Source organism: Mercenaria mercenaria, chromosome 16, assembly GCF_021730395.1.
Source record: "Mercenaria mercenaria strain notata chromosome 16, MADL_Memer_1, whole genome shotgun sequence".
In the NCBI taxonomy this organism is placed as follows: domain Eukaryota; kingdom Metazoa; phylum Mollusca; class Bivalvia; order Venerida; family Veneridae; genus Mercenaria; species Mercenaria mercenaria.
In genome coordinates, this window is record NC_069376.1 from 72,254,183 (window position 1) to 72,398,361 (window position 144,179).

General features: G+C 35.1%; 4 protein-coding genes across 7 annotated transcripts; 1 reads left to right on the forward strand and 3 right to left on the reverse strand.

Moving 5' to 3' along the window:
- Positions 1–200: 200 nt before the first annotated feature.
- On the forward strand, positions 201–5,091 carry LOC128549792 (integrin beta-5-like). The gene is made up of 3 exons (XM_053527374.1): positions 201–346; positions 2,504–2,641; positions 4,954–5,091. The coding sequence occupies exons 1-3, from the start codon at positions 307–309 to the stop codon at positions 5,052–5,054; spliced, it is 279 nt and encodes a 92-aa protein (XP_053383349.1). The 5' UTR covers positions 201–306; the 3' UTR covers positions 5,055–5,091.
- Positions 5,092–15,054: 9,963 nt separating this feature from the next.
- On the reverse strand, positions 15,055–93,499 carry LOC123541303 (extracellular sulfatase Sulf-1-like). 4 transcript variants are annotated; one of them, XM_053527375.1, is made up of 20 exons: positions 93,346–93,499; positions 78,770–78,895; positions 65,071–65,398; positions 62,521–62,637; positions 49,603–49,725; positions 48,004–48,229; positions 44,905–45,000; positions 42,382–42,532; positions 38,490–38,665; positions 37,917–38,045; positions 36,653–36,715; positions 35,474–35,636; positions 31,432–31,693; positions 30,219–30,293; positions 28,810–28,970; positions 27,962–28,176; positions 27,106–27,263; positions 25,261–25,403; positions 20,967–21,081; positions 15,055–19,084 (listed from the first exon to the last, which is right to left on the reverse strand). In XM_053527375.1, exons 3-20 carry the CDS (start codon positions 65,312–65,314, stop codon positions 19,002–19,004), a joined length of 2,700 nt encoding a protein of 899 aa, XP_053383350.1. In that variant the 5' UTR covers positions 65,315–65,398; positions 78,770–78,895; positions 93,346–93,499; the 3' UTR covers positions 15,055–19,001. The 4 variants fall into 4 exon arrangements, with proteins under 4 accessions (XP_053383350.1, XP_053383353.1, XP_053383351.1 ...); XM_053527378.1 differs by lacking the exon at positions 93,346–93,499 and adding an exon at positions 92,461–92,482; XM_053527376.1 differs by lacking the exon at positions 93,346–93,499 and adding an exon at positions 85,910–86,018.
- A 27,653-nt stretch (positions 93,500–121,152) lies between these two features.
- LOC123540885 (GTPase IMAP family member 9-like) lies at positions 121,153–125,071 on the reverse strand. Its single transcript, XM_053525762.1, has 2 exons — positions 124,859–125,071; positions 121,153–122,768 (listed from the first exon to the last, which is right to left on the reverse strand). Exon 2 carries the CDS (start codon positions 122,765–122,767, stop codon positions 121,859–121,861), a length of 909 nt encoding a protein of 302 aa, XP_053381737.1. The 5' UTR covers position 122,768; positions 124,859–125,071; the 3' UTR covers positions 121,153–121,858.
- An 11,790-nt stretch (positions 125,072–136,861) lies between these two features.
- Positions 136,862–137,668, reverse strand: LOC128549395 (GTPase IMAP family member 9-like). Its single transcript, XM_053526030.1, has one exon. The coding sequence runs from the start codon at positions 137,666–137,668 to the stop codon at positions 136,862–136,864; it is 807 nt and encodes a 268-aa protein (XP_053382005.1).
- Between the last annotated feature and the right edge of the window lie 6,511 nt (positions 137,669–144,179).

Consider the following 144,179-nt stretch of genomic DNA (forward strand, 5'->3'; position numbering starts at 1 on the left):
TCGTTCTCCACCTCTGATTCATGTGGGGAAGTTAGTCGCGCAGTTAAAATAGAATGATTTTAGTTTTCAACTCAAATAATTCTGACACTTATGATTTTTTTGTATTTTACAGGAGCAGTTATGTAAGATTTTAAATGACATCTGGGTATTTTCCCATTAGAGTAATATCGGACACAATGTATTCTATAAAGATTTCAAAAATCGTGATTTACAGTCACACTTTTTCTTATCTCAACGTGCTTTTACGTATAAATATGGGCTACTGGTTTTAGTTCAGACAGCAGTTAATCTGTGAAAGTAATCAAAATGCGTTGTCTAGTATTGCTAACATTTGTGACCTTGGCAGGTAAGTGTTGATTCTGTTCTATTTGCAGAAGATTTACTGTTGAAATTAAATGAATCTTATGCATGGCTTGTTATTTTGGAAAAAAAAAATAGAAAAATATGTTATAACAACCTGTTTCACAAAGATTTCTTATGTATGTCCTATTTTCTTAGGAACCTGGCCCCAATTTCACGAAAAAAACTTAAGTAATTACTAAGTTAAGTCTGTTTTTTTAAAATCGTTTTATTGTTTAAGTTATTGTTATTTAATGTTGATTTTTTCTATAACAATGTATTTATAGATAAATTATACTATGGTTAGTAGTAATTGTCTGCAGTACTTATTTCAGTTATGCAAATATGATATTTCTATTTAGGTTCGATATAATGAACTTAAGAATTTGCTTAAGTATATTTCTTGTTTTTATACTTCGTTTTCTGTAAAATTCAGAATTGTTGTGTTTTGATCTATAAAGAAATCATATACGGTTCTGATATAGATGAAAAAGGCAACATTGAAGACTCATAAAGGGCAAACACAAGCATTTGAAATAATAGACTTTTTTAAGCAATTACTTAAGTTTTTTCGTGAAATTGGGGCCTGACATCTTAAAAAAAGATATACACTTATTTATGTTCAGCGAATGTTATTGTTCTTTCAGTATAAAATTTGAGTAACCATGAATATGAAGAACAAGATCATTGTATCGAAGTGCAGGTTTTTTATGTTTTATAGTGAATCTGTATAATTCCTACAGTTTGGTTCAATAAATCCATAACAACGTTTTTTTTTCCGTGAATTTTTTCCTAGTTATGTTAAAACCAAAATGTGATCTTTAAATTTTTCTATAGGTGTAGAAAGTTTCTGAATACCGAAAGTATTTTGATTATGTCAGTGAAAATGTATTTTTATGAAAAAAAATACGAAAATGATATGGTTTGTTTTTCAGCAGTTTATACATTTTTGCAAGAAGACAGAGATATCCTGAGTGCTTTTAAGAAAATAAATGGAAAAAGACTAGCATGTTAATACCTTTTCATGTTGTAGAAATATTTTTGACTTTGTGAGTTTTGTCCGACTTTTACAACGGCAAAATGCATTTGTGGGCAAAAAATGACATTCTTAAAGAGATTTTACGCTAAATAGATCCGGCTATCATCCTATTAGATTTTACAGTGATGTATATATACAGTGATGTATAGTTAATATCCGGATCCTGCAAATAAAAACAGTATTCGTGAAAAAATGAATATTCCACATCATAATATTGATTACGGTTTGATATCTTCAAAATGTATAGAAGTTCAAACAGTATGTCATTAAAAGTTCTTGCTATACATACAAACGGAATTGTCTGTTATTTAGGAAGTAACAAACAATTATTTTTCGGTGAAATAAATCTATAGGATACAAAGTTTTATTAAACGTTCGTACTTACTCGAAGAAAGTTGAAATTTGGGTATTTGTTACTTATGGCAAGGTATACTTTGGAATTTCAAATCTAGTTTGTAATATGAATATTTATAGGATGCAACAGTCCTACGGTATCTTGAGATCTTTATTTAAATAAGCGGGTTTCATAAAGATCATGAAGGAGATATTTACTTGATATTTCTATGTAAATTTTTAGAAGCGAATGAGATTACTTTTTGTGCAAGAAGTTTTGGTAATGTTTAATATTTTGGCTTTCTTATCAATATGTTGTATTAAGTAAACCAGTTGCCTTAAGCTTAGTTTGGGTTATTCTTTTAAATACTTTAAAATCATTACACTGTTTCGTGTGCTTATAAATACAGGTTTTACTGACACCAGACATGGTTTTAAAAAATGCCACTGTCCTGATTGCAGACCAGGATATCGGGAGACTTAAATTTATTTTTCCCCTTATCTTGAACTCCCGAATGTATTACGTAACGTCACGTATGAAACAAAAGTAGTCCTTACATTATTATTGTTCCATTCAAGAAAAACAAAGACGAATTTTCTTTTTAAGGGATAAATAGGTAAACCAGTAAAACATTTAATTTTACTTTTACTATACATAAAAACATCCGATTACTTTGTACAATTTGAATTCTTGTGTATTTAAGTTTAGTTCCGTTTGAATGAAATTATTCCACCGTTTGAAATAGTGAAATAGTACAAATATGTCCCCAGCTTAAAGTTTATATTTTACAGGTCTGGTATATTCGGAATCTTGTACAGATACGCGTTCATGCTTTACCCATGGTACAACAGAATGTCATCACCACTCGCATGCTTTTTGCAACCCTACAATCAACCAGTGTGTGTGTGCTACTGCTCCGGTAGGATCTGGTGAGTATAATATGTGTTTGAAGATAGGCCTACTTATATACTCTTTATTTCAATTTATAAGTGTTTATACCATATATGACAACTATATACATGAAAACAACAAAAACGTCTGAATGTTCAAGATGTAATTATTAAACCGAAGGTGATAACATGTTGCATTGAAGTTCACGATTCATACTAAACAATATAGCATTCTTTAGAAAAGTCACTTATTATCGGATATATTTAATACATATCTCGAAAAGATGAAATATTAAGTGCAATCTTCATAAATGAACAAGCAGATAGAGCGAGTTACTTAAACGACTTGAAAACGGATTTTTTACGATTTTTACAATAACAATTTATTAAAAAGCAAATTAATGATAGACAAAACAAATCGTTTGCTGTTCATTACACTTGATACTTTAAATACTTTTAAATAAACAGTCTTCAAAAGTATATGTCAAGGAAAACACTGGTTTCAACGGTAAAAAATTAATATTAAAATATAGCTTGTAGTGTTCGTATTTATTTTGAGTCTCGCCTTAATTAGGATATATATGATGATCACTTCGTGTACTAAACTAAAATCTTTCTATCTAAATCGGAAAATCGCATATCTCTTCTGAAAATACATATATAGTCTAGGGCAAAATCATTATGTCCCCCATCCCCACTCGGGAAGACATATTGTTTTTGCCCTGTCCGTCCGTCCTTCTGGCCGTCCGTCCGTCACACTTCATTTCCGATCAATAACTGGAGAACCATTTGATCTCGAACCTTCAAACTTCATAGGGTGGTAGGGATTATGGAGTAGACGACCCTTATTGTTTTTGGGTCACTCCATCAAAGGTCAAGGTCACAGGGGCCTGAACATGGAAAACAATTTCCGATCAAAAACTTGAGAACCACTTGACCCAGAGTGTTGAAACTTCATAGGATGATTGGACATGCAGAGCAGATGACTCCTATTGATTTTGGAGTAACTCTGTTAAACGTCAAGGTCACAGGGGCCAGAACATGGAAAACAATTTTCGATCAATAACTGGAGAACCATTTGACCTAGAACCTTCAAACTTCATTGGATGATAGGACTTACAAAGTAGATGATCCCTACCATTTGATCCAGAACCTTCAAACTTCATAGGGTGATAGGACTTACAGAGTAGATGACCTCTATTGATTTTGGGGTCAGCTTGAGCAAAGGTCACAGGGGCATGAACATGGAAAACTCATTCCGATCAATAAGTTGAAAATCGGTTGGCCCAGAATGTTGAAACTTCATAGGATAATTGGACATGCAGAGTAGATGACCCCTATATATTTTGGCGTCACTGGATCAAAGGTCAAGGTCACAGGGGCCAGAACATAGAAAACTGTTTCTAATCCATAACATGACAACCACTAGGCCCAGAATGTTGAAACTTCTTGGGATGATTAGACATGCCGAGTAGATGATCCCTATTGCAGCCAACCATCAGTGACTCTTGGACTTTTGCTCCTGTCCCCTATTGACTTCTTGTCTATTACTACTATGCATTTGGGGAGACACGCGCTTTTCTACAAAAGCATCTTCTAGTTAATGTCTTATTTTGAATTAACAAAATAAATTGTATGCTCTCTGTACAATGCAAATAAAGTTATACGCCAAGACCTGCTAGCATCTGAACCTAGAACCTATTTTTCGTAGCCACAGCAGTCACATTTGTTGTGATAGAAACAAAATAGAAAGACATGCATAATCTCCATATCACGGTATCAAGGTTCATGAAAAAGTATTTTGTACTTTTTAAGTTATCACATGGCCACACTCTATCACCTTTTTGTCATGTTTTTGACTGTCTTTTGTCAAAACAAGAAAATATTTCCCAATATATTGCACGAAGTTCCATGAAAAAGAATATATTGTACTTGTGAAGTTATCGCAGGATCACACTTTGTGTGACGGACGAACGGAGGGACAGACTGACAGACGGGGGCAAACCATAAGCCCAAACCGATGAATCACCGACTGGGGACTAATAAAACTTATGACAGTTGTAAATTAATCTATTTTCTATTGTATGTACATGTACATAGTCAAATATGTGCAGTTCCACGTTGGAGTTAGTGTATATTTAAGCTTAAGTTTGCTAGTTTTATCAATATTATTTCATGTTTCCGTATGCGGGAATGAATTTCTATTCTAGGCTTAATAACGCTTAGTTATTACTTCCGATTCTATCAAACATTCAGAACCACGCTATGTTGCAAGAATCCTCCTGTCGCTTCAAGACTAACATCGGCCCACTTTTTCTCAGAAATTCAATCTTTATGTATTTCACTTTCAGGTGCAGCCTGTACGGCCAAAGATGACTGTGCGGACTGCCAAAGTGGTGACCGTGACCATAAACATTGCATAGATGGGCATTGTGCTTGCACGCAACACTAAATGTATATTTGTTGCTTCAAATAAATAGCAAATTTTATCCCAGAGTGTTTTGACTTTATTTATTGATTTAAAGTACGGTACAAAATGATCAGGAAAGGTTTCGAAAAATTATATGTATACGGAAATACAACTAAAAGATGCTCCGTGTAATTACTTCCTATGGTGGCTGATTTCTGCCATCTCGTCCTGGCCTGTTGGTGCGTTTGAAGATTGCCAATACGCCAACACGCAAGAACATAAAAAAATTAGCGCGCGCCAATACGACAAATACATTATTTTTCATACCATCGTACTTAGTTATCGTTCTGGCGTATTGGTGCTCTTCAGACGAGCCACAAGCTTAATCGATATGAAAGGCGTCCGTCGTGTTGGCGCGCTAATTTGTCATTCTGGCCCACTTTAAACGCTCCCAGCCGCCAGATCGAAATGGTAGAAATCAGCCACCATAATTGCCTCGTGGAAAGTAAGCGTCCAATATTTAACGGAAAATTAGATCCAGCTATTACTTTATTAATCATGCCCCCTTCGAAGAAGGTATGGCATATTGTTTTGTTCGTGTCGATCTGTCCGTCGTAGACCACTTGGTCTCTGATCAATAATTGGAGAAAGCTTGGAACTGTAGCTGCATGATTGGCTTTGGTCTTAAGATGACCCATATTGTTTAGGGAATCAGTATACAGTGGCGTTGATGAAAAAGCTACCTTCTTAGGTAATACCATCCCGAACCCAAAGGGATATTTTAAAATACTAGTTACATACTTGGAATGGTGGCCAGTGCTAAATATCAAGACATATATTTCACATGTTACTCACAGATAATATGGTGGACGTTATTGTATGTGAATAACTACAAATATTGTATCTAAACAATAGTTTGACGAAGTACTTTAGTACTATTAGACAGTTGGCGAAAGCCCCGGGTAAGAAATCCGAAGGTATTGTTTAGTACAATATAGTATCATACATCAAAATTAATGTTCGTTGAGGTAACTGGAAATCAGTCAGGGTAGATACCAGGCTGAAATATCCCGATTTAAGGTTGAATTAGACCCCAAAAGGGGACATCGGATATAAAAAATGATAATCATTCGGAAAATAAAGTTTTGTTTTAATTACATTTAAACGTAAAATCAGAATTAAATATATAAACAGAGTGGAAAAATTCAAATGTATACAGTAGTTTTCAAGTGAAATTAAGGACTTGGAGCCCCAAAATGGGCGGGTTATACTATTATAAGAATCTTTCACTCGTTGAAGGTGCGAATGGAAATATCTGACTCGAGGGTATCTGATTAGTCGGAAACGAGGCTCTGCCGAGTTACCGCAAAACAGGTATCCGAGAGCCATTTATTTCCATCCGCACCTTCAATGCTTCAATGAGTGAAATATTCTTTTTCTTGCATGATGTGTGAATTAATAGAAGAAATGAAGTAAAACGAACGCTTTTCTTTGGAGCACTTTTTTTATTATGGTAGCGTATATATTTATGCATTCATTTATAAATTGCAGCACGTGAGCCATCTTACACCCCGAGGTGTAAGACAAGTTTTTCCCAGCACCAGCAATAACACGGGGAAATCCTGTCTGGCATGCAAGAATAAAATATATGTATCAGCTGTGCAGGTAAAGGTGACGGTCACAGTTACCTTGTTACTAAAACTGTTTCCAGTCAAACTGCATAATATCTGAGTCAGCACGTGGGTCAGCAGGTCAAGGATCAAGCGGCCACAGAGCCATAGAGAAAGTATTAAAACGTCTTAATACTTTATTGAAAATATACAAGAAACTAAATTGAAAACGAATTCAGATTAACGTAATATCATAAACCCACTTGAGAAATATGTCCGCCATAATTGTTCTTACAAACGGTATGAGAGTTGGGAATCACATATGTGCAATGAAGGTAAACCTCGGGCCTGAAAGCAAATGAATATACATGGAGAAACGAGCCTTACTTGGCCTCAGTGGTATAATATATTCATCTCTGGTCCTTTGGGATCATAGAGGACATTCATTTCAATGTAATAGAATTCCGCTTAAGCCATTCCTAAGGGACGTGAGGTATGTTTCACGTTTCATTAACTCTCATGAACAGACTCAGTCAAACCAAGTCTGCTATTACGTTTCTTGTCCAAATGATCTTTTCACAGCTTTTAAAAGAATAAATTGTTGACCGCATACCCTAGCAACATGACGGTAAAGGTCGTAAACGAAATGATCATTGAAGTATATCCGACTTGGTGCATTCTGTCAATGTGTCTATATACTCTATGTCGTCTGTCATCTTAACAGTTGGGACTTGCATGACCTTCTTACTCTGAATCCACGTTGGTTCTCGTGGCGAATATTCCGATCATGTAAAACCACTATATGCTCCATCAAAAATATTAGGTTGACCCATAATGCAAAGAAACAAGAGCTCGTAGAACACGAAATGCTTTCCCCGCCCCCCCCCCCCCCCCCCCACCATCCCTTGATGCATTCAGTAATTGCACAAGGAACATAAATTATTTGGTCACTGTGCACAAAAAGCTACTGTTCTTGGTCAAAGTGACCTTGACCTTTCAACCATTGACCTCAAAATCAATAGGAGTCATCTGCTGGTCATGATCAACCTCCCTATTAAGTTTTATGATCCTAGGCCCAAGCGTTCTCAAATTATCGTCTGGAAACGGTTTTACTGTTCCGGGTCTCAAGTTATCGTCCCGACACAGTTGAACTATTCCAGGTCACTTTGACCTTGATCTTTGACCTACTGACCTCACTCAAAATAATAGGGGTCATCTGCTGGTCATGATCACACTCCCTGTAAGTGTTTTGTGATCCTAGGCCCAAAAGTTCTCAAGTTATCGTCTGGAAACGGTTTTACTGTTCCGGGTCACTGTGTCCTTGACCTTTGGCTTACTGACCTCAAAATCGATAGGGGGCATCTGCTGGTCATGTCCAACCTTCCTATTAACTTTCGTGATACTACACCCAAGCATTCTTGAGTTTTCATAAGGAAACCGTCATACTTTCCTGGTCACTGTGACCTTGACCTTTGACCTACTGAACTAAAAATCAAATGGGGTCATCTCCTGGTCATGATCAACCTCCCTATTAAGTTTTGTGATCCTAGGCCAAAGCGTTCTCAAGTTATCGTCTGGAAACGGTTTTACTATTCCGGGTCACTGTGTCCTTGACCTTTGGCCTACTGACCACCTCAAAATAGATAGGGGTCATCTGCTGGTGATGACCAACCCCACCCCACCCCCATCAACTTTCCTGATCATAGGCCCAAGCATTCTCGAGTTATCATCCGGAAACCATTTAACTTTTCCTGGTCACAGTGACCTTTCACTGTGACCTTGACGTTTGATCTACTGACCTCAAAATCAATAGGGGTCATCTGCTGGTCATGACCAACGTCCCTATCAACTGTCATGATCCTAGGCCCAAGCGTTCTTGAGTTGTCATCTGGAAACCATTTAACTGTTCTGGGTCATTGTGACCTTGACCTTTGACCTACTGATCTCAAAATCAATAGGTGTCATTCTGCTGGTTATAACCAACCAGCTTATGAACTTATCATCCAGAAACGGATTGGTCTACATACAGACACTGACCAACCGATAGACCGACCAACATCTACAAAACAATATACCCCTCCTTCTTCGAAGGGGGCATAATCATGGTCTCATGACTGAAACACATAAAAAAAACTCGCTAATATTGCACATGTTGATATATTAGAGCCAGGGATTGCGAGTTTGAACCCCTTTCCCTTCAACTAACTAGATGCCCACGGGCAACATGTCAAGCCCGCCAGCTGTCAAAGGACTGAGAGTTGCACATGACACTCCTTGTCTCATTGAGGCAAATATTTATGCCAAATAAAAAAGAGATTGCAAAAAGTTACAATGTAAGTTATTTAAATTAACAACAAAGGGACGTAAATCTTAAAAAAAAAAATCAAAGTCCACACAAAAATCCTCACCAGTAGAGATAGGTCAAAATACACCTGAAAATTGGATGTAACATGCATGTTGTACTACAGAAAAGTGGTCTTGATTTTTCCCTACGACCAGTAATAAAAAAGTTATGAATATAAGCTATTTATAGTAACAACAAAGGGAAGTAATTCTAGGATCCTGCTCATGACACTCCATCTCATGATGATGAACAATTGTGCCAAGATACATCAAAATCCCTCTATGCATCAAAAAGAAATGCTCCAGACAAAGTCATTCTTGTATCTGACTTTTGACCTCTAAGTGTGACCTTGACCTTAGACCTAGGGACCTGGTTCTTGTGCATGACACTCCGTCTCATGGTGGTGAACATTTGTGCCAGGTTAAATCAAAATCCCTCCATGCAGGAAGAAGAAATGCTCCGGACAAAGTTGTCATTCTTGTATCCTTTGACCTCTAAGTGTGACCTTGACCTTAGACCTAGGGACCTGGTTCTTGCGCTTGACACTCCAGCTCATGATGTTGAACAATTGTACCAAGTTACATCAAAATCCCTCCATGCAGGAAGAAGAAATGCTCCGGACAAAGTCATTTTTGAATTTGACCTTTGACCTTGACCTTTGAGATAGGAACCTGTGGTTTGCACATGACACTCCGTCTCACTGAGGTTAACATTCATGCCAAATATAAACAAGATTGCTCCATGCATGTCAAAGTTATGGTCCGGACAAATCCGGACGGATGCACTCACGCACATACACCGAACAGCCATTTGGACAACTATGTCTTTGCTTCCGCAAGCGGGCTCAACAAAAATTACTAACATTGGGACCAAGTCCAGTGTATGAGTGCTTTACAACTGGCTCACTAACAATCCGAGAAGGATTCTGGAATTGGAGGTCTTCTAGGTAGACAAACAGCATGCAACAAGATGCGTGACAATACAACATGGTGCATGTCTTCAATGTCGTGATGACGTGTCACATTGTAGCCTTTGGTATCGTGTGTTGTGTGCAGACCATCTACTCTTATAGGCTGATGCAAGACATGATACGATGGACAACATTGCGACACAACATCGGGAGACTATTGTCACGTGTCATGTTGCACCGTCGTGCATTGTGACGTATTGCCGTGTGTCATATCTCATGTCGTGTATCAAACTAAGTTTACAACACAACAATGTGACATGATCATGCAACATGATGCAAGACAATCCGACACAACACACAACAATGTGGCATGACATGCGACCTTTATGTCGCGATGTGTTGCTGTATTGTTTCCAGTCGTACACTTTCTTACTGTAGCACATAACATCGCATGACCTAGAAGAGTAGACACAACACTCGACTGGGGAACGATATGACGGAACATTGTGACATAATATCGTGTCATTCTGTTGTGTTGTATTGTCGCTCATTGTGTCACCCACCGACACAAAAACATGATGGAAGACACATGACGTTCCGACATTCCCGTCATTACAGCCAGCAGGTATCTGGTATGAAAAAGGCCTAGAAAAAGGCACTATATACAGAGGCACATCTATGATACTTGATGATAGCTGATGGTATTAAGACCTCTCAGAATGTGGGAAAGGTAGTATGTGCCTAGCAGCGCAGTTGCTGTCTACATCTATAAAACAACAGATGATTTTTTTGGTTTGTATTTGTTGGGCTGAACGTCATACAGATAAAATTTAAAGTCTTAGGGTTACTTTATGGCTTTTGACATTGGATGAAGATCCTAGGTGACCCTCCAGACATTATTTCAGCCCGGATAGAACCATCGACCTTCCGTAAGCCAGCTTAATGACTTCCTTGCATGAGACAATTCTACATAAGTAAGGCTTCAAACCCACAGATGCGAGGAGCAAGTGAATTAAAGTCCGAGTCAGTGACTTTAACCACTCGGCTACGGAGCCCCTGACAATGGATGGACGAAGAACAAGATCTCACAAGTACGTACTTTAGCTAACATTTTATTTTTTATTTGAAATAAAAACAAATTAAAGTTGATAAACATAATCTTTAGGTGGTATACAACATTTATCACATGATTTTTTTTTTCAATAACGAATTTGCTTATTTCAGACCGATAGATAATATCTATTCTTACTATCTTCTTAATTATATGACCTTGACCTTAAATGGGTTCTCAAAAAATCCTTTTATTAATAACATTGTTCTTCCATTATACTTTATTCTAGAGGAAACGATGAGGAATAGAGAATACTGCTACATGTTTTTCAGCAAATTACTAAAATATATTACTGAAATAATATCTGATCATTTCAAAGTCAACAAGAGCACCGCCTTGCGGGTGCTGACGCTCATCTGATTTTTTTTGTGTAATAGAAATATTGTCCTACCCATGATTTTCTAAGTCTAAAAAGGGCCATCATTCTTGCAAAAAGCAGGATAGAGTTATGTTTCTTGATGTACAGCGTCCACTTATGATGGTGAAAAACTGTTGCAAGTTTTAAAGCAATAGCTTTGATAGTTTATGAGAAAAGTTGACTTAAACATAATACTCAACCAAGAAAATGATTTTCTAAGTCCAAAAGGGGCAATAATTATTGCAAAAATCAGGATGGAGTTACGCTGCTTGCTGTACAGGGTCAGCTTATGATGGTGAACAAGTGTTGCAAGTTTCAAAGCAATAGCTTTGATAGTTTAAGAGAAAAAGTTGACCTAAACATAAAACTTAACCAAAAAATCTGATATTTTCTAAGTCCAAAAGGGGCCATAAATCTTGCAAAAAGCAGGATGGAGTTATGTTTCTTGCTGTACAGGGTCAACTTATGATGGTGAACAAGTGTTGCAAGTTTTAAAGCAATAGCTTTGATAGTTTAGGATAAAAGCTGACCTAAACATAAAACTTAACCAAGAAAACTGACTTTCTAAGTCCAAAAGGGGCAATAAATCTTGCAAAAAGCAAGATGGAGTTATGTTTCTTGCTGTACAGGGTCAGCTTATGATGGTGAACAAGTATTCCAAGTTTCAAAGCAATAGCTTTGACAGTTTGGGAGAAAAGTTGACCTAAACATAAAACTTAACCAAGAAATCTGATATTTTCTAAGTACAAAAGGGGCCATAAATCTTGCAAAAAGCAAGATGGAGTTATGTTTCTTGCTATACAGGGTCAGCTTATGATGGTGAACAAGTATTCCAAGTTTCAAAGCAATAGCTTTGATAGTTTAGGAGAAAAGCTGACCTAAACATAAAACTTAACCAGGCAACGCCGACGCCGACGCCGACAACCGCTCAAGTGATGACAATAACTCATCATTTTTTTTCAAAAAATCAGATGAGCTAAAAATTCACTGGGTTAATCCTATTAATTCTTTGGTGAAAAACATCAAATATACAGAATTTGCTTAAAACTATTGAAAAACATGAAAGAGAATTTGTTTGTTTTACATGTAATATATCTTTTCTGTACCTTGTGAACACCAGATCTTATATTTTCAATGGATGTGGAGATTAATGACTATCCAGACACGTGACTAAGCCACTAATGAAAATATATCTGGCGTTTACTCAATGGAAGATATTTTAATCTTACACTGAAACAAACAAATATCCTCTATATACCCTGTAGTTAGAAATGGCAGATTTTATATGTTTTACATGATCACCATTTAAACTTCTTAATTATACATACGAACTCATTTACAAAAAAATGTAATTAAAATATCATAGCCCTGTTGTATTGAAATTTATGGACTATGAAGTATACCATTAACACAACAATGTTTCTGAAATTACACTGACAAATTGTAGTATATATAAAATCTTACTCGCTATTCTATGAAGAAATGTGCACACAATTTACTGTCAAATAACATTTGATTCAAATAGTAAATTGTGTAATATGCTACATTATAGTACACACACCAAAATTGATTACTTAGAGGACCTTTGTGGTCCTACATTGCTCAGCATAAAACTGGTCTAGATTCCCTATTTGTACAAACTTAAGAGAGGCCCTTACAAGGATGCTTTGGATCAAGTTTAATGGTGACATGGCAATTGCTTCAAGGGAAAAAGTAATTTGAAAATATTTCTAGATTTTCTTGATATTTCTATTTTAAATTTCAGTGGCACCTTAAAGGGGCCAAGTGCATTCATTTGAAGAAATTTAACAAAGAACTTTATAAGAATGCTAAAGACCAAGTTTGATGATTAAGCAATTTATGAGAAGTCGTTTAAAGGCATTTCTATTTTTAGCTCTGCCAGCCTCTAAAAGGCGCAAAATTATCCTATATGAATCAATTTTGGAAAGGACCTCATAATGATGCAAAAGACAAACTCTGAAGAAGACCAATAAAGTGATTCCTGAGAAAAAGTTGTTTAAAGGCTTTCCTATTCTTAGTCGTAGCGTCCTTTTTAGAAGTGGCTAAGTGTACCCACTTTAAAAGGTTCTTCTACATTTAGCTCTAGTGGCCTCTAAAAGGGGTCATCAAAAAGGGGTCAAGAGTCCCCATTTGAAAAATTTAGGAGAGGACCTTACAAGCTGGAGACCAAGTTTGATGAAGATCCATAAAGCAGTTCTTGAGAAGAACTTGTTTAATGTTTTCCATTTTTAGCCTTAGTGCAGCGGCCCGTAAAAGGAGTCAAGCAGAACTGACTGAACAAACATGGAAGAGGACTTTGCCAGGATTGGCGTAATTTTGACAAGTAGTTTTATAGGAGATATGTTTATGTTAACTTTTCATCATGAGCGAAGGACACCAGACTAACAACCTATATATTAATAGCTTGATCACCCTGAACCTTCTGTTCAAGTAATATCATAAATATTTCTTAAGTATTCTATAACTGTGTACAGATGGTACCTTAATAAAACATCTACTGTAAAATTATAACACAACATGTATTTCACCTACAGTAACAATTCGTTAAAACATTGAAATTCAAAGTAATTTGAAGACATTTAAAATGTCTAGTAATAAATTGTTAAACTTTATACCCATTCAACACACAATGAAGGAGACACCTGGTTATGATGTACACGACAGAAAAGAAACAACAACAATGGTTTTCAAGAAACAAAATGCATTTGTATTTGTATACAATTTACACTGAAATGTATATGATGGATGTCTGAAACTGAAAAATAAATTAAAACTTAAAATTCAAATTAAATGTCAACTACCATTTCAATGGGAGAGACAACAATGTTCAATCTTGCTGTCTTTATTTTAAATACGTTGGAACAACAGTATGAGTAAAGTTACTGTTCAAAACGAAGCAAAGTTCTCAATACTGGTATTAATATTCCAAACACTTTATTAACAAAAAAATTTGCTTTTCTTTATTTTGCCTTCTTCCATCAGACTAACACTTTGATCATTTTGAAAACTGGCCATCTTTTAATGGTGAAGACCCTTTATGCATCATGCATGGTCATTATCTTAGGCTGAGGCAGGCCACGGACCCATACAAGCCTGCTAGGTAGCATCCTTGCAAGAGGGAATTCTGCATGTAACATACACTTTACTGTAAAATATACGAATGTAATAAGGGTTACAAGTTAATTGATAACATTTGTGCATTAACTGAACAATGAACATAAATGTATTGTGATCACATCACATCTAGTATAATGTATTTCCATTACTCGTATCATCTTAAATATAAAATTATATTATACAAGAAACTGTAACAGAGTTACCAATGTCCTCTGTCTAGGGCCATTTTTAAAAAACATATTGCCTGCCAATACAAAGTCCTCTGCCACTATATAAATTCTAACATCACACAATTAATATATATCATATATTTGATGAAGAGATAATTAGTCTTGAAATCTATAATTACTCATGTAGAACTATGGGAGGCAACATTCCTGTGGCACTTTTTTAAACTACATACAAGTGAAAATTAACACCAGTGTAAGTTAATGCACAGAGCTGCATTGTATTTCTCAGCTAAAAATAACATGATGTATTGCAATCTATCAAGTAACTGTTTAGCAATATATACAATAACTTATAAACTTATGCCTGAATATGCATTCTGGACATCTACAATTGTTAATTGTTTTTATATCTGCCAATATAAAAGAACTTACTTTGAATATAACTAAATTTTTTAATTAGTGTGAAAATGGAAAAAATACATGTGTTGTACTTAATCATAATTATATACATACCAACAATAAATGAAAGTTAACTTTGGCCCCTTTGACCTTGACCTTTGAGCTTGAGGTCTTGGTCTTGCACATGACATGTCATCCTGTAATGGTGAATATTTATGCCAAGTCATTTGAATATCTATCCATCCACTAAAATGTTACAGACAAAAAATCTTTTATCTCCAAGTCTGACCTTGACCTCTGAGCTAGCAGTCTGGGTCTTGCATGTGACATACTGTTTTCTTATGTTGACTATGCCAAGTTATTTGAATATCAATCTATTCATCGCAGTTATCAACCACCTGAAGTCTTTGACTTCCAAATGTGACCTTGACCTTAGAATCTGGGGTCTTGGTCTTACGCGCTACATGTTGTCTCATAACAGTGTTCATTTGTGCAAAGTAATTTCAAAACCCCTAGAGGGATGGCAGGGTTATGGACCAGACACAAGGTGTGTGGAGTGGACATAAGGACAGACAGTCCAGTTCTATGTCCCCCATTTTTTCTTTGAAAAAGGTGGGGGACAATAAAAATAACAAAGAAATTAGTTGTTTTGAACAAACACATAATCTTTAGAAGACAGTTAACCATTTTTATTGGAGTTTTTACCAACTAGATCTAATTCTACAAATATTTTGTTTTGCTATTTGCACAGGTAAAACAATACATGTATTAACCCTTATCATGCTGGACATGATTCTGCCTTTGCAACCAGTGTAGATCATGATCAGCCTGCACATCCATGCAGTCTGCTCAAGATCTGCACTGTTCGCCATTCAGTCAGTATCTTTTGGTAAGCACCCCTTTTAACAGTTAATGGCTCTGTCCAAATTGAAAGATGGACCAGTCCATTTTAGAAATTTAGCAGGGTAAAGGTTAAACTACATGTGTAACATCAAAGCAAGACAGATGCAATATCTCCTGGTAGGTATGAGCAACACACACCAAAGAACATGTCTGGCAACATCTAAACAGGCACACCTCCAGGACTTATGCCACATTTTACCAAGACAGTACTTTCATTTGTCAGTAATTTTAAATAGTTACAGTAATATGTATTTATAAAAATTATTGTCTGTAAAATATGCGAAAACAAAACTGTATTAGTCATGTGATAAATATGCTATACAAAAAAGAAATTTAGCTGTAATTTATGTTATACTCGTGGATTTTTAATTTATGTCTTTTTTTTAATTAAATTTCATATATGCTGCAATCTGTTCCTAGAATTATGTTGTTTTGCTGGAGGCATGTCCATTTAATGGGTGACAAATCTCACTTCAAGAAGCTCAGCCGGGGGTTGTGGGTTCGAGCCCCACTGAGGTCACGACCATGACTTCTCATATGACACCAGTACTGGTTTTTCCAGGAAGTGGACTTGAGAGTGGTTTAAATAAGCTTAAAGCTTTCATCACAACTGAGCTAAAATAAATTAGTATAAACTAAGAAGCTGACCTTACCCAAGGATCATACTTTCTACATTTTGCCTGGTAGCATTGTGCTCTTTCCTACATATTTATCTGGTAAAGTTTTAAGTCACATGGACAAGATTAGGTAAAACTGCAACTCAATTACAGCCCTATTACATATTTAAATCAATGATATTAAATGTATAGTATATGCATGTATTCTATATACACATAGTATCAACACAACATTATAACAGCAGTTTCATTAAAAAATGACATTAAGATAAAATACATAATACATATACAGTCAAACCTGTCTTAAGCAGTCAGTCAGAGGAAGGAGCAAAAGTGACCTTTTAAGACAGGTTGTTGCTTACTACAGGTTAATTTGCTCTGAAAATATAGAAATGAGAAACAGCAAATGTGACTGCTTAAGAAAAGTGGTTGCTTAACAGAGGTGTCTGCCTAGACAGGTTTCACTGTATGTAACACATAATTCAGTATTTTCTATAGAAAATTTCAAACCTTTATTGTACATTTGCTTCAATATTAGAAGCAAATTTTTTTGTTTGGGAAGAATGAAAATTTCTATAGAAAAAACCTGTTAAGTCAATAAAAGTCTATTTTGATCTATCAATAATAAAGAAGTATTAAAGTACATAATATAAATATGAGAAAACTTTGGTTTAAAGAAAAAAAAGTTACATACTATATATCATGATAATATATAAACATTCTAAAACATTACGAACTTCACACAACAAAAATATTTCCAGTAAACATTGCCATTTCTAGTAACAAATATTTTTGTCTAAAATACTTAATTTAGTATTGTTTTGCCCCTTTGTGCAAAAACATCATATTTTCCCCTCTTTGGTATAAAACAACATCACCCCTCCCTCTCAAACTTCCTCGGGAGAAACACCATCACACAACTTCCCTCCCTAACATATATGGCAAAAGAAACATCACCTCCCAACTTTCTCTCAAACACCTTTGGTAGAAACATCACCCTCTCTCTCTCAAACACCTTTGGTAAAAACAACATCCCCCCACCCCTCAAACACCTTTGGTAGAAACATCACCCTATCCCTCTCAAACACTTTAACTTGTGCAAAGAAATAATAAACAACAAAATCATAAACTGGCCATATTCTCATGAAATCACCTTGATCAGTTTAGCAAACACCCAGACACTTATTTAAGTAAATTGGAAATAAAGCCTCTTCATTGATAAACAAGATCTCATTTGGTTATCATGACACTTTGCAAGATGTCACTCTATGTTCTTTCTTGTTTTATCATAAATCATTTCACAGATCTTGGACTAATGCAATAAATTGAGTTATTAATTACACAGCACACATTCTGAACTACAAAATTCGTATGTTACAAGTATTTTGTAAATGTGTATCTCTAAGTTTGGTAATGAATTTGACACACAAGATGTTTATTAAAATATACAAGTGTGAATCTACACTCTTTGACTGTTACTCGTTAATCTTTAGCCTGCTGGCCACAAGTGATTCTGCCTTTGTGACCAGTGCAAACCATTGTTCGCTATTCAGTCAGTAAATTTTCAGTGAACACCCCTTCGAATGATAAATGATATTGCCAAAATTGAATGATGGACCAGTCCATTATAGAAATTTAGCAGGCTATGGGTTAATCTGGTATATAAAATGATAACATTACGTTTCTGAGGTGCATTCACTGTTATACACAAAGGATTTTCTGATATTACAACAAAATACTGGCCTTATATTAATGCAATGAAATGACTGGCATGAAGTCGGATTAATTTAATAAAATACAATACTTTTAAAACAGGATTCTATCAAATAGAAGTTACTCATCATCTAACAAGGCTTGATTTATTAGTAGTAGATTAACTTCCAAGAGTCTATCAACCAAATATACCTGTTCTGACAAAATTCTATGAATCCCACACAATATTTTACAGACAAGATCCTAAACATCAAACATATTTGTTTTCTGAGAAATATATCTATAGATCAGACATTCTTTTCTTTAAGGCAGGGTTCTATCAATCAGATGATTTTTTTCTGCCAACATTCTATAAATCAGACTTATAATTTTTATATGACAAGAACCTTTCAAATACCTGTAATATTTTTGTGTAATGAAAATATCATTCCAACAATTTTTTTTTTACTAAGAAAAGCCTATAAATCAGACATATATTTTTCTCACAAGACTCCATCAAAAAGTCATCACCTTTTTTGTTGATAACATACTATACATCTGACAGATTTTTTTCAATAGTAAATCGATAAATAAAGAATAATGTTTCTTTTCTGAAAAACTTCTATCAATAACACATAATTATGTTTTTCAGGACAAAATCCTAAAAATCAGACATACAATTTTTCTGAAAGATTCTGTAAATTAGACATTAACAGTTTTTAAAGATCAGCAGTAGTCTATGCCAGTAATCTCTTCCTTCTTCTACGGTGATGAGATTTTACTTTCCGCCGCCGTCTACGTCGCTTTTTCTCTGTGTTATCTAAAATTGTAAAAGTAAAATGTAAAATATATGCAGATTCGAAAGGTTTAACTTTAAAATTATCCCTATATTGCATATTCCCTTATTCAATTAGCTTGGCCGGTGGTCTAGTGGTAACACGCTTGACTGTCAATCCAGAGGTCCAGGATTCGAATCTTGGACCAGGCACTGGAAATTTCTGAGATGCTCTTGAGTGTCTCCCACCTAACTAAGAGGCCTGTACTGGTTCTTCCCAGGAAAGACAGCTGTGCATGTATTGGTGCTATACACCGGGCACATTAAAGAACCAGACTGTCTATTTGCAAAGGGCCAGGCTAAGTCAGGGTTCGCACAGACTTGAAAACTCCTTGAATTTCAAGCTGCTAGATGAAAAGTGCTTGAATTTGCAAAAACCTCCTTAAAACTCCTTTAATTCGTTTCTTGCCTTGAAAACTGCTTGAAAAGTGCTTGATTTTATGATAAAAGTCCTTGAATTTCCTTCTTCAGAAATTTTGGTCAGCTTAATAAAAATAGATCATAAAAGACGCTTTGTTTTATGTCTACATAACCTATGTGTATCGTACGATACGGGTTTTAAACAGACTGGGACTAGGAAAATTACAATGTGTAAAAATTACGGACACCATTTCCGTTACCGATATAGAAGAAAATGTCATGTATTTTCAACAAAAAGTGGCTTGTATCCTATCCATGTCTGGTCGAGCATGAAAACAAATGGAAAGCCATGTGCAAATATTGTAACAAAGTTATTGACATTAGTTCAATGGGTGAATCGGCGCTGAAATCGCACGTCAAGTCTGAGAAGCACAAGAAAAATGTACCTGATCGAGTCACCCATGGCCACTAATATTGTGTTTACTATTCCACCTTTGCCCCCAGCAGCCAGAGGCACCTAAAACTTGATCTTATATGACATGATAAGTCGCTGTTGATGTAAGAAGTGTTGATCAATTGTTTGCTAGTCATTTTGTGTGTGATAAAATGTTGATCAATTGCAAATTGGAACTTTATAGAAAAACTTAAATCACGTGATAGTCATTTTGGATATAAGAAGTGTTCAACAATTGTATGCCAGTCATTTCGTGTGTAATATGTGCTTGTTCAATTTTTGCTTATCCTTGAAAACGTAATAAAAGTCCTTGAAAACTCCTTGAAAACCCCTTGAATTTTTTGTCAGTCTGGCTGTATGAACCCTGTAAGTTAGCCGGACAGGCCTGTATCTAAAACTGATTTCTCTCTATCTCTTCTGGGGAGAAATTTAGCAGAGTAAGTGTTAAACTGTGGATGAGGTTGATATGGACTTTTCAACCTGAAAAAAGTCATATATCCACAGAGGGCATAGCCGAAGGTTGGTGTCACTCCTCATATTGACTTCATCCACAGGGCTACAGGTGTTTAATAACTGAAGGTTACTTAAGAAGAGAAATCAAATCCAAAGATTTGTAGTTGATCACTTTTTTCAGCATTTTGGTTTTAAATTATGTTCAATGCCAAACTGTTTTGACATGACACTGTTATGATGTCACTACTTGAGGCTAATACAAGTTTTTGGTTCCACCTACGAGCTGATATGACTTTTCCGTGACCATTCATCATGTACCTATTTCTAAAGCAATAGAAAGGACTCTAAGATTATAATAAATAGGATTTTCTTACAACATCCACCAAGTGTTGATTGTCACAGATCATGCTACAAATTATTGAAAATTTCTGATCAAGCTAAACCACAAATTAAGTACTGTTGTAACTAATATGTGATATGGAGAAAGCAAAACTTTGAAAATTTTATCCAATGTAATGAAACACATATGCAGTATTTATGTTTGGACAAAGCACAAGCCATCAACACGTTCTGATAAAATTACTACTTGAATTAACTTACTGTCATCTTTCTTCCTGCTACACTGCTTCCATCCTTCACATCTTCTCAGCTCTGATAATTCTTCATGTAACTGCTGCATTATTCCATAATCTAATCTTGTAATCTTATTTTCTAGCTGAAAAATATCATTCCATACTATAATGCAAAAGGAATATTTTCTCTACTTCTTGCGATCATAGCAGGAACATTATACAATCACTTGTGATCAAATGAGGAAAAATTAACAATCATTTCTGATCACAGGAGGAACAGTTCACTAACACTTTTGGTGGTAGAAGGAACATTTTTAACTTATTTGTGTTGGTAGGGGGGAAATTTAAAAATAAAATCTGTGATCTTGGAAAAAAACATTTAACAACCACTTCTGATTATGAGAGGAACATTTTACTACCACTTGTGACAATAGGAGAACCACTTTTAAACTACAACTTGTGATCATAGGAGAAACATTAAACTACAACTTGTGATCATAGGAGAAACATTAAACTACCACTTGTGATGATACAATGAACACATTTGGTGATATAACGAACATTCTAACATGATTCGATTTGTTTTCCAGTTAAACAAAGAAGAAAATCAAGCTCTATATATTCTGCGATAAACAACGGTTGACGTGCGGGCCGGTAAGAGAGCATTGTGACGTCAATTATGACGTCATATTGCCGCATGACGTTCGATACATTACTCTTCAGGTAAACGAAGTCCAGTATAATATCTATTAAAATATATCAATGAGCATGTCAGAATGAAAACAATCAAGGCCTTCTTGTTATTTATCGTCTAATTTACCACGGTTCATCGTTCAGATGCTTCAGTATTAAACTACTCGGGCTAACGCCCTGGTGGTTCAATTCCTACGCATCTGAACTCTGAACCGTGGTAAATCAGACAATAAACAACTCGAAGGCCTTGATTATTTGTTAATTTAACTATCACTTGTGGTGATATAAAGAACATTTAACTGACATTAATTTTGTGGTGGTGTGAGCAACATTTAACTACCACTTGTGGTGATGCCAGAAACATTTAACTGGCATTTGTGATGACAGGAGGAACATTTAAATATCACTTGTGGTTATAGGAAAAACATTTAACTACCATTTGTATTGTCCTTTTATATTATCCTTTTAATTAAGAATACATCTGAATCTTACTAAAACAATACATTAACTTAATTTTGTAAAAGAGATCTTATCATTCTTGTGAGTCTATCGAAGTGTATGACATTTTATTTTGTTACGTCAATGAAATTTATGACATTAATGGGGCAGTGTATAGTAAAATTGAAATTTCTGTGACAGTGTGTTGATACCATTGTCAGAAATCTAGTTCTGGTAGTTTTTATGATATCTTGCACATAAATAGCACTTAATTGCATGGCATAGTCTAACTCATCCACTTGCTAATATTTGATGAAAACAGAGCTAAATACATATTTCAGGCTACAAAATTTTGAGGCAAAACTAGCCGAAATTGTTGACCTGCACTATTGTCTGCTTTTGACTGGCCTACAGCAGAATCTGAAGTATATATTTATAGTATGATGCTAGAAGTAAGCAATGGTGGTGAGGAAAGTGTCTCAAAACTGTTTTCTTGTTCTACAAATTTGAGTTGAATCAACATAGATGGATGAGTCAAGAAGTGTCAATCTGTAAAGTACACACCAATCTGACAAAGCTGTTTAACAACAAAGATAAAAAAAAATATGCACTTCTTAAATAGATAATTTGAAATATACTATAGAAGTATTAATTAGAGAATGAATACCTACCTGACAAAGATCACTGGTAATAGTCACTGACAAAATGAAACACATGCTTCTTTTATGGACTATTACTGACAACAGAAGGAACTATTTAACAAAGGTCAGTGACAATTGACAAACAAGAGGACCATGATGGTCCTGAATCGCTCACCTCTTCCCACATGACCCAATTTTGAGTATGACGTCGTTTTTTCTATTATTTGACATAGTGACCTAGTTTTTGAGCTCATGTGACCCAGTTTTGAACTTGACCTAGATATTATCAAGATAAAAATTCTGACCAATTTTCATGAAGATCCATTGAAAAATATGGTCTCTAGAGAGGTCACAAGGTTTTTCTATTATTTGACCTATTGACCTAGTTTTCAAAGGTACGTGATCCTGTTTCGAACTTTACCTAGATATTTATTTATTTTTTTGTTGGGTTTAACGTCGCACCGACACAATTTTAGGTCATATGGCGACTTTCCAGCTTTAATGGTGGAGGAAGACCCCAGGTGCCCCTCCGTGCACTATTTCATCACGAGCGGGCACCTGGGTGGAACCACCGACCTTCCGTAAGCCAGCTGGATGGCTTCCTCACGTGAAGAATTCTACGCCCCAAATGAGGTTTCGAACCCACATCGATGAGGGGCAAATGGTTTGAAGTCAACGACTCTTACCACTCGGCCACGGAGGCCCCTCGATTACCTAGATATCATCAAGGTGAACATTCTCACTAATTTTCATGAAGATTTCATGAAAAATATGGCCTCTAGAGCGGTCACAAGGTTTTTCTATTTTTATACCTACTGGCCTAGTTTTTGACCGCATGTGACCCAGTTTCGAAACTGACCTAGATATCATCAAGGTGAACATTCAGATCAATTTTCATGAATATCCACTGTAAAATATGGCCTCTAGAGAGGTCAAAGGATTTTAATAATTTTAGACCTACTGACCTAGTTTTTGACCGCAGTTGACCCAGTTTCAAACTTGACCTAGATATCATCAAGATGAACATTCTGACCAATTTTCATAAAGTTCCCGTGAAAAGTATGGCCTCTAGAGAGGTCACAAGGTTTTTTTATTATTTGACCTACAGACCTAGTTTTCTAAGGCACGTGACCTAGTTTCAAACTTGATCTAGATATCATCAAGGCAAACATTCTGACCAATTTTCATGAAGATCCATTCAAGAGTATGGCCTCTAGAGAGGTCACAAGGTTTTTCTATTTCAAGACCTACTGACCTAGTTTTTGATCGCAGTTGACCCAGTTTATAATCTGACATATACATCATCAAGATAAACATTCAGACCAACTTTCATACAGATCCCATGAAAAATATGGCCTCTAGAGATGTCACAAGGTTTTTCTATTATTTGACCTACTGACCTAGTTTTTGACGGCATGTAACCCACTTTTGAACTTGACCTAGATATCATCAAGGTGAACAATCTGACCAATTTTAATGAAGATCTCGTGAAATATATGGCCTCTAAAGAGGTCACAAGGTTTTTCTATTTTTAGACCTACTGACCTAGATTTTGAAGGCACGTGACCCAGTTTGGAACTTGACCTAGATATCATCAAGATGAACATTCAGACCAACTTTCATACAAATCCAATGAAAAATATGGCCTTTAGAGAGGTCACAAGGTTTTTCTATTATTTGACCTACTGACCTAGTTTTTGATGGCACGTGACCCAGTTTCGAACTTGACCTAGATATCATCGTTCTGACCAATATTCATGAAGATCTTGTGAAATATATGGCCTCTAGAGAGGTCACAAGGTTTTTCTATTTTTAGACCTACTGACCTAGTTTTTGAAGGCACGTGACCCAGTTTCGAACTGACCTAGATATCATCAAGGTGAACGTTCTGACCAAGTTTCATGAAGATCTTTCTATTATTTGACCTACTGACCTAGTTTTTGATGGCACGTGACCCAGTTTCGAACTTGACCTAGATATCATCGTTCTGACCAATTTTCATGAAGATCTTGTGAAATATATGGCCTCTAGAGAGGTCACAAGGTTTTTCTATTTTTAGACCTACTGACCTAGTTTTTGAAGGCACGTGACCCAGTTTCGAACTGACCTAGATATCATCAAGGTGAACGTTCTGACCAATTATCATGAAGATCTTGTGAAATATATGGCCTTTAGAGAGGTCACAAGGTTTTTCTATTTTTAGACCTACTGACCTAGTTTTTGACGGCACATGACCCAGTTTCGAACTTGACCTAGATATCATCAAGATGAACATTCTGACCAACTTTCATAAAGATCCCACAAAAAATGTGACCTCTAGAGTGGTCACAAGCAAAAGTTTACGGACGCACGCACGGACGGACGACGGACGCTGCGTGATCACAAAAGCTCACCTTGTCACTATGTGACAGGTGAGCTAAAAATACTGTCAAAATTAAATCACCAACAACTGACAATAGTCAATAACAAATGACAACAGTCTGGCAACCAACAAAGGTCAATGATAACTGACAATGGTTACTGACAACTGACAAAACAAAATGTACGTACCTGATATGGATCAGTTTTGAAATCGTAGTAACTGAGAAAACTGTCAATGAATTCACAGTACAGGAAATCATGTGTTTCATTCACTGTGCGCAAACACCAGTATGTATTGGTTACTGCATTCGTACAGAAACAAAATGGACCAACTGAAAAATGTAGAATAATGTATTGCAACATTTTGTACTTTGCACTTTCTGTATGGTTCATAGGTTACAGTCCTGTACAATTTACCTATCTTGTTGAGTTTAAAGTGACACAGAAATCTTACTGTTATATAGAGACTTTCCAGCTTTAATAGTTGGAGATCCCAGGTTCTACTCTGGACTTTATTTCAAGCACTGCCTCTTGGTAGAACCATCAACCTCTTTCAAGATGGTTCTTAAAACAGAAGTCCAATGTCGCTCATCTGAAGAGGTCACTGACCTTCTGAACAAGTTTAGTTAACATAAGATAAGCAGTTATTTAAAAGTTATTTATTTTTTTTCTCTGTATTTTGCTGTGATGGCCAAACAATGTGTAGGTAACTATTAGAACAAACTACTAGATAAGAACTTGTTCATGATAAGAAGTTGCTTAAACAAGAGCACCGCCTTGCGGGTGCTGACGCTCATCTGATTTTTTTTGTGTAATAGAAATATTGTCCTACCCATGATTTTCTAAGTCTAAAAAGGGCCATCATTCTTGCAAAAAGCAGGACAGAGTTATGTTTCTTGATGTTCAGTGTCCACTTATGATGGTGAAAAACTGTTGCAAGTTTTAAAGCAATAGCTTTGATAGTTTATGAGAAAAGTTGACTTAAACATAATACTCAACCAAGAAAATGATTTTCTAAGTCCAAAAGGGGCAATAATTATTGCAAAAAGCAGGATGGAGTTATGTTGCTTGCTGTACAGGGTCAGCTTATGATGGTCAAGAAGTGTTGCAAGTTTCAAAGCAATAGCTTTGATAGTTTAAGAGAAAAAGTTGACCTAAACATAAAACTTAACCAAGAAATCTGATATTTTCTAAGTCCAAAAGGGGCCATAAATCTTGCAAAAAGCAAGATGGAGTTATGTTTCTTGCTGTACAGGGTCAACTTATGATGGTGAACAAGTGTTGCAAGTTTTAAAGCAATAGCTTTGATAGTTTAGGATAAAAGCTGACCTAAACATAAAACTTAACCAAGAAAACTGATTTTCTAAGTTCAAAAGGGGCAATAAATCTTGCAAAAAGCAAGATGGAGTTATGTTTCTTGATGTACAGGGTCTGCTTATGATGGTGAACAAGTATTCCAAGTTTCAAAGCAATAGCTTTGATAGTTTAGGAGAAAAGTTGACCTAAACATCAAACTTAACCAAGAAATCTGATATTTTCTAAATACAAAAGGGGCCATAAATCTTGCAAAAAGCAAGATGGAGTTATGTTTCTTTTCTTATACAGGGTCAGCTTATGATGGTGAACAAGTATTCCAAGTTTCAAAGCAATAGCTTTGATAAGTGATGACAATAACTCATCATTTTTTTTCAAAAAATCAGATGAGCTAAAAATTGTTCGATTTTTAGCTCTTGTGATCTCTAAATGGGGCAAAGCAGAACCAATACAATGATGCTACAAACCAAGTTTGATGAAGACCTGTCAAGTGGTTCATGAGAAGGAGTCATTTAAAGATTTTTGTCTAATTTTAGTTCTAACAGCCCCTACAAGAGGTCAAGTGTACCCATTTGAACAAATTTGGAAGATGACCTAAATTAATACACCAAAATCAGCTACTACGCCCTCGGAAATTATTCCACGAATGTACAACCTATTTTGTTGCATTAATAACGTTTAAAGACTGTTTTTCAATACATTATTTTCTAAATAACGTACGGTTCCAGTAAGGTGGTGTTTTCCAATGACCGTTGTGATGTGTTGTACATTTCAAGTCATCGTGATTACAGTTTCTTCCTTTCTTCCCCGTGTTGTAAGCCTGTACATTATATTCCTCCGAGGAGTCGTCCTCATTATCAAAAACATTGTCACCGTACCTGGAATCATCATTATAATATATACAAGTAAAATCTATCAGTAATTGTCAAACTGAAAATCATTACCTTTACAATATTCCAAAATTGCTCCAGAATTAATTTACAACCCACTCTGACAATTCTGCTGAAAATTTTAATCTACTTGAACCATTTACATCACATCTACGCTCAGTTTTTACCAAAACAGCATATTATTTACAGTAAAACAAGCCTATACTACATGTATTTGGGTGGAAGCACAAATCTATTTGATACATTTTATCATAATTACATTCAAAATCACCCAAAAATTACAATTCCAAAAATCTCTAGATAGTATAACTTACATCAAACATATCCCTGACCAGTCAAAAATTTTCAATACAATTATGCTTAAATTTCTAAGAAAGATACCCATAATTTAAGTCACAATAACAATTAAAACCCTTCAAATAGTATTCACAGTTTACTTTACAATTCCACAAAGAAACTTTAAAAATTGCAATTTACATCATGACTCTCAATGACCAACCATAACATTTTATCAATTAAGAATTTAAGTCCATTCAAACATTTTTTTTACAATAATACACAAATTCAACTAAGAAAGTACAATTTACCTCACAAGTTCACTCAAAATACCAGAAATACAAAAAGTATTTGTGATTTACATCACAATTACAAGTAAAATACCCCAAATTGTACTTGTAATTACATACCCTGACAATTCAGGTGGAAGTTCAAAATCTTCATCACAGTTACACTCCTCATCACCGAAGTTCTCGGCATCATTGTAGTCTTCACTATCTTCATCATCATAATCATCTTCTTCTGGGAAGTCATTGTCAAAACTGTGCTGATAACCATTGCTGCTATACTGGTTCTTGTCTCTCTTTAACTTCTTTTTCTGCTTTTTCATATTCTTTCTTATTTTCTGAAATGAATAAATAAATAAACAAATAAATAAATAAACAAGAGTGGTGGTCTTGTATTTGGGATGTCAGCCATTCAACCCAGAGGTCATGGGTTCAAGCCCCACCAGGGTCATGACAGACAGATACTAGTATTTGTTTTACCAGGAAGCGGATTTGAAAGTAATTATACAGATTTAAAGCTTTTATAACAATCAAGCTTAACTAATTTCTGTACACAAAAATAATTCTGTTGTTCTTTATTTAAACAGTATCAAAGATCTTTAACCTTTATCATGCTGGACACAAAGGATTCTGCCCTAAGTGTGACCTTGACCTTGAAGTGAGCCATCCAAAATCTCGATGTGGTGAACATTTGTGCCAAGTTTCTTTTAAATCCTTCAAGCAGTTCAAGAGTTACAGAGCGGACACGAAACAAAGTCATATGACATTTGACACCTAAGTGTGACCTTGACATTGAAGCAAGCCATCCAAAACATGTGCTCTGCGCGTTGTCTAGATGTGGTGAACATTTGTGACAAGTTTCTTCGAAATCCATCAAGGGGTTCAAGAGTTACAGAGTGAACATGAAATTGCTAATGGAAGGACGGACACCAGTGTCATAACATAAAACGTCCCGGGCGTATAAAAACTACCTTAAGATTCCTCAATCGTTTCCTGGTTTCTTCAATCATCTCATCAAGTTGTAGTTTATGACTTTCCCATTTCTCTGGATCTCTTGTAAGATCACGGTCACAAGCAAATGTGTTATTTGGGTAAAATCTACATCGCTGTCTATTGTTTTCTAGCTGTTGTGCTGTAATAAATTAAAGAAATAGTTAATGAGTGTAAAACTATTAACTCTACTAAATTTAGAGGTACATTATCATGATATATTTTGTAACAAGTGTGTGAAGTTTCAATCCATTCCCATTAGTGGGTTCTGAGATACCTGCTTACAAACAAAAACTTAACCAAAAATTTCTAAGTAAAAAAAAAAGAGCATAATTTTGTAAAAAGCAAAATACAGTGAAACTCCGCTCGCTCGAGCATCGATGACTCGAGCACCCGGGCTCGCTCGAGCAATTCATGTGGTCCCGGCCGATTTCCTTCTATTTTCTATGTGAAATTACCATGGCTGGGTCGAGCATCAATAACTCGATCGCTCGAGCATGACACCTGGTCCCTGTGTATTAATTTGCTCTTTGTTGCTTATGGCAAACTCGAGCAGAGGTGTCAAAATTTTTCACACCTTCGGCGGTCAGAATGTATCGGTTAATTTAAAATTTTCGCACGCCGTGAGAATTGCATGGTCTATTCCCCGACTAACTTAAATGTATAATTGTCGGTATATTTGACCTGATAATGAGATTAATTATTGATGAAAGGTGGAAGAAAAATTTAACTGATCAAAATTGTTATTAATTATTACTTTTTTCTGCGGGATCGAGGAGATAATTATGAGGTCTTAATATTTTAATCAACAGTTGTTTGCACGCAGATAAAGGAAATAAGATAGTCTTTTCATAAAATTGAGACAATAATTATGAGATCTTAATTTGGAGAAGAAAATTGCGAATTCGATTACAGTATTTAAAATAAAAAAACCCAAAAAACATGAAAATAAAATGTCTTAGCTGTTTCTTCACATGTGCCATTTACGATCTATCATAAATAACGTTACTTTGCAATATGTTTTTGTGAAAACGTCACGAGTGTGTTATGATTACGCATCACGGTTTCCTCTGCAAATGATCTCGATGACAATTGGTAAAACAAACTTCAATTTTCCTCGTATGTTGGTCAATGTTTGGGTCGCTCGAAACCATGGATAACTCGAGCATTTTGCTCATCCCCTTGCGACCTCGAGCGAGCGGTGTTTCACTGTAGTGTTATGGAGCCTGTGCAATGCAAGTCAATTTATCACAGTAAATAAGTATGTGAAGTTTTAATTCATTCCAACAAGTGGTTACTAAGATACCCGTTTACATACAAAAACTAAACCAAATCGAGATGCTGATACGGACACTGTTCTTTGAAAAGTCAAGCTAAAATCAATATTTACCAATGAGTCTCTTTTTCCAGTCTAATTCTTCCTCATAGTATGACCTCTTTTTTCTTAGAAATCTGGGTTCAAAGTCTATAATTAGAAAACACATTTGAAATTTATGTATCATTAAAAATGAGATGTGGCCAATAAGTGACCAATGCCCCAAGATATGTTCAGTTACAGAGCATGGTAATTAAACTGCTTGTTACCCTAACCCTTAACAATGTGTCCCTGTCTGTGACCTTCACCTTAGAGGTACAGACTTGACTCCTGTGAATGACACATTTAATGAGAATCTCTTGAAACTTTTTAAAGCACAGATGTTAAGATATAATTGACATACCAACCAAACTAAGGTAATATATGTAGTATAATTGTTATATGCCCTTTTTCTAATATAATTTCTGATTTGCTTAGAAAATAGGGACTATTGCAGGAAATAGCTTTTCTAAACATAATTATATCTGTACACTTTTATGCACAACTGCTAATAATACAAATTCTTTCTACCTTTCAAAAAAAGTTGTATCTTTACATTTCATTTCATCAAAGAACTACAAAATACACAGAATGGCAGCTGGTGATAATCTTGCGTCAGCTCGTGTTAGCGCGTTATCTTATTTCAAAGCGTTTGCAGACTTGATCAATCGTGATCAAATCAACAGACGCTTACTGAAGTATAAAACTGGCGGTACGGTCGGCCGACAATTGTTGATTTCTCAGACTTCCAATCATAAATTCATTCCTTCCCCGTGTAAAAAATACTAATTACATTAAACAGGAGCTGTCACTAATGAAGACAAATGCCCCTGCAGCGCCTTGACCTTTGACCTTGACCTTTGACCTGGTGACCCAAAAGTCAGTAGGGGTCGTGTACTCAATAAGTACTATCAGCATGTGAAGTCTGAAGGTCCTGGGTGCAGTGGTTCGCGAGTAAAGTGCCTTCATGCAAAAAGTTAACGTTGTGATGAACTAACGAACGGACGGACAGTTGAAAACTAATATGCCTCCCTTCGGGGGCATAAAAAGCATCATTATCATTATGAACAAATGATCTGAAAGAAAGTTATCTTATTTCAAAGCATTTGCCAACTTGATGCTTACTACAACGAGATCTCATTCAGTTGCCACGTGATGTTGGCGAGATTTGCTCTATATGCCTTTCAAGTTGCCGATCTATTTATTTTTATAGCTCTTTGCTTTCATATATAATGCAATAAATTACAACCTTTGTCATTAATGTGATTTCTCAAGAAGTTCCTCTGCATAGCTTCCTCTGCTGGGGTCATGTGTTTACCATACTGCCACTTTTTGGTACAATCACACTTTGGGTTATTTTTATTACTTGCTGGTGGTAGATTGTAGGACCTTGCTGGTACTTCTGGAGAATCTTTCTGGTATTCTACCTCACTTACAGCTACTGTTCTGTTGTAATTTCTGCATTTCTTAATACGCTTTCTGTTACGTGTGTCTCTGAAACAAACCCATTTCTGAAATAAAAGAGTTCTTTGTTGCTTTTGTTGTGGACTTTAGGTTACACCAAAACAATTCAGATCATATGGAGACTTTCCAGATTAAATGGTGGAGGAAAACCTGACATGCCCCTCTTGACATTACTTCAGAGACAAGTGGGCACCTGGAGAGAACAAGCCAGCTGAACCAGTAAGGTTCAGCTGAGGTGGGTAGCAATTAATTCTAAATCAATTCCCTTTGTTACTACGCCAGGGAGGCACACTTTTTTGAGGCCCGCATTGAAGATTGGGAAACTGAATGTGTATGCCTCGTTAAATAAAGATATTACTTACTTACTTACTTAAATTCTTTGTATCAAATTATTGAAAAAAAAAACATTCAAGTCAATACTTGAATTCCTAAAAAAAACAAGAGCTGTCTCCGTAGGATGACACATGCCCCCGATGGCACTTTGAATGAATAGTTATGGCCGATGTTAGAGTTTAGGACCTTTGACCTACGGAGCTGGGTCTTGCTTGCGACACATCGTCTTACTGTGTCACACATTCATGCATAGTTATTTTAAAATCCATGCATGAATGACAAAGACATGGACCGGACATGCCCATCAATGCACTATCATGAAAAATGATCTTTAACGTCTAAGTGTGACCTGGACCTTTGAGCTAGGGACCGGAGTCTTGTGTGTGACACGTCGTCTTACTGTGGTACACATTCATGCCAAGTTATTTGAAAATCCATCCATCGATGACAAAGATATGGATCGGACACGAAAATTGCAGACAGACCAACAGACTGACAGACCGACAGACAGACAGACGGTTCAAAAACTATATGCCTCCCTTCGGGGGGCATAAAAAAACTCTTGCTAATACAGTTACTTTAAATTTAAAATGAAATAGCATCAATTCATACTAAAACTGTTTGTAAAAAAAGCCAAAATTGGTCTATATTTCAATACGACTAGAAAGCATAAACAGAAAGTGAAACTACTGGATCCAGGCTGTCTTTCTGGATGCTCCCAGAAATATTATTATTGCATATTAAAAGAATAAAAGCAGAATTTACTGATTGGGCACATTGAGTATACTGATGTTGAATAATCAAACGGCAATATCTCATTGAAACAAGAAGGCCATGATGGCCCTGTATTGCTCACCTGAGTACCATTGCTTAAAATGATATGATCATGTTTTGACATAAAGCACATAGGCATACACATTAAATATCATCAGGATAAACATTTTCTTGTAACAGTCCCTTTTGACTTAGTCAGGGCCAATTTCCATACCAAGTTTGAGGGTCCTAGGCTCAAATGCTGCATTTTAGTACTAACATGACTATTCCTTACCCTGAAGGACTTGAATAACATTTAAAACCAGTCTCATTTGATGCTGCTGTGAGATATTCGTTTAAATAAAATAAAGGGAGGTAAATTTGTCATAAGTTCAGTCAAAATTATCTACCCTTATTGTCCGAGTCCATCTGATGGCACAAATGACATTTCAAATCAGTATCTTTATTGGTTACTGAGATACACCAATTTTAATTTGAAACAAAGGGAGGTAATTTGACATAAAATCATTCCATAGCTATCTACCCTGATTGCCTCAGTCCAACTAAAGACAATAAGGAAATTTCAAATGAGTTCTATAAATATTTATCGAGATAAATCCATTTTTATTAAAATCAGGGGAGGTAATCATGCATTGGTATATGCATGTAGAAGATACAGAGTACAAGCCTATACAACAATATATTAGTAAAGTATTCATATTGATAAATGTTCAATCAAAAGTTATCTAATATGACTATTTCTTACCATGGAAGACATAAATAATGTTTCAAACCAATCTCATTAGAAGCTGCTAAGGTGTATTCATTTAGATAAAAAATAAAGGGCAGTAATTTGTCACAAATTCAGTCAATATGTACCTTCACTGAATGTCCAAGTCCATCTGTTGACAATAATGAAATTTCAGATCCGTATCTTCATTAGTTACGGAGATATACCCATTTTAATTTGAAATAAAGGGAGGTAATTTGACATAAAATCAGTCCATAGTTATCTACCTTGATTGTCTCAGTCCAACTAATGACAATAATGAAATTTCAAGTAAGTCCTATAAGTACTTACTGATATAAATCCGTTTTGATTACAATCAGGGGAGGTAATCAGATATAAAATAACTCTGAAACCTATGATTGGATCTGAAAGATTCATCATGGAATCCAACATTTATTGTTGTTGAAGATATTTTGGAAGTTTGTATCAATTCAAACCATAAATGAAGTCTCTATATGGCTGCAAAAGCCAAAATAGCAAATTTTGGACCTTTACGTGGCCATAACTCTGGAACCCATGATGGAATCTGGCCAGTTCAAAAAACGAACCAAGATCTTGTGGTGATACAAGTTTTGTGCAAGTTTGGTAAAAATCAAATTGTAAATAAAGCTGCTATTGTGCAGACAAGATCAAAATAGCTTATTTTGGCCCTTTCAGGGGCCGTAACTCTGGAACCCATGATGGGATCTGACCAGTTCAAGAAAAGAGCCGAGATCTCATGGTGATACAAGTTAAGTGCAAGTTTGGTTAAAATAAAATCATAAATGAAACCTCTATCGTGCAGACAAGAAATTGTTGACGGACGCACGTCCGCACATTTCTATTCTTAAGTGGTATTTCCCAGCCAGCATAAGTGGTTTTTTTACTAAATGGTAACCAACATTTTTCATATACAGAATGAAGGAAAATTAAATTCATAACCACCAAACCTTAATCCTTACACAACACTTAACCACTAGAGTTTGAATCTTTGACCCAGACGGACGGACACACAGAAGACGGACGAAGGGTGATCACAAAAGCTCACCTTGGCACTATGTGACAGGTGAGTTAAAAATCATCCCACCAGAACATGAAGATAATATGCAAACCAGATCTTGAGAGTGAAGCATCCTAAGAATTTTCACTGAATTCCAACCAGTTGTTGCTGAGAAATACCCCACACAAGAATTGCGCTAGTATACTATACTAATGTTGAATAATCAAAGGGCAATAACTCAGTACAAAATAATGCAACTCAGTATGCACATCTCTTGACAGTAAAGCTTCCTATGAAATTTCGCTAAATTCCAACCGATAGTTGCTGAGAAATACCCCACACAATAATTGTGAGACAGACAGACAGAGGAAGTTCCCCTTCAGGGAGCATAAAAAGGCAGATGAAAGGTTGTTAAGAACAAAGAATTTCAGCAGAAGACAAAATGCTGCCAACAGGTAGGTAAGACAAGGAGCTGCGTTCAATAAACGCTTGATGCCCCCAGTGGCATCCTTGTCGATAGATTTTGCACCCAAGTCCAGCACCTAAGTCCAAAACGAGGTCAAGGTCAAGGTCAAACTGAGGTCAGGTGATGTTTGAAGATGAGGAATGGTCACAGTTTACATCTGTATTAGTATCAATTCATTCTTGTAAGGGGTATTGATGCTAGACGAAACGGTCCCATTTGGTTAACCAAGAGATGGCCCATATAAAACAACCTAAGTCCAAAATGAGGTCAAGGTCAAACTGAGGTCAGGTGATGTCTGAAGATGAGGAATGGTCACAGGTTACATCTGCATTAGTATCAAGTCATTCTAGTAAGGGGTATTGATGCTAGACGAAACGGTCCCATTTGGTTAACCTCGTACGGACGGACAAATGGACGGACAGGACAATCACTATATGCCTCCCGCATCGGTAGATGCTGGGGTATAATAAAAAGCATGAAAAAACACTTTAATAATCATACAATACCTGATCCATTTTACATGGAGGTAAGTTGTTTGGATCTTTACATATTTTTAGTGTGCGTCTTAATTTGGAGTTGGCATATGGCAGTAGCTCATCCTCATGGTCCTCCAGGATCTTCCGATCTTGCTCTCGTTCATACACCTTCGTCAGCTTCTTTGTCACTTTTCTGTAAAAAAAAAAAAAAAAAAAAAAAAAAGAGTAAAATGTTGATTTACAGTCATATCGCTACATGAAGACCCAGCTTTATCAAGTAAATAGGCTTCTATTTTCAAGTAATCTATACTTTCAGGTGGTTGGTTGTTACTTGCAGCTGATCTTTATTTGCAGGTGATTTTAACTTGCAAGAGGCCATTACTGAATGGTAACCTTAAATTTCAGGCAATGAAATTTGTGGGAGGCTTTTACTCGCAAGTGGCCTTAATTTTCATGTGATCTCTACTTACAAGTTACTTTGTTTGCAAGTGACCTTTACTAGCAGGGGGATTTTATATGCAGGTGACTGTAGCTTCCAGGTGGATTTTATATGCAGGTAACCTTAACTTAAACGTAGCTTAAGATATAAACTTACAAGTGGCTTTTATTGACAGTGGTCTTTACTTACAGGTGGCCTTAATATACATGTGGCTTTCATTTACTGCTGACCTTTATTTGCAGACCTTCTTCATTCACAAGTCAAAATACTTGAGATGGGAAGTGGATATTAAACTATTCATACTTGTCTTTAAGTTTCCTTTGACTTAATACCACCTGTCAACAAATGACAGTCTGTTTTGAGGAGTGAATGCAAAAGAGGTCCAAGTGCATATAGATAAAGAATCATTTAGACTTTTTTGGCCTTCACCCCTCAGTTTGCAAAGTTCCCTGGATTCTATTTTTCTGTACTCAGTTTCACTCCAGTACTTTACAACTTTCCCAAAGACCAAAACACTTTTGACAAGAAGTTTTGATTATAGTAGAACAGATTTTCTCATACTTCAATAAACGTTTTTCTGCCCCTTCTAGCCAAGTACTAAAAGATATGGTTTACATGTTAGGCAATACAAGTTTTTGTTTAATAGATCTATCAAAAAGGATCAACATTATATAAGCCTTGAGGTAATTAAACATTAGAATTGTGTATGCATTCTTCTTGTTATTCTTGTTTTTACATAGGTACCGTATACAATGTACATGTATATTTACCCTCTTTCAATCAGGAATGAGTCTCTCCATGGTCTTCTTGTTTCTACAAAGTCACCTTCCAAACTACAATCGACATGAAAATTCAAGACACAGAATTTTCCTATAAAATCTGTCAGCTAACAGAATTGCAAAAGTTAGTGTCAGAACATCAATTCATATATATCTTCTTACATAGTCAATAGAAAAACATAAAAGAAAATTTAAGAAGTGGTAGAATTTATTCAATTTCCATGCCGATCATATTCTACTGAAAGTAAGTCGGGTAAGAAAAATAAAGTAAAATATGCCATATTATTTTTTTCCAATATACAGGAAGCCTGTAACAAATTCAAAATAAATCTCAGTATGAGAAATTATTTATTTATTTTGTTGGGTTTAACGTCACGCTAACACAATTATAGGTCATATGGCGACTTTCCAGCTTTGATGGTTGAGGAAGATCTCAGGTGCCCCTTTGTGCACTATTATATCACGGGTGGACACCTGAGTAGAACCACCGACCGTCCGTAAGCCATTTGGATGGCTTCCTCACATGAAGAATTCAACGTCCCAAGTGAGGCTCAAACCCATATTGATGAGGGGCAAGTGATTTGATGTCAGCAACCTTAACCACTTGGCCGCAGAGGCCCCCTCAGTATGAGAAATCTATCAAATATTGCACAGAACCATCCTCAGAATTATCACTCATAACCAGCAGTAATACCATACAGCTATGTTCCAAAAATAACATACCATCTAAACCATCTTACTATGGTCAAACTAATTGCAGAGCATTGTCAATTTCAATTTGAAACACACGTACAATCAGTTGAACAATGCTGTTGTTATTTTGATACATTCTACATTCGTATATAACTACATTTTTTAAAAATTATCTTTGATGTGTCGAATGACCACACACATGAGAGAAAGAAAGATCCCATTCTTAAGTTTGCATTGGTTTCAAAACATGAATCAGGCTGATTCTTACAGAGTATCATTATATGCCTTTGTATACCGATCATATGGCTATTTTGCAGTACAGTCAAACGTCGTTTGCTCCAACTTGTATAATTCGTACACCACCCTTTGCTTGAACTCGTCAGGTCCCAGAAAAATATCTGTATAATATATATTTTTGGTTGGCTCGAAACTACCGATAACACTAGAACAAGTTTGCTTGCTCCATCCAGTTCGAGCAAACAAAGTTTGACTGTATTTTGGGGGAAAATTATTTTGGGAACAGACCTGTATACAATACAAAGAAGAAAAATAACCGACTTACTTTAGCGTAATCTTGTGCATTTTGATGAGTTTCATGAGAGATCTACCATCCATATGCTCCGGGATTGCAATACCAGCCATATCCAGTATTGTAGGTGCTAGATCTACGTTCCCAACCATGTTCGGTATTCTATATATAGTACAAGATGTTTTTAGTATTAAAGGACAAGTTACAATACAGATTCATACATGATAAATAAGAAAACACTGACTTCATAGTATTGCAAAGGAACACAAATATTTTTTTTAAATTTATTGTAATCCTACAGGTAATAAAACATTTAACCTTTACCCTGTTTAATTTCTAAAATGGACTCAACTATCATTCAATTTGGGCAGTATCATTTATTATCCGAATGGGTGTTCACTGAAAATTTACTGACTGAATAGCGAACAGTGCAGACCATAATCTTTGAATTGCACAGTAAGGTACAAAATTCCAAGTGAAAGACGTACATACATATTTATCTTAATAGCAGCCCTTTCAGGGGTATTTATTTTCATATTATATAGTCAGTAAGTGAGAAATGTAAAATAAATCTCTCACAATAATATCTGATTTTACAGCACGTACTTTGTATCTCTCAGTATTCCTGGGCCTCTAATGAATAACGGAACTCTCGTGTCGAAGTCGTACGGCAATGCCTTCCCTTTAACAATGCCGTATTGTCCTAAATGATACCCATGGTCCGACGTGTAGATAATGTAGGTATTATCTAGTTCACCAAGAAGGCGTAATTCATAGTGCACCTGTTAAATGATGGAAAAAATGCTTATCTCATTATCTTCCATCACCATGCACATCTTAAACAGAACATGCTTTTGATCTAAAAAAAACTTATTTAGTCTGGTGTCAAAATGTTGCAAAATATTCTTATCCTATCTCTAAGATCTTTTGATGTTCATTACCTGAGGTGTTTTTAAATTTGTAGAAAATTAATGTGGGAAGATCATTCACAGACAGAATTTATGTATCAAAGCGAGTGTAAGATGCAAACCTTTATAATCTGCATGTTGTAGCCTTAGGCTGTAGCTATTTTCAATACAATTAATCTATTTCTTTCATTAATGTTGCAATCCATAAAGCATTCTCTAAGCTTTTAAACATTTCATTTAAAATTTCCTTGGGAAGATCATTTTCAATGAAAATTTGTGTATAAAAGGTATACAAACAAGTGAATGAAGTATTGCCATGCAATACAAAGTCCCCTACTGGAAGGCACCTAATTTTCTCTACTGCAGTATAACATAATGAACTGATATCTGTCAATGATGTATAAACAATATTGTACTATAACAATATGTTATAAAAACACACTTGGATTAAAATGTGCATATATAAAAACCCACAGTTGTTTTCATATTGAATTTTTTTGGCTGATTATAAAAATGTTATCATGTAAGTTATTTATAGTAACAACAAAGGGAAATTAATCTTTAAAAAAAAAAAAAAAAAAAAAAAAAATCTATATAATGTAAGTCCACAAGAAACTCTTTACCAGGTAGAGATAGGTCAAAATACACCTAAAAATTGGATGTAACATGCATGCTGTACCACAGAAAAGTGGTCTCGATTTTTCTCTACCGCCAGTAATAAAAAAGTTACAATAAAATCTATTTAAAGTAACAACAAAGGTGCCTCATGGTGGTGAACATTTGGTCCAAGTTACATCAAAATCCCTCCATACATGAAGAAGAAATGTTCCTTACAAAGTCATTCTTGAATTTGACCTTTGACCTCTAAATATGACCTTGACCTTAGACCTAGGGACCTGGTTCTTGCGCATGACATGTTGTCTCATCCAGGGGAATATTTGTTCCAACTGATATCTAAATCCTGCTTTGCATGACAAAGTTATAGACCGGACAGGAAAAAAATTCTCTTGACCTTTGATCTCAAAGTGTGACCTTGACCTTTAAGCTAGGGTACTGGGTGTTGTGCAAGACATGTCGTTTCACAATGGGAAAAATTTATGCCAAGTAATATTGTAATCCCTTGATGGATGACAGAGTTCTGGATCGGACAGGGAAAACACCTTATTGACCTTTGACCTCCAATTGTGACCTTGACCTTTGAGCTAAGGGTCTGGGCTTTGCGCATAACATGTTGTCTCATCATGGGGAACATTTGTGCCAATTAATATTAAAATCCCTTCATAGATGGCAGAGTTATGGATGGGACAGGAAAAAAACTCTGTTGACCTTTGACCCTTCAATTGTGACCTTGACTTTGAGCTAGGGGTCCAGGATTTGCGCATGACACGTCGTCTCATCATGGGGAACACTTGTGCTAAGTGATATTAAAATCCCTTAATGAATGTCAGAGTTATGGACCGGACATGAAACAGACCCTGTTCATGCTATGTTAACATTTGACTGCTAAGTGTGACCTTGACCTTTGAGCTTGGGGTCTTAAAGTTGTGCATGACACATCGTCTTATTATGAGGTACATTTGTGCCAAGTAATATTAAAATCCCTTCATAGATGGGAGAGTTATGGACCGGACAGGAAAAAAGCCTTGTTGACCTTTGACCTCCAATTGTGACCTTGACCTTTAAGCTAGGGGTCCAGGTTTTGCACACAACACGTCGTCTCCTCATGGGGAACATTTGTGCCAAGTAATATTAAAATCTCTTCATGGATGGGAGAGTTATGCACCGGACAGGAAAAAAGCCCTGTTGACCTTTGACCTCCAATTGTGACCTTGACCTTTGAGCTAGGGGTCTGGGATTTGCGCATGACACATCATCTCATCATGGGGAACATTTGTGCCAAGTAATATTAAAATCTCTTCATGGATGGGAGAGTTATGGACCGGACAGGAAAAAAACCCTGTTAACCTTTGACTTCCAATTGTGACCTTCACCTTTGAGCTAGGGGTCCGGGTTTTGTGCATGACACGTCGTCTCATCATGGGGAACATTTGTGCCAAGTAATATTAAAATCCCTTCATGGATGACAGAGTTATGGACCGGACACGAAACTGCGGACAGACGGACGGACGGACAGACAGACAGACGGACGGACGGACGGAATGACGGAAAAGTGCATTCCTATAGTCCCCGAAACTGATTTTCAACCAGTAGGGGACTAATAACTTTATAATCAAATTTGGTGGGGGACCACTAGTCAATGTTTCATGTAAAATGACTTATCTCTAAGCCTAGCATGAATGATCGCAGTGGAAGATTTTTAAGAGTTCTTATATCACTCTATGCAAGCCAAGAACTGCTGGAACGACAGCCATGTTTATAAATATGGCATGAAAATTTGGCAAATGTTCCATGTTTATAATGTACAATTCATTACAAAATTGTTCACAATGCAACTAGGTTCTCAATCATCATACAGCTAAACATACCCTGTCTACTAAGATATCCACATTCTTGAATAGTTGCAGTCGTCTGTGCTGTAATATGTCTCTGAAAGCCACAGTTATAACTACCTTCACTATTAGACTGTCCACCAACTGCACAGTCTGGAGCCATTTCTTCCTTAGTGCATCTTTGAAAAGCAACCGCGATATATTACCTTCTCTATTAGAGTTTATCCACAGACAGTACTGAGTAGAGTCTGTTATCCACAGACAGTAGTATCTGTTGTTCACAGACAATGATGTCTGTTATCCGCAGACGGTGATGTCTATTATCCACAGACAGTAGTATCTATTGTCCGCAGACGGTGATGTCTGTTGTCCACAGACAGTGATGTCTGTTGTCTGTTGTCTGCAGACAGTGATGTATGTTATCCGCAGACAGTGATGTCTGTTGTCCACAGGCAGTGATGTCTGTTATCTGCAGACAGTGATGTCTGTTGTCCACAAACAGTGATGTCTGTTATCCGCAGACACTGATGCCTGTTATCTGCAGACAGTGATGTCTGTTATCCGCAGAAAGTGATGTCTGTTATCCACAGACAGTAGTGTTTGTAGCCATTTTCAAGTCTCAGTTATACCATACCATGTCTACACAGCTGTTCAGACTGTAGTGTCTGTAGCTATTTTCTCATTAAAATGTCTGTGAAAGCCAGTTATACCTTACCTTTTCTACTAAGTTGTTCACAGACTGTAGTATCTGTAGCTATTTTCTCATTACAATGTCTGTGAAAGCCAAAGCTATACCATACCTTCTCTACTAAGCTGTCCACAGACTGTAGTGTCTGTAGCTATTTTCTCATTACAATGTCTGTGAAAGCCAAAGCTATACCATACCTTCTCTACTAAGCTGTTCACAGACTGTAGTGTCTGTAGCTATTTTCTCATTAAAATGTCTGTGAAAGCCAGTTATACCTTACCCCTTCTCTACTAAGTTGTTCACAGACTGTAGTGTCTGTAGCTATTTTCTCATTACAATGTCTGTGAAAGCCAAAGCTATACCATACCTTCTCTACTAAGTTGTTCACAGACTGTAGTGTCTGTAGCTATTTTCTCATTACAATGTCTGTGAAAGCCAAAGCTATACCATACCTTCTCTACTAAGCTGTCCACAGACTGTAGTGTCTGTAACCGTTTTCTTTGTAACATATCTGTGAATTTTTCAGCTATTGGTACCAATGGTTTCATACGTTGCAACAGCCACTGTTTATCAGAGTTGTTCATATAGTTCCAACTTGGTGTCCTGTTTAACAACAAAAAGTAAAAAGGATAATCAGACCTGCAAACTGTTAGTGGACTCCAAGTAGTTCGATTTTAAAGAAGTAGTGACTAGGCTATATGACAGAAATAAGAAATGTGTATTCAGATAACTTAATGCCAATATGTTATCCTACAAACTGACCTATATACAGTTGACCTTGATCTGTATATGATCTTCACCTTTAAACTTACAAACTCAAAAAACAGCATCTTTGGTCATACACCCCGAGGCATGATTTTGCGTTTTGAAAATGCAGCTCCATGAATTATGCTTCCTATTTACTGTGACTTTCAGGCTGATCTGGATCACTTTCACTTTATCTTTTTTTAATTGAATGGATTTCATTCAAACTTGAAATATATCTTCCACATCATCATCCATATCATATGACAAAAGGTCTATAAAATATTTCAGGAATTATGTCCCCTTTTTTCTTAGAATTTCAGTTGTTAACAAGAGATCACAGAGTGATCTTGGCGCCCACCAATGTGCCTTTTTTTGAGTGTTCCAAATTTCAAGACTTATTGACTAGCTCAAGGTCAAAGTTCATTTCGGTACACAAAACTATGCAAGTGGTCCAAATTTGAAGGCTGTAGCCCGAGAAATGTGAAAGTAGGTCACTAGGTCAAAATCAAGGTCAAATTTTATTTCGGAACACAGAACTATGCATGTGGTCCAAATTTGAAGCCCGTACCTTCAAAAATGTGAAAGTAGGTCACCACGTCAATGTAAAGGTCAAAGTTTGTTTCGGTACACAAAACTATGCATGTGGTCCAAATTTGAAGGCTGTAGCTTGAGAAATGTGAAAGTAGGTCACTTAGTCAAAATCAAGGTCAAATATCATTTCGGAACATGAAACTATGCATGTGGTCCAAATTTGAAGCCTGTATCTTCAAAAATGTGAAAGTAGGTCACTAGGTCAATGTCAAGGTCAAAGTTTTTTTCAGTGCACAAAACTATGCATGTGGTCCAAATTTGAAGGCTGTAGTCATAGAAATGTGAAAGTAGGTCACTAGGTCAAAATCAAGGTCAACTCCTGTCAAGGTTCATCTTGCCACTCAAAACCATACATGTGGTCCAAATTTGAATGTTGTAGGTTATTGACAAGAAGATTTTAAAAGCTTTTCCCTATATAAGTCTATATGAACCGTGTGACCCCAGTGCGGGGCCATATTTGACCCTAGGAGAATAATTTGAACAAACTTGGTAGAGGACCACTAGATGATGCTTCATACCAAATATCAAAGCCCTAGGCTCTGTGGTTTTGGACAAGAAGATTTTCAAAGTTTTTCCCTATATAAATCTATGTAAATTATAGAAATAAACAAAGGGCCATAACTCACTAAAAATTGTTGAACCAGTCTGATTTTCAGAGGGACAAAACTAGGGTACCAATACATCATTCAGACAAAGTTTGATCAAAATCTCCCTGGTAGTTTCTGAGGAGATGCAATAACGAGAAATTGTTAACGGAAGGACGGACGGACAGATGGAAGGACAACGGACCACGGACGCAGAGTGATTTGAATAGCCCACCATCTGATGATGGTGGGCTAATAAATGGGTTTGATCTTAACTTAAAACTGTTGTTCCATATCATCACCTACATCATATGACACAGGGTCCATAACTCTGCCACCAATCTTTTATGAATAATGTCCCATTTCTACACAGCATTTTAGGTTATGCACTTTTGCTCTACCTCAGTTATTGCTAAATGGATTTAGACTTAAACTGTTTTTCTGTATTATTAGATACATGATATGACACATGGTGCATTTCTCTTGCAGAAATATTACATGAATTATATCCCATTTATACTTATTTAATGTTTAGATACTCTGTCACTCTGTCATCAGTAAATACATGTGACTCAAACTCATACTGTTATTTAATATCAACGTGAACATTGAAGCCAATAAAAACACTAAAGTGAAAGCTCCAGATTCCTCCGAAATGATCTTTTTCACAATCGAGCATCAAAATAGTCGAGCGTGTTGTCTCCTGTGATATCTCTTGTAAAACACTCAGCATGAATTATCTTGCACAGGGCATGTGAATTGGGTGCAAAATTTCACAAATACTTGATCATTACTTTGTTTGCATGTCAGACAGCTGGTGTCATTGTAGTTAATTCAACATCAAAACCACAAAAGATTTTGTGTTTGAATTCCTGCATGCTCTGTCTCTGATTCATGGGGGAAGTTTTCAGTTACTTGCAAAAGAAAAGTCTGTACTGGTAATGAATCCTGGGACACTGGTTACAATGGTTAGGTTAACAGAAAGTCATTGCATATAAACGAAATACTGTTGAAAAAGGATGTAAAACCAAAATAAAACGAAACAAAATTTACCTGTGTAATGTATTATTTTCAAACATGTGTTGATACTGTGGGGCTGCATCTTCAGGACCATGTGGGGCAGGTACACTCAGCATCATCATAACTGGTCTGAAAATAATTGATACAGTGATATCATACTGTCCTGAAAAGTCTACATATATAATAGGGCTATTATAACAGTAGCTCGATCTGGGATGCTGTATTCGGCTCGAGTGGATTTTTGCCAGATTGGATCTCACGAGGCACGCATGCAAAATCCACCAGAGCCGACTACAAAATCCCAGCTCAAGCTACTGTTATAATGATCCTTTTATAATTACTTCAACATTTTTGTTTGTTGTTTTGTTATTGAACGAAATCTTCAATGTTTATCGATATTGAAAAGGAACTAAGTGAAGTTTTTATGTGTGCTATTTATAGAATTGTGTCAGGTCATGCATATTAATGAAGGTAGTCTGGCGCCATTCAATACAGAAGATACAATACGGAATTTAAAAGGTACAATATGGATTTTTTTTTCGGCCTGTTCATATTAAATTGTGAAATACAAGCCCTTTTTTTTACAGAATTTATATAGGTATATAATAAATATACATACTGTAGAGCTGCATACTCAGGACAGAGCTTTACCCTGGGCTAAATGGGGCCCTAGGCTGCAAGACTCCACTCTGGACCAAATGGGGCCATAGATGGTACAACTCTACTCTGGACCCAATGGAGTCCTAGGTAGCAGGGTTCCACTCTAGACCCAAAAGGACCTTATTTACAGGTTTTTACTCTCAACCCATTGGGGCTATTTTCCAAAATTTTCACCCATTCAGGGAATATAAAACTCAGAATACCCCTCACAGCTACAGCCCTTTTTGTGGCTTTAAACTGTTCATGTAAATTCATGTAAATGCAGTAACTTATATATACACAAAAATAATATTAGGTTCACACCAGTTAATACTGATTCATAAATTATTTACAAAAGTCAGAATGCATATATTAAAAGCATTGATTTTTTCCATTAAAAGTGCAGCTTCACAAGTTGTCAACTGTTTCTTACTTTCATCATACAGTATAGATGGTTTCCTAGATGTGAGTCTGTGACAAATGTTTTCTTGCTGGTATGAAAATAGAGAAACGCATCATGTTGCACAAAGATGTTAAATTTAATACATTATGACAGGTATGAAGTCATTTATTACTGGAAGTTGTTGGTCAATTCTTCAGCACTTCATCTCAGTTTTTACAAAATAAATGGGAATTCAAAACTGTGAAGTTTCAGCATTCTGGGTCAAGTGATTCACAGGTTATTGATCAGAAATGGTTATCCATGTTCTGGCCTCTGTGACCTTAACCTTTGACTAAGTGAAACCAAAGTCACATGGGGGTCATCTACTCTGCATGTCTAATCATCCTATGAAGTTTCAACTTTCTGGGTCAAGTGCTTCTCAAGTTATTGATCAGAAATGGTTTTCCATGTTCAGGCCCCTGTGACCTTGACTTTTGATCGAGTGACCCTAAAAACAATAGAGGTAATCTACTCCATAAACCCTATTCTATCACCTATGAAGTTTGAAGGTTCTTTCTAGGTCAAATGGTTCTCCAGTTATTGATCGGAATTGAAGTGTGACGGATGGACAGACAGAAAGGGCAAAAACAATATGTCTACCCCAGTGACATAATAAGATGCATTTGTCTACAATTGATAGAAGACTGGAGCTATCATTAGAACTGATTAATACCGCCTATATTAGAAAACTGCTTCCTCAGACAAAATAACAAGAGGGACAATATACGTCCGAAGGGTTACATCAGAGGATGGGAGCGAATTTATAGAACTTGACTGTTGGAGCCCAAAGGATAGGAACAACAAAGGGAAGAAATTTTTTTTTAAAATTCTAAGTCCACTAAAAAAAACTTACCAGGTACAGGTATGTCAAAATACACCAAAAAATTGGAGGTACCATCCATGTTGTACCACAGAAAAGTGGTCTCAGTTTTTCTCTACAGCCAATAACAATAAAGTTTCAAAATAAGCTATTTATAGTAACATAAAAGGGAAGTAATTCAAAATTGTTTTATTGTAAGTGAACAAAAAAGGGATCTGCCAAATAAAAACAAGAGCACTGCAATGCAGAGCAATATACATAAAGCTAAGTCATATACGAACTTTGACCCCTAAGTGTGACCTTGACCTTGAAGTGAGTCATCCGAAACATGCGCTTTGCAAGTCGTCTCAGTGTGGGGAACATTTGTGCCAAGTTTCTTTAAAATCCTTCAAGCAGTTCATTGTTACAGAGCGGACACGAAACAAACTGATATGCGGAGCAAACATGAAATTGCTAACGGACGGACAGATGGACACCGGGGGTATAACATAATACGTCCCTTTGGGTGTATAAAAACAGTCAAACTACAATGCAACAATAATACAGTATACACATTTTGTGTCCAATGGAAGAAAAACTTACTTTGTAGGAATACAGTTCACTTTGCTTTAGATCAGCATTGGTAATCAGGTCAAGGAAATAGTTCTGGTATTAGTAGTTGTTATCCTTGTAACTGTTTATGAGTTCCTTTATTTTTTCCCAACAAATAAAAAGTCAATCCCACTTATTTGAATACTGGTTACTGGAATTTTCGGCTTATTTGAATACTGGTTATTGGAATATTCTGCTTATTTGAATACTGGTTACTGGAATATTCCGCTTATTTGAATACTGGTTATTGGAATATTCTGCTTATTTGATTACTGGTTATTGGAATATTCCGCTTATTTGAATACTGGTTACTGGAATATTCTGCTTATTTGAATACTGGTTATTGGAATATTCTGCTTATTTGAATACTGGTTACTGGAATATTCCGCTTATTTGAATACTGGTTATTGGAATATTCCGCTTATTTGAATACTGGTTATTGGAATATTCTGCTTATTTGAATACTGGTTATTTGAATATTCCGCTTATTTGAATACAAAGTTAAAGCACCAATCAATCCCTTTGTAATTCCAATTTAAGATTTCCTGTTATTTGGATAGATTTTGTGTTGAATCTATGACCTGTTCCATTTATTCGGATAATCAATTTGCAGACTAATACAATAAAGATGAAAACTTACTTGGTTGGAAAATACTGTTTGCTCTGCTTGAGGAACGTTATACTGTCATTGGCTATCAAGTCAGTGAAATAGTCCTGATAATAGTTGTCATCATGTTTCACTTTCTGTCCATTAAAGTTTAGTGTATAGTTGTAGTACTGGGAGTTCTTACATAACCCTACCCACTCTCTCCAACCTGGTGGAATGTAAGTACCATTGTACTCATTCAGGTACTTTCCAAAATATCCTGAAAACAAAAAACAACATCCAAATCAAACACATGCTAGCTACACCCTGTCAACAGAGACCACCTTGCTCTAAAGACTAGAAGATTCATCAAAGACTTTACAGTTTAGCAAAATTCAACTTGTCAATTAAGACCATCTGCAAACACAGACCACTAACTGACTGCTTGCAGTGACCCCAAAGCATACTCTTTATACAATGGCTTGCCTACTTATTTTTTTTATAGTGAATACTTCATACGTTTCAAGTTAAGATGAAATGATGAAATTACATGTTCTGTGTAATCATTACATCCTGCATTGTGACCTTTAACTTGAATGTAGGGAATTCTGTCCTGAAGGTAACAACTCTGTCCTGAAGGTAACAACTGAATGTAGGGAATTCCGTCCTGAAGGTAACAATTAAATGTAGGGAATTCCATCCTGAAGGTAACAATTGAATGTAGGGAATTCCATCCTGAAGGTAACAATTGAATGGAGGGAATTCCGTCCTGAAGGTAAAAACTGAATGTAGGGAATTCCATCCTGAAGGTAACAACTGAATGTAGGGAATTCCATCCTGAAGGTAACAGTTGAATGTAAGAAATTCCATTCTGAAGGTAACTAATCATCTCCACATACTCTTTCAAAATCCTCACTACAAAACATTATAGACTGGACAAAAAATGATCTACATGTATAAATCCCTATATCTGACATTGATCTTATAGTCACATAAAGTTATACACCAAAAACCAACGAGAGGGCAATGAGGCCCTTATTCAATCAGCTGACCTATACTTTTGACCTTTAAGTTACTTCTGACTTAGTTTTGTGAAGATCCATCGAGCACTTCATGAACTGAAGTTTAAATGTTTGGAGGAGGTAACTATATACAAGTATGTTACCTATCAAATTTGGTGCAGATCAAAGAAGTTTTTCATGAGAACTACTATGTTTAGTATAGTGACTAATATGGCAAAGTTTGGCAAAGTCACAAACAAATAACACATCCTTAACATTGCGTTCTAATACAAACTTAAATTTTTATATATCAAATACAAACTGTAAACTATTTAAAGGTAGTCTTTTATATTCAGGGCGAACTACATGGAATTGTTTGCCAATAGAAATCGAAACCTCATTTTCACTGCCATGTTTTAAATTTAACTGTATAAAATGGATGAATGGATTTTAATGCTAACTACATTTCATGTCTTTTGTTTTATACATATATAATTTCTTTGATTTCTGTTAAATATTTGTTACTATGATCACAATACTGTTCGTTCTAGTCCTAAAAAGAGCCCCATGGAAGATTAGCTTTCGCTAAATGGGTTATCCTCTATAAATAAAGAATTTACTTACTTATTTAAATCTAGTTCTAAGTTCTCACCTGTACGATAGCCAGCATCGCTTAGGTATTTTGCAAACGTCCGTGGTTCATGAACCTTCTGCCATTCTATCCCGGAACAATTCTCATTGTTTGTATATACATGATGATTGTGTGGGTATAGACCTGAAAAATTAGATTTAATATTTATAATACATGTACTTTACTTTACTGCCTCACAATACAATAAAGGTGGAACGTTTATCTTTGTTTTTTCACAGGTATTGTCAATCTATGTTTTTAGATAGTAAACATCCACAACTTGGCCTCCTAAATATCATAGTAAATTTGTGTTTTTAGATTATAACTACCTACTTCCTGACCCCCTAAAGTGTTACTGTCAATTTGTATGACTGTAAAAAACAAAGACATAAAGGTCGAAACTAGTCAAGAATGTGTTGTCTTGGTAATTTTAAATCCTTTTGTAAAAAACAAAGTAAGTACTCATATTTCTACAGGGCACTCGTTTGGCCGTTTTTGGGGCCGAATATGGGCCCCATTCCCCTCATAAAATAATATGTTTTTTTCCCCTTTCACAGAAGAAAATTCCCCTGATAACAGGTTGTTTGACACAACTAAATATGAACTCTCTATCAAGTTATATTTAGTTACTCTAAGGAAGGTTACTGCTGCAATATAGTTACATTAGTTAGAAATGATTGAAAACAGTATTGATAAGTGTGAAAAGTAGTAACATATATATGGCTAAAATCTTCCTCTTTTTTGTCTTAAAGAGAATTCCGATAATTTTTTTCCTTTCATAGAATTTTTTTAAATTCATATATATGATAGGAAAATGTGTGCTGAAAACAATGAACAAATAAAAATAATAGGTCACCAGGCTTGTTTTTGTGAAATATTGCTTTGAACACACCCACTGTTGCTGAAACTGCCAGCGATTTTTGAACATTTTCATAATTTTCTGCTTTTTTATAAATACAAACCAAAATATACATCCAGGCAGCACAATACGGTTTTTTTCTTATTACAGATTTTATCATATACTTACTTGATATCATAATCATATTTGTAATACTCTATCCTTACAATGATGGGTACAAATGAAAAAAAATATTGTTTCATATTTACTTTTGTGAACTTTTTTCAATGAAAAATACCCATAGTGAAGGATATTTTTTTAAATTTTGAAAAAACTCTTTCATAGAATTTTTTCCTTTTTTTCTTGTGTATAGATAATTGTATTGTGAGCATAAAAATGGCTAAAAATGTATGGGTCACCAGGCTAAATTTTATGTTAAGACCGCTTGAATACAAACACCTGTTCGGACGGAAATGGCGCGAACCTGCCCAAATTGATTACATGTATGTCTGCTAAAAGTTAAAAAAAAGTTTTAAAAATTCTTAATTCTTTCTATAATTGCATACTAAATAATCTGAAAGGTGATATTGTCTTATCAGTACTAAGTCAAGTATCTTACATTATATGAACAACACTGTCTTTATACTAAAATGCGATGTGAAAACACAACCACAAAAATAGCAAGATACCTGTCAGGCATGATACTTGTCAATACAACATAAACCAGTATCAACATTTGATGACTGATATAACTTATCAAAAATGTTATTTCATTCAAGATTCCTCATATTTAAGATTGTCTGTAACATGTTTCAACAAATGTTGACTTCAGTTTAGTTTTCCATAGAAAGTGTCGGCTGCGCAGAAAGATGCGCATTAAAAACTATAGGAATTCCCTTTAAAACGTCGAAAAATTCCTCTTCCTGAGGGTATGGGTACCTGTCCCCAAAAGTTGTCTAGTGCCCTGTTCTAAAATTGTGTATAATTACACCATTACGGAAACTCAAGACAACACACAAATCTTTGTGGTGGGTCTTTAACTAATGTTTTTAACATATCCTAATTTCCTTCCATCTGCACAATATTGTCCTATATTAATTTTCCACAGTTTTAAAATCAGCTACAATACAAAATTTTCAAAGGTACTATTTCAAAATTAGAAACTGGTTTATAAACATAATACTTTGTTACTTGACTGTGCAAAGTTTATATGGCTGGCTTATAATTATTTTAAGATCTGATCTTCTATAGATGCAAACAGGTAAAAGTATAAAAATTATCATGCTTTTTTACCTCTCCCCTACTAAATTTCTAAAACATTCAATTTGTGAGGAAGTACCATTTATTATTCAACGGGATGTTTGAGTGTTAAGCGAACAGGGCAACAGTGCAACAGTGCGGCTGTAAAGACAAAAGGTTAAAATATGGACTACTCTGTCAAGCACAGCAAGTTCTACATTATAGCATTACTGTAAACTGTAACTGTAAACATTTCTCAAAAAAAAATATTATGGAACCGCTTTTTTGAAAATTGAGTTTACCTTTTGAATAAGTAGAGCTATAAACCATGCAAATATTGTAATATTCATAACATGATTATTGAAATAAAGAATAAAATCCTGATTGAATGCCTACCCATTAATATAAAATCACATCCCCTCTATTTATTAAGTAACAGAAACATAAAAGCTTGTCATGTGGTTACCTTTACGTTGAAATAAAACAAAATGGCTCACTGAACAAGAAGAACAAAAATTCTAGTGCATGTTCCCATGAGATAAGAGTATAATGTGCACTGGGTGCAAACTTTAATAAAGGTATTACTGATGGAAATAACATGTGCAAAAAACATAATGTTGTAAGTCTCGAACTTAAACAACCATAAAATTACGCATGAAACATGCATTAAGGCAGAGAATAAATTGCAGAATTACAGATCAAAGTACAAATATACTGTCGGGGTTCAAAGGTTTCACTTTTTGTTTCTATGTAATGCCTGTATCTTCCTATCCCAATAAATTAATGATGCACTTTGATTTTGAAGATTGAAACTGAGATGAGAGTTACTAGTAAAAAGTTACAACAAGAGGGCCCTAAATACCCTGTATCGCTCACCTGAAATTCTTCTTACCCATATAACCAAGTGTATCTAATCTAACCTAGATTTCATAGACAAACATTTTGACTTCACTTTATCTAAATCAGGTAACGCAGTTAATTACTTAGATTCCAAAGAAACAAACATTCTGACAGATTTTTATGAAAGATCAAGTAGAAAATGTGGCATGTTGACAGTGACAAATGCTTTTCTATGATTTTACCTAGTGACCTACTTTAAAATCTCCAGTAACCAAGTTCTGAATCTGACCCTGTTGTTATAGAGACAAGCACTCTGATAAAGATTTATGACAATCAAGTAGAAAATGTGGCCTCTAGAGTGTTAACAAGGTCCTTCCATGATTTGACATAGTGACCTAGTTTCTGTCCTCAAACTGTAGTTCCAAACTAAATGACCAAGAGTTTGTAGCTATAGTTCTTACAAAGTTTCATAAATAAGAGGTAGAAAATGTGGCCTCTACAGTGTTAACAAGGTTCTCTTATTAACTGCACTAGTAACCTACTTTCTGACCCCAGATGACCCAGTTACAACTTAGACCAAGATTTTATTGAGGGTAATATTCTGACCTTTGAGCTAAAATTGTAACCTCTAGAGTGTTTACAGTCTAATTATTGACAATGCACAACAGAAAATGTTGAATGTCGTACATAGGGGGATAACGACAGCTCACTTTGTGCACACTGTGCACTTTGTGCTCAGGTGAGCTAAAATTTGATAAACATCAAACAAGAAATAAAGAGGCCTGCCATACATAAGGAAACTGCACATTTTGTATTATTTATAAGGTAGGGTTCTGAAGAAAATTTGCTTTACGTTTTCAAAACAGCAGCACATAGAGGAATATGAAACAAATATTTTATATTCCACTCTGCCACTATCTAATAGGGCTACTGACCAGTAACCAAACAGAGCTTTAGGCAATAACTCTGTCATATATGATAAAGAATTCCTCCTTCTTATGGTTACATAACTTCTGAATAAATCCTGTTGAGTTACCTTAAATGACAACTGATGTTAGAAAGAAGATATTCAGAAAAGCTCACTGTCGGTCTTTGTTTCAGGTGGGCTAAAAGTCCTTTACGCATAAAGTTGTATTGGCAGGTGGGCTAGAAGTCTTTTAAAGACTAATATAATGCCTTTGTTTAAAATGTGGCTGCCACATTTTCTGTTATGAACATAAAATACATTAATTTCTTGCTATATCCTATTTCTTATGATTACTTTCATCAACATTTGTAAAAGTTTTAAATACTGCTGAAGATAATGTTGTATTGAATCTATATTACCTCCCTTTATGACTCTAACTATAATGGTTCATGTGCAATATTAAAAGTAGTTCTTTTCTAACAGTGTATACACATAACATCTATGTGGAAAGTTGTTTCATCTGTTTTTAAGATAAAATTTTTTAAGCATTATGGACCTTTAATGTATAGTAAATTATTTATGACTTTCCTGTTCCACAAATTCTTAGAATTTTATGTTTTAATTATGTCTATGAAAATATTGAACAATGATGTGGATGGGCTGAATTACAAACCTAACCACAAGTCTTCATATAATCACGAAGCCCTGTGAACATACAATGAGATGCACTTATTGTTTTACACTGTTAAACAGTGTTTGTTCTAGGATGGACTTTGTGGTATTTCACTGACAATTGTTTTTTTTTTTCTGTACTAAATCACCTTTAATTGATAATTATGACACACAATGTATGTTTAATCACTGTTTAAAGTAGATTTAGCATACATCTGATGTTATACATTAAAATACTACCAAAGCATCCTTTGTGTAACAAGAAATTTCTTTGAATGAGGTATACTTTCTATGAATAAACTTGTTCGACAAGAAATTTCCTGAACAAACTTTCCACGAATGAACCACAGCGTTCTTGTCTCAACAGGGTTTAAACATGTTAGCTCAAGCCAGAGAGCCAGTATAAGCAAGAATAATTGCAGATTAAACACTGTTACTTGTCTGGACTATACTTATTTTAACATACAAATAAACATGAAATATGAATAAAATTTTTCTGCAAACAAGAATCACATTTGAATGGCCCTGCTCTTTATATAGAACAAGACTAGCTAGCTGTAACCTTGTAGTTACCTGACTTTTCAAAATGATTCTTTTTTCAATTGGAATCCCTTGAACTATTTAAAAATTATATCTCAGATAAACAGTGCTACTGTTCTGAAAATATATACAAATTTGCAAACAGCTAGTTCAAAGGTTACAGAAATGAGTCTGAAGACCAATCTGACAGAATGCAGCCTTCTCATTGGTCAATCTCAAATTTGTGCCCACAAACAGTCAATCAGATGCTAGAGTTTTGAGAAGGGTCATCAAGTTCATTTGTGAAGCTCTGAATCAACCAGATTCCAGGATGGTAATTATTCATAATTTGCATGAACATGTTATTTACTTTGTAATTCCGTTCGACAATTAAGGAGGTCTAGACCTGAGTCAATTATATAAATAAATTATCAAATTAATACAGCATTTTGTACAGTAATTATTAAACTATTGCAAATGCTGTACAATAACTGTATTATCAGAATAATTTTCAGGATTTTAGTTCATGTAGAGTAGATCTTCCTGAGACTAGATGTTTTACCTCCTACATTAGATTCTAGCACTTTCATTTGTTAACAGTAGTCACATGTTGATCCCCAAAATTTATGTTGAGGGTCAGTAAATTTTCATATCAGGTTAGGCTGAAAACAAGTGGTTGAAGAAACTAATCACACCAGTATGGTTTGGTGGAAATCTGCCCAATAATATAAGAGAAAAGGCAAAAACATCATAACTTTTGATACATCAAGGGCTAAGACTCTGCTGAAAATCATCAAACCCGAAAATGAAGACGAAATGCATAGCTAAGGCTTAGCAATGACCATTCTTGTGAAGTTTGGTGCAAATCCATCCAATGGTGTAAGAGGAGTTGCATGGGAAGTCTTTGTGACATACAGACTGACAGACAGACAGACAACCAGATGGACAAACAGCACTAAATCTATATGTCTCCCCCACTAGATGAGGAAGACATAAATATCTTTCTAACTATCCATATGTATAGAGGATATCGGTTGATTCAGTGTAAGATGGCAAAACTTTTCGCTAAGTGAGCACCACATGCAATATTTTCAGAAATAACATAGTCAAAACTTAATGACTCTGTTTTTCATATTTCAATAATTCACTTGATAACATGTAATAAACCCTATAATTGACTTAGAACTTGAAATATTTTCCAGAAAATATCTAACTTGGCATATATCAGACTTACAGACTTAACTGGGGAATGTCTATACTTCTGTTATCTCCATTTCCTCTATAATTATATATCATCAAGTACAATAAAAACTCAGTTAATGATCTTTTTATCAACTATGATAAATATTTTAGACTGTGCTACTTTTTCACTGTATATTTAATCAATTTATCTAACAAAATCTCATTGGCATTTTTTAATGAATTACACAGTCTGTTCAAGTGCATTCTGCATAATTACAACCCATTTTTTACTTCTCACGGGTGGTAAACGCGCAATCCAATTCCCGCTGGGAATACGCTTAAAATGGGTTGCGCAACATCCGGTGCTGGTGTTGCGCATAAAAAAGATGAAATTGAGGTATGTGAAGTTATGATTTTGCTTAATATGAGACAAGAATAAATTTTCTCGAAAAAAGCAAAATGCTATTCGACACAAATATGATAATACATCATATATGTAAAATATCTGGTTTGTAATTTACGATTTGGCTCTATTATCACAAAAACTCGGGCGACACGGAGCTTGAAAAAAGTATGAAATCAACAAAAATAGAAGTTTCTGACCTCAAATGCCTAACCTGAGGACATCTGATGCTTTTTATGATAACTCAACTGTTATAAAGAAACGAATATCAAAATTATTTGCTTCAAATCCTGATTACGGGGACATAATTGACAAAAAAATAATCGGGAATGGGGTTGCGCACCGGGAATGGAGTTGCTTGTATACATCATAATCAGGGCTTTGGAAATTTGCCGGTTTGTCGGTTTGGACCGATTTTTGACTTTTCAGACCGATTCGTGAAGTGAAAAAACGAAAAAAATCGGTCCCGTAAAAATGGAGAAAAGTATAAATTTCGGTCTGATATCTCAATACACGATCACCTGCCAAGCAGGAAATTGTTGATCGCACCCTCAATCAATAAACGTGTCAATCGGTCTGACTGTCACTTTGATAATAGGTCCGTAATTAGCACGTGAAGCAATCAGCGCTCGCGCGGCACATCCTTTAATGTTAGCAGACAGCCGACTGCCATGTATTAAACATTTTTGACTGGTTTCCAAATGTTTCTGACTGGATCCAAATCATTTCGACGGGGATCCACTTCTTTTATTTAGAATCCGACGGATGGTTTATTTAAAAAGGTTTTGTTTGATCACGGGTAAAAAACAAATGGTCACTGCATTTAATCATGTACATTATAGGTCTTTGATTTAAAAAGACATCACACGGAAAACTGATAAAAATATTTTTTATAATTACTTGATTTGAAAAAATTACATGATTCATTTGTTGGGGCTCCAGTTGAAACAAGTGCAGAAAATCGTCTTTGAAACCCGACTGTACAAAAAAGAAAAAGAAAAAAATGGACCGGCAAACATGAATGATAAAGAAAACCGAAGTGGCGCTGTTTATCAAATTGGTCTTTTAAAAAACGTTTCAGAATGAAATTTTGTTTACATCAGAAGAGAACATATAACTTTATATAATGTAGTTGCTTATTGAAGTACAACGTAAGTGAAATGAAATATTCGTGGCCAACCCGTGTGACCTGTTGGTACTATACATGCGGGAAATTCGATCTCAGCGTTCACATAACACACATTTGGTCCGCGGCAGAGTATTCTTAAAATACTGAGGCTGTTTAGCAGAGAATATGTGTCGTGTAATTCACTTTGACGCATTGTGTTTTATAGAATTCCGTCAAAGAATGAGGAAACATCACAAAGTATCTGCCGTGTATACGGTACCAAAGTCACGTGCGTTGGCTTTTAGACTAGATACGTACATGGTGTCAATGCCGGCAATTTTATCCCTGCAGGAAAGCAGGAAAAACATCGAAATTTAAACAAAGTAACGATCACACATAACACTGAAACACTGTCTTCATTGTATGGTATCTCGCGGTGACCGGTAACTTAGTTTTAATGCATGACATGCTTATTTCTTTACTCAATCACGTTTTACAAAATATGTAATATTGGGAATGCGGTGGGTGGGGTAGCACCGATGTCACGATTTTCGTTTTGGACCGATTGAGTTATCAAAATTTCCGGAGCCCTGATCATATTGTATATAATGTATACGCGCAACTCCATTCCCAGGGCGCAACCCCATTCCTGATTATGTTTTGCCAATCTTTCCCCCAAAAGCAACATTTCATTCAAGTGTATGTAATATTCATGACTGTTTTACACGTGTTTGATCATTAGAAGCGTCACATTTCCAGAAAGAAGGCACAAGAGTTAGAAAATTTGCATTTTTCATGATTCCATGCTTTTTTGACAGTTTGAGCCAGCAGAGTTTTCGTGATAACAGTGCTGATTCTTAAATTGATAAGTTGGTATTTCACATATATGATCTTTATTCATTTTTGTGTCGAATAGCATTCTGCTTTTTTCGAAAACACTCATTATGTGTCATTATTTGCAAAAACAAAAACCCACCTACCTCGATTTTGTATATATTGATGCGCAACACCAGCACCGGAAGTCGCGCAACCCATTTTTGGCGTATTCCCAGTGGGAATTGGATTGCGCGTTAACCACCCGTGCTTCTCTTCAAAGGTTTCTGGCATGAATTTATATTATTGACAACTAGAGCTATCACTAAAGGTGATGAATGTACCCCCCACATGCACTGACACAGTACATTGAATTTGACACACACAAGACTGCATAATTATGTGGACTGTATGTATACAGTATACTAACAAAAAACAAAGTCCCATAACTATGCAGAATATTTATCTAAAAGAATGTAACATGCACCATGCACAACTAGGGTTGGTACTGATCACTTGTGTGAAGTTTCATTAAATTGTGTGCAAGGGTTTGGTAGATTAGGCACGCACAAGATTGCATATGCAGGCTGTATGTACATAGTATGTTCACAAGAAACAAAGTCCCATAACTCTGCAATTTTTGTCGCTGAAAGAACCTAACATGCCCCATGCACAACTACTGTTGTTACTGATCAGTTGTGTGAAGTTTCATTAAATTGTGTCATGGGGATGAGGAGAGATGGTGCACACAAGATTGTGTCTATGTATATAGTACAGTAACAAAAAAACAAAGTCCCATAACTCTGCAAATTTTTTTTCTGAAAGAACCTAACATACCCCATGCACAACTACTGTTGTTACTGATCAGTTGTGTGAAGTTTCATTAAATTGTGTCAAGGGGATGAGGAGAGATGGTGCCCACAAGATTGTGTCTATGTATATAGTATAGTAACAAAAAAACAAAGTCCCATAACTCTGCAAATTTTTTTTCTAAAAGAACCTAACATGCCCATGCACAACTACTGTTGGTACTGATCAGTTGTGTGAAGTTTCATTAAATTGTGTCAAGGGGATGAGGAGAGATGGTGCGCACAAGATTGCGTCTATGTATATAGTATAGTAACAAAAAAACAAAGTCCCATAACTCTGCAAATTTTTTTTCTTAAAGAACCTAACATGCCCCATGCATAACTACTGTTGGTACTGATCACTTGTGTGAAGTTTCATTAAATTGTGTCAAGGGGATGAGGAGAGATGGTGCGCACAAGACTGTGTCTATGTATATAGTATAGTAACAAAAAACAAAGTCCCATAACTCTGCAAATTTTTTTTCTTAAAAAACCTAACATGCCCCATGCACAACTACTGTTGGTATTGATCACTTGTGTGAAGTTTCATTAAATTCTGTCAAGGGGATAAGGAGAGATGGTGCGCACAAGATTGCGTCTACGGACAGACGGGCAGACGACCAGACGGACAGACAGACAGACGGACAGACAGACAACCTGAAACCAGTATACCCCCCCTTACAACTTTGTTGTCGGGGGGTACAATAATACAAAAATAATGAGGATGGTATTGACCTCTCAGCAAGGCTCTTTCTGGTCCAGAACAAAGAACAATTCGAGTGCACCCTGAACAACTCCTTGCAAAATGACAACAGGTCTGAAAACAATTTCTTACTGGCTAGTCACATTAGTCTTCTAATCTGGATAAGCCTCTGTCAATACTCAGACAGGCTTTGACTGCATTAATGTGCCTCAATTTCTTAACAAAGTACTTACTGGAGCAGTCATATCTCCTGCAGTAGGCTGTGTCTTGCCATATTCAGCGTAAAGAAAGTGTGTATAATTTCTTATAAAAGTACATTTTTGTGACAAATCAAGAAAGCAGCCTTGAAGAGATCCAGCATTGACTGTAGACTGCACAATGACTGTATTATTGGCAAGAGATCAAGGAAGCAAAAGGAAGCTTTCATGGGTTTCTTAGGCATTCATTGACTGCAGACCACACAATTATAGGAGATCAAGGAAACAGAATCATGTGTCTCTTTATACTAGGAATAGCTAGAATTAAAAGTTGAAGAAATAAAAACTGTCATCATTTCCATTTCAATTTTTGTACTTCCATAAATTTGAGAGTGTGTGGAAGAACTATACTCGCAGTTTTCATTTGCCACTCACAGGTATTTTGCAAATATGCAGACTTTAATTTAAATAATGGCACGATAATTTTTTTAAATAAAACTTGAGTTTTCAAAACTTAAGAACACATTGACAAAATCTGGAAAATACAACAGACAGGGACATGCACTTGAATTTCTGCTAGACTCATTTGAATTTTATATCTGAGGCAAGATGTTATAATGGAAGTCTAGTATGTAAAAGGCCATTTTTATGAACAGATATATTTCTAAAATATTTTTCACAGTTGAAAATCAACATACCGGGTACTGTCTGTTATATGGTCAAATGAAACGCACAGTTTTGTGGTGCTTATTTTTGAGATATTTGCTCATGATTTAAGAGATTCCACAAATTTCAAGTGAATCTGAAGGCAATATTTTGAATTAAAAAGAAAGTAACATTGCTCATTTTATAAATGTACACACGAGATGACATTTACATCCAGGATAATTTCCCTTTCTGTATGTCTTGCCCTGGCTGTGACTTCCAGTTTATCAAATGCAGTCCTTCCTAAAGTTGAGACAACTCAAAGTACTGGGTGAGCTGTTGGGGCAGTGGAGGCCACATATTAAAGCTAGCTAACCTCAAGCCCCTACTAAGTTTGAAGAAGGGTGCTATCAGGTTTAGTTTTTTAAATTTAAGCAACTTTTTTGGCTTTTGTTACTTGTTTTAATTTTCAAACAAGTCATAAATATGTCTTACCTGTTAGTAAAGTACAACGTGATGGGCAGCACATGGGTGTGGCTACATGTCTTACCTGTCAGTAAAGTACTATGTGATGGGCAGCACATGGGTGTGGCAACATGTCTTACCTGTCAGTAAAGTACTACGTGATGGGCAGCACATGGGTGTGGCAACATGTCTTACCTGTCAGTAAAGTACTACGTGATGGGCAGCACATGGGTGTGGCTACATGTCTTTCCTGTCAGTAAAGTACTACGTGATGGGCAGCACATGGGTGTGGCTACATGTCTTACCTGTCAGTTAAGTACTACGTGATGGGCAGCACATGGGTGTGGCTACATGTCTTACCTGTCAGTAAAGTACTACGTGATGGGCAGCACATGGGTGTGGCAACATGTCTTACCTGTCAGTAAAGTACTACGTGATGGGCAGCACATGGGTGTGGCTACATGTCTTACCTGTCAGTAAAGTACTACGTGATGGGCAGCACATGGGTGTGGCTACATGTCTTACCTGTCAGTAAAGTACTACGTGATGGGCAGCACATTGGTGTGGCTACATGTCTTACCTGTCAGTAAAGTACTACGAGATGGGCAGCACATGGGTATGGCTACATGTCTTACCTGTCAGTAAAGTACTACGAGATGGGCAGCACAGGGGTGTGGCTACAAACCTGTTAGTAAAGTACTATGTGATGGGCAGCACATGGGTGTGGCAACATGTGTTACCTGTTAGTAAAGTACTATGTGATGGGCAGCACATGGGTGTGGCTACATGTGTTACCTGTTAGTAAAGTACTATGTGATGGGCAGCACATAGGTGTGGCAACATGTGTTACCTGTTAGTAAAGTACTATGTGATGGGCAGCACATAGGTGTGGCAACATGTGTTACCTGTTAGTAAAGTACTACGTGATGGGCAGCACATGGGTGTGGCAACATGTGTTACCTGTTAGTAAAGTACTAGGTGATGGGCAGCACATGGGTGTGGCTACATGTCTTACCGGTTAGTAAAGTACTATGTGATGGGCAGCACATGGGTGTGGCTACATGTCTTACCTGTTAGTAAAGTACTATGAGATGGGCAGCACATGGGTGTGGCTACATGTCTTACCTGTCAGTAAAGTACTATGTGATGGGCAGCACATGGGTGTGGCTACAAACCTGTTAGTAAAGTACTTTGAGATGGGCAGCACATAGGTGTGGCAACATGTGTTACCTGTTAGTAAAGTACTATGTGATGGGCAGCACATGGGTGTGGCTACATGTCTTACCTGTTAGTAAAGTACTACGTGATGGGCAGCACATGGGTGTGGCTACATGTCTTACCTGTCAGTAAAGTACTATGTGATGGGCAGCACATGGGTGTGGCTACCTGTCTTACCGGTTAGTAAAGTACTACGCGATGGGCAGCACGTGGGTGTGGCTACATGTCTTACCGGTTAGTAAAGTACTACGCAATGGGCAGCATGTGGGTGTGGCTACATGTCTTACCTGTTAGTAAAGTACTACGCAATGGGCAGCATGTGGGTGTAGCTACATGTCTTACCTGTTAGTAAAGTACTACGTGATGGGCAGCACATAGGTGTGGCTACAAAAGAGTTGTTGAATCTTACTCCTTCATTACCCATAATCTTTAATGTCTTTGTCATTGTTGATACCGATCCTGAAAAAATACAATAACAGAATTCTCAAACAATGCAGTATTTCACCAAATCAGGGAAACTTTTGGTAAATGAGCAACATCTTTACCAATAATCTACCTGTCCTATGTTCAACCTATTCTCAAAAAGTTATCACTTTTTAAAAAAGAATGCCATTTGTAGAGAAATAAAAATTAAAGCATATTGCTGAAAACTATGTTAAACCTATCTATGTGAAATTTCAGCATTGGAAATCATTGCAAATGCATCAAAACAAAGATATGTAACAGTTATTTGAAAACAGTGAGTTTTTAAAGGCACTGAACTCTCCAGAAATGTGGCCCGTTTCTGCAGTCCTTTTCCTGAATTCAATGCAAATATTAGTAAACTGACAATTTTTTCAGGGTTTAATATACATCTTTTATATGCTGTTCAATTTTCATGTAAAACAGTGCTCAAGGTTTTATTTTGTTTAATTTTTTTTTTCAAAATATGGAGCTAGTCCTTAAACCATCATCATAGTGAAACAGTGTCATATATGTGAAAGATTTAAACGTAAGGGTGCTTCTTCTCAACATATCTTTTTCTGGCCCACTATCAGACAACATTCTGTATCTGTATCAGTCTCTGAAACTCAGACTGAAGAGATTTCATTATAGTTTGGCATATTTATATCCTTCACATATCACTACCCCTGATCCCCTCCCCACTGACTAGTGGACAACATCTCCCAAGCATGCTGCTCATATTTTAGACTGGCAGCAGTATTGTAACAAGTCCAGATAAAGTTCATAAGTTGATAACTTTCATGAATAATTCATGATCATTCAGTCTCAAGGTCACTGTGACCTTTGATCTACTGACTTCAAAGAAGAGTGCCAGACTGTCACAAAATACGCCCGTCGTCGAACTTGTTCTAATTCATGGGGCATAATCCAAGAGTGCCAGGGGCGATTTGGGTGGTTATCTTACTTGGCCGAGATATTATGCCCACAAACATTGTCAGCAAGTTTGGTGAAGATCGGATGACCTAACTCTTAACAGCTTTTTTTTTTGTTTTGGAGAAATCTGCATCACTAACAAAATTAATCTTATATATTATCATAAATTCAAGCTACATTTCACAAGGCAAAAGAAATTTCAGTGTAATAGGACAATGGGCTCAAAACAATACCTGGGGTAAGGACTGAAAGTTTGTTTTAACTACTGTTTTCAGTCCAGTCCAGCAACTTAACCACTGATGGACACTTAACATAACACAAATATAAATTTAAATATTACTGGAGAATGTTCACGGAAATTGTAAGTGCACATTTTTTCAAATTTCTTTAAAAAATCAAAAAAACCTCTAGTGTTGGTGGGTACTGACTATGTAGTGTTGAGTAATTAGAATTTTGTGCTTATAATGCTCAAAATATAATGGGTGAATTTTGCCTGCTTAAGTTTTAATATTTAAAGAGACATGCATTCAGACAACCATCCTAATTTCAAAATTTTGAAAAGAGACACCAGGATCTATTTAACATGTTTATAATAATAATTATAAGAATTCAAAATTATTTAAAGTCATGATTTTATCAGTATGATACAAATTATTTTAGAAGCACAAAATTTCTGCCATTTGACTTGTTTTCAACATGTTTTTTAATACATCATTGAAACAGAATGATAGTAAACCTTTTGAACAGAATACTAGTTTTTCTATTTCCAATGCCTTACTTTCAAAATCTAAATTTTGAAACATATGTCATAAATCTGGAGACATGCCCCTTTAACGTGACACTGAAAATAATTGAAGTTGATGATCAACAAGCTCCAGTTATTTTCGACATGTTTTACAATTGCATTATGGTCAGTGAGCATTTTAAACGATGATAAATTCCAATTTAGAATGTATTATACTTGACAATATGACAGGTTATTCCTTCCATTAAATGTAAATGTGTTACAGGGTCATTCACTTTTTATTTATGGTTTTTATACTAAATGATACACAGATAGATTATTCTTAAAATTCCCTGTATACTGTAAAAGCACATATTTTCGCTGGGTCAAAATTTTGCAAATTTGAAATTCTGAGTTTGTCCGCGAGGTTTTATATTCGCTTACTTGAATTAGAATTACAATGTATACTAATGGTGAATATTTACGCGATGATTAATTTTCGCAAGATGTAGGGCCTAGCGAAAATAGCAAAACTTAAACCCTTACGAAAATTTCTGCTTTTAAAGTAGTGAAAAACGTGCATTTTCAGCAAGAATTTTACTTTCCTCTAATATTCACTGGTTTGAACTGAAAGTTTCTTTGAAAAATCTGACAACTGGTCGATATCAGTATCAAACTTGCTCAGTATGTACCTGACATTGGCTTTCAAACTTGCCCAGTATGTACCTGACATTGGCTATCAAACTTGCTCAGTATGTACCTGACATCGGCTATCAAACATGAAAGCTTACCTAATTGTTCATCTTGATCATCAGTTACTATCAAAATTATGTTGGGCTTCTCACTGCGAGTCCTTCGACTTCGATCCTCGCTAATTGGTCCGTAGTATCTCCGATTACTTCGGTATGTTTGTCGTATTAAATCCTCATAATTTTTTTCATTATATGACCGGGTTGCAACTAAGGTCAATGTCATATAGAATATTATACACAGTCCTAATGAAGTATATCTATATGATAATGTGGCTCCTGCCATTGTAGAAGTTTTGTTATACTTGGTATAACTAATATCACAATTATCACAGACTTATCTTGTCTTTGGAATTTTCTTGGATTTTATCTGAAAATAGAAGCAAAAAAAAATATTATTACAATAATTTTAATTTAGGGTACTCTTAAAAAGAATTGTGTCTGATGAGCTCTGGCCAAGCCCTAAAAATTACCCAAACCTTTTTAGACCGAATCTGAAAGACTCAAAAAGAGATTTTTATTTTTGTTCAAAGGTATACCACAGCTTATAGCCTGGCTCCCTGGCTGCATGGTTATTTTTTATAAATACTTCAAAAATTTTAGCAAGATCAGCACGTAATATCTGATGGCTAAACTATGTTTAGTCCCAGCCAGGGGCAACAAGTGGGGCAATATACACCCAAAGGGTTACATCAGAGGGTGGGAGCAAATTAGAATTTAAAGGACTTTAAATGTGAAGCCCAAAGGACAGGAACAACAAAGGGAAGAAATTCCACAAAAAAAATCCTTACAAGGTAAAGGTATGTCAAAATACACCTAAAAATTGAATGCACCATCCATGTTGTACCACAGCAAAGTGGTCCTGTTTTTTCTCTACGGTCAATAATAAAAAAGTTGCAAAATAAGCTATTTATAGTAACGTAAAAGGGAAGTAATTCAAAAAAAATTTATTGTATGTGAACAAAAGAGAGATCTGCTAAATAAAAACAAGAGCACTGCAATGCAGAGCAATAAAAACAAAGTCGTATATGACCTTTGACCCCTACGTGAGACCTTGACCTTGAAGTAAGTCATCCGGGACATGCACTCTGCACGTCGTCTCAGTGTGGTGAACATTTGTGTCAAGTTTCTTTGAAATCCTTCAAGCAGTTCAAGAGTTACAGAGCGGACACGAAACAAACTGATATGACCTTTGACTCCTAAGTGTGACCTTGACCTTGAAGCGAGACATCCAAAACATGTGCTCTGCACGTCGTCTCAGTGTGGTAAACATTTGTGTCAAGTTTCCTTGAAATCCTTCAAGGGATTCAAGAGTTTCAGAGTGGACACAAAATTGCTGACGGACAGACGGACACCAGCGTCATAACATAATACGTCCCTTTGGGCATATAATAAAAATTGTTAATGCAGAAACAACCTGCTGGAGTTATTTTCCCTGTTAATGAAGAAAACTTAAATATGAGAAATATGACAGAACAGACAGGGACGGGAGCCAGTCTACAGTTAAAGTGTTAAACTTAATACTTGGTCTTAAATATTACTACAAATTTTTGGTTTATAACAAATATTTCTAAAACTCACAGCAGCTTTAAGAACTATATTCATAGTTCCAAATTCAATGAATTTATTTATTTATTTGGGTTTTACGGTGAACCAACAAGTATAGGTTATATGGCGCCAAACTGGACTACAAGTTTTGGTTCCACATCTCATTTACATCGAAATAAAAACATGAGGTATGGAATCAAAATTTGCATACCTGCTGGAATCACAGAGTTACTGCAAAACCAAGTGTTAAGACCCTATTAGTCACCTCTTACGATCATGCAAGGGTAAGGCAGTGGTTCCAATTCTTTTCATACACAGATCGTCAAAGAACCACATGGGGCCCAAATTCAATGAAATAGTACCATTAGCTTTGCTGAAATAGTACAAAATTTTGGTATGATAATATATATATAGTACATACCAAATTTAAGTGAGATCAGTACCTACTTTCAGTGTAACTGTAGATCTACCAAGTTTCATTGAAATCTGTACAAAAATAATGCAAATGCTGAATCTTTAATTTTATCTTTTGAAGTCTAAGATTTGAGCCACGCCATGAGAAAACCAACATAGTGGCTTTGCGACCAGCATGGATCCAGACCAGCCTGCGCATCCGCGCAGTCTGGTCAGGATCCATGCTGTTCGCTATCAATGCCTATTGCAAGTAGAGAAACCGTTAGCGAACAGCATGGATCCTGACCAGACTGCGCAGATGCGCAGGCTGGTCTGGATTCATGTTGGTCGCAAAGCCACTATGTTGGTTTTCCCATGGCGTGGCTCATTTAATAATTTCTGACTCAAAGTCTGAGGATATTTTAACAAAGTCTGAGGATATTTTAACAAAGTCTGAGGATATTTCAATAATGTTTAGAGCTCACGTTTCAAAACTACAGCATCAGATTGGTTATTTTTGAGAACAATATTGAAATTAACCAATGGCACTGTTGCATTCAGAGATGATATTCAAATAATGTTTTATAATCTTCAGGCAACAATCTTTTATTCCCTACTATAATCACTGTAAAATAAACCTGTTTCAAACTCAAAATCTCCGAGCATGCATGCAGTGATTCTTTGCCTGAAACTATTGGCAAAAGTCAGAATATTTAATGCAATCATTTAAAATCATTTGTGAGCTCTATATTCTGGCACTAATGAAGCAGCTAGAGGCAGAATCAAAATTAAATCTGAAGTTTTATTACAAAAACCTACATAGTTCTAAGTTTTATATTGTAATAAAACCTGTTTCATATTAATACTAACATCCATACCTGCCAATCAATGACAGAAAGAACATCCGAGGAAACAGTATCAGTTAGAGAGGCTGCAATATGATTTCAATGTGAAACATATCTATTATAAAATCTCTATATACAAAAATATAAAGCCTCTGTGCTGAAATGTTTCAGATAATTTCAACAAATTTTGAAGCATTAACAATTTTTACTGCCCCTTGACCTTTAATCTTACTGACCTCAAAATCAATAAGGGTCATCTGCTGGTCGTGACCAATCTCCCTATCAATTTTCATGATCCTAGGCCCAAGTGTTATTGAGTTATCATCCGGAAACCTTTAACTATTCCTGGTCACTGTGACCTTGACCTTTGACCTACTGACCTAAAAATCAATAGGGGTCATCTGCTTGTCATGACCAACCTCCCTATCAACTTTCATGATACTAGGCCCAAGCGTTCTTGAGTTATCATCCGGAAACCTTTTACCTGTTCTTGGTCACTGTGACCTTGACATTTGACCTACTAACCTCAAAATCAATAGGGGTCATCTGCTGGTCATGACCAACCTCCCTATCAACTTTCATGATCCTAGGCCCAAGCTTTCTTGAGTTATCATCCGGAAACTGATTGGTCTACGGACCAGTTACTGACCGACATACCGACCGACCAACATTTGCAACACAATATACCCTTCCTTCTTCGAAGGGGGACATAAAAAAGTAAATAAGCAGGTAACTTTCACTTTGTCACCATTAAAATGTGTTCCAAATATTACTTACAATCTACTATTAAATTTCAGACAGTGTATATTTCCAGCTACTGTTACAGCACAGGGCAGTTTGATATTGGCAAGAGATAAAAAAAAAATATTAATGGTCATAAAAAACAAGTAAATATGGTAAGCCTACAGTCACATGTAGGAAAAAGAATGTAAAAATTGCAGCAGAATTGATTTGTACTTAAATACAAAAAGGAAACCATATTTGAACTTTGATGTTTGCGTTTCACCTAACAAAGAAGAAATCAATTGTTACAAATTGTTATTTAACACTTAAAACCGGAAGGCAGAAAATAGGATATGGTTCTTTTATTGCATGTTTCAAACACATACCGGAGGTTACACAAACAAAGGACACAAAACATTTCTCATTCCAATGCACTGCAAACCTTTTATGTGATATTTGGGTGTTGTCACTTTAAAGGTCCATAATGCTTAAATTTTTTTTCTTAAAAACAGATGAAACAGCTTTCCAAATACATGTTATGCATAATTACATAGTTAGAAAAGCACTGCTTTTCATTTTGCACATGACCTCTTATAGTTAGAGCCATAAAGGGAGGTAATAAAAAATAATAAATTCAATATAACATTCTAGTATATCCAGCATTATTCAAACCTTTGACAAATGTTAAAGAAAGTAAATATCAGAAATAGGATTTTGAACTCTTCCTCTTTGTGACCTTTTCAATGCTTCACTTCAACTTTCTTTTGTGCAAGCCACATGGAAGAAAGCCCATGTTAGTGCAATCTTCAAGAAAGATCTAGTTCCTGACTCTAGTGATACTCCCTACAACCTAAGAAACTCTGAAAATATACATGGTGTACCTGCAAGAACAACATTATATTTCAATTCTTTTTTGCCTTCCGTTGTATGTGATTGGAACTTACTGAGACCAGATATCCGTAATTCTGAAACACTTTCATTTAAAAGTAACCTAAATAAAAACAAGCAGCGCACTCCAGCCTATTATTACACCGGAAACAGGAATCTCCAGGTGCTCCATACACGACTACGAACAAAATGCAGTGCACTGAATCAACATCTTTACCTAAAAAATATTTCCCCCACACCATTGTGCCAGTGTGGACAGGTTGAAACTAATTTCCACTTCTTTTTTGAATGCAGAATTTTTAATCATTGTTGAAATAATCTTCTTAATAATCTGCGGAGTTTCATAATTGACTTGGATACTGTTCTATTTGGAAACTCAGACCTTTCTGATCAGGATAACATGACTATATTCACTCATGTACAGACAAACATATCCGAAAGTAAGAGATTCTTTTAGCAACCCTGAGAAATTCCCATTCTTCCTTCTTTCTTCTATTCTACGTTTGACTTGTTCTATCATTCAAAAACTCACTTAGACATAAATGTAAATACTTCTCTCCACCATACATTGTCCTCTTTCCGTTTTTTTACATCAATAATGATTTTTTTTTATATTTTAAGACTATATTCCTAAGCCCCGTTACAGATTTAAGCTCGATAATTTATGCTCATTATATTTTGGCCGCAAAGGAGAAGAATTCTATAAGACTGGTCCTTCATTCTTATCCTTACCTGTTTTGCTTTCATCACAGTATGACATATCATATGTACCAATATATATCTACTCTAATTTGGGAAAAAGTATGTTTAAACTAAATAGGATTTAACAAGAAATTAATGTATTTTATGTTCATTATGAACGGACAATGTGGCAGCCACATTTTAAACAAAGGCATTATGAGCCTTTAAATGCAAAAACCACGTCTTCCACCTAGTTACTGAGTTACCTGATGATGTACTTACTAATGCTACAGAACCAACGAACATTTGTTTAATAATTTACTGACAGTCAATCAATATTAACGAAACTAACATTATTATTGAAATAATATTATAATAAATACCCAAACAAAGAGACAAAAATGAACATCTTTTTCTAAAGATTGTTTTTAGAAAATAGCAGGAATGCAACATTTCTTTGCCTGTGTGATACCATCTCCCTGGCAAAAACTGACAGAAATATTCCTGTGAAGTTTGAAGACAATACTGCACACTGACAGAAATGATGGACAAGATGTTATATAATACTGGGAAATATGTATTCTCCAATCCATTTCTTTCATCTTCTGATTGGATGGATGTGTACAGAAACTGTCTTCATACAGTATTAATTCATCAGTGCTGAAGCACACTTGATAAGTACTGTAAAAGCACATATTTTCGCTGGGTCAACATTTTGCGAATTTGAAATTTTGAGTATGTTCGCAAGGTTTAATATACGCGAAATTGTAAAAAATGGTATCCTACTTGAATCTGAATTAAAGTAATGGTGAATATTTACGTGAGGACTATTTTTCACAATATGTTACAGGGCCTCAAGAATATAGCGAACCCTAACGAAAATTAAAAAAAATCTCTTTTACATTATATAAATATATAAACACTAGCAATGTGAACATAAATCTGTTTAACATGCAAATGTGTGATTTAATTTCATTTTTTTATCCCCCCCGCCACAAGTGGTGGGGGGTAATAGGAATGGTCTCCATCTGTCCGTCCTTCTATCTGTCCATCCATAACACTTTCGTGTCCGCTCCATATCTCCTAAACCCCTTGAAGGACTTTCATGAAACTTGGGTCAAATGATCATCTCATCAAGACGATGTGCATAACTCATGAGTCAGCCATGTCGGCTCAAGGTCAAGGTCACAACTCAAGGTCAAAGGTTTTAGCCTTCAATTTCGTGTCCACTCTGTATCTCCTAAACCCCTTGAAGGAATTTTATAAAACTTGAGTCAAATGATCACCTCAGAACTCATGAGTCAGCCATGCCAGCTCAAGATCAAGGTCACAACTTAGGATTAAAGGTTTGAGCCTTCCATTTTGTCTCCGCTTTGTATCTCCTAAACTCCTTGAAGGATTTTTATGAAACTTGGGTCAAATGATCACCTCATCAAGACAATGTGCAGAACTCATGAGTCAGCCATGTTGGATCAAGGTCAAGGTCACAAAGGTCTGAGCCTTCCATTTTATGTCCACTCTGTATCTCCTAACCCCTTGAAGGATTTTCATTAAATTTGGGTAAAATGATACTCACATCAAGAACTCATGATTCAGCTATGTCAACTCAAGGTCAAGGTCACAACTCAAGGTCAAAGGTTTGCACTCTGTATCTCCTAAACCCCTTGAAGAATTTTCATGAAACTTGGGTCAAATGATCACCTCATCAAGATGATGTGCAGAATTCATGAGTCAGTCATGTCAGTTCAAGGTCAAGGTCATAGATCAAGGTCAAAGGTTTACCCTTTCGCTGTCAGTGGCAGGGATTTAGCTGTCTTTCAGACTGCCTTGTTTTTATCTGCTCTTTTTGTGAGTATCAAAAATTTATTTTCCACATGTGACTTTTTCCTTCTGACGGCTTTGACCGAATGTCCAAAGTCATCCATTTGCACAAAAGATGACAATGTTATAATATTAACAAACTTGATAACATGAAAATTCCATGAAAACTTATAAGATAGCCTGGTTTAATGTTCTTTCAAAGTTACCTATAATACCTCATATCATTGGTCATCTGATACTTTAATAGGCTGACCAGGTCATGTCTGTCTGTAACTGTGACTCACCTTTCTTTTAAAGAACAGTTACTGTACTCCTCAAAAAATATTTTGACAACAAAACAAAACTCTGATAAGAAGATGAGAAATTTCAGATTTTAGGGCAAAAAACTGGCCAATTTGGAAACTGAGCGTATATTTAACCAATCAAGACTGGTCTCTGAAATGAGCACTTTTTTTGTGGTCCATCGTGAACTGACAGCTGGAACTAACTAACTTGTGTAATATGACTTGTCATGGCAATGTTAGCCTTATAGTTATGAGAAGTGCATTCATTCCAAGCTGAAAACGTAAATATTAAATTTTGCAAATGATTTTTTTTTGTTGGACCAAGAGTCACATTCACAAAATTTGTGGGGCACAATTGGCAAATTTCCAGCTTTTTTGATGGTGCATGAACCCTAGGTGGATGCCCCTCCTAGCATTGTTTCAGTCATGAACTGGGCACCTGGAAAGAACCACAGACCTTCATACGTAAGCCAGGCGATGGGCACCTGGAAAGAACCACAGACCTTCGTACATGAGCCAGCCGATGGGCACCTGGACAGAACCACAGACCTCCGTATGTAAGCCAGCCGATGGGCACCTGGAAAGAACCACAGACCTTCGTATGTAAGCCAGCTGATGGGCACCTGGAAAGAACCACAGACCTTCGTACGTAAGCCAGCCGATGGCTAAGTATATCATAGTCTGCAGCTAGAAGTGTTTCACTTATAACTGATAAACTGCTTGAACTGCTATTTTATAAATTTGTAAATGATATACTAAGATAAAATGAAATACCTGATATATACCAAATAAGCACACCAAAGAAATTGCACTTTTTCAAAATAGCAAGAGGGGAGTATAATTCTTTACATTGCCATTACTGAAGAAAGCAGGTTTTGATAAAATGCTATATATATACTAAAATGCAGGAGCCAAAGAAAATACATTATAATGCTGTTGAGAAAGGACAAAGATTTAAAGACTGAGTTTATAAACCTTTTTATTTGGTTGTGATTGCATGCAGCCTTATAAGGGACTGATCATGTATTATACAGATGATTAACAGAACTTGACTATGGTTATGTTAAACAGAACTTGACCTTTCACTTCATGTATATAAATGATTTTTTCCTTCAGTGGGGTGGGGGCGTCTAGTCTATAAAAGGCAGTGGTGGGAATGGAGGAAGGCATTTTTCCACAGCTAACAGAATAGTAAGGGTAACAATACATGCGCTTGGCTGACTATATAATGGATTCTTCTGTAAACAGTGTCTTTTTAAACAGGTACGTATATGATAGCTCTGAGGAAGAGTTACGATACAGTGTTGACCTGTGACTACTGTGAAATCATTAATATTCATGGAGGAATAATTCTAAAAAAGATACCCCCGTACCTTTGTTGAATAAATACCGTACCTTTGTTGAATAAATACTTACAAACAACTATATACCCACTAAAGTACAAAAGTTGAAATCCATAAATCAATGTCCCCAAATTTTGCGGCAATGAAATTAGATATTTTCACAGTACAGTCAAACTTCGTAAACTCGAACTTGCCGGGACCAGCAAAATTTGTTAGAGTGATCAGTTGTTCGAGCCATCGAACAAAATTCATTATACAGGAATTTTTCTGGGATCTGACAACAAGTTCGAGAGAAGGGTGGTGTACGAATTATCCGAGTTCAATTTAACGAGGTTTGACTGTATATGATAAAACATCTTCCTTGGTGGCATCTATCAGGGAAGCGCTTATAAGGAGATATATGGTACAGTAAGTGTCATGATAATGAAGCTTAACCTTTGACCACATAAAATGCAACTGTGCACATAATGACTCATACCTTTGCTATCATGATAAAATATATCTAAAACAAATTGCTAAATCATGCTGTTTGCTAGTGCATATATTTTGCATGCTAATGATATATACGGCTTTAATTCATTTAAAACTCATTTAATTCTAACAATTTATTGCCCTTCTTGTGAGATGATTGGCTGAATCAGAAGCCCTGTGATTATTTTATTTATAAAAGAATTTTGCCTCCCAAGTCTGTACATAAATCTTATATCATAGCACAGCTTTTTCTGTCAAATGGGGGTCTAGACATTCTGGTCATTGATAGGACAAAATCTCAACAAAAACATTCCTTATACTGTAAAACAGTGATCATGTGAGGTGACAAGGAGATGAGTAAAATGCTTCAGTTAACTAGAGTTTCAAGAACCGAACGTAGAAAATATAAGATGGCCCATGGACCACAACAATTGTTTGAGTGACCCCAGGAGCTTGATCATGCTCGAGCAAGCAGTGTCTCGGAGGTAATCTCTGTATAGTGAAAATTAATTTTGTTTGATTGAACTCTACCCAACTGGCAACATTTGTTGAGCCCACCAAACAATATATACTGCATAGGGATTTTGCCGGGACTTGATGACGAGTTTGAGTAACAGGCAGTAAAGTGAATTAAGTTCTACAGTAACTGTACTTAAAAATAAAGCTGCAGTTAAGAGAAATTACATCAATTTCTCTGAAAAAAAAAATCACAGCTACAATGGGAATTTTGGCATTTTCTACAGTTTTGTAGACTTGATTTTTGCATTAGGGAATGGTTCCCTATAATTTCTGAAGAATACGAAGTTCAGTTATCCTTTGCACAGCTGTGCAGTAACAACAACGGTACTTTCATGCTTCTGCAGAAACAATATGCATTGTCATGTACATATAAATCTGATAAAAAAAATGACATTGAACATAATTTCCCAAAACTGAAATGAGGCATTTTGCAAGTTAATGAATATACTCCCCTGAAGTAACCTGTTCTCTGCAAGTTAACATTCAATCTCAGAGAACACATTTTTATTTGGTTCAAACCCATGACTTCCAAACTGCATGATGGTCATATGAAATCTAGATGTGCTATAAATTATATCCCTCATGGCATGGCAACCCTGCATGGCAAAAATCACCAACCATACAAAATTTACAATTTTACAGCACAGATAAAAAAGTAAGGAAAGTTTCCTATCTCTGACTCATTGCAAGTAGGACTTCAAATAAAGTGAAAAATAACCCAGGTTTCTCCTTAAAGCAGATATTTAGAAAATCTGATAGTGTCTGGGCTGGTGATCAGCTTTTGAAACAATGATAGAAGAGATGAAAAGGATATTGGCAGGCCTGTGATGTCTGGTTTTTTCTATAATCTTACAAGACAGTGATTGATATGCTAGGAAAAGTGTCTACAATTTTACTGGCATAGGTCTCCAGAAAGCGCATCACATCGCAACATCACAATTTTCCAAAGAGATTGTATAGTAGTATCAAAAATCATATATTACATAAAGTACAACAATTTTTTTTTTCCTAATTTGCATCATATTTTTATACTGTGTGACTGTAACAGAAGAAGCTTTTAATTATATTATATTACTTTTCATGGTTCAAATCACCCAAAACAGGACTCTGGTAGGAACAAAAGTTTATAGATATTTGGTCATCATACGTGCACAAGAGATAATTATAGGTACATTACTAAACTGCAGGATTTACTCCCCTATCCAGACATGTGCACTAAGAAATTAGCAACATTCAAACCCATGACCTCTGGACAGTGAAGCCCGCAATCATGGGCAGTCACATAACAGTTTATGGCATTTTTCATTTTTTTGTATAATGTTAGAGATTTATTTAAGTAGATCTAACAAAAAATCCAGTAAAGTATCTTCCATTATGTTTATGAAATTCTGTATTTAACCCCCATATAAAAGCAGATTATTTTTTTTGATTTCAATTCACTTTCTAGTTCCACATTTGATTTGAGATACTGGGATATTTCAACCACATGTATCTGAAGTAAAAGACAAATTTTAAAACAGCATCTAGCTTCCATATTCATTTACTTCAAACCTATCTTGGTTGCTAAAACAAGACGCAATGGGGAGGTAATGATAACTTTACATACTTTTGTTTCTAATGAATTTCAGTTAAATATGTAATTGCTAATGCATATCTTTGATAAATATAATTAATCAGTGTTTTTTTCCACTGATTTGGGAATGGGGCCTGGGCCTTTACAATTGGGAAAAATGCGCATAAATCGTCTAAATCGGGAATTGTTAAAAGTCATAATTTTTTATCAAAATGTTACATTTAAAGGGAATTCCTATAGTTTTTTATGTGCATCTTTCTGCGCAGCCGACACTTTCTATGGAAAACTGAACTGAAGTCAACATTTGTCGAAACATGTTACAGACAATCTTAAATATGAGGTTTCTTGAATGAAATAACATTTTTTGATAAGTTTTATCAGTAATCAAATGTTGATACTGGTTTATGTTGTATTGACAAGTATCATGCCTGACAGGTATCTTGCTATTTTTGTGGTTGTGTTTCACATCGCATTTTAGTACAAAGACAGTGTTGTTCATATAATGTAAGATAATTGACTTAGTACCGATAAGTCAATATCACCTTTCAGATTATTTAATATTCCATTATAGAAAGAGTTAAGAATTTTTAAAACATTTTTTAACTTCTAGCGCACATACATGTAATCAATTTGGCCAGGTTCGCGCCACTTTCCGTCCTAACATGTGTTGTACTCTAGCGGTCTTAACATAAAATTTAGCCTGGTGGCCCATACATTTTTAGCCATTTTTATGTTCACAATACAATTATCTATACACAAGCAAAACAGGAACAAGAGCTGTCTCCGTAGGATGACACATGCCCCCGATGGCACTTTGAATGAATAGTTATGGCCGATATTAAGAGTTTAGGACCTTTGACCTACGGAGCTGGGTCTTGCGCGCGACACATCGTCTTACTGTGTCACACATTCATGCATAGTTATTTTAAAATCCATGCATGAATGACAAAGATATGGACCGGACATGCCCATCAATGCACTATCATGAAAAATGATCTTTAGCGTCTAAGTGTGACCTTGACCTTTGAGCTACGGACCTGGGTCTTGCGTGTGACACATCGTCTTACTGTGGTACACATTCATGCCAAGTTATTTGAAAATCCATCCATCGATGACAAAGATATGGATCGGACACGCCCATCAATGCACTATCCTTTAACATCTAAGTGTGACCTTGACCTTTGAGCTACAAACCTGGGTCTTGCGCATGACATGTCGTCTTACTGTGGTACACATTTATGCCAAGTTATTTGAAAATCCATCCATCGATGACAAAGATATGGACCGGACACGCCCATCAATGCACTATCCTTTTACGTCTAAGTGTGACCTTGACCTTTGAGCTACGGACCTGGGTCTTGTGCACTGCACGTCGTCTTACTGTGGTACACATTCATGCCAAGTTATTTGAAAATCCATCCATCGATGACAAAGATATGGACGGGACACGCCCATCAATGCACTATCCTTTAATGTCTAAGTGTGACCTTGACCTTTGAGCTACGGACCTGGGTCTTGCGCACTGCACGTCGTCTTACTGTGGTACACATTCATGCCAAGTTATTTGAAAATCCATCCATCGATGACAAAGATATGGACCGGACACGAAAATTGCGGACGGACCGACAGACTGACAGACGGTTCAAAAACTATATGCCTCCCTTCGGGGGCATAAAAAATTCTATGAAAGAGTTTTTTCAAAATAAATATGAAACAATATTTTTTTTCCATTTGTACCAATTACTGTAAGGATAGAGTATTACAAATATGGCTATAATATCAAATAAGTATATAACAAAATTTGTAAAAAGAAAAAAACCTTATTGTGCTGTCCTGATGTATATTTTGGTTGGTATTTATAAAAAAGCAGAAAATTATGAAAATGTTGAAAAATCGCTGGCAGTTTCAGCAACAGCGGGTGTGTTCAAAACAATTTTTCACAAAAACGAGCCTGGTGACCTATTGTTTTTATTTGTTCATTGTTTTCAGCACAAAATTTCATATCATATATATGAATTTAAAAAAATTCTATGAAAGGAAAAAAACTATAGGAATTCTCTTTAAGAAAGAAAAAATGGCCATAAATGCATTAAATTAGCATACTGTCTTGTTTTTCAAATGTTTAAGGTTTCATATGTACAGTCTTGGTTGAACAGGTAAAAGTAAGAACCTTTTCTTTTTAACTTTGGGAATTTTCACTTTCAAATTGGGAAAAAAACATACTTTATGCCATTGGGATTGGGGCCCAATTTCGGCCCCAAATTGGCCTGAAAAAAAACACTGTAATATAATAGTTTTTACATTCAGTTAATTGTTTTATAGGCAAAGTATCTTTATCAAATTTATACTTGTGTTAAAATAACTCAATCCAGATTGAATTGAGCAGCCGCAGGAAAGGGAAATATTGTCAATGAATGTCTAACAGATTAAGCAATCCCTGAACAGAAATAAATGTAAATGACCATTTCTGTTAAAGTTTCATATAAATCCATTGCTTAATTTACCAAAATCTGAATACTATTTATTTATCTGGGTTTTACGGTGCACCAACACAGTATAGGTTATATGGCGCCAAACAGGACTACAAATTTTGGTTTCACATCTCATTTACATCGAACAACCACCTTTAAAAATCACATAATTATAACTTACCAGTCTACTAACAATTAGTCCACATCTTTTAAAAGTATCTAACTTTTATTCCTCTATCAGGAACAGTGGTCATCAATATAAAACTGTGTTGTGTTGTTTGACAGCGGAGAAGGTAGTTCATCATATCTGAAAATGAAGATGCAGAGGATTCAAATAATTAACACAGTCACTTGACATGTTATTATCTCCCTTTATCAAAACTGACTTATTACCTCCCTTTTCAGAAATACGAAATACTAACTTCATGTGTTTCATTGTAGAAGTGAAAAATAATGATTAAATGTGCAAAGAGATTTATCACTATCTTAAAAATAATGTATACCATTTTCAAATTTCTTATAAAATATAATTAAGACATAATGAAACCAACTATTTAAGAACAGCAATTCATGTCTAAACCAAATTTCTTCCCTACACAGTTCAGAAGTTTTTGATGCCTTGATCACAAATTTATCTTACAGTGCCAGTAATGAATTCATGACTGATGTGAGACATGGAAATTATGCAAACAAGATAAAATACGCAACAATACAACAGGGAAAAAACGTTTTTGGCACAAGTATGAATACTTGAATGTTGTGTGGCCCAAAGGCACTGTCTTCTACATTCTAGGATATAACAAAATATTGTATGTGTTCAGCCCCATCACACTTATCACAGCATTATGTCTGTAACTTAATAACAGTTAGTAACTTAGTACCTCTCATAACTGAATATGACATGTAGCATGTGCTGGGTTTTTTTTTCAAAAGAATGTTACTTTATTATTTTTTGTATAAAAGAATTTGTACAATAAAACAGTGTAATAAAAGGTTTCAGAAACTGATTACAGATAGTTTATTGAGCATAAATGCACAAAGGCATGGCCTTATTCTGTTATATTCCAAAGAAAATGGCAACTTTATTTCCAATTAATCTATCAGAGAGCCTACTTGAACAAACATAGGTGATATAAACAGAGAAACTTTCAAACCAGACAATCACATTATAGATTACATTACAGAGGAAAACAGAAGAAAATTCTAATAAAATATCAAGTAATGGGAAAAATAACCAAGTGATAAATAGAACAATAAACTTCTGGTTAGTATGGGAAGGTTTAAAAAATACACACGGAAGTAACAAGACTTCTTCAAAATATGCCATTAAACCATTATATTTATGGAAACAAATTCTTAAAAATCTGGGCAAATGTCTAAATCCATCTCTATTTAAAATATTGTCTATCATATATGTTATAGTAGTAATTTGGCTATGGTCTATAAAATCTCTGACTGCCTCAACATCCTTAATCATTTTCATGGGGGACTAAAATTCCATAAACTATGAAATCATTAATCTTCATTACAAATTCTCTACTATGTCCTTGTTGTGTCAATCCATGACATTAACTTTTATCATGCTGGAAACAATTAATTCTTCCTTTGTTACCAATTTTAGATCATGATCAGCCTGCACTGTTTGCCATTCAGTCAGTATCTTTGGTATGCACCCCTTTTAACAACTAATGGTACTATCCAAACTGAAAGATGGACAAATTCATTGTAGAAATTTAGCAGGGTAAGGAAATAAATTTTCCAGTCACCTTATCATTAAAATTTGAAATCCATTAATTCTTTGTTTTTGCTGAATCCACGAAATTTTATGTTTGCAAAAGTTAATGATTTTACAGCATTTTGTTTAAAACACCAACCCCAGAAGTGATGACCATGGTTGACCATGGTTGACCACAGTCACCACAGTTTTTGATGGTTGACCCATGTTTTAACATGGTCAACCATCAAATACCATGGTAAAACATGGTCAGGACCATGGTTGACCATGGTGAGATAATATTGGCCATATTGGTCAACCATAGGTGATATAAACAGAGAAACTTTCAAACCAGACAACCAACAACCATGGTCGACCATGGTTTTTGACCATGGTCTGATACCATGTTTTATGACCCACAGACATGGTCAACTATGGTAAACCATTACCCCATGACCATGAACTACCAAACCGTCAATTTCGACTGGGACAATACATGGACAAAGAAAATAGCATTTTTGTCTAAGCCATAAATTTCATGCCAATCAACTAAATTCTTTCAACAGACCTGAGAATCTATAACAATGGCTGATACATCTACAAGGCTCAAAGTTCACTGTTTCTAAAACTGCATGGAAGAATATTTATCAAATATGACCCAATTATGAACAAATCAATTAAACACTTAATAACAATTAAATTATACATTATCTAGTAAATTGTTATACATTATTCTGTAAATTGTTATACATTATCCAGTAAATTGTTATACATTATCTAGTAAATTGTTATACATTATCTGGTAAATTGTTATACATTATCTAGTATATTGTTATACATTATCTAGTAAATATCTAGTAAATTGTTATTATCTAGTAAATATCTAGTAAATTGTTATACATTGTCTAGTAAATTGTTATACATTATCTAGTAAATATCTAGTAAATTGTTATACATTATCTAGTAAATTGTTATACATTATCCAGTAAAGTGTTATACATTATCTAGTAAATTGTTACACATTATCTAGTAAATATCTAGTAAATTGTTATACATTATCTAGTAAATTGTTATACATTATCTAGTAAATATCTAGTAAATTGTTATACATTATCCAGTAAAGTGTTATACATTATCTAGTAAATTGTTATACATTATCTAGTAAATATCTAGTAAATTGTTATAAATTATCTAGTAAATATCTAGTAAATTGTTATACATTATCTAGTAAATATCTAGTAAATTGTTATAAATTATCCATGGAATATTTACTTTTGCAAAAATGCCCTAGCTGTTTGCAAATTTAGTGACAATTAATTCTCATTTTGAAGTATGTTTGTATGATAAGGGAAGCAGGAAATGTGTAAAACCACATACAATGAGAGTCACCTCAAATTAAATTTCCTAATGAAAACAACTGTCTACTGCTGTTACTGTCAACAGCTGCTTTAAGTCAAATATTGTTCTTTTCGACAGTTGGCATATGCGGAACAATACTTTTAACATCTTAAATCATGCATAATGCATGAAGTTCCCCCTGCGCATATTTTCTTTGAAACAGAATGACTGCATAAAAATTTCTGGCAAGGGGAAGTAGTATATCTACATTGTATCTATGTATTTATACTAAATAATAGCTGTACTGTAAGACAAAGGTTAAAGGCACTTATACTCGCCTTTATTCAAGAGTAAGTAAAAATGAAATATTCTGCATATTATGTTACAAATCGTGAGTATACTCGTCTAGAGTGAGGCGATCACTGAAGATGATGATGAAGTCATAGTTTGAGAAAGTACATGTACTTTTCTCCTTGGTTTTGATAAAAGTTTTGATTATGAATATCCTCATATGTATTATTAATGGAATCTGAAAGTTTGTGTGTTATGATGATTATTATCAACCTTATGGAAAATGTTCTCACTGCTAGATACAGTGCAAATCATTAATATTTGTTTAGTTTATACTATAAAATTTGTTTTAGCTCGACTGTGATGAAAGCTTCAAGCTTATTGTAACCACTCTTGAGTCCGCTTCCTGGAAAAACCAGTACTGGTGTCATATGAGAAGTCATGGTCGTGACCCCATTGAGACTTGAACCCACGACCCCTGGACTGAGCGGCCGACACCTTATCCACTAGACCACTGCTCATTTTCCATTTTAATATTTGTTTGGGATGAGTTTTTGTGGATTTCATGGTGTAATAAATCCATGCTATTAAAGTAAAATTCCCATTCTGTTTATTTTCTTATGTTGGAATCTACAACCTTATATCCCCACAAAACAGCCATTTTGAAATTTTGTGACCACGAAATTAAATGATTTTACAGTACATATTGTATGATAGAGATATGACTATGAATATGAAAATGATAACAGCAAGAACATAATGCACCTACCTTAAATTTATCATCGTTACACAACAGTTTTGAAACTACAACAACAATTATACTGTATTAAAAACGTTATTAAAATCATTTTCATATTCATAACTGTCTCATAAAAGCAATAAACTCAGTTTAACTATGACAAGTTACAAATAGACCAGCTTCTGCTTCAAGATAAGCGTAATATCAGATTCCGTAATAATTCATGAAGAAAATTCTCTTTCTGATAAAATTCCATTTTGCTGTAAAATATTCTATCAAAATATAATAAATTCATGTACAGATCTGGGAAAAAAAATGATTTAATTTTTACAAGAATAACGTAGAAATCAGATTTTATATTTTGTTTGTTTTTGTTGGGTATAGACCCCAGGTGAATTATTCCATCATGGTTGGGCGCCTGGGTAGAACCACCAACCTTCCATACCCCAGCTAGATGACTTTTTCACATGAAGAATTCAACACCCCAAGTGAGAACATGGTGAAAGGCAAGTGAATCAAAGTCAGTGACCTTAAACATTACATAAGTCAAGTGGTGCTATAGACCATCTAAGAACAGAATCCACATGTTAATACCATCCTCCAGAATTATTTCTATTTAAGATATAAAAGCAGTGAATTTTAACCTATGACCAAATAAAAAATACTGTCCTGCAAATCTGGACTCCCCAGATAAGATCATGATCTATACATATATTATGTCTGACTTTGTACAAAATTATTACAAAAGTGGTGTTAACTCTGTTGTAAAAATCTTTTTAGTTTTAAAAAGCTTTTTAGTTTGCATACTTTATACATCTAAATAATTATGTAAAACATGTGCTGATATGTGCTTTTAAGTCATTTTCTTTTCAGATGTTAAAAAATTATGAACAAGAGCACCTAAATGTGGAGCAAAATACACCCGAAGGTATGACCTTTGACCCCCAAGTGTGACCTTGACCTTGAAGCAAGCCATTTGAAACATGCACTCTGCATGTCCTCTCGATGTGGTGAACATTTGTGCCAAGTTTCTTTAAAATCCTTCAAGCAGTTCAAGAGTTACAGAGCGAACACGAAATAAAGTCATATCACCTTTGACCCCTAAGTCAGTGTGACCTTGACCTTGAAGCGAGCCATCCAAAACATGCACTTTGCACATCGCCTTGATGTGGTGAACATTTGTGCCAAGTTTCTTTAAAATCCTTCAAGCAGTTCAAGAGTTACAGAGCGAACACGAAATAAAGTCATATCACCTTTGACCCCTAAGTCAGTGTGACCTTGACCTTGAAGCGAGCCATCCAAAACATGCACTTTGCACATCGCCTTGATGTGGTGAACATTTGTGCCAAGTTTCTTTAAAATCCTTCAAGCAGTTCAAGAGTTACAGAGCGAACACGAAATAAAGTCATATCACCTTTGACCCCTAAGTCAGTGTGACCTTGACCTTGAAGCGAGCCATCCAAAACATGCACTTTGCACATCGCCTTGATGTGGTGAACATTTGTGCCAAGTTTCTTTAAAATCCTTCAAGCAGTTCAAGAGTTACAGAGCGAACATGAAATAAAGTCATATCACCTTTGACCCCTAAGTCAGTGTGACCTTGACCTTGAAGCGAGCCATCCAAAACATGCACTTTGCACATCGCCTTGATGTGGTGAACATTTAATGTGTCAAGTTTCTTTGAAATCCTTCAAGGGGCTCAAGAGTTACAGAGCGGACACAAAATTGCTAACGGACGGACAAAGCGTCATAACATAATACGTCCCTTCAGGCATATAAAAATACTGTTGTTTTTTTTTACAATTGTTGCAATTTCCCCCCTATTTTAGTCAATAATGTGTGATTTTCCCATCCTTATGGGCCCTAAAACTGAAAAAAAGACGCAGAGTAACAATGGAAGTTAATCTATACTGACAAGTAAAATATCAGGTTGGATGTGTGACAATGTTCTCTGATATAAAAATTTTCTAAAACCTGAAATATACGGTACTTTTTAATAGGGAAAATCGGGATCAATCTCTCTACAGTAACATACGATATATACCAAATGAGACATACTATCGAATTAAAAAATGTGTCCTCCCAACACGTGCACAGAGCGTCTGACTTCGGATTTTTTGGAAGAATACACTTTTTACTTGTGCATAATAAGCGTCCACATAACTTGTCTGAACCGCAGTATTTCTGGGCAAGCTGATGGACTGTAATGATTCCGGATTGAGGCAGTGCCTTATTTCATATTAAAGTTATTATATAATATGGAAATTCTGGCAGCATCGAGACCCGAGTCATAAAAAGATCCCTGGAATTAATGTATATCATGGAGTATAATATCAGCTTTGTAATGTGCTTATTACACCCCCACCCTCCCATCCCCTAGAAACAAATGTATGCAATAATCTGTAATATATGCATATTACAATTGCTAAATGGACAAATTGCTATATTAACATGGCATTTACCCTATTTTATATATCATTAAATTGCCATATAATTGTCCTCAACCTGTAACTGTACCAATTAACACACACAAAAAAACAGAAATCAAGGCATGTAGCATGTACCATAACTTCTATTCTCCACTTGACACAGACATTTTTGTAAGCCTATATTGTAAATAAATGTCAAGACAATTACATTTCTGTCTGTACCAGCAAAATCTTTGCATAAAAAGACATCTGGCACAACATTTTTTGTTGTACTACAGATATCATTCATCCCAATTATCAACCAAAAAGCAACTGTCGCAAAAGGTTAGTGTTGCTCTGATTTAATATATTTTCTACCCTAATTTACTATTTCTGCATTATATCTAAACTTTTGATATTGAAATACATTTCCCACAATGGATGGCACAAAATATCTCACTGACAGTGCAAATATGTGGCATGCACTTTCAATTTTAATGTCTTTAAAACAGAGAGAAGCATGTATAAAATATCAAACACAATCAATTGACATTAATTAAGAATATAAGTGTTCTTACTTCTCATCTACATTTTTACAGTATTGTATTAATACAAATATTAAACAGGTATTTTACATATTAATGACCAATTAATAATGTAGTAAATATGTATTTTACATATCTTATTTCTCTAACATTTTTTTCTATAATTAATTAATAATATAAAAATTATGCTGTTGCTATATATTGTACAAACAAAATATTCAAGTATTTTTATTGTAACAAAATTTGTTATTTGTATCATGAATATAAACGTAAACACGCTACAAACCTCTAATTCCATTATGCAATGATGAATGTGTAAAACAGCTAAATATGAAAAAATAATCTCACAGAAAATGATATTTAGAGCTAGCAGCAAAATCTATGCTGTCAGATAGATACAGAATTTCTTTAATTTTCTGTCCAATCTATATAATCTGTCTCACATACCCTTGTCTAATTCTCAATATATCTGTGTCTCACATAGACATTTATTTTTTTAGAACCAACAGCTTAGTAGGCAAAAAATGAAAAAGGTCAAATGTGTATGCTTATGATACTTATTTTTTTTGTTAGACTTCAAAGCAACTTTTTCCCATAATTTGTAGTAAATTATCGCTTAATATATATCTAATTAAGTACTGTGTACATATATCCAGTGATTTTGTTGTTTCTTTTTCCGGCATATTAACCTTTAGCCTGCTGGCGGCAAGTGGTTGATCATGGTCTGCACAGTGTTCCCTTTTCATGTAGTCAGTTAATTTTCAATAAATGGTACTGCCCAAATTGAATGATGAACCAGTCCATTATAGAAATTTAGCCAGGTAAATGCTGAAGGGCCAAAATCTGACAATCATGCCTTTAAGACTTAAATACATTCAGCTGAGATTGAAATAGGTACAGCAAATTAAATGAAAATAAACAAATATTGTTTTTAATCCCCATTCGAGATTGCCACATATTTCCTTTAATCTTAAGGGAGTTCTATTTCTGAGGACCTCAAAAATAGCAGAAGTTTTAATTCACTTTTTGTAACAGCCAAGTGATTTTAGTGTTAGCTACTAAACCTTGAGGATGGAAGAGGGCTGGTAGGATTCATGCAATATGTAACAAAAGTTTAAGACCAGCTGGCCGTAGGCAATTTCAAAGGTGAGCTTAAAAAACAACCAATCAAAATCAGTGTTGAACTGGGAACTAGGTATTTTACTCAAAATTGATTCAAATAAGCTATCAGCTTTCAACACATAAAGTACAAGGCATTAGAGGCACTGCAATTTTGACTGTGTTTTTCAGTGTTCTTATAAACATGAAAAATGTAGATTCTCAGCTGTTGCCAAAACCTGAAAATTATTCATTTGTATCATAAATTCTCCTAACAAATTAATGAATCAAAACTTCATTCATGCTAACCAATTACCATAACTGTGTAGGCCTAATTTACACTAATATTTGCATAAATTACCTATTTATGTCTTTATCAGAAATAAACGCTACCCAATTTTGCACAATTTTTGAATACTTAGCAAATTGAACGAAAGAATATCTATGTTATCATTCATCTTTTTTTTTGTGAAGTCATCACAATCTTCTGATAGTATGTCTACATGAAACTTTATTTTTCGCCATGATGCGTCGAAAAATATACCATCTGGTGAAAAATATCTCAGATTTGGCAATATCACCTCTGACATCTAATTTTGGACAGCATGCCTTTAATAGATATAATTAATGGACCTAGCTAAAATAAAGTTTCCGTATCAGACAGCATTTAATTCTGCAGATATTAAATTAAAATCATACTAAAATTGCAAGGTAACTGCATGCAGATAAAAGGAAGGTCCTCCCGATTTTACATAAAAATTTTTTCTTCAAAATGCTTATAAAATCGACATAGCAAAATATTGGAACACAAAACTTACGCAGCTCAAACTTTCCATTCTTTATTACATTAAGTGTTTATTCTTTCATGTAATCAAGATAATGCTGTAGTTTGATGCATGTTCCTTGTGACTATAACTCATTTTTTTCTTGGTAAATTACCCACAAAACATCAAGCGCCTTAGATAACACAGACACAAATTAAGGTCAATGCAAAAAGAACCTGTCAAACCTGTCTGTTAACATTAAACATAGATCTGTATTCATTTCTTTTTTATGCTTTACTTTTCCTGATGGCGGTAATGAAATGAGATGTAAAAAAAACTATAAGATAATTTAGTTTGTAGACAAACTAGGTCGGTAGGTCACCATACCGGTACCTTTTCTCCCTACTCCTTTTTTTCTGTATATATATTTCAAAGTCTTTCTTTTTGTGAAACTGAAATTTTTAAATAATAAAATCAGTTAGAAGATCCTTTGGAAGCATAGAATGCAACCAAGCAGAATAATAGCGGACTCTGTTTGAGTCTGTTCATGAGAGGTAATGATATATGCAACACCTCTCACACACCCTAGCACCGGCTTAAACGGAATTCTATTACATTATAATTGAGTGCACTTCGTGATCCCAAAGGACCAGAAAATATAACAACACTTGAGTCCAAGTATGGGGAGACTTTTTACAGTGTTAGGTGATCTTTTTTTAAAATATCGGACCAAGACATTCCACATGTTCAAAGTTACTGAAAGTAAAATTTAAATGAAAAACACTTCGGGTTGGTTCACTACCAGGGTAAGCAACATTTTTATATCTAATACTTTTTATTCTCTATCAAAAACTTCTGCTCACACTCCCTCATATAATATTTCTGGTGTGAATTTACTGCAGATAAAACTTATTATCTTTTTTTCCTCTGAAGATTTCTAGTAGATCAATATCCTGTTAGAAATTTAATTAAAAGCATCTCCTAAATTTCTTTCTTGGTTGTTGTGGAACACAAATTCATATTAATCTTGCAGACAGAATCAAAATGGATACTTAACCATGATGTATGGTAATTTCCACTATAATTCCAGTCATCTTGTTTCCCCCTGTTTGGAGTGACATTAAACCACAAGAGGGGATCTGGCAGAAGAAATAGGTCTGGATTCTTGTCTTGATAACTTTCTTAGTTTTGGAATAGAATTCTCAATACAGATGTAACATTCAATACCAATACAGTAAAAAAGTGTACTAAAACCTGTACTAAATGGCACCTGTGAACAATGACCACCTGTGAACAATGACCACCTGACTATAATGACATACCAATAGCTTCATTTCTTACTGAAGCATCTGCAGCAAGTATTGACCTGTGAATTCAGACCACCTTTACATAAAGACCACTTTCAGCTCCCAAATACAATGTATATACATGTTGACTGTATACAATGAAAGCAATAAGCATTTTTAATAAGTTTTATCTAAACACCTCTGCCTCCCCACTCCCCAATTACCCAAACGCTAATACGCCACCCTACATTTTCTACTAGCTAAAAGCAGCTAGTGCCCTTTTTGTTCACTACCTAAAATGAAAAGATACCGGCTAATGTTAAACAATAATATTTAATTACTTTTATTAATATTTTACTGGCCAAAACCTATTGATTAACTCTGTAAGTAGCCAGTCACAAAATAAAATTCTATTAGCTTAAAATAGCTAGTGTCATTTTTATCCACTTACAAGCTAAAGTCAAATCCTTCCGTGTTATAGAGACCTACCATAGCTCTTCGCATACTTTGATTTTTCAAACTAAAGTGATTTTTTACAAATGCACCCTTACGATAAAAAATGTAAACAAAAGACTCTGTCTATAATCTTTGAAATGTATGTATGACACTCGATCTTTGTCATAATACTGATTGACAGTGAATGCTAATGACTCCATGTGTTGCAGAAAGCTATTTAGTTTGTAACTGTAATTTCCCATCAATTGAAATCCTCTCAAAACTGGTAAAATAATTACTTATATTTGGACAAAGCTCACGGTCTTTTCCATTCGACAGGTGCTAAAAGGGCAAATATAAAAGATTCAGTGTAAGTTATATTTCACAGGTACTACCAGTTAGTAAGTTCATACTCTGAACAACACGTAACAGAAATTTGGGCAGATTTAACCGATTATGATGTTGGTAGCATTAGATTATATTTTTTCTTTACATGAAAATTGCCATTAGGTAACAAAGTGAATATGCCGATAATCCGGAGTTCACCGATTATTGTTCCAGTTCACGCAATGTAATCCAGGCATTTAAAGTGCATAGCTATTAGCTGCTGCTGTTATAGGGAAGTGGTAGAGTGTCTGCCTTAGGTGTGAGAGGTCATGGGTTCGAGTCCCAGTTAAAGCTTAAGCATAGTTTTGCTGTTAGTAGACTGTTCCAGACGTTCTAGTTTTTTAGCACACAGTATCATGGATCATTATTTACAAATGTAGCAATCCAGATCAAAGTTGAATGTTAAATCAAATGCACCCAATTAGAAAATATTCACTATATTATGTTCCTTTGATGTTTATGCTCTCCATGTTCAAGAAGAGTTACATTTCCTTGATCACAAAATTTTCTTTAATATGAAAATATTAAATGCTCATAACTCCACACTTCTGGTTAAAATATTGTCTATATTTCTGTTTTTGAGAAATATATGGACATTTGTCTTCATTTCAAAGCTTTTTAACTTCAAACCTATGATTTGAAAAACTTCGGTACTATCTCTACATGTTTAACTCGATGCAAGCTGCAATCATGCATTATATCAGAGTTTTGTTGAACAATGAAGTATCATTTATAAACATATTAAAATGACAACATTCCTTTCATGCAGAAAAATGTATACCTGCAGAACAAACTTTATTCAAGCTTTGAAGACATGTGCTTGGTATATTATTGACTAGCTGGAATTAGCTAGTACAATGCATTCCAAGCCCACTAGCTATTCTCAAATTCCACTATCATTTAGCTTGTATGCTTGTCTAAATTTGAACACTGCCCTTGCCTTTTAATTTGTTGAAAAAATTTAGCTTTATTTTGGTAATATGTGTTACAATTCAGTTTAATCAGAAGTTTGGTTTAAGCTATATTCACTTAACAATTGAGCTGCACCACGAGAAAACCAACATAATGGCTTTGCGACCAGCATGGATCCAGACCAACCGGCGCATCTGCACAGTCTGGTCAGGATCCATGCTGTTCGCTAACAGTTTCTCTAATTGCAATAGGCTTTGAAAGCAAACAGCATCGCCACTATGTTGGTTTTCTCATGGCATGGCTCAATTTCTTTTTAAATTGGGTCTCTAAATGAACGCCCCCCCCCCCCACCCCCCATTTTGGAGAATGCAACACTCCTACAGGTGGGTATTTATTCTGGGCATGCGGGTTGCATGTTGAACAAACAACTTCTTTTGCTTTACCCAATTTCTATCTGCCTGCCAGAAGTCATGAATTTTGGATAAAAAACCGTAAACACTGCTGGATTATTTGTTTACATAAACAACAAGGGGGGCCAGATAAAACCATACCTAAGGGCAAACAACTCTAGGTCATTGAATCTTAATTACACTTGAAACCAATAAAGAATATAGAAACTTGAGACTCCTTCAAAAGCAAAAAGATAAACAATCATGATAAAGAAGAGCACCTCACACCTTTTGTGTGACCTTATAAAGGCATAATTGAAATATTTTTATCCAAATAGTTTGATGGAGGACATAAAAACATTAAGGCCACCAGAAGCAAATTGTTGTAAATCTATACCATGAAAGTATTAGTTATAAATCTCTTTGCTTCATTTGCGACAACATGGATTTTGGCATAAATACCGACAGTGGGCGTTATTTCTTTTAAAAAAAATCTACAATTTTTCACATTGACTGGTGTAATTTTGGCATAGGATTACATTTTTTAACATCACTTTGTAACTCATGTTTCATCACAAAATATCTTGGATAGAAATCAAGGGTCTGTCCGCAACATTTACCATACACTTCCAAATAAATGTCACCTCCCTAATAAACACCCTCATATATTTAAATTGTAAAAATGTCTGCTTTAAAAAAATAGACAAAATATGTAAAACAGACTTGAGACATTGTAATGTAACATGCAAAAAATGGATTCTACCTTAGAATATCAAACAAAACTAAAATAAATTCCTTACCTACCACTACAAATTTTGGAGATGTTTATACTACCATAAATAAAATATTTCTTTAAACAAAATTTAATATAAACTAATTTAAAAATGCATCTAAAATAATCCAGTGTTTACTGTGAATTTAATTTCAGATTTTCAGAACAAATTTCTAAACTGTCATACACAAGACTTTGTGCTCTGTCGTTGATTCAAGTTTATCACAAAGAAAGGAAGCTTAAGAAATGCTACATACAGGAACAAACAAGGAGTATTTGTAGACACTTTTAAAGTATTATGTGCTTGTGTAAACAACATCTTTGCTGATTCAATAAGGTGTGTCAAATTTAGGAGGCAAATTAAAAAAAGTAATGTTTGCATATATCCTGATAAAAAAAAAACGAACATGGAATAAAATTAAGCTTTGATTTTTTTTTATAATTTATAACCATTTTTTTCCTATCAGTTTTTTATTCCTGATAATTATCTTAATCGGTACTTAGACCTCTGGTCAAGAGCAGCAGATCTTTCACAGGTTTAACTTAAAACTTTAACTTTATTATTTGTGCTGCTACATGCTATGATTTTTTTATTTTACAGCTTTCTTACTATGTTTTAACTGTTTATCCTTGTTATATATAGTCGGTTAAAAAGCACTTGCCACTTATGTTGTAATGTTTTTCTGTCTTGCCCGGCTTAAACTAAAAATTATCTTATTCCGAATTCTTGTTTCAGTAACGTAGACTAGTTAGCTACTTATAAATAATTCCTAAAATTAATATAGGTAACTTACCTAAAAATATATAAATTGTGTAAAAGTTCCCACACTGTCTGTATTAACTTCATTAAGTTGTCTCTAATAACTTTATTAAGATTTTTAAGTCACTTTAGATGCTGAGAAACTGAAACAAACGATGCAAGTTCAACTGCCATCAATCAGTGGAGGTGTCCTGAGTGTAAAAATACTGAGTAGCACTTATTCCAACTTTATTATTCACTTAACTGTTGTCTGGATTAAATAGCTAAACTTTAGTACTGCTAAAAATATGTATAAAAAGAAATTAATTAATTTAATAGAGAAGTGGCCAGAATTTTCTTTAAGGAAATTTTAAGCACAGGAATGTACATGTGTATAATTAAATCAAACAAATTCATATTGCACAGTTTAAATGCATACTTTTTTGTCTTGTGTTTAGGATACAGGATAAAAGACAGGATTAAGTAAAACACATGTAGATCTTTATTGTTATAATGTTATAAGTCTAAATAATAGGAAATTTAGAGAAAGTAGGATAACTTTTCAGTGGTCTCTTTGGCAACTATAACATATCAGATCATAGAATAATTAAGCCAAAGTCAATGTATAAGCTTGTACAGTAGGCTATACAAAATAAGCCAAATAATCAAATATTAAAAATATTCATGAACTTACTTTGGATTTTCATATATCAACAATGACTTGTTGTTCATTAGATAAATCTTCAATCACCATTCAATGTTCATTAATTAACCATTGCCAAATTAATCCCATTCATTCCTAAATTATCTCTGCATATGAAAAATTAATATAGAATCTATCCGAAAATATCAAACCAGTAATAAAGGCAAAATCTACTTTTGATTATCCTTTTTTATATGTTAAAAATTAAAAAAAAATATGTAAAAGTTACATACAAACCTTAAAGAAAAATATGAATCCACGTGGACTTATTATCAAAATATCACAAAGTAAATTTTTATGTGTGTGTGTAAACATTTAATTAATTTCCGACACTACCATCCGGAATATACTTCACTTTGTGGATATCATTAACACACGGCGGGTAGTCAAATGATGCGAGAAATGAATTTTGTCACGGGGTATAACTGTAGCTTAGTTTTTCGCTTACGTTCATCGTGATTATTGTTTCGAATAACAGCAGTGATGATAAAATATTTACCTACACAATTGAATACTATTTTTGATGCACAGTAGTTATGCTTTCATATTCTTTCTGCTTAAAGTTGAACATGAATTTGTTAAAGTTCTCCTGTTGCTTGTATCTTCAAAAAGTAATTTCCCGTAAACTTACAATGTGATATAATCTTGCATCAGTTACATTACACATTAAAGGTCCATTACTAAGGGAAAGTGAGTTGGCAATTTTTTTCATAGCCAGTGCATAGACTTCTGCAAGACACTAAATAATGAAGATTGGCAGGTCAAAATTTACAGAAGGTCTTTGGAACTCAAAGAAATGTATGTGCATTATGTTGAAATTTCAATGAATCGACAGAATGACCCCCAGGTCTTTTTAACTTTCTTCACACTTCATAGAAAAATAATTGTACATATACTGCGATTTATTTCGAATTTTTACATACCAACTTTCATTTTCCAATAAAATGATATAGTTTCTGTGCTTTTTTAAAAGAAATTAAAATGTTCACTTTCTTTAGTATTGGACCTTTAAGACTGTTGTTGTGACAGTTTATTAAAAATACAATGCAGAAGGCTTACAGAAGATCTTTTAGAAACACAGGCTGCTTCCAAGAAAAACAATAACAAAAGATAAAATGTAAAGGTAGATTTCCCGGAAGCACAGAGCACCCCAAACACAGCCATAGAGCCTTGCATCGCAAACTAGGCTACAAAAAGAAGCTGTAACGGAGAAATATTGTAGACGGGTTGCTTCCAAAATCCAACAAAAGTGCATTATAAACATATGCAAAATACAGAGGTAATTGGAAGTGCAACACCCAATACAATACTCTTTTCATGGTTCAGGCTCTAGCGGATCTCTTATACAGAAACATAAATTGGGCTGTATAGTCCCAAATGACCAGGAACAATAAGAACACCGAGTCAAGTCCAATGCGACTTTTTTTATGGCAGCTATGCGGCACAAAAATGATTGCTTTGATGGTTATATAAATATATAAGAATATAATATGCAATGAAGTAAAACAATAACAAAATGGGCATGATTGCATATGTTCATTACAGAACATGGAATATGAAACACTCCTTACGCCCATGACACCGGCTTCAAATCAATGCTGTCTTACAGATACATTGAGTAGACTCTATGCCCCCAATGGACCAAGACACACCTCAAAAAGTATCTTTGATTGACTTGTGTAGTAATTACTGCTTATAATTATGCTTCTATTTTAATATTAGATTACCTGCACGATCATTCTTAATTAATAAGATCTGTTTATCTTTAACGGTACATGACAGAGCAGTGCACTTCATTACACTAAATTTTTTATCAGTTTTGTTGTGACAGTCTGAAAAAATACCTAACAATCAAGATAACCTTACGACTGGCATTCACAGTAACCATTCAGTTCGGGTAACAAGATCTTTCCTCATCAGTAAAGTGATAATGAGATTTGTATTTTGTGGTATCTTTCTACTGAATTGAGATATATATCATATATCACAGTTGCGTGCCTATCACTCACACGATCTAGATATTGTCATAATCAGAACTATTTTCGAAATTGGATCCGCCTTGCTAATAATGATAACCATCTATTCAAATTGTTACACCGTACAAATTGGCAAAAAAAGTAATTTGCATCACATTTGTTATTTTGACAGCTTAATAAATCACTATAAAATTACTCAAAATATTTGAGCTGATGTGCAGCTATCCGTTATTTAACCATATAAGGAGTTGCTGTATAAACTATACAAGACGAATATACGTATATCATAATAATGCGTTCTTCTGTAGACTCGTTCAAATAAAATGAAGTATTTTTGGTTGTATTTTGTAAAACAGGCATTGCTTCTAGACTAATTTACATACAAATATTGCAATTTATTCTGGTAAGGTAAAAGCAATATTTTGAAAGCATTGAAATTTGAAAATAATAAACAAAATTAAAATTCTACATTGTTTACAAATATTTAATATTGGTTTAGATCTTTTGTTATTTCTCAATTTCAAATATAATTATGATACTTCTTCTTCTTCTTCTTCTAATGCCCTACACTGTCAGACCAGCAGTCTGGATGAAACTTGTGGCAAAAACATCATTTTGTCATATACTGAGTACATATAGAACTTGATCTACAGTCAATACTTTTCATATTACAGCACTTGTACTTCCTCATTTTTAAATTTTATTTAGGGTATAAATAATTTTACCTTATTTTTCGATGATTTCGTACAGGGTCTTCCTAAGCTAAAAGTTGTTTAATGTAAATCGTCTGTAGGATAGCTAGTCTTGTATTTTTATTTTCGACAAGGCTTGGCATCCATATTGTAGCACAAAATATAATGTACTATGTATTTTATGTACATTTGTATTTATATAGCTAATGTGGTGTTGTGTTGTTGTTGTCTTTTTTTGTAGTTGTTTCTGCCGAAATTGGTGTCAAATATGTTACATAATAACGACTTAAACTGAATAAGGAACTACTTTTTTGGAATTGGTCTACCACTCTCGTTATTATCCTGCTTTCTGGTAAACATTAAACGTAAAGGTGAAAATGTTGACATTCTAAAATCGATGTAAGGTTATTATATTTGAAATGCATTCTTCTATGACATTGTTTGGTAACTTCTTTCTATTTTTTACCGGCCTTCTCCAGGTGAATACATATATTTACCTCATCTGATAGGGTTACATTTAAACGCAGTGTCAGTTTTGCTAGTTGTGTATGTTATATGTGTCATTGTATATTTCTTTTGTACACTGTCCGCTGTTGTATTTGTGACTATGTATGTCATCACAGGCTTTTTAGCCTATTTGCTTTGAAATGAAATATCTGTCTGTCTGTCTGTCTTTTTAACTGACGATGCCTTGCACTGGTAAATGCAAATGATAGTTTTACATGTTATTAACTGTGTGCTTGTTCAAACGCGATTTTGGACCCTTGATATAATGCAAATATACATGCACAAGCAAATTATAAAGGAAAGTATAAAAGAAATCGATGGTAAAAACTTTGCGTTTCTAGATGTACTGAGCATATATGCGATTGGGGGTATTTTGCCCACCTTGGTCTTATTGGAAATTTTGAATCAAGGTATTTTGTTCCCCTCATTAAAAAGGTATAAGGTGTTGGGTATAGATTTTGTCGGCCTTGGTCATATTGGACAGGGAGCATCCAATTAAGCAGGAGGATGCCGTTGGCTGCAGAGAAGGGTGCAGGGTTTGCTCTGGGTGTATTTTGTTCTGCACTCCCTTTCAGTGTTTCATGTTGCGCATCTCGATGTAAGAAAAATATCGTATTATAAAAGATCTCAAAATTTTTTGCAATGAACTCTTTTGCATGAAAATACAAGTATATTAGGGAGTCAGTGACGCAGTGGTTAGCAGGATGGACTACAACGCCAGCTGTCCGGGTTCGATTCCCGGCCGCGGCTGATATCCCGACTAGTGTTCAGTGCTGGGTGATTTACTTAAATTGGTACTGTTTCCAGCAGTATCGGCCTAGACTGAATGCTGGGGAGGTAAATATGACGCCTGCCGTGGACTCGGCTGGAAATAAGTTGTTCCATCCATTGGTGGGGACTTTCGTTGACTACCCACGTTAAACAAGAAACTTTACCCTTTTTTATACACAATGCAGATGGACTGAACTATTGGGATTACACCAGAAGAAGTATTTTTTATCAGAATCTTGTTGACCATTGGAATTAGATATAATTATGCTTGTAAGAAAGTATAATAATTATATGCCTGTTATAGAAGTTTATCATTGATTGAGGAAAGAAAATGTACGGGAAAATGTTCTTGGTGTTTATACACTTTAGCCAAAAACGAATCATAGAATTTATCACTATATAAAAATTCAAACCTACTGGAAAACATGAAAAACGAACCGAGTCATACTTCATGTAAACTGATTAGACAAAAAGTGAACTTGAAAGGTTGATAATGTATCACAGCATGAGAAAACAGGGTTTTTGAGTAACGTTCAATGTTTTTCTCATTTGCCTACCACATAGACTGTCTGAACTATATCCTAATCTTATCTACTGCACAAATGTATGCACTGCTGCATAAGCTTTATCGATTAAAACTTTCATTAGATCGTTTTTATCATATAGCTATCACAGCATTAGGACTGATATGTGTTCAAAGGTCATTTTAACAGGGTAACAGTTACGTGTTGTTGAAACGTTGTTGTTAGGTAATATTCGTACTTAAATGAAAAGAGAGTCTCCTTATTATTCAGTTTGGAACAAACTGCTTCAAAAAGTTAAATCAGTCCCTGTTGAAGACACTTACGATACTTCTTTATTTAATTATAGAGATATAATTTTTCATGTGAAAAACCAATTCTCGTTAAATCATTCATAGAAAGCAATATTGCATGTATTAGAAATTTATCGGGACATAGAAAAATGCAAGTTGTGACAAGAAAACAGATTTTCCAGAAGCTAAAAAGAAAGGCAAATTGGATATATTAATGACCAGTTGTAAAAATAGTAGTCCAGGAAAGTATTTTAAGACAACCAAATAAAACCTTAAATCTTAAGTTAAACATCTTGAACTCTGGAACGATTGTGGCTAATTCGTACATTACTTGAACTTGCATGTGCATTATGAAATAAAACGGCATACTGTGACAACAAATCCCCTTTAAAAATAAGTTAAAATGGGAACACAATTTAGGGCTGTAGCCAGACCAGGATGAACATTTATAAATCATAAAATTGTGTTTCAAGTATGAATTACTTTCAATGGAGATGTGTTCATTATATCATTTACACGGAACATAAATTATTGTTAACTATTGGCATGCTGGACACGATTGAGTCTCGCAGCCTTTGTGAACAGCGAAGATCATCTTTAAGAAGATCATCCATGCAGTCTGATCAAGATCTGCACTGTTTGCCATTCAGTCAGTATCTTTTTGGTAAGCACCACCCATTTTAACAGTAAATGTTACTGTCCAAACTGAAAGAATGAAACTGAAAGATGGACAAGTTCATTATAGAAATTTAGCAGGTGGTAAGGGTTAATAAACACACCCAACGGGATATGCAAAATATGTCAAACTAAGACGAACACATTAAACGTTATGATATAAAATATAGATGGAATGTTTTAACACTCTATTCAATTCTGCCTGAAGAGCACCTTACTCTCGATTTTTCCAAGGTGGCATTAGATACAAGTAGGCCTACAACTAATTCAAAAACATATTTTTGAAACGAAATTTATTTCGAATTAATTTTGAAAACAGATACAAATTGAACTTCTCAAATATTAAACAGGTAAAACCGCGTTAGAAAGAAAAAGTCATTTCAAATGTAAAAAGAAATATGTTAAAATTTCAAACTTTACACAAAGAAAAGACAGACGTTCTTGAAAGAGTCGAATGTTATGATTAAAGGGGCAAAACTCGAAAAAGCTAGACAATTGTGTATTATACTGAACATCGTTTAAATAGCAAGGAATTCGTCTACTATCTGCTCATTTGAAGAAACACGTTCATGTTTGTTTTGGCAAAAATATTAGATATTGTATTTTGTCGAAGTTGCATATAGTACAAATATGTTGCTTCTATCTCCATATGCCTTTTTTGCAAATTCTAACACTTTTGGGATTATAGTCAAACGTTTTACAAATGTCACCTAACAATTAAGCAAAAACTGGCCTTTGAACCAATGTGACTTGTATTTTAAAGTATCCTTGCTCTATTATCTCAATGCAGGTTTCTTACAGGCTAACCTTTAGCAATATCAGAACAGTGCTTTTCTTGAGAGGTGGCTGATTGCACAACATTGACTTTTTGTCCTTCCAAAATACCAGTTGATCGGTATATGACTGTATATAGTGGTAAAGCTGTAGTGAACTGTTTAGTCAATATTAGTTGCTGCGTATTCAGAAGCTGTTGGGTATAGATTTTGTCGGCCTTGGTCATATTGGACAGGGAGCATCCAATTAAGCAGGAGGATGCCGTTGGCTGCAGAGAAGGGTGCAGGGTTTGCTCTGGGTGTATTTTGTTCTGCACTCCCTTTCAGTGTTTCATGTTGCGCATCTCGATGTAAGAAAAATATCGTATTATAAAAGATCTCAAAATTTTTTGCAATGAACTCTTTTGCATGAAAATACAAGTATATTAGGGAGTCAGTGACGCAGTGGTTAGCAGGATTGACTACAACGCCAGCTGTCCGGGTTCGATTCCCGGCCGCGGCTGATAAATGAATAGCTTCAATTGCACAGCTTACTATAGCTCACAGTATTACATGCTGATATATCATGCCATAGACGCACCAACATTTTTTTGTCCGTCTTTGGTTGACTAAGGTGATTGATTTTCATCTGAGTCTAATGGAGCATTAGGAAATGGTGTATTTTGTCATATCTGTCTTTGTCTAACTCAGCTTGCGGTATAATCATATTTTTCCGACCACACGGCTATGACGTAAAAATACAATTTTGCTTTACTGTTAGTTTTCCCACACATGACTTTCGCATTTTTTCAGAAGTTCATTCAACAGCTGACATACTGCTTATAGCTGCCAGAAACTGTTATGGGAAATAGTTTTTACAGTAGGTTGAAGTGTAACAGGATTTAAAGTTTTGCATCGAGTTAAAATGTGCATCTATTTTATTATATCTTTGTCATGCTAAAGACAGATGTACTGACACCCCAGAAATGATATTTTTTCCATCAATTGGTTTATCTCTTGATACCTGGGAATCCAGTCTGAAACGTTTGAAAAAAAAATACATATTAAGATATAACCAGAAACGTGTTCAGCTTCTTTAATTTAATATTCCCCCTTCGAATTTACACTATTGACTAGTGATGCGTCATAACATGTTTTGCATGGATAAAGCATATATCATCGACAACTTCCCGGGCTATTCTCTAGCTCTTGTTTATTTGAGAAAGTTAGGTTTAGTTACTTCTGGTTTTAGCAATAACACTTAATAGTTTCAGCAGACAAAAAGACTGGTACACCATACATTTCTTTAAGCTTTCTGTTCAGTTTATTCCGAGACGATACTTCAGTACGTATGTTATCAAATAAGCTTATCAAACTAAATGCATTCCAAATCAATTCGTAATTTGTAGCCAAGTGAAAAATAGGTAAAACGATGGATTATCCATCGGTTGCAGGCATTTCTTTTCCAGTCGTAAAACGCCGGACTACAAAGCTGTTGTACCGAAGTTCGTGTATCTGGTCTGTAGTATTGGCCCTTTCCACTAAAAGAAACAAGTTGCAGACTCTTCTGTATCTTCCACTATTATCCTTACTCTGAAATAACATACGAGGGATGTTCAATAAATACGCGGAAAAGTGCTCTCATTTCTTTATTTCTGGTCCCATTTTCCTAAAATTTAAAAACGTGATGGATATAAATATATTAAATGCAAATATCTAAATCACAGATTTCAGGACATGTACACTATTTATTTTGTCGTCTCCTAGGCAATGTCACTATCTCAAAAGCGACCCAACGTCATCATAACTCTGTCATATCACACACTATTAATTAATACAACTCGGGATTAACATTGGTTCAAAGTTCACCGTCATTAAATGCATTGTTACATTTTCCTATGAATGTTTCAAAACTGGCTCATATGATATTCCTGTCGAAGTGAAGAAATTGGACACTGAACTGTGATGCCGTATCAAGGAGCTCTTTAATTTATAAAACGTGAATGAACGTTAGTTTTCATGTTTGTACCACGAGCCGTCAGCAATATTCTCCTGAACGTCCCGTTCTACTAATAAAAATTTGTTTTCTACAGGGCATTGTCCCTTAAACCTTTTGTAGCATAGGATATGTCTCTTTCCATGATTTTCGATTCAAAACATAAAATGGTACTCTCATGTCTCTGTTCAACACTGCTTTTGAAGCGATGACCAACACAATATGCCTGCCAAACATTTTATTCATGTTATATTTAATATTTGAAGTTATTGGCGTAACACTTACACTTCACATCAATATTCACCAAATTTAAGAAAAGGTAGTTTGAAAATAGGTAAGTGGTAAGTGATGTTTTAGCGCATGCAAAATTGAAAAAGCAACAAACTGGGCCGGATTACGTCACATGATGTTGCCATGGGGACTAGCATTTACTTATTCTTTATCCTATTTATAAATTTGACACATCAGCTCAGTATTCCCGAGTCTACATTATATAGCAGTTTTATTTCTTGAAGAATTGAGAGCACTTTTCCGGGTATTTATTGAAAACCCCTCGTATACTCTACACGAAGTGTCTGCCATCAGTATGTTTAGTCTGCAGCGACTATTATCAAACATTTGTAAACATATATCCGTCCGTTAATTTATGGAACGGTATTGGCGTCCTCGTTCTTGGAATTCATATCGAAGTTCAGAGGAAAACAAAGTTATTGGTAGCAGTTTTTGAGTCAGTTCATTAAGCCTTACCCTGCTAAATTTCTATAATGAACTTGTCCATCTTTCGATTTGGACAGTACCATTAAGTGTTAAAAGATATTGACTGAATGGCGAACAGTGCAGACCGTAATCAGACTGCAAGGATGTGCAGGCTGATCTTGGTCTGCACTGGTCACTTGCCGCCAGCAGGCTAAGAGTTATGACCTCAGCGACATTTTTGGCTGTCACTTTTGATCAATGACTTCAGTCGACACGTGCTAATGGACTTCAACATTCATAGGTTCATTGACTTTGCCGAAACATCTTTGGGGTGGCATGAATTATATAAATCATATACAAAATAGCCCGTTTGTCTTGAATTTATTTCCATAATACCCGATAAGCTTATATATCATTACATTTTCTCTCGAATATACCAAAGCTAAATTACAAAGCTTGCTGCTGTAACCCTGCTCCTAGATAACCAATTCCCCAGGTAATCCCTCTTCCTTTTTATATTGACAGTAAATGGAATTTTTTTTTAATTTTGATGTCGCACACTGTTTTACTGATACAAGTTCTTATGGGCCGACCGTTTGATATTTTTGGGAATGGGGCCTGGGTATTTATGAACTGGGAGTTTTATGAAAAAAAAAATATCAACAAAAAACTGAGTTTGGGTTTGCTGAAAAAAAAAACAACAGCCTTTAACATATCGAAAGAACATTCTGGTTCCCGAATCACTTTAAAAATATTCTGGGGTCAGGTCAGTTTAAAAAATAAAAATTATTTCCTTTAGTTTAAGCCATATTATTTGCTTTAAAAATTGTTTTTAGACTTAATACTTAATTAAACACGTAAGTAGACCTTTAAGAGAGTCTTTGACTATCTCATAAAGTATTGACGATAGAAGATTGAAATTTTCACTAAGGACTTTATTTATCATTGTCCACATATCCAAAAAAATCTATGAATACATTTATAAATAAACATATAGATCCTACAGGCAGTAGTACCTGAGTTCGACCTAGCACAGAAAATATTTCTAAATAAACATCATCACCCGTTTTATCTAAAATATACAAAAACATGAAAACGCATTTATAAAGAAATTTGCGGGCTGCATGCAGTACTATGACGTCGAAACTAGGCCTTTCTGACCTTTAAAATGTCATAATAATATATTATAAATGGAGTCGTTTATTTAAACATACATATATTTTTTGGTATATTTTGGATTAATAGCAGTTGATAGTTTTACTTAGACATTTTTTTCTATCCTAGGTCCGATACTACTACCTGCGGTAGATCCAGATGCATTAGAAACAAGAAATATCTTTAAAAATGATGATCGGCGAATTGTAATAAGGAAAGAAGTTTATGAATTTTTCATCTAACATTATCTTTCATCTAACATTTTTCAAATTGCAAAACTAAACACCGCATTTTAACAATTTAAATGGTTCTCTTTTAATTTTTCGCAGAGGTTTCGTAGGGTTGCAATTTTGTTTCGTTTATCTTTAGACGAATAATTACAGCAGTAGATTGATGAAGATTCATGAAGCGGTTCATGAGAAGAGGTCATTAAACGTTTTTATTTTTAGCTAAATTGGTCCCTATCCCCATTTGTAACAAAATAGCAGGACACCATACGATATTGTTACTCATCGAGTTTGATAAAAATTCATTACATTTTAGTGGTTAATGCGAAGAAAGGCATATCTACTTTTAGCTATAGTGGTCCCTAATAGGGCCCAAGTTCCTATATAGATAAATTTGGAAGAGAACCTTATAATGATGCTCCATACCAAGTATGACAAAGATCCACCAAGCTGTTCATGAGACGCTGTATAAAGGCATTTCTAGTTTTAGCTCTAGCAGCCCCTAAAAGGGGTTAAATGTCCCAGCTGAACAAAGTTGGCTGCGGGCCTAATAAAGATGCTACAAATCAAGTTTGATTAGAATACATGAGAAAAAATCAATTAAAGGATTTTTTTATTTATTATTTTTATTTATTTCTAAAATGGGCCAACTGATCCCGCTTTAACAAATGCATATTCGCTATTCATGAATCTTTGGACAATGACGTCACACCAATAAAAATGTGAAGGTCAAGCAAAACATACAATTGTAATTATTTCAATATTTCTGTTTCATAAGCAAAGTTTGACTGTAGGCATATCACATAGATAAACTGTATGCAGCGTACCTTCATTTCAGTGTAAAGAGATTCAGTCATTATATAGCATATATATAATAAAACAGATTTCAACTGAGTTCAATATTTGCATACCATACTAAAGAAAAAATATTCATATATAATAAATCAGTTAAATAATTTATAACAAATATATCAAAGCAAACAAGTACTCATTTTAATATGCAATCTGAATAAGTCAAAAAAGCAAGAAACCTTTTCATATACAGACGACAATTGTTACAAAGAAAATCTTTAAAAAACCACTTTTCTATATAAAAGACTCTTATCACACCCTTATTCATGTGATACGCAGACCGTATTCAGCTCTTTCTTTAATTTGATATATGTTGGTATTTGAACAGGTTTTTATCATATTTATTAAACTTACTTATCATTTTGAGATATATCAATATTCTTGCTAAATATACTGAGCCAAAGTTAGCTTTAAAACTGTGAACATCGTCGTTCAGGATAAACGCTTTGTCTACATTTCACTCAGCGTAGCACAATCAACAGAGTGAAAGAAATTAACACTCTCGTCCAATCAGGCAGAGTGTTGCATAAATCTTCCATTTTGATAAATTATCTATAATGCGTTATCAAGTAGTTTGATTTGCAAACTGAAGTCACGTGGCATAGGTAACGAAAACGAATTTAGACGGCGTCGCCGAAAAAAGGTAAAGTAATGTATGTTAAGCGTGCGTATCGTGAAATTACAAAGATTGTGGGAGAGTGGGTTTTGTCTAAAAGAACTGCACGTTAACAGATAAAAGGTGTTTAAGAGATGATGCACACATTCTAAGTTTTAACGATTAGTTTTACGAGCTCATTACACGTGACAGATAATGTAAAAAATACCGTTTTACTAAAAACTGCAGTAAAACAGACGTGGATTAAAAATTGTTCTAAATTATTCATAGTTCCCGTCTAAACGTACACAAAAATTCAGAAAAAATGAGATTGTCCATATAAAATATAAAAAAGCCCTGTTTTTAGGCATATTTCTTCTATAATCAACTTAACAGAAACGCACTTTTCTATTTGAGCTATTCATGACTTGAAAACCACAGAATATTCTGCTCTTACTATATAACCAAGGGCGCTTGTCGCCCAGGCAGCATTTTTTAAACAAGTCATACAGATTTAGGTCGGGCGAATATGGATGGTACAGCAGTTGCTTGACTACAGGTCCTGTAAAAGTCAATGTTTCTTTTTGAGATACATTCTTGCACGAGGTAGATATTGTACTCTAGATTCTCCCTTATTTAACACCCTTACCCTCCTATAAAGAGGTGCTATCAGCGTTAAAATTTTTAAAATCTTGCAGGATCGGCTTGGCTGGTATATTCAGAGAATAAAGCATCTTTTTGTTTCACCTAATGTCCTTCCTAGCTGGAGCCTCCATGTTTAAAATTACTGCTATACAGAGCCTGACGTGGTTTAGTTATAATGATAATAATGTTATGATGATGAGGATGATGACTGGTTAAGTATACATGAAAATGTTCAATTATACAGGTTAATAATATAATAGTCAAATCTATGACATTACTTTTCTGTTTAATTACTACAGTCTAATCACGAGTCCAGACGTTGCTTGATAACTAGATAATGTCGTATCAATTCCGAATTGCAGTTAACATATATTTAGTCAGAGCACTCTGAAGGCCATCTGTTCCTCCTTAGAAGAGTATATGTTATACGCTTTAACAATTTTCGTTCCCGGGAAGCCATTGACTTTTCTGGTCGATCTTTGGAACTTGAAGGTACATGCTGCTGGTATGGAGAAAATAAATTGTGTGGGTCCCAATAAAATAAATAAATAAATTATCACCAAGAACCCTTTGTAAACACTAACCCTTATCATGCCGGACACGGCTGATTCTGTCTTTGCATCCAGTGCAGATCATGATCAGCCTGCACATCTGTGCAGTCTGATCATGATCCGCACTGTTCGCTATTCAGTCAGTATAATTTTGGTCTGCACTCCTTTAACAGTAAATGGTACTGTTCAAATTGAAAGAATGACAAGTTCATTATAGTGATTTAGCAAGGTAAGGGCTAAATAGTTAAATCTGAAAACATGCCAACTTCAAGTATATAGAGCTTTAAAAGTACTGTATTATTTATTTATTTATTTAAGACTTTCAGATGTTCTCGATGGCCAGTAATCAAGTAGATACTTGAGGGCATGGATCTATTACATGACTATTATGAAAACATTTCTAGTTCGTGTGGCTATTGGTACATTAATTAGGTATCGTTCTATTGTATTATTAAATCCTATTTCTTTTGCCTAACTTTACTCTAGTTACTTAGCTCCGCCATATCCTTATCCATTATCATAAGGCCTAAAATTAGTTTGTTTCCGGTATCCCGACCTACCTTAAAATTTGCCGTGACCCTAAATGTTTTTATGGCGTTGGGAAAAAGATCGATATTTTCGCTATTTTCTATACTTCCAAGGGAAGTTGCTCTTTCTTCATTGTAAAAAAAACTCCGACCTACCTACCCTGTTTTTGGCATGTTACCGGAAACGAACATTTTTAGGCCTAATGTTGATAATGAGACAATATAGAAAATGTAGCTTAATTTTCCACCAGACAGCCTGTTTGATTTAGAATACGCAGAGATGAAAGATATAACCAATTACCATTATAAATGTCTGCCTTTCTGAGGAAAACAAGATACCCTATACAACTCAAACATACGTAATCCAGCAGACTTCCCATGAAATGTGTTTCGCTTTTATATTGCAATACATCTTTGCCAAATTTTCTTTGAGAATGTGTCCTCATTGTGTTACCATTTAAAAAAAATCTTTTCAGCCATTGATTTATTGAGCCCTATTTCAACATGGTGGATATTTCCACGCCTTAAAATAAAAAAATGTAATAAGTCAAGCAGATAATTAGTTGAGTTCATTAACTGAAATTTAAGATTCTGCAGTTATATCTTCTTCAGAATAATCTTTAATTTGCCTTTGACATAAAATCGCATTAGCAAGTGTTGACCTTTAGAGGTGTATTAAAGCACTGACTACATTTGTGGCTATCTTCTCTGGAAAATCCCAACTTGTTAATCAGGTTGAATGAAACTTAAGTGTGAGGTTGACATACAATCAATCAGGTAACTCCGCAATCCATTTAAAATGGAATCTCTTTTTACTTCGTAGTCGAAATTTCAATATTTGCAATATGGACACATACATGTTGACCCAATTTTCTTGCCTCTGTAGTCGTAATGTTAATTTATGTAACATGCAAACATCATGAATAATCTGCCTTGATGTCAATATTCGTAATATGAAACTGACATGTCGCATCATACTTCCTGATTCGGAATTCGGATTGTCAATTTATGTAATTTGGAAAACTATAGAATAATATTTCTTGATCCGGATTATATTATTGGAATGTCAGTTGATGTTATATGAAATCATGTCGCATCATTCATTCTTCTTACCCCTAAAGTCGAAATTCCAATGTATAAATAAGATAGGGTTATCATAATAGTAGCTCAATCTGGGATGCTGCATTCGGCTCCAGTGGATTTTGCCAGATCGGATCTCACGAGGCGCGCAAGGTCCCACCTTGCAAACTCCACGAGAGTCGAATACAAAATCCCAGATCTAGCTACTGTTATAATGAACCTTTCATTATCTACCTCCACCTTTTTGTTTGTTGTTTTGTTATCAAACGAAACCTTAAATGTTTATCGATATTAGAATAGAACTGAGTGAAGTTTTAATGTGCGCTATGTATTGAAGTGTGTCAGGTCATGCATATTAAATGAAAGTAGTCCTGCAACGTACAATACAAAAGGTACAATACGGATGTTTTTCCTGTCTGTTCATATTAACTTTTGAAATGCAAGCCGAATTTTGAATAAGTTAACATATCGCATCATATTCCTTGATATTTGTAATGTGAAAACATATCACATCACATTTCTTGCTTCGGAGATCGGAATGTCAATTGATGTTAATCGCATCGTCTGTCAGAATTCGAAAATAGGAATGTCATTTTATGTAATTCAGAATCTTCAAAGTTACCTTATCTTCCGTTTTAAAGTACTATTTCAAATTAAATTGATTTAAAATTTGACGAATGGAATATTACATACTGAACTTGAGATAGGCATGAACTATTCCTTTTTTTTCGAAAATACGCTCCACTTTATCGTCATTAACATACAATTAGGGACTCCGGAAGATGACGCAGTCCTATGTAAAATAAGAAAATTCACTTGTGCGCATGCCCAGAAGCACGTAGATGTGCCGTGTTTGCAAGATCTGCGGAAGAAGTGCAGTCGTTGCCTTGGTTACAGAGACCCTCTTCTTCACAGACAATTTCTGACGTCGTCGACGGAATAAACACGTCGGGAGATATGTCACCAGGGTTAAGAGGACAGGGGCCAGTGGTTCTAAATGCACTCATTGCATTAGATATATTGCAAACTTTCACATTAGCTGTCTTGAACAGGCTGCAGAAATCATACCGTGTATCTGCTCGACCTGGGCTCTCTTTCAAGAATTGTATACATGCTTTTCAGGGGCTTGAAAAGGCACTTGTCCAATGGCTGCAACTCACTAGTAGTATGAGGAGGAAGGCAGATTACACGTTTCGTCTACATTAAATATCAAGGCCGCCCTATCTGTAATGTTAAAAGAGTCAAGCGTTTCTGACAAAATGCTAAAATAGGCAGACACAACATTTCCCTATCTCTAATGTTAAAAGAGTCAAGCGTTTCTGACAACATGCTAAAATAGGCTGACACAACATTTCTACTAAGTATGGTGGCTCTCACAGTTGATAAACCCTCAGGTTTCCTTAAAAAAGGTTTTGGAAGCCTTCGCATAAAACCAACGTGCCATTCATAACCGGCTTCTCGTTTCTCCTGATTAAAGTTAGCAGACTTATGCAGACGTTCTGCCATTTCGAATGCCAAAACAAGAATATCCTTAATAGTCAAACCGAAACCAAAGTTAGCCATCTTTAATATGTATTCCACTAGCTGGTTTTCCTTGTCAGGACTAAACGCCGGTGCCCTAGATACCGGTTGGGTTTCAGGAACAGTTCCTGAAAATGAAAATTACAATTAACTAGGAGCATGATACTTTATTAGTTGTTTTTGGGGACAGTCGACAGGCCGACAGTCATTGCAGTGCCAAATATTTCTGACTCATACACACAATATACAACGTCATCGCATAGCAGTGCCACGGTCTCAGACCACATGACCATGCACGCAAATGCCAACAGGTTACGCCAGTAATAGCGAGACAATTATATTACAGGGTTAAGTCGAGTTTTCTTTTACTGCTGCAACTGCTGTTGGCAGCGGTTAATTAGACTTAAGAGTCTTGGTTCGTATTCTTCTCTGACAGCTCTGCTAAGACTACTGCTTACATCATGTACATAAAATAAGCGGATTATGATTTCCCTCAAAAGGCACCCAGTTGTAGTATCAGTAAGAGATGTAGTAACAGTTGTAGCAACAACAACACGAATGATATTATTATTAGTGGAACTGGAGCTGACAGGTGTTTACCTTTAATCCTTCTTGACAGCGTTTCCCGGGGCACACCAAATTTCCTTGACGCCATGCGTAGCCTAACACCTCCATTCCTAACATAATGCATCTAGCATTTTTCATCGCTTCGCTGGTCCATTTGGCTTGCCTGCTTGTTCCACTTTTCTTTGACCTTAGGCCTATATAATACAGTAATATCTAACGTCGTTTAATTATATAGGCTAATAATATTGCATACCACTGAAAATAAATCTCTGTTGCATTAACTCTCAAATCAAGGTGCAGTATGGCTAGTTTTCGGAGGCAATCGAGATCTTAGTGATGCAAGTTGTGTGCAAGTTTGGTCAAAATCAAATAAAAAATTACGCGCTATCGCAATTTTGTTAACAGCAGATAATTTGATGTTAACGAATTTCATTTTAAAAAATCAGCATATTCTATATCCGTGTTGAAATACAACTACTGTATGTCTATCATCTCAAAAGCTACCGAACGTTGTATGGCTGTTACCCGACAGTATTTGGGTAACTGAGCCACTTCTTAAATTATGTTTAGAATGGGCCAGTCCGTAATAAATTAGAAAATACTGCCATTTATCAAATTTCATGTCACCACTAACATGCGTTTGCTCATTCTGGAACAAACAGTCTCATTTGCTCCATTTTATATGGTAAAACGGCAATCAACCATTTTTGATACATTCGGCGTAATTTTCATTATTCACACAAACATGCGTTACCGGGTATGTTTTAAAGTGTAACAAAAGCGGGTAAGAGCAATTAGATAAAAAAAACAGCAGGTGTGACTCTGATATTCCATCTCCTTCATTTTCATTCACTTATACGATGTATTTTTTCCGTGTGCACAACAATGTGGTTGTAAAAACCTCTAAAAACCAGTATAGTGCACCAAAAGCATGTAAACGAATTTTCATGATGTTTCGTTTTTGGACGAAGATCCGCATTTTCTGTACTAGATAAGACTTTGGATAGGCTATATAAAATAATCGCCTAAAGCTGATTTGCAATATGAAATATTTACCCGCATCAATCGAAACGGTTTGTTTGCATTGCATGCAAAACATAAACATTTGATTTTATCGGAACTTAACACTTCAAATCGCAAATCTGTACAACCATTCTAACAGGAGAAATGTACGTGGCACTTACCCGACTGCGATCCCTTATTGATGCCCACTTTCAGAGATGATAATTCAAACTTTGAATTTTTCCTCCAGCAAAACTTTGTGTCGTTCTCAGATTATTACATAGGGGAAACAACCGTTATCGGGAAAAAATCGGATATAAGCTAAGTGGCTCATCAGTTACCCGAATTTACCCTATGGTGTCGGAAACTGTAAGTCATCACACAAAGTCCTTCCTGCAAATAAAGATTTGTAGTCAGAAGCAGAAGAAGGGTAGGTTTTTGGTCAGTATTTCTGACCTTCACGTTAAATGCAAAGTTGAGTTTTGATTGTTTTATTTTTTTTATCACATGCACACCTACACTTAAAATTATTTTATCAATGATTCAAATTTGTTATTAAGCCTGAGAGAAATTGAAAATATCGTCGTTAAACGCGACGGCATACAAGAAACTGACGTCTGTACTGGTTCTTCCCAGGAAAGACGGCTTCGCGTGTATCAGTTCTACGAGAGTAGAAACTGTACTCAAATGGGATGAATCCAAAATAAATCATTTTCAGCAATGTCTGCTCGCTGAACAAAATATGTTTTCTGATCTCACAGCGAAATTAAACAATAATGATGATATCGATATCGTGGCAGACCAATTCATAAATGTCCTAAATAGTTGTGCTCAGTCAGTCTTCGGACATAAGCGTAAAATAAATATAGAACATACTGGCAATAGAGAGAATAAGAAACCTTGGTTTAATGCTGAGTGTTATGAGGAAAGATCAAAGTTCAAAAAAGCTAGGAACGCATTTTTAAAAAATAAAGAAAACATTCAATTAAAGCAACAATATATAAATGCAAAGTCTTGCTATAATCGAGTAAAACGTGTTCAAAAGAATAAATATAAATCTAAAGAAAGAGATAATCTAAGAAATCTTAGTAAGTCTCAGCCGCGTAAATTCTGGAAGAAAGTTCGAAGCCAATATTCTAAACCATCGGCAAGAGCGGAAAATCTAAATATTACGCAGTTATATAATCATTTTAAAACCCTATATAGTACAAACCAAACGACCGAAAATTTAAATGCAAACGACAGAGTTATATATGACGATGACTTCGATGGAAATATTACCATGACAGAAATTAAAGAGGCTGTTTTATCTCAAAATAATAATAAAAGCAGTGGAATAGATTCTATAATCGCAGAAGTATATAAACATTCATTTGATGTAATTTCCCCATTTCTAACAGTTCTTTTTAATAGGATATTCGATAGCGGACAATATCCGAAAGCCTGGGGAACTGGTATCATAGTTCCGGTGTTTAAAGGGGGGGACATCGAAGATGAAAAAAATTATAGAGGTATTACTTTAATTAACATTATAGCAAAAATATACTCGCAAGTTCTACTCAACCGCTTAACAAAATGGTCCATCAAAAATAAAAAGATCATAGACAACCAGTTTGGTTTCCAAAAAGGAAAATCTACTGTTGATTGTTTGTTTTTGTTACATTCCATCATTGCCAAATCACTCTCAATACATAAAAAAGTTTACTGTGCTTTTATTGACTTCGAAAAATGCTTTGATAAATTAGAAAGATCTTTCATTTTTCATAAATTATTAACAGAACAGATAAGCTCTAAATTTGTAAAAGCTATACAAAGTATGTGTAGTGTGGTCAAAGCAGCTGTACGGTACAATAATAACATTTCACCTTTTTTCGATTCAAATATAGGTGCAAAACAAGGTGATCCTAGTTCCAGTTTGTTGTTTCTGTTTTTCGTAAATGACCTTTTAGATAGCATGAACAACAATATAGAAGGTCTTTTCACCATAGATGATATCAAACTCTACATATTGTTATTTGCAGACGATGCGGTACTCTTCGCGCATGAACCGGAAAGTCTTCAGTCAATGCTCAATGACCTGTATAATTACTGTACAACTTGGGGTTTAAAAGTAAACACCAATAAAACTAAAATAATGGTATTTGAGTTAGGTCGACATACATCACATGATTTCACTTTCAATAATATTGTATTAGAAAATGTAAAATCGTTTAAATACCTAGGGGTCAACTTGTTTAAAAATGGTCACTGGCATCGCACTCAGAAGAAACTTGCCAAACATTCACTTTTTGCTCTGCATAACTTATTTATAGTCTTTCATCAACTAGAATTATCTGTTCAGGACAAGATTAAATTGTTTGATAGCTTAGTTGGATCTATTTTAAATTACAGTGCAGAAGTGTTCGGATATAATGAGGGTAAAGATATAGAACTTATACATTGTAAATTTCTAAGGAAAGTTCTCTGCGTAAAAAAATCAACTAATCTTGATGGATTATACGGGGAGTTAGGACGACATCCAATGAAAATTCAACGAAAACTTATCATGATTAAATACTGGTTAAAAATACTAAAAACAGACGATAACTGTCTACTTAAACAAATGTATCATTTACTAAAACGAGATGCAGATAATAATGTTACATATAACGGTAATAACTGGGCTTATCAAATAAAAACTATATTGAATGATATCGGAATGTCCAATTTGTGGTTAAACCAAGATATTTCTAACCTTAATTTCCGGTTAATCAAATTAAGAATATTAGATATTTACAAACAAACATGGTATTCAAATATCAACAATTCAAAGAGGTTATCTTCATATAGTATATATAAGCATGATTTTGAGTTAGAGGAATATATGAAACATGTAAATATAAATAAATATAGGATAATTCTAACAAAATTCAGACTTTCATCGCACAATCTAGCTGTTGAAAAGGGTAGATATGAAAACATTCCCAGAGAAAATAGAAAATGTATACAGTGTAATATGAATGTAATAGAAAATGAATTCCATTTTTTGCTTGTATGTCCAAAGTATTACAACATACGTAAACAATTCTTCAAACCCTATTTTTGTAGATGGCCAACATTAACAAAATTTGAATTATTGATGTCTTCCAAAAATCAAAGAATTTTAAATAGTGTTGCGAAATATCTATATTTTGCGTTTAAAGAGCGTCATGTTTGAATGTCGTAATACATTAAGATATGACTACAGTGGGTTACATCATATTAATATTGTGTAATAATGTGAAATTCTCTATTGATTTTGATATACTTATATTAACATCATATACGATATACCACCTTTTACTGAGTATTCCTATTATGTTTGTTGTTCATAAAGTCTCGATGACATAATAGTCTGTGTATTAATATGAATTTCTCTGTAAAACGGTTATAGAAATTGTGAAACTTGATTATGTATTTACACATTACATGTATGAATATGAATATTGTGGCTATAAATGTGCAATTGCAGTTTTATGCCAATAAAATATATGTTATGTTATGTTATGTTATGTTATGTTAAAGAACCAGACTGTCTATTCGCAAAGAGCTGGGCTAAGTTAGTCAGATATGTCTGTATCTAAAACATTCTCTCTGTCTGTTCTAGGGGCTTGATCTCACTCTGTCCGTCTGGTCAGATCGCTCAAGAGTTACGTCTTTTGTTGACGGACCGTTGCACACATTTTTTTTATTGTTTGCTGAAATTCTAAAGTTCTAAATGGGAAAACGTCATAACCTCTTTTATTGTTATTTTGTTTTGCGTCAGTACCACAAAAAATACATTTACTTTCAAAATCAAATTCTGTTTCACCAGATTTCCTTGTCTTTCCACTAGAGTTTAAATCAGGCTTTTTTTTGATGATCTAAGCTGGTTTGGGTGACAGTAGACCATCCTACACTCAAGATGTACTATCTGGTCTGGAGAAACACATAGTAGATCGCCTGAAATTGCAAAGAAAACATTTCAAATAGTACATGCCTGATTTGACAAGTACTTCAATAATCTACAACCTAATATTACCAGTGTTCACGGGGATCAAATATGGATTATATTTTAGTTATACATGAATCATAAATTGACATAATCAAATTGTGCATTATTCGATGCAAGCTTTTAATTACATATATAAGGTAAAGTTTTTTAAGTTGATAATAACAAATAATTGTTCATGTATAAAACAGGACATAACTGGCTTCATTGTTTTTCCATTTCCTCTGAGAACTGAAATCATTCAACGCAAAATATTTAGAAAAATATAAAATTGTGTACCTTTCTTCTTGCTAACTGTCATTAAATTCATGCACCCCTTTGTACCAAGCTTGGCAGTAGGACCTTCATCTTTAACATTACAAATAACACAGGCTTGCTGCTCAGCGCTGGAAAACAATATGGAGAGCTTTTTAATATATCACAGCATACTTCATTAATACTTTATAATGATGACAAAAACCAAAATCGAGTCATCTAGTGTACGTCTCGCATTGATGTGAATAGACTTCCGTTGCAATAGTTACCTGGTTTGAAATAAAAACAAAATCATTTTTTTTTTTCAAAACTAAACAAAGTTTCATGAATGCCGTTCAGATATAACATAAAATTTCAAAATCATTATGATCTTACTTCATGCTTATCGCCAGCAAAAGCAATGATCAAAGATAATTTACATCTGCCTCATCAGTTTTTCTTTAACAGTGTTTCAAATATAATTAATTGTGCTACGCATTCCGTATTTCCTGAAATGAAAAAAACTAAATACTTTTTTCGTTTTAAATATATAAAATGGGTTTACTATGTTATAATTCACCACAATTTAAGCTTTACAATGATTTATAATATCTTTTCTTAATCAACTTAACGAAAACCAAATATTATTTCAAATAATAATTATATATATTCGTCACTTTCAGTCAAAAATACACGCATTAGTCTATTTGCAGATTTTTTGCATTTTTCAAATTATGACCCAAAAACGCTTCCGTAGATATATTTTTTCGGTTATATTCCTTATTAGGCAATGTGTGTTTCGATTTTTTTTTGTCATAAATACCTATTTTTTCATTACAATTATAGATATAAATACGTATGTTTACTGTACCAAAGCTCATGTGCCCAATACTGGACATAGTGTAGTGAATAGTGGCCTGTGATCAGCGATGGAATGGGTCGCCGACCTGCAGAAGTGACGTCATCGAAGCAGCACGCGGGGATTCCAGCCAGCCAGCATCAGTTGAGTCCAAGCATTCCTATTGTGTAGACGTGTTTTGCATTGCTCTTCATACATCTGCTGCAGCCTCGAGAATATCGGTTGTAAGTAGCTGTTTATGTGTATGTACTCTTCATCTTGTTGTCTGTTAAGCTAAGCAGCCAGATAACATTGTATTTCTTGCAATTCGGCTCCTGTATAGTGAAAAATCACTATAATAGTAAGGTGCATTAGCCTCTAGTAAACAAATCGCGAAAACATAAACATTAAAAGACCTTGCTTATTTTCACCTCTTTTAAAAAGTCATAGTGGCGTAATGCTGTATTTATTGTTGCAAAAAAACGTATATTTACCAATCCTTTGAAATGTATTCGTCTTGGCGGGTGGTTAAATAAACGGATAATGTAAGACTTTCATGGTAAACTTTTACGTCAGAACCGGAAGTAGGAAAACGAGAGATATGGTGCATGGTAATGGACATCGTCAAAAAACGAACAAAACATAAACTTTCCGACGTTGTATCTGAAAATCCTGTCGACCGATTTTTGAGGACTTTCTTTAGTGTTTCAGTTCATATTAAAGAACATATTTATCATAAGAAAGTTTCTGTTGGAATTAGTTTAACGTTGACGTTCAGGATAACTGGCCTATAGGGCAGAGATACCCGAACCTGAAGGTCAGCGGGGAATGGAAAACAGAGCGCTAGCCACGCTCTCCAACGGGTCGGCAAACACGTTGCCATTTTACTTGACTTGCGCTGATATAACAAGATAGAAACTTTTAACTTTTCCTCAGAATATCTCTGTGATTAAGGACATATTAATGCCACAGCAATGAAATCAGTGTCTAGAATTATGTTAGTATCTGTCGAAAACGAAATGTTGTATCCAAGATTATTATACGTATTTAGCTAATTTTTCAGTGACTATATAGATCTCTATATGCCATTTATGTTTTTAATGCTATTTTGGTCTGCGGAATCAATTTTGCAATTATTCGTCTTAATTCAAAGCTTGGAATATATAATGTGGAAACATATCGCAGCTTCTTGTGGCGACTTTTCTTCAAGGAAGACGGTATATCCGTCATAAATGTATTTGCAGTTCGGTCTAAAAAGGTGTCGGATAAAAAAGGATGTACTTTAAAAGAGGATATCGATATATTTTTAAACTTTTAAGAATGCAAGCAATTAGTATTGAAACATGTTTTATAACATCGTATAAAATTTATATTCGCTTTATTTGATAACAATACAAATATTTAAAAAAAAAACAAAAAAAAAAAAAAAAAAACAAAAAAAAAAACGTTTAAATATTTAAAAGTACATCGCTTACAAGAATATAGATTAGCTAAATGTGGAACTTCTAGAATATAAACGTGAATGACAAGGACAAAATGGTAAGCTTTACTCACTCATAACACGTAACATATGTATATATGATTTTTGTATTTCAAAGAATCCCTGCATGTTTAGGTTTAGGTCTTGATATTTTATTGCGGTTTCATTATTTCTATTCATTTTCCACAATTTATTATTTCGTATTATTCTGGCTGAATAGCAGTTTATTTAATTGTAGCAAACAATTGCTATTCTTCTGTATTAATTTTCTGTTTATTACAAAATCATAACCAGTATCCCATAAAATGCCCTAGCCAAGATACATAAAATAATTGTCCTGATCGCTTAATCCATAGTCTTATTCATTGTAAAAGATAATCGAAATCCAAACTACCCTGACTTTATCTCCGCGAACACTGATCAATACTGGCCAATGGCCAGGCTTCTTCCGGCGTAAATAAAAAGAGGGTATAAGGTGTCATCCTGGTATCGAAGTACTTCCGGGTCGTTGTAGAAAGTAGTTCTTTGAAATTGTCAATTATTTAACATGCACTTGGTATTTAGTGGTATGAAGTGTTCGTCTATTGATATATTTATTGTCATCTTGCCTACACACCTGGTATATTTGCACTGTGATGTCTTCTGTCTTTATGTTATATTGATGCATGTACATGGGCCAGAATTGGCTTAATTAATACACAATAAAGTTATATATACATTTTGAAGCAATCCCTATCGTGACTGGTTAAATTTGAAATATATATATATATTGACATTTTGTAAATCTGGTGTCATTTCTGATGTCTTTTACAGTTATTTTGTCTGTTTTCTGCAAGACCTGTGGAAAAGATTATAAAAAGTACTCCTGACCAGACAACCGTGACAGATGCGTATGAAGATGTAGCAAAAAAGTTCATTGTTGATGTCAGTTCTTCTATTTTTGTGAGAAATGACTGGAAAAAATGTTTAACTTTAGGGATACAGAACTGCCTTTGCTGTAATTAGTTCCCTACTGGTTGAAAACCAGTTTCGGGGACTATAGGAATGCACTTTTCCGTACGTCCGTCATTCTGTCATTCCGACATTCTGTCATTCCGTCCGTCCTCCCGTCCGTCCGCAATTTCGTGTTCGGTCCATAACTCTATCATCCATGAAGGGATTTTAATATTACTCGGCACAAATGTTCCCCATGATGAGACGACGTGTTACGCGTAAAACACGGACCCCTAGCTTAAAGGTCAAGGTCACAATTGGAGGTCAAAGGTCAACAGGGCTTTTTACCTGTCCGCTCCATAACTCTGCCATTCATGAAGGTATTTTAATATTACTTGGCACAAATGTTCTCCATGATGAGACGCCGTGTCATGCACAAACCGGATCCCAAGCTCAAAGGTCAAGGTCATGATTGGAGGTCAAATGTCAATAGGATTTTTCCTGTCCAGTCCAGTACTCTTTCATCCATCAAGGGATTTTAATATTACTTGGCATAAATGTTCCCCATGTTGAGACGACATATCATGCGTAACACCCAGAATCCTAGCTTAAAGGTCAAGGTCACACTTGGATATCAAAGGCTAATGGGACTTTTTCCTGTCCGGTGTATAACCTTGTCATGCAAAACATGATTTTAATAATATTTTGCACAAATATTCCCCTGTATGAGACAATGTGTCAAGCGCAAAACACGGGCCTTTAAATGCAAGGTCAAGGTCACACTTTGAAGTCAAAGGCCAAAAGGACTTTTTCTTGTCCAGTCTGTAATTCAACAGTCCAAGGGATTTTAATATTACTTGGCACAAATGTTCACCACCATGAGGCGGAGTGTCTTGCGCAAAAACCTGATCCCTAGGTCTAAGGTCAAGGTCACATATAGAGTATAGAGGCAAAAGGTCAGGTACAAGAATAACTTTGTATGGAATATTTCTTCTTTATGCATGTAGGGATTTTGATATAACTTGGTATAAATGTTCACTACCATGAGACGGATTGTTGTGCGCAAGAACCAGATCCCTGGTCAAAGGTCAAGGTCACACTTAGAGGTCAAATGTCAAATTCAAGAATGACTTTGTCCGCAGAATTTCTTCTTCATGCATGGAGGGATTTTGGTGTAACTTGGCACAAATGTTCACCACCACGAGGCACCATTATTTTTAGAATTATGTCCCTTTATTTTACTATAAATACCTTATAACGTAACTTATTTATTACAGGCCATAGGGAAATTCGAGACCAGTTTTCTGGTTTTCTGTGGTACAACATGCATATTACATCCAATTTTAATACTTGGTAACGAGTTTTGTGTGGACTTATATTATATAGATTTAAAAAAAAAATTAATTTCCCTTTGTTTTTACTATAAATAACTTGTATGATACCATTTTGATAATCAGCCAAAATGCCATATGAAAACAACTGTAGGATTTTATATATACAAATTTTAATAAAAGTGTTTTGTTATATATATATATATATATATATATATATATATATATATATATAGTACAATATTGTTTATACATTATTGACAGTTCATTATGTTATACTGCAGTAGAGAAAATTAGGTGCCTTCCAGTAGGATACTTAGTATTGCATGGCAATACTTCATTCACTTATTTTGTTGTGAAATTCACAGTTCATGTACAAAAATGCTTGGTTCACTATACGGGCCGGTCGAAAGAAAGGATACGAGAGATTCAGTTGATTTCCTATATCTTCCTTGCCGAAATGTTGCCAAAAAGTCACAGAGAAGACGTCAAAGTGTTGTAGCTCTTAAATCCTTTTCTTTTCAGACATTAATTTAAACTACATCGCTATAGAATTGAAACCATGCTATGTTAAAGAAATTTAGATTTTGCCGCTATCGGGATTGTATGATATTTGCTGTTAAAAATATATGATTGGATTTTTAATACAGCATTTATTTCGTGATTTCATAGTCATATTCGAGGTGTTTAGAATTCACACTGGCCTACGTAATTGATATTTTTCGTGTCACATATTTTTCGTTTCCACATCTATTTCTTAATGTCTTTCAATCCTTTATAACATAAAAATATGGCAATATAAAGCGAAATCTGAAAGGGACCTTTTCTTTTTGTACTTCACTTACATTTTAACTACTTATTCAATAATATACATTTGAAAAAATGAATTAATGTTCCAATACGAACTTAATTTTAATGCGCTTCAGTGTCGTATGTTTTAAGTGTAGTATGTGAAAAGAAGAGTTATAGAATAGTTGCTGTACTTAGTGTAAGATATATCAAGTATTTTCAGTTTAGTAACATTCTACAAATTATCAAAGTTCTATACTGTATAGTATGAAATAGGTTCAAATATTGTCACAGCTCTAGAAGGTTCGGTCTTACGAGGAACGCGTATTATTTAGAATATTTTTTTTTCTTGATTTTTTCTTTTGGTTTAACGTCATTATGACATAATCATATGGAGACTTTCCAGCTTTTCGTAGTGGAGAAAGGCCCCAGAAGCCTCTCCATGTATTATTTCATCACAGGCTGGCACCTGGGTAGAACCATTGACCTTCCGTAAGTCAGCTTAACGGCTTCCTCACATGAAGAATTCAACGTCCCGAGCGAGGCTTGAACCCACGTCTGTGAGGGGCAAGTGATTTGAAGTCAGCGACCTTAACTACTCGGTCACGGACGCCAGTGAGATTGAGACTGAAGATATGTTCACAACCCTAAATACACAACCAGTCGTAAGGCATATCTATAGCCTAATTAGCATTTTTGTTTTGTAAAGAATAAATAAAAACAACAACAGCAACAAAAACACCCAAATTGTTTTGGCAAAATCTGTCCAGAAAGGTTTAATCATCTACCATTCAACATTTATAGAATTTATGAGTCAGTTACAATCAACTATACATACAAAGAACAACAGATCCATTAACATAAATATAGCTTGCTTTATACATACAAAATATAGATAAGCAAATGGGTTTGGCCCAAATTTTTTCAACATTAGGGGTCGATCCTCCCCGGGAAATATTAACCAAAATTAAACTATTAAACACAATAAAGTAGCTGGTTACTTCAGGAACCCATACAGCTGTAGACATAAAATAAGTCAATCAGGATTCAGCGCGGTTCCGGAACACTCCCCAGACTCTTGCCCTTCCCCTCCAATCGCCTTCTACCCCAGTCAGGGGCTAGGTTAAGGCCAACATATACATAAGCCTATAGCTGGTAAGCAGAATTAGCATGATGTACTACTGGTTTAAATATAGGTTTGGCGGATTAAAAGTAAGAAGTGAATCGTTCTGTACATTTGTTAGAATTTTTGAACAGATGTTAATGGAACTGTGTCGTATTCTGACTCGAACGTATCTCTAATAAATAGCAGTAAGTTTGCATTAAGTGCATGAAAGCCCCTGTCCGTGTATATGTACCAAGCAAAACAAACAACTACAAAAACAACACAACAACAAAAGATCGCTCTGCAGAAAAATACCGAATAGGATTACATGTAGATAACTGTAGATAATTTTCCTCTCACATACAAAGTGTTTCAAGCGGTAAAACTATTTTGATGTTCTCACTGTCAGTATCAGTTAAAAGAAAACTCGTCAATGAGCAGAACTTATAAAACCTATCATCCCTGTTGCAACATTTACAGATTTTTCAATTACCACTTGAGCCGTTTCAGGATTTGTAACCACTGTTGCAACTGCCTCAGAGCCTCCTCCAAGATAAGCTATCCCTGCAACAACACAAACCGCACCCGCGCCTGCTGCCGCACCCACACCTGCTGCCTTCCAGCATTTTCTATTAAACTCCTCTTCCTCAGCGTGCTTGATTTGCTCAGACAACCTTTTAATTTGCTCGTGTACTTTTCCACTATCATGGGTTTTAAGTGCTTTTTGAAGCACCTGCTCACGTACATACAGAAATTCATTCTTGAAGCTGACTTTTCCTGCCCGAGATACCTGATCCACAAGACTGTTGATACGTTCTTTATGCTCAGGTTTTGGTTCTCTATTGTCTATTCTAGCAAACCTGTTTCCGCACTGCTTAATCAAGTTGCTCATTCCGTCACTTTTGCCGAACCTTCCTCTCAGCTGCGTTTCGTCTTCATTATTTTCAATATGCGTTAAAACTATGATAGCCCTTGTCAAACACTGCTCACCGAAAATAATGCGAAGGACATCAATAGTTGACAACTCTTCTTGCGTTAACCTGGTGGATCCATTTAGCACAATAAGAAAGGCATGGGGATTTGGGCAAAGTTTTATTGCCTTTTGGACCTCCAAAGCTTGCATTACAAAATTTTTCTCTCCATCGCTATCGAAAAGACCAGGAGTGTCAACAATCGATACATTTCCCTTATCTGTCTCCACTTTACATTCTTTAGTGATAGCATTAAAGCTACGTGCTTCATCAAACGCACGCCTTCCAAGTAAAACGTTCCCTAGAGAACTCTTGCCATTTCCGGTTTTCCCAACAATGACTATTTTCCTTTCGTAATTCGCAGACATCCTGAAATGTAATATAAATAAACATAAGTACCCCTCTGTTTCATTAACACTATATCTTCGAAATATTGTAAAACATGCACACTTATAAATTACCAATTAGTAAAAAGCTACTTAAACCGTCTTGCGAGTACGAGTTGTGTAACATGAGAGGCATGGGGACATAGTAATAGGGATTTTCGTCTACGGTAACATGCGACATATACCGAATGAGATATACTATCGAATTAAAAAATGTGGTCTTCCGACACGTGACAGAGCGTCTGACTTTTTTGGAAGAATACGCTTTTTCCTTTTGCGTAGTAAGCGTCCAATTAACTTGTCCGAACCGCAACATCTTGCACATCAGTACAAATATGTGCAGTATTGTTATTTTTTTAAATTCCAAAATCTACCAACGCATATTTCTGGGCAAGCAGATGGACTGTAACGATTCCCGATTGAGGCACTGCCTTATTTCATATTACAGTCCTTTCGACCGTATGTTCGTCCTATCCGTCCGACATGACTTTATCTTAAATAATTCTCAAATTATCTCCCTTTTTGTTCTTGATTTTCTTTTGTCCTGACGATAAGAGTGAATGCAATGAAACATGATGAAATCAGACGTAGTGCAGTGTGTGAAAGAAATATTTGAATACAAAGAAAAAAGCTTAACTTTTTCCATCATTTTGGTATAAATATTACTTTCAATGTAAACGGAAATCTCTCTTTATGTCAGGAGGTAATGAAATCACTTTTGATAAATAGGTTCCTGTGTTATGGTAGCGTTATGGTAGCGCATATCATATAGATACAAGTGACTAATTCAACAGTAGTTGTGACTAATTTCCTTCTTATGAAATATTAGTAGCATCACTTTTTTTCGGCGATCAGGGCCAGTAAAAATCCAAAATGCAACTGACATCCCCCTTTTCCCTTGATATCGGAACGAAGTTAAGAAAATATAACAAGAATCAAGCGTTAAAAACGACGTCCTTGAACGAATCAACGAAGGGGAATATTCAACATTTGACAATTTATATATTTAGAAAAAAAAAATGAATATTCTACCCTTGCGAAAAAATTATGAAAATCGGACTACAAACAAAAAAGATATGAAAATTTAAATATTATCAACTATTGAAACGGCAGCCATTTTGGGCGCAGTGACGTCATCGTTCTTTCTTTATATGGGCATTACCAAATATTGTATATACATGTTTGGCAACATTATGTTAAATACAATTAAACATGGAGCTTAAATTTAAGGTATACACTTTTACACACATACTAAGGTTCATATTATATTATGGTCCACAAAATATGTTTCTCTTAGTTGTTTTTCACTGAATTTCCATATAATCATGGTAATACCTATATAAGGAATAATTGATGATGTCACTGTGCCCAAAATGGCTGCCATTCGAGTACATAAGTGGTATTCAAATGGCTATATCGTTTTAGTATGTAGTCCTATTTTGATACTTTTTTCGTTAGTGTTAATGTTTCACTTAGTTCTTTCTAATAAGAAATATTGCCAATTCTTTCATATTCCCCTTTAAAACCATGTTTGCGCTTTAGATTGAAATATAATGATACAATATAGTTGAAAATATTATATATACATGTGTAATTCGCTTTGTAGGTCCCCGTGCCGTAGATTATGACCCTTGTTAGGACATATAAAGTCTATGGGAAGGGAAAAAGTTTATCGCTTACATCCAACATTAAACAGTAGGCTTAAAATGTAGAATGATGCAATCAAAATTCATATAGAAACTGGGTCTATTGATCGATTTGTGAACTTCCGGTTAATTTTAGAAATGTCACTTATTACTCATTCTGTAAAGTTATTCTATGCATTTATTCACATTTCTTCCATTTAAAACTAACACCATGTGAATATTTTAAGAAGAGCTGTATACATGCTTTTTGTCATAAAACAAGTTGTGTTATACATAAAGAAGTATTTTTGCCTAATTCTCTGAGTAACACTATTCTCTATTGAGTGAAATTTTCAATACGATAAAATGAAAATGAAATATTATGATAGAAATCTAGTAAGAATAAATAACTAACACTAGTAGGTAACAAAAATTAGAATTCACTTACTTGTTTGAAAATTAAAAGCAAAGCTTCACCAACTTGTTACAAGGAAAGAGTGACACGTAGCTATTACGACGACAATGACAGGGTGATTTGTCATTTTATCGATCTCAATCTTGCATGTTATCTTAGGCACACAAGCTTGATGATATCGGAAACAGGTGTGTTTAGCATCTTTAGCAAACGTAAAGATTGTTTCACGGACGATGGAGAGGAAAAATATGTTTTCGTAGACTTAAAGTTAATCAAAGTAAAAATAGCACAATCATAAATAATACTAATATTAATATTATAATCAGTATAATCTAAATAGAATGGGATATCATTGTATATCAAATGCAAAGAGAACACTAAATACAAAACACAATTTCAAGGTATTCTTTTCCAGTGTATGTTTAGTTTACCCGCTATATGGCAATCTTGGTGTCTAAATCATTTGATATAACTTTATCATCAAAGCCTTCGATCTCCTTTTTGACGACTGTTTCATGGATGCCAATCAGATCTTAGAACACTACAATAACATGTGCTGGCAACCGGGGGCCACTATCTCGAAGGTACCTGAAGTCCTATGATGTTCGTAAAGGGTTCGTAAGGTATTCGTAGCAGATATTTCCTCTATCTCGAAAGCCTCGTTATTTACGACACTTCGTAAATGGCCTCGTAAGTTGAGGCTGAAAAATCCACCCCTTAGCGTTCTCGTAGCATATAAAAACTTAATACATTTTTCAACATATCTGAAGATGAATCTGTTGTTTCTTACTGTACCACTCTGAAACTGGTGGAAATATATTTATTGAAGTTGTACGATCGACTCCGACTCATTCCATCCGATCCTGTCGACGAACATGAATTTATTTCATAGATGAAAACGCACCGGTTTTTGTGTCCCCACAGAGTGGAGGGGGCATATATATTTGGTCTTGTCCGTGTTTGTCCATGCGTCCGTCTGTGCGTCTGTCCGTCGGAATTTTGTGACGCGCCTAGCTTTGATATGAATTGATGAACTCTTGCATGAGTCTTTAACATGATATGAACTTGCGCACCTCCTATTTTTCGTCTGGTCTGCCCCCTATGTCCAGAGGTATGGCCCCTGAAATAGTCAAAAATGCCCATTTCATCTTGTGACGCGCCTCGTTCCAAAAGTGCTTCATATAAATTGATGAAACCTTCTATTCTTTCGACTAGCTCCGCCCCCTATTTCCAGTGTTAAGACCCCTGAGAGAGTCGAAATGCACACTTTCACCTTGTGACATGCTTAGCTCAAAAAGTATTTGGTATAAATTGATGAAAACTTGGCTTTTACTACAGTTACTGCTGTATATATTTGCTGGCGGATTCTATTCATCAAATGGTGTTTGAAAAAATGTAAACATTATCAAGCTTTAGAGCAGTACGAAACACGTTGCGTTTATAGCACAAATTTAGTTGAAAATTCCTATCATAGAATTACTGAAATCCCGCGAACTGTAATAACTGGTGAGACTGAAATATGTTTCCGTTACTGTTTTCTGAACTGACCCACAACAAAAGGAACTGCATTGTGCAAGACTATATAAGACTATATAAGTTACAAAGAACCACTTCTGCCGGAACAACATGAATTTATTTTTTGACGGCAAATATTTCACAATAAGAGTCGCCTCCTGAGAAAGTTACATGATTAAAAACAGACTTAAACGTATACTAGTATACAGATTAAAGATATATTGATTTTTATATTGAACGCTACACGCACATCCCCGCTCAGCTAACATAATATTTAGAACATACAGGATCTCAAAGTCGGTTCGAATACCGGGCGAGGCGTTCATGTTCTCAGTGATGATTGGCTAAAGACTTATTCAATCTCCATCTATGATTTATGAAGGGGAGTTGTCAGGCATTTGAGGAGAACAGACTTAAGACTTGTAAGGAACACAGGAATACTAATGCAGTAAACTGACTACTTTTATTACAGAAAAAGGCGTGAAACTCTACTTTCTCATCAAAAGTTTGACCTTATTTATTGCAAACTCCAACAGTATTTATTGCCTTATCGGTACAGTAGATTGTGTTGAAAATACTCCTGCACAGATGTTGGGTATTTTAAGCAAGGTCGATACAGTTGAAAAGTTGTTTATTAGAAAGGTTCTTTGAATGGAATTAAATGTGAAATTTGTTCTTTGAATACCTTAGAAAAATACCGTACATTCCTTACAAAACTTGGTATATGTGACCAAAAGTTTAAGTTGAGCGATTATAGAAGTCATCGCTGAATAAATATTAGACAATTGTTTTCATTTTATTACGATAAAAAGTCTGATGAAATGTTAATACGTTTTAGTAGACATTATACCGATGCAAGGGATAAAATCCACTTAATGTGGACATATTTCCGATGGTGTTTAGCAATACACAGCTTGTGGGCTATCAGATACACGTGCAGTTGGTCGAAAATGACGTCATTAAATGGATTATCCATGACTTACGATATTGTAGCTAACTAACAATACCTTAAGTTACGAGCGTTTTACGAGGGCGTTGAGAGGTGTTTGGAGATAGCTGAATAACGCTACCTTAGTCTTACCTTAGGTTTATCGTAAATCATATCTTAAGGAGGTAGGTTACCTTATTTTATTAGTAGGGACTGAATATAAGAAGCAACGGTCAAACACTTACCAAAGATGAGAGCCAGACTTAACCAGAGAAACTTGACAACTTTATAAGTTTGAAATTAATTGAACAAGTAAGTGATGACCGTCGCTTCTGGCTATTAAACATAAATAACAAAATCTTATTCAGTGGAATAAGGCCGTGACTTTATTTTTTAAATTTATATAAGATAGCAAGTTCTAAAAGAATTGAAATATCATGGCACATGTAAGACTTATAACAATGATGAAATGGGATATGATAGGAAAAGTCTCCAGCCAAGGTGCATAGAGACCGAATAGCCAACGCCAGGGTGCAGAACTATTCAATAAGCTAGACCTGCACTAAACGGTGTAAGGGGGAAATACATGTACATAGAGTTAGGCAGGAACAACTACTAAGAAATAGAGGCCAAGATGCTCAACAACTTCTCTTAAATAATGATGATGACGTTCTGTTTGACGAAATATATATATGTCACAAAAGTGAAAGAGACTTACAATGTGCCATACCGAAATGCACGAAGTGTGTTGAGGGCCACTTAATATTTTACTTCTAGTAAAATTTGCCCAAAGTATAGCTATAAATAGAAGAAAATTAAACGAACGGAAACAAAGTATGAATACCTAGTTATAAATCTAGTCAAAGGTTGCCTTATTATTCCCAGAAATAACAGCCTCAATCACGTCTTTAAAAGATAGTAAAAGAATGTCGGATCCAATATCAGACAAATGCACCCCGTCATGTCTAAACTGCCCTGGGGTATCGGAAGTGATTTCAGCATTTCTTACCCACCGACCACCTAAAGACAATGTTTGGCGAGCTACTGCTCTGTTAACGTATTTGATATCACTATTAATTAAGCTGCTAGGACGGTCAGAGAACCAGTTAAGTCTTGGTAGAATGCTCGACCAAACAATTGATGTTGAATGTCCGACCAGATAATGAATTTTTGAAATATCTTCCTTGATAACCCTGACTAAAGAACCTTTTCTTACCCTTGTAATCGAATTCCCGCCACAGTGGATAAGAATGACGTCTGGTGGGTAAAAATTTGCTCTGAGCTGTTCATGAATCAAGGGAAATAATTCATTCCAGGTCATGCCTCTCCGGGTTAACCAGAACACGCGACAGTGCCGATCCTCCAGACCAATGTTAACAGATGATCTTCTAAGTGCCCTTTTTTCAGCCCAAAATGGGATTGAAGAGCCCACGATCCAAATCACTGAAAACATATATAAGAGAGCAGGGAAAACGGTATAAATTATTTTCGAATGTAATCTGAGTAGGCATGTGATGCCCATCTGCCTTTTTTCATAATAATATCATGAGGCACTCCTTTTGAATCAAGGTATGTCGCAGCGCCAATCCTGAAGCTGTGTGACAACAACCTGCTAGAAGGAAGACCTAAATAATTAGTACACTTTTTTAAAACAGACGCAAACTGATATCTTGTAACCGGAAGTCCATTTGCGTGGCAAAACAAATAATTGCAAGTAGGTTTTATTGACAAGTATCTAGTAATCGCCAAAACTGGACATAATTTGTTGTTATCGATTGATGATAACGTAATCGTTTGTGGAGGTCCGTGTTGGTTGTTTTTTGAATTCCTTAACTGTATATGAACAAGTGTTTTACCACCAAGTCTTCAAAACACACATCGGACGTTTTTATCGGGCGATTGCATTGCGTTTTTGTTGTAAATGCAATCTCACTTATGCGGAATAAACCAAAAAAGGCAACAAGAAACATAGCTTGAAAAAGTATTTCTTCATACCAAGAATGGCAAGTAAATGGAAGCGACTGGCAAATGCGATCAAGAGTTTCTATGGTTATAGGTAAACGAGAATCAGAAAGGGACTTGTTTCGCCTAAAACCTTCCATTACTTTCTTAAAGAAAAACGAATTAGTTGGATCGTCCCAATCATGCATTTTATGAATATAGGTTATTCCGGACAAGTAAGTGCATGCCGTTTTAAAGGATAAGCCCTTCATGTATAACCAGGCGACATACAATGAAATTACCCACTTGGGAACTGGCCATAACTGAGATATACCGTATGAACATCTAAACTCCGTAAAGGAACGTAAAGCTGTATCATATGCTAACTTTGTATTACCGGAGATGCCTTCTGACGCCAGCGACCTAGCTAACTTCCATAAATTTTCAGTAGATATGGAGGTACCTGTACCGGAATCCTGGCCGCATCTGGGGCTAATTGGCTGAAGCGCGTGGTCAGGGAGAAATGCCTGCTGCTGCTCCACATGGCCACCACCTAAAGTCTGATCCGTCTGTACTTCAGTTGACGTCATAATTGGTGCGACTGGTGGTGGAAAAGGCGCACCAGCGTCTCCATTTTGTTGGGGCTGATTTCCGTCCTGAATCTGGAAGTTCCCCTGACCGTCATGGGGAATTCTAGTTCGGTGACGCTCTTCTCTATTTACAGGTCGCCCGTTTCTGTTTTGTCGCTCATCTCTTCGTAGAGCCTGTTGAACTTCCATTCTCCTAGCCTGGCCTCGAACTGGCGGCCGGTCCCTTCTATTGACCCGTTCAACATGGTCCACCCTCTCATTACGTCCCCTGACACGACCCGGTCTTGGCATGTCAATGTTTCCTCTAATAAGACTAATAAAACTGAAACGAGAAACAAATATAAACACCGCGCTAACAATTCGTGAATCACAATACAGCAACGCATGAAATATACCACGTTGTTTTCAAATTAAAAAAATCTCCGAGATTTTTTCTGCAATGTGTCCTCTACAGCTGTAAGAGAAGAGAAAGAATGAGCCGTTTACGATTGACTTATAAAAGTACACGAAATTAATCATTCGTGAAATGCATAAACAAGGTGTGCTATATTACAAATACGAATAAAATCTGATGGGTAAAGAACGGAACAATAGAAGCCGAATAAGCGTGATATAAGATACAACAATCCTACTAAAAATAACGAGCATTTATTTCATAAAAGAACATAAATGCATTTGTTACCAGGGTAAATTCAAATTAGTTGAACCGCAGCAATTTTTTGTACTTCGTGTAATTTAATGTTTTGAATGCTACAATCTCAATTTCGTTTATCTCTGGCCCTTCAAGTACAATTTCTATACAGGTTTGAAGAACATGACCCTCCAAAGGTATTTTATATAGAAAGAAGAAGGAAAATACCTATATTTAACAGTTTTCAGTGCATTTTGGTTTCATTGTTATCCGTAGAAGTCTGCATAATTAATAATTTTACTAGTATGCGCGTTAGCTTTCTAATATAAGTTTAAAATGTATATGTCGCGGGGCTCGTGTTTCCATGGTAACGCATTTTCTCTCATTTTTAAACAACTATGTATGAAAACGGGTTTTTCTACGGCTTCAGTGCCATTCTGTTAATGACCAACATGGAATATTTGGGTAATATTATTAGTAAAATACCAAGCACTTTACATGGTACCCTATTTTTCTTAAAGTTTAAAGTAACCATGGCAAAAAAGAGATGTTTAAAATAGCTTATATCTTGCTTTTTATCGTAATTTCTTATAAAAAATATTAAATAAGATAATCTTTCTTGTTAATGTAGCTTTAAAACATTTTATTTCTAACGTAAGTAATATTTTTGTGTTATTTGCATTTATTTAAACAAATTTCATAGCTTAAAATACTAACAGCAGTACCCCTCGCCTGACATTTTTATGGAAAATCGTTCTGCATGCTGCTATTATTATTATGGATATTGTTGAAATGCAAATAAAATACCGAAGCTGTGTTCCTTAAATAGACCAGTGTCAACGCTTTTGAATTTTACATTTAGATATATAGGTCACGGGCTTCGTTTCCATGGTAACATCAATTTAATTCAAGAAACCACAATTTTCTACTGAAATTTGAACAATTTTAGAGCTTAGTTTTAATATATAAGTAACAAATTATCAACGGAAACTGAAAAATAGGTATTACAAATCAAACTGCCCAATTTTTATTTGAAAATGGCCGTATTAAGTAACCTTTCACCCAGCTATATTCCCAATAACATTTGTTACCATCATCCATTTTCTTACATTCCACATAACATTTCAATACAACTACATAAAAGAAGCAAAATATTGATTATTATTCAGAGCGAAAGACACATAAAAATATTTCAGCAAATAATGGCTGTTTAAAAATAGTTCAAATAAAGAAAATGCACAGAATTACGTACTTTCAAAATAAAAGCTATTAATTTTGCGCGGTAACTGACACGTAACGTCATGACGTCAATGACGTCATTTTAAGGCAACATTGTTTTGAAGCGTTTCTGCGGCAATTTATTTATTATTTCTGCATTATTAAGCCATAAAGCATCAGATCGGAGACAAGTTCGTGATTTGTTTTCAGAAGAATGGATATACAAACACATTTAGTTTGTCGTAAACATCGCCGTAAATCGTCACGTTAGCTTCCGGTTGGACATGCGCACATACAAATATTAAGGTAACCTACCTCCTTAACTTACGATACGAATAACTTTTCGAGATAGTGGCCCCGGAGCAGTAAATGATCCAATTGGTTGCCCTTAAAGTCAATGGGATTCTTATGATCATACTTTGAAGAATTCCGCCATAAATGCATATTAGCTCTTGCACGCGTCTTTTACATTTTCACTTCCTAACAGCGCATTGAAATTGATAACAATGCATGTTCATTATCATTGCGTGTTAGCAACGTCTAAATGTCCATTCTCGGGATAGCCCGCGTCGAGCACCTGTCGTCCGGTATATTATGGTAAGATTCGTTATCGGCAACAGGTATATACTTCAACGGGAATTTTGGAACGATACATGATGAATCTCACTGTGCTAGTAACTACCCAACTGAAAAGTGAAACAGCGCTATAATCCGGTAGCTTGCTGTTCCGTGCAAAATAAGACGAACGGACAAATGTCTGTTCTCTTAGTTCAACTCCATCTTCTGATCGAGATACTTCATTCATACAACGGCAACGTCTCGTTCCATGAGATAGTTCTGTATGTTTTCATCGAAAATCAATTTCAAAATTCGATTTATGCTGGCTTTTCCGTTTTGATAGTCAATTTTGGACAGTAGCTATGTAGTATAGTCTGTGATGCTTGCAGAACCAGGAGTGGGTGAAGTGTGTTGCACGCCTGTAGCACGTGGCTAAGTATGTGTCGATGGAAATAACAATAGATCTTAATAATAGATTTTCAGTTTCTTGAAATAAAGACTTACAAGAAAATATGAAAAATACATTTTAAATTGAGCATTTTTTATTTCACATGTTATTATGAACATTTTGATAAATTGCCTAGTGTTTTCGTCAACGAAATCCGTAAAAGAGTTATGGTTCATTTTGCTAGATTCTGATATATGTATTAGCGCTACATCATTATACCAAAAGGTGTACTGGTAAAAACCGTTTGAATTTTGCTGATATCTTTAATTTTTTTAACTTAATTAGCAGTAAGTGTAATTTTCATGGAGATGTTTGTCCAATACAAATTAAAAAAACAAACAAACATTATACGTACTTTTTACATTACATTGTGTTAACAACCAGTGCATTTATCTGTCGAGCATGACTCCCCTATCCAATATTTTACGTTGATCTTTTAACTATCAGACTATCGATTGTTCGTGAGCAATGCAAGTGTTTATGGTCGTCGTTTGTCATGATACGCTCGTAAATTTTTATCGTTAGATTCATTTTCAATGCATATGTCACAGTGAAAATTCTTTTTGTTTTTATTTATAATCAAGTATTAATGCACGAATGCGCTGTTGAGAATAAAATAAAACAGTTCTTACTTACAATTACGATCATAATTGGTATATGCTTAATTCAGACCATTAAACATCTTAAAAGAATATAATATTCAAAGCATTAAATGCAGCTGCCAAAGTCCGCAAGCGTTCTTCGAAGAACATTTTATCCCCATACCTGTAACGACTATTTGCCACAATTACAATCAGTGTTATAGCTATTATTTCAAGACAATTGTTTCTTAAGAAGTATGACTCAAACTATAAGAAATAAACAATGTTACCAATCTCAAGTAGTTCGTTATTAGGTAACCTGTCTGTAATATTTTTCCGTTACGGCTTCTTTTTGTTGTGGGCTTACTTTGCAAATGCGTGGCTCTGAGGCTGTGTTTTTAGTGTTCTGTGCTTCCGAGAAATCTACCCTTACCTATCATCTTATGAACGTTTTTCGTTAAACTGTTATTATATGAAAGTGTACAACAGAATTAAATTATTAAGACTAAATACAACTTTCTTTTTCGGAGTGAATTGTGACATGTATCAAGCTCATCGAGTCCTTTTAATGAATATGTGCAACAGAAATCCGGTTCTAGATGTGGGAATAGGTGTAATACATTTCATTACCTTTGATGAACAGACTCATCTTCTTGGTTGTGTTCACAACAGCAATCTGTCAGTGTAGCGTGAGAAAAAAAAAAGAACGAGGAAAAGACGTTCCACTTTTTCCGTACTTAAGTGTTTATGATATCTGGTCCATTGAGATCATCGGATTCATTCAGTGTTTCTGTGTATTAGAATTCTGTTAAAGCCTTTGCTAGGGGGCGTAAGAGAGGTGCGGCACAGTTTTTTAACCTCCCATAAACAGACAAAATCAAACAGACTGTTGTCTCGCTATCGTTTCCTTTTGTTGCAGTCTGTGCTGTCAAATAATTTCCATATAAAGATTATTATGAACATAAAGCTATCGCTTTGCTAAAAAGAAAAAGAAAAATATGTGCAAATGGTCGGTAGTAGTATGAAGTTTCCAAATTTACTAAGAATTTTATTGCTTCCATTGAAAGCAGTATTTTACACGATACAATTGTATTTAATATTATTCTGGAATCAAAACTGTTGTAATGCTTTTGAAAATGTTATGCATTTTCACGCTTGAATAAACTACAAAGAGATATATCCGCGTCACTAGGTTTGTGGACGAAAATATGGAGTACAGCCATTTTAATTTCCTCCAGCCAGCATGTTTGATGTAGAATCCGCACAGATGTCAGATGAAGTCAATTACAGAAAGTCAGGGCATGTGACATACTTCTTCCATAGGTCTTTTTCAGGCCAATACCGGAAAAGGAGGAAGTTGTGTCGCATCCCGTCAATGCATGGAATCCCAAAATGTTAGGGCGGACTTCTTGGGACATCTTCTGAAAAATAATATGTGTAGGGTACAGTTTGATTTTCTTGGATTTTTCTAACCATCATCCAGGCTTAAATGTTTCAATGTCCAAGATGGTAGATCAGTAAGAGCAGTACATCAGTATCTTGACATCTGATAATTATTCTTTTATAATCTTCTCTTGCAGCATCCAAAGCATGTAGAATGATCCTCGTATCAGCCTCTTCGTAATTTGGTGACAGTTGGTGCACTTCGCATCTATTGGAAGCTGTTTTCAGTACATCCTGGTAGCCTCCTCTTTCTCTCTTGGTAACGTCTCTACCCTTATTTGCAAACTCTAAGAAAGGAACCTAGCAATATAAGCTTTGTTTTCACTCATCGTCAAGAGCGAGATATCATTTTATGAATTAGGCGAGGTTTGCCAGCTCGTTTGCTTCTTGCGCTTGTCTTTATTGATGATCTTCCTATATATCTGTCATTGCTACTTCAATTCTGTGTGTATACGTGTCGTAATATTTCAGTATACTCTGAACAAACACGTTTGCTAGTCTCCAAATGTAATGCAGCTATCTGGCTTACCTAATGCTTGTATCAATGCATGACCATCAATCACTACAACCGTTGACAAAGTAGCCGCTGGAAGCTCCTCCGTAACAGGAACTGAATTTTCAGTTGTAAGAACTGCAAGTAGATCGGATTTGGCTGCTTGATTCATCACTCCCTAACTTCTGCAAATGACAGTGGAACTTGAGACAACTAATGTTTCAATACAGATGTTATTTCTACAATTCTCCCAGCATTAGCAGCGTTTAATAATCATTAATAATCATTACATCAATTTTCTGTCAACTTGTATGGTTTGATTTGTTTTAACTTGAACTTGGTACATCGTAGCAAATGTTTATATTTTCAGTTTATTCATCGGACCAAAGGAAGGTGTTGTCTTTGAAACTAGTCTCTCTTCAACATTTTTCAGAACACAGGCTTTACCTTGGGTTCTTGCTTCAACAAGATCATGGCTTACTTCCGTTGTTGCTACATCTTTGGTTGCAACAGATACTATTTATGAACACTTATTTACGGATAGCTGAATTGTGTTTGCTGCAGTATCTGTATCATGGTCTTCTTCTGTGAGCAAGTCAAGTCCTTTACAACAAAACACATCCAGAATCTCAAGTTGAACAGCAAAAAAAAAACTATCCAGTTTTATAACTGTGGTATTTTTTATTAAAAACCTTTGATTTATAAATCACTTGTGTTTTTCATATCACATTACACATTACACTTGAAGAACTTCACGCGTAAACTGAAAAAAAATCAATCAAACGTGAAGTCAGTAGTCCCACAGTAGCTGTTTTGCACGAAATTCACGTGCGCCTGTAATTATCAATTTTCTTTGTGAAATTTTATTGTCATTGGAAATATTGATACTTGAATAACTGGAAAAACAGCATAAAGTTTAAAAAATGTTGTTGGTTGCACTGCACGACTGAATCAAATTTAGCGCGAGCGCCTAATTGGGATGTTACAATGCAACTGACGTGCAGAAGATACCGCCTTTCAAACGGCTATTGTGGGACTACTCATTTCACGGTTGATTGATTTTTAAAAAAATTATTACATGAAGATCTTTAAGTGTAATTCTGGTATGAAGAAACAATTCAAATTTGAAAAATTAATTTTTTATTTCAAAATATACCAGTTATACATCTGGATAGTTTCTTTTGCTGTTCAGTATATTTTACAACCATATCGTCCACCTTGTACGTTAGATAGAAGCGTGAGGTATTTTATCAAGAGCCACAGAGATGAACCAAATGTTCAGACCCTGAACAACGGTAAGAAACTGATTTCTGGTTGTATTCTGAGAATAACTGAAATCAGTAACAAAAGTCAACCCTGATTTGTTACTTGGTGGGTCGAGTATATCCACCACGGTCAAGATATTACAAACTGCAAGTTCTGACCCGCGGTCTAGCGACAGTTGTTTTTGTTCCAGATGAACTTTCTTTCTCGAACATTTTTTGGTACTAAAAAAGAAGACAAAAAAAAACCCACATAAAAATAGGAAGAAAGTTTCAACAGGAAAAGTCGCATAAAAAGTAAACAACCACCCACAAGGCATATTTAAAGCATATCTCTGTTTTGTAAAGAATACCATGAAAAACAGTCTTCGCGAAATATGTCCAGAAAGATTTAATCATCTACATTCAACACTGATTGAATTTATTATTCAGTTACAAACAACTATATAATCGTTGCATAAGTAAGCTATCCCTGCAGCCACACAAACCGCACCCACGCCTGCTGCCTTCCAGCATTTTCTATTAAACTCCTTTTCTTCTTCCACAGCTTTCAGGATCTGCTCAGACAACCGTTTAATTTGTTCGTGAACTGGTCCACTATCATGGTTTTTAAGTGCTTCTCGAAACACCCGCTCGTGTACATTCAGAAATCCATTCTTGAACCTGACTTTTCCTGCCCGAGATACTTTATCGACAAGTCTGTTGATACGTTCTATATGCTCAGGCTTTGGTTCTCTATTGTCTATTCTAGCAAACCTATTTTCGCACAGCTTGATCAGGCTGCTCATTCCGCTATTTTCGTCGAGCATTTCATCCAACTGCGTTTCGTCTAAATTGTTTTCTATATGTGTCAGAACAATGATAGCCTTTTTCAAGCACTGCTCACCGAAAATAATGCGAAGGACATCAACGGTTGACAACTCTTCTTGTGTTAACCTGGTGGATCCATTTAGCACGATAAGAAAGGCATGGGGATTTGGGCAAAGTTTTATTGCCTTTTGGATCTCCAAAGCTTGCATTACCAGACTTCTCTCTCCGTCGCTATCGAAAAGACCAGGAGTGTCAACAACAGAAACATTTCCCTCATCGCTCTCCACTTTGCATTCTTTAGTGACAGCATTAAAGCTACGTGCTTCATCAAACGCACGCCTTCTAAGTAAAACGTTGCCTAGGGAACTCTTGCCATTTCCGGTTTTCCCAACAATGACTATTTTCCTTTCGTAATTCGCAGACATCCTGAAATGTATTATAAATAAACATTGTAAGTATCCCTCTGTTTCATTAACACTATATCTTCGAAATATTGTAAAACACTTCAGGTAATTTTATTTCCATTCACACCTATAAATTACCAATTAGTAAAAATCTAGTTATACCGTCTTGCGATTAAGAGTTGTATAAAGTTAGATGGATGGGGACATAGTAATACAGTCCTCTCGACCGTATGTCCGTCATATCCGTCCGCCATGACTTTATCTCAAATATTTCTCAAATTATCTCCTTATTTGTTCTTGATTTTCTTATGTCCTGACGATAAGGGTGAATGTAATGAAACATGCTGAAATCAGACGTAGTGCAGAGTGTGAAAGAAATATTTGAATACAAAGAAACAAGCTTAATTTATTCCGTCATTTTGGTATAAATATTACTTTCAATTAAAACGGAAATCTCTTTTAGTCAGAATTTAATAAAATTACTTATGATAAATAGGTTCCTGTGTAATGGTAGCGTATATCATATAGATCGATTGACTAATTCAACAATAGTTGCGACTAATTTCCTTCTTTTAAAATATAAGTGGCATCACTTTTTGTCGGCGATCGGGGCAAATAAAAATCCAAAATGCAATTAAACCCGCCCCCATCCCCTTCCTCTGGTAATCGGAACGAAGTTAAAGAAATGTAAAACGTATCAAGCGTTCTTGAACGAAGCAATCTCTAAAATCCAAATAAGAATGTATTTGTCTGCGCTTTATAACATTGACATACTATTTTACAAGAGTTGAAAATATGATAGAATCTTCACTGTGTAATCCACCTATAGGTATCCGTGCCGTAGGCACGCAGTTTTATCAGATGGCCATTATTCTACTATTTAATTTTTGCTAAAGGTAGGGAGCTACTAACATGTCCCTTGTTGTTTTATATCAAAAACAGTTGTGTTATATAGCAGCAATTCTTTTTGCCATATTCTCTGAGTAACCATATTCTGTATATTCTATATCAAGGTAAATTTCCAATACGATGAAATGAAAATGAATTATTATTACAAGATGGGAAATTTACTAAGAATAAATAACTATCACTAGAAGGTAACAAAAATTAGAAATCACTTACTTATTTGAAAATTCAAAACAAAACTTCACCAACTTGTTACAAGGAAAGAGTGACACGTAGCTATTACGGCCAAGTATTTACTAAACAATTTATTATCTTATCGATTTCACTATTGCATTTTATCTTAAGTCAACAAGTTTGACTATATCGGAAACAGGTTTGTTTAGCATTCAAAATGCAACCTTTAGCAAATATACAATTTTGGTAAGGATGATATGGAATGGAGAGTAAAATAGGTTTTAGTAGACTTAAAGCAAAATACAGTGATTTTTTTTATTATTATAAAGCCTTTGCTAGGGGGCGTAAAGGGTGTTGCACAGTTTGTTACCTGTCTATTTTCATTAACAGATTAAATCAAACCGACTGTTGTCTCGCTTTTGTTTCTTCTGTGCCTCCAAAGGATTACCTTATAAAGTTTTTTTTTTTGCACATAAAGCTATCGCTTCGCTAAAAATGTGCTAATGGTTTGTTGTATTATGTATTTTCCTAATTTATCAAGAATTATAATGCTTCCATTTAAAGCAGTATTTTACACGATATAATTGTGTTTAATACCATACTTGAATTAAAACTGTTGTAATGCTTTTGAAAATGTTATTCAGGCTTGAATAAACTACAAAGTAATATAGCTGCGTCACTAGGTTTGTGAACGAAAATATGGAGTACAGCCATCAAATTTTCCTCCAGCCAGCATGTTTGATACAGAATCCGCAGAGATGTGAGATGAAGTCAATTACCAGTATCAATGTCTGTATTCAACCCAAACATACGTAATTCAGCACGATTTCCATGAATTGTGTGTTCATTATTATTTTACGATACATCTCTGCCAATATTTCTACGATAATATGTATCATTCATTGATTAATAGAAGTCTAGCAATCGCAACAATTTGGGAATTTTTCATGTTAACATGAAGAAGTTTGATACCCAAAAACAAATGACTTGAATGAAGATTCTGCTGCCAACAGATCGGTTGCTGAACAAGCTTGTTTCTTGTCTTTGAGAGAGAATTGCATTTTATTAAGCAAATATCTAAGGTTGCAGATGTTATTGCACACACTGACTACATCGGCGTGCTATATTCGGTAAAATCTCTGGTAAATCCGAACAAGTTCATTAGGCTGAACTAAATGCATAATATTCAATAAACCGGATTCACTCCTCCTACTGGTCGCTTATTTTCTTGGTAAAATGTCCGTGTTTATTTACATGTGCTTTGATCGATAAGTTTTACAGCATTTCCACTAATTTACCACGTTGTAAAATTAAAAAAAATAATAAAATATGTTGGTTATTTAGAAACCGTTATATTAGATAAAATGATATCATTCTATTATGATAACTGTTTTATTCTTTGAAGAATTTTTGCATGTCACAGGGGCGCTCAGACAATTTGATGGAATGTGATTCATCTCATTTTCATTGACAGGGTTGTTTTATTTACCATCATTGATTTATTCTTTATGATATGTACAGATTGTTTGTTTGTTTTCGGTTTAACGCCGTTTTTCAACAGTATTTCAGTTATGAAACTGCGGGCAGTTAACCTATCCAGTGTCCCTGGATTCTGTAGCAGTAAAAACCTGATCTCCGTTAGTAACTGCCAACTTCCCCACATGAATCTGAGGTGAGGGACAAATGATATCAGACACACTGTTTTTAATCAAATCGTCACGGAGAACATACGGCCCGCCCGGGGATCGAACTCGCGGCCCCGCGATTCGTAAATCTGCCCTCTCTATACCGTGCTAAGGGGGCGAGTTTTATGATACAGCCTACTTAATATATATCATATATAAATTAAAACATAATACAGCTTATATTTATATACCGGTGAACTTAATTTAAGATCATATAACATAATGATAAGAAAAAACTCTTACAATTATACCAAAGTGTAACCGACTTACTTCCAATGAAGTTCTGGAATGGTAGTCATTAATCTTCTTAAAGCGTTATCAGATGATGCCGTCTTTAACACCACTTAAGTGAAAGGTTATGACACCTGCATAACTGTTATGTCAAGGCCAAACAAAAATATTAGACTTATATCTTTAATAAAAGACTCTTGAACAGGAGTTCAATTTTCACTGAGATAACTCCAACATGTTTTATTAAATATCTTATGCATACAGTTCAGCCTTAGTTCCTTGACACTATGTGCAATATTGGGCATAGAGTTGACAAAAATCTTTGCCAGAAATATCAGTTCTAGGATTGTTATTATCTATAAATCTAATAACCTTGTTTTGCATAACTTTTAGTTTCTTTTTGAGTGAGACATTAAAACCTTCACACCACGAAGAACAACAATAATTAAAAGGGCACTGCATAGACACTTCAAGTGGCGATAAAGAAAATTTGATCTTGAATTTATATTGATATGATGTTATTAACAAGAAGCTCATTCTATAGCAAGCCATCAATACATAGACCCAGGTATTTAAATGATGGGTTTGCTGATACTCAGTAACTGTATAGTATGTCCATTGCAAAAACCCATTACCAAACTTTGTCTCCATAAGAGTCAAAATAAAAGCAGAACAGCATTGATTTTTGCCTTAATGCAAAACAATTATCTTGTACATTGGCCATGTTGAGCAGGATCCAAAACCTTTTTCGACCATAACTGAAATAAAACCAAGACCTTTATTAGTTATTATCAACATACAGCATATAGTATCAGTTCACATTGCTTATCTATGATTATTGGCATATAATTCACATAACAGAAATACAGGAAAGGAGCCAAAATGCTTCCCTGTGGCACAGTGTGCGGACGGATCTCTAGTAGATTTACAAGTATTGAACCATCCATTAATCATAGATTACTGCACAAAGTGTTATGGTCAAACGTTATTAATGCTTTTTTACATCAAAACGGCTGTGTGGTCGAATATTAACAGCCATATAACCTGTCTTATTATTTCCGGATAGTTTTTTATGAAATGTAAATGATAGAATACAACAATACAACAGTAATCAAATACGGTTTGGTATTCGTCTTAAATGTGTTCGTATAGGTTGTAACATCAAGGTCTTTAGAACGGCCAGTTTGATGCTAACAATGAATAATTTCTCTTCAACATAACCCACTGCTAGAATATAAGCTTTGGTTACTTTGCCTGATAAAATACATTATGTTATCAACGATTTCATAAAATAAAGAAATAAATGTACATTCATCTTGATGACCATGACGTGAATTCCTTGCTCATCCTTCTTTTTGTCTTTATCTTCTGAATTGTTTCATTTTTCCATTCTAATTGTAGACATATTTTGCCACTTTTATATATATATATGGCTCTAAGAAAACTGAGGCGGCTAATACAGCATGGAAAATCCAACTGATATTAGAAGTATATGGATGGTAAAAAGTTTTAAATGTGGAATCTAAGGCGGATCTAGCAGAAGATTGGGATTTCAACAAATATCGGTGATTGGATTTCATGGAATATTTAAGTATGAAACCATAGAAATATTTGGTAAACGAACAATATCTTTACCAACAGTTTACCTGTCCTGTGTTACAGTGTATGTTTTAGAAGATGGGTCCGAAGCTTTCCAATTTGTGAGATGTTTGAACATTGTAGACCTCTTGTCCGAAGAATACATGCCTCTGGTCAAAATGTTCAATCATGGTAGACGTCTGTTTTTTCACCACCAATAGTGTATAGAGACTCAAATTTCGCTTTTAATGCTAAGCGTCAAGCAGTTTGGCTACTAGTAGGGAACCTACGACGATACAATGTATGGAAAATAATTATTAACACTCTTGGGTATAGGGTGTATTGATCATAGAATCTGTAGTCATTAGTTATAAGATCTATTTAAGGATTTGAAAGACCTGTCTAAAATGTATAGTTAATTGTATATAAGATCAAAGTTTCATATTTAAAAACGTGAACAATTATTTCATATAGTTTATGGAAACATAAGATTGTTTATTTGTATTAACAGTACTATGCATTAGGTTTAAAATAGTACACACTGTATGTATACATGTATAGATGAATACAGTTTAAATGTGTACTATCACTAAACAAACTGGCCGTTTTTTAACACTTGGCTATTAAAACATTTAATTATGAATGCAGCACTGTATGCAAACTTGATTTGAGCCGTGCCATGAGAAAACCAACATAATGGGTTTGCGACCAGCATGGATCCAGACATCCGCGCAGTCTGGTCAGGATCCATGCTGTTCGCTAACAGTTTCTCCAATTCTAGTAGGCTTTAAAAGCGAACAGCATGGATCCTGACCAGACTGAGCGGATGCGCAAGCTGGTCTGGATCCATGCTGGTCGCAAAGCCACTATGTTGGTTTTCTCATGGCACGGCTCATTTATATATTAAGTAAAGTTAAATATATTTAAATATAAGGATTTATCCATTCAAAGTTAATATCTAAGGATAAACTATTTTAGTGAACGATGGCCATTGGATATTCTTAATGTAACAGAGATATTTTAGCAAATAAAGCGTTGTACGCCACCCTGTGTGTTGTTCACAGAATGTATGCGGCTATATTGCTATTTTTATCCACAGACATCAATACCATCCACTTAATGATATAACAGATACTTTCAATTTTGCACCAGACAATCTTTTTGATTTAGGGTCTTGTTAATGTAGAAGTAATGAAATAAATTGCAAGTATAATTATTTTCGCTTCTGTGGAAAACGAAAGATTGTATCCAAGATAAATAGACGCAACATTAGGTAATTTCAGGGAAGTATGTCTTATAATACAGATATTTCTGTTTTCTGTGTTATTATACAAGAAAGTTTTGTTTTCTTTTTGTTGTAACAGTGGTTTTGCAGGGCGTTTTTGGCGTAAGGCATAAAACCAGCCTTAATTACAATACATCATTTCGCATTATCCTTTTTACTTCGGATATGAGACTGACAATAAATTATTTTGAAAACATGTTGTATCTGGGCATTGCTGTTAAACTTACGGTTCAAAAACTTATATTTTACAGTATCCTTCTTTGGGAGGTGGACCAGGGTATAGGGTTGTGTTTGGGCGTTATCGGTGTGTACTTAAAAAGAGGACATTGGTATATTGACTTCAAATTTTAACAACAAAAGTAAACTCTTTGAAAAAGTGCTGCAGCTGTAAAATAACTTGCATTGCATTAAGCCTCTTAACTAACTGCAATACAGATAACATGCAGATAATATATTTATTACTGTTTCAATTCATGAAATTTTACGAGCAAATGCTTGCTGCTAAAACGCGGTATATTCGCTACAGATTTTAGTACTAGTAAAAAGACATTCTGCAAACTAAGGCGTCGGATAATAAAGGGTGTGCTTCAAGATAGGATATCGATAAAGTTCCTTCAACTTTTTACTCAAAAAGCAAATAAAATCTAAAAAAGAGAATGAGCATAAGTAAAAA

Coding starts and splice junctions, on each gene's coding strand:
- LOC123540885 (XM_053525762.1), bottom strand. CDS start 122,767: ATGTCTGCGAATTACGAAAGGAAAATAGTCATTGTTGGGAAAACCGGA.
- LOC128549792 (XM_053527374.1), top strand. CDS start 307: ATGCGTTGTCTAGTATTGCTAACATTTGTGACCTTGGCAG. Junction 347..2,503: donor AACATTTGTGACCTTGGCAG/GTAAGTGTTGAT, acceptor TATATTTTACAG/GTCTGGTATATTCGGAATCT. Junction 2,642..4,953: donor TACTGCTCCGGTAGGATCTG/GTGAGTATAATA, acceptor TTTCACTTTCAG/GTGCAGCCTGTACGGCCAAA.
- LOC128549395 (XM_053526030.1), bottom strand. CDS start 137,668: ATGTCTGCGAATTACGAAAGGAAAATAGTCATTGTTGGGAAAACCGGA.
- LOC123541303 (XM_053527375.1), bottom strand. CDS start 65,314: ATGGCAGGAGCCACATTATCATATAGATATACTTCATTAGGACTGTGT. Junction 48,230..49,602: donor CGATGCTGGCTATCGTACAG/GTGAGAACTTAG, acceptor TTTTGTTTTCAG/GATATTTTGGAAAGTACCTG. Junction 30,294..31,431: donor AAATCACATTAATGACAAAG/GTTGTAATTTAT, acceptor TTCTAATTATAG/ACTTTGAACCCAGATTTCTA.